The 114,517-nt window shown below is 38.8% G+C and overlaps 8 protein-coding genes across 14 annotated transcripts; 3 read left to right on the forward strand and 5 right to left on the reverse strand.

Moving 5' to 3' along the window:
- Nucleotides 1-1,746: 1,746 nt before the first annotated feature.
- Nucleotides 1,747-21,557, forward strand: LOC103712070 (squalene synthase 1-like). Of its 3 annotated transcripts, none has more exons than XM_008798456.6 (14): nt 1,747-2,296; nt 2,969-3,011; nt 5,272-5,361; nt 5,744-5,819; nt 10,216-10,285; nt 11,427-11,570; nt 11,675-11,779; nt 12,090-12,236; nt 15,303-15,378; nt 18,316-18,404; nt 20,839-20,930; nt 21,003-21,048; nt 21,136-21,211; nt 21,400-21,557. In XM_008798456.6, the coding sequence occupies exons 1-13, from the start codon at nt 2,102-2,104 to the stop codon at nt 21,190-21,192; spliced, it is 1,230 nt and encodes a 409-aa protein (XP_008796678.1). In that variant the 5' UTR covers nt 1,747-2,101; the 3' UTR covers nt 21,193-21,211; nt 21,400-21,557. The 3 variants fall into 3 exon arrangements, with proteins under 3 accessions (XP_008796678.1, XP_088559996.1, XP_008796679.1); XM_088703870.2 differs by having other exon boundaries at nt 1,894-2,296; nt 12,090-12,143; XM_008798457.6 differs by having other exon boundaries at nt 1,900-2,296; nt 21,370-21,557.
- Nucleotides 21,558-21,867: 310 nt separating this feature from the next.
- LOC103712071 (uncharacterized) lies at nt 21,868-32,636 on the reverse strand. The gene is made up of 4 exons (XM_008798461.5): nt 31,133-32,636; nt 28,411-28,524; nt 24,742-25,023; nt 21,868-22,347 (listed from the first exon to the last, which is right to left on the reverse strand). The coding sequence occupies exons 1-4, from the start codon at nt 31,580-31,582 to the stop codon at nt 22,090-22,092; spliced, it is 1,104 nt and encodes a 367-aa protein (XP_008796683.4). The 5' UTR covers nt 31,583-32,636; the 3' UTR covers nt 21,868-22,089.
- Nucleotides 32,637-35,357: 2,721 nt separating this feature from the next.
- LOC103712072 (DUF538 family protein, putative (Protein of unknown function, DUF538)) lies at nt 35,358-40,342 on the forward strand. Its single transcript, XM_008798462.6, has 2 exons — nt 35,358-35,864; nt 40,165-40,342. The coding sequence occupies exons 1-2, from the start codon at nt 35,385-35,387 to the stop codon at nt 40,198-40,200; spliced, it is 516 nt and encodes a 171-aa protein (XP_008796684.3). The 5' UTR covers nt 35,358-35,384; the 3' UTR covers nt 40,201-40,342.
- A 1,219-nt stretch (nt 40,343-41,561) lies between these two features.
- LOC103712073 (DEAD-box ATP-dependent RNA helicase 52B-like) lies at nt 41,562-55,348 on the reverse strand. Its single transcript, XM_017844036.5, has 7 exons — nt 55,064-55,348; nt 54,024-54,872; nt 53,820-53,903; nt 48,078-48,320; nt 45,980-46,147; nt 45,686-45,799; nt 41,562-42,695 (listed from the first exon to the last, which is right to left on the reverse strand). Exons 2-7 carry the CDS (start codon nt 54,780-54,782, stop codon nt 42,174-42,176), a joined length of 1,890 nt encoding a protein of 629 aa, XP_017699525.3. The 5' UTR covers nt 54,783-54,872; nt 55,064-55,348; the 3' UTR covers nt 41,562-42,173.
- A 3,449-nt stretch (nt 55,349-58,797) lies between these two features.
- Nucleotides 58,798-68,140, reverse strand: LOC103712074 (succinate--CoA ligase [ADP-forming] subunit alpha, mitochondrial-like). The gene is made up of 7 exons (XM_008798464.6): nt 67,771-68,140; nt 66,299-66,508; nt 64,784-64,954; nt 64,578-64,701; nt 63,806-63,867; nt 60,632-60,713; nt 58,798-59,088 (listed from the first exon to the last, which is right to left on the reverse strand). Exons 1-7 carry the CDS (start codon nt 68,002-68,004, stop codon nt 58,949-58,951), a joined length of 1,023 nt encoding a protein of 340 aa, XP_008796686.3. The 5' UTR covers nt 68,005-68,140; the 3' UTR covers nt 58,798-58,948.
- An 11,927-nt stretch (nt 68,141-80,067) lies between these two features.
- Nucleotides 80,068-90,212, forward strand: LOC103712075 (serine/threonine-protein phosphatase PP2A-2 catalytic subunit). 3 transcript variants are annotated; one of them, XM_008798467.6, is made up of 12 exons: nt 80,068-80,428; nt 84,249-84,305; nt 85,554-85,637; nt 85,820-85,891; nt 85,975-86,046; nt 86,223-86,263; nt 87,461-87,527; nt 88,598-88,789; nt 88,864-88,953; nt 89,152-89,259; nt 89,729-89,836; nt 89,914-90,212. In XM_008798467.6, exons 1-11 carry the CDS (start codon nt 80,336-80,338, stop codon nt 89,792-89,794), a joined length of 942 nt encoding a protein of 313 aa, XP_008796689.1. In that variant the 5' UTR covers nt 80,068-80,335; the 3' UTR covers nt 89,795-89,836; nt 89,914-90,212. The 3 variants fall into 3 exon arrangements, with proteins under 3 accessions (XP_008796689.1, XP_088559998.1, XP_008796691.1); XM_088703872.2 differs by having other exon boundaries at nt 80,075-80,587; XM_008798469.6 differs by having other exon boundaries at nt 80,106-80,587; nt 89,729-90,212.
- Nucleotides 90,213-92,251: 2,039 nt separating this feature from the next.
- On the reverse strand, nt 92,252-98,993 carry LOC120103724 (lipid phosphate phosphatase delta-like). Of its 3 annotated transcripts, none has more exons than XM_039117329.3 (8): nt 98,532-98,993; nt 98,324-98,419; nt 98,155-98,229; nt 97,894-98,024; nt 94,220-94,320; nt 93,877-94,005; nt 93,634-93,749; nt 92,252-92,811 (listed from the first exon to the last, which is right to left on the reverse strand). In XM_039117329.3, the coding sequence occupies exons 1-8, from the start codon at nt 98,697-98,699 to the stop codon at nt 92,401-92,403; spliced, it is 1,227 nt and encodes a 408-aa protein (XP_038973257.3). In that variant the 5' UTR covers nt 98,700-98,993; the 3' UTR covers nt 92,252-92,400. The 3 variants fall into 3 exon arrangements, with proteins under 3 accessions (XP_038973257.3, XP_038973259.3, XP_038973258.3); XM_039117331.3 differs by having other exon boundaries at nt 98,324-98,446; nt 98,532-98,991; XM_039117330.3 differs by lacking the exons at nt 98,155-98,229; nt 98,324-98,419 and having other exon boundaries at nt 98,532-98,847.
- Nucleotides 98,994-99,938: 945 nt separating this feature from the next.
- On the reverse strand, nt 99,939-113,299 carry LOC103712077 (phosphatidate cytidylyltransferase 1-like). Its single transcript, XM_039120315.3, has 13 exons — nt 113,133-113,299; nt 112,849-112,919; nt 111,166-111,262; nt 110,476-110,729; nt 110,181-110,332; nt 108,727-108,868; nt 107,597-107,753; nt 103,675-103,722; nt 103,505-103,591; nt 102,937-103,065; nt 102,798-102,854; nt 100,324-100,407; nt 99,939-100,249 (listed from the first exon to the last, which is right to left on the reverse strand). Exons 3-13 carry the CDS (start codon nt 111,241-111,243, stop codon nt 100,160-100,162), a joined length of 1,278 nt encoding a protein of 425 aa, XP_038976243.3. The 5' UTR covers nt 111,244-111,262; nt 112,849-112,919; nt 113,133-113,299; the 3' UTR covers nt 99,939-100,159.
- Between the last annotated feature and the right edge of the window lie 1,218 nt (nt 113,300-114,517).

Genomic DNA, 114,517 nt, shown 5'->3' on the forward strand with positions numbered 1-114,517 from the left:
TGATATCAGTCTGTCCCCGTGGTTTGTGATGGAGCGGGCTCGGGCGCAGGCAGCGGAGTTCCTCCATGTAGACTCAGACTTTGGACCTATGATAGCTCGGGACATCTGGGGCCCCCACTCTGCTTCGGCAGCTCCTCATGTGGTGTTTTTCACCTGGGAGCCCCCACCCCCGAGCTTCCTCAAGGTCAATTTTGATGCCTCAGTCCAGGATGGTGGCAGGAGGGGAGGTGCTGGGTTTGTCATCAGGAGCCCGGATTCCTGCTTGGTGGCAGCAGGAGGCTGTCAGATCTTCGACATCTCAGTTCCAGGGGCAGAGCTGCGGGCAGCTTGGATGGGGTTGCGATATGCGCGATCCGTTTTGCGGGCGAGCTCCATCATCCTGGAGGGAGACTCGGCCACTGTGATCAGTTGGGTCCGGAAGGGCCCGTATAGCGATAGGGCAGTTCACCCACTGCTCCGGGATATATGGTTGATGGTGGGGGAGGGGGTGCTCTTTCGAGCTGGGCATGTATATCGGGAGGCCAATGGTGCGGCAGACTGGGTGGCGGCGTTTGTTGCGTGCCACTCAGGCGGCTCACTATGGGTCGGTGAGGGTGATTTACCTGGTGCTATCCGGGAGATTTTGTATGCTGACTCTTCTAGGTGCATTCGTACCCGAATAGTATGAATCATCGGTTTTAGCAAAAAAAAAAAAAAAAAAGAAATCAGGAGTCAGATCGCGGAATAAAGCCCCTGCAATGTGGAATCAACCATTTCTCCCATCCCAAAAATAAGAGAAAAGAGATTAACAAAATTTTAATCCGCCTTGTTGGCCAGCTAAACACAGCCTTAGGATGTGCAATTCCCAAAGGTCATCACCCCTATGGACACGTATTGGTGAGGGAACTGTGTCCTTGAATTAGCCAAAAAATGGAAGAATCTCGAGCTAGAGAGGATCCAATGTCTTCAGGCCTACCATGAATGCGAGGGTTCCATCCAAAAGCGAGATGTATGTTAAAAAATATTTTTTCATCTTGCCTATGACTAAGGCTATGTTTGGTTCCTTGTACAAGCAATCATATGCAGGTAAATTTTTGCTGGAATTAACTTTCTAAAAAAAATTATTTGGATGGTGAAAAGTTAGGCATGGAAAATATAGAGTTACTGAGATAAGAAAAGTCCCCAACATTAGAAAATTAAAAAAGTTTCATTGGCTCTCTAGTCTCTCCTACTCTACATATGTGGACATTTAACCACCTCCCGCATGCCACGATGAAAGTATAATTTTTTTATTTGGAACTCCATTTTATCAGCCAAACGGACATTGAAAGCATAACTTTTTTCAAAGAAAGATGTAATAACGCTGCCGTCCTTTTTCCGCTCTCATGGACTCTTACGGCATCCCGCGTTCTACCTCCATCTCGGATGAGCTTTGGCTGGTGATTCCTCTTCGTTGACTGGTGTAAAATCTAGAAAGCCCTTTTGGCGGGCTTCCGTGCCGAGACAACCGCACCGCCTGCGAGCGGGGAAATCCTCGCCACGTGCTTGGTGGTCTCGCGCAAATTTAGGGACGAGACTGCACGAGTGCACATGCTTCCTCACGTGAAGGCTTCGATACACGACAGCCACGGTCGCAGCACCGGTGCCGCCGCTTAGGGGGCGCCCCGTTCCATCACAAGAACATCTCCTGTCACGTGTTTTGTGCATCTTGCTGGATTTGGTGCGCTACCAAATCAATTGGCCTGCAGAATTTTTTTCTTTCACGGGAACTTGACGGGCGCCCCAAAAACGTCTTCGCACGAGCAAGATAATCGTGTGAAATTTAAAATAGGAAGGAATCTATTCCGAATCGGGTGCCCGGGAGCTGGATTACTTATCCCAATCTCTACCCGGTCCAGCCAGGTTTAGAATTCTCAGACCCGGATCGGAGCCCCGCCGGGCGGTTTTAGGAGAGGGAATCGCCACGAAATTGGAGGGAACAAATATACACCAGGATAAAAACCTTGGCCGGGAATTAGTTTATTCCCGAAAGAAATAAAACCGGTGGCCGACGGAGAGGCGGCATTAAATAGAAGGAAAGCATTAGAGAGGGGGGGAGAGAGAGAGGGGAAGAGAGAGCGAGATGGGGTTGTTGGGGGCGATCGTGGAACACCCGGAGGATTTGTACGCGTTGGTGAAGCTGAAGATGGCGTCGGATCGGATCAAGAAACAGATCCCGGCGGAGCCGCACTGGGGCTTCTCCTACACCATGCTCCAGAAGGTCTCTCGGAGCTTCGCCCTCGTCATCCAGCAGCTCGGCCCCGAGCTCCGAAATGCGGTAACCTCTCTCTCTCTCTCTCTCCATCTCTTCTTTCTCCCCGCTAATTTCTTGGATTTCTTGTTGGTTTTCGTGTTTATGCTGGTTATAATGTTGGATTGGTATGCAATCTTGTTCCCTTATGTGATGTTGGCATCGGATGACGCCGTAACATTCAAAATATTCGATTTTCTTTATTTTGGTGATGATTTTTTTTGGGGGTTGTTCTTGGAATTAATTTGGTTTTTGGGAATGATTTTTGTGAGGTTTAATGTGGTAAGAAAGGTTAATTTATTATGATGATAATGTGATCTTCTTGTTTATTTTCTTATCTCTATTTTGGAAATATAAAAAGATCCATAGTGGGGTGGTGGTAAGACCCATAGTAGTGTTTATGCCAAAAAAAAACCCTTCCATTTTTTTTAAAAAAATCTCTACTCACTTCTTGTATAATTACTTTTCACTTATATGCAATTTTCTTGCTCTTCCATCAAACAGAAGGTGGGATTGCTAATACATCATTTTATAAATGACTTGATACGAAAACTAACTTTGGCATCTATAAAGTTGATGTTTCTTTTAAAGTGATGATATACATTCTTTTATTATGTTGCTTCAATATCTCTCATCATTTCCGATGAGTTAGCCATAGAAAGACTTGTAACCGTATTTTAGCTCTTTTTGTTTGTGCAGGTTTGCATTTTCTATCTGGTCCTCAGAGCCCTTGATACTGTTGGTCTGTTTCCATCATCTTGAATCTTACAGTTTTTTGGTTGAGTCTATTTTCTCAAATCAAGCATTAATCACAATTCATTTTTGGTCCTCGCATCTTTTAGATCATCGCAACAGGTTACTTATCTTGAAATGTTTCTTTGGGATATGTACCTGATGTAATAGATACTAATTTCTTCTCATAACATCACAAGATGAAGCACAAAACAAGCATGCCAGTGAAAAGCATGCATCTATATCTTTTGATGTCATTACTTGGTTATTAAGAATGTAATATAACATTTCAATTGATCATTCATTTGCCAGTTGATCCAATGAACTGAGCCTGTGCTTTCCAATTTTGCATTTAGATTGAGAACTTGAAGCCTTGCTTTGAAGGTAATATAATTTTTTGTTTAGATTAAGATAAAATTGATTAGGGGCTCAATTTTGTGGTTGATTTTGCAAATCCAGGCACTAGATCTTAGCTCCCACGTAGCTATTTGAAGAATATTGTTGATAATTATAGTGAAAAACTGGATTAGCAAATCAAGCAACCCCTGCTCGAATTTGATGAGTGTAAGAACTGAAGGCACATTAGGAGCACATAATTGGGCAATCCCCATAATGTAATGTTGTACAATTACATCAATACCTGCCGAGCACTTAATTGGGCAAACCTCATAACTAATTTTGTACAATTACATCAATACCTGCTTTGTTTCCAAGTGTTGTAGATTTGCCATTCAATTTTATGGAAGGATGACCTTAACATCACACAGATATCATTTTAGACTCAAAATTGAACACTTGTTTAAGATGAAATCAGAAGAAGCCTAACGACACTCAGATCTTAAAAAAACCAAGATATGCAGTTATGCAGGAAGCTGATGTAAACACAGACATACATGCAGTCAAAAATAAAGGGAGAAGCAAAGGAAATTTTTCAACCTGATAGTGTAGAAAGAAGAGAAAAACGAGAAGAACCAGAGAAAGAGAAAGAGAAGATAAACATGCCAAAGGACCATAATACCCCACATTTAGGAGCTAATCATTCCAAAATAATTAACAATCTCATAAACTAAAGGCTCAATAACACTTAAAATTCAGAAGGAAAGTCAACTTCTGTAAAAAAAAGTAGGATTTACAAGTCAAACGAAAGTTTGTTACTTGGCAAACATTGAAAAATTTCAGGAAATAAGCCATGAAAATATAGTAAACTGAGTGTGTAAAGGAAATGTAAATAATCAAGAAAAAAGGTTCATTGCAAGTTATTACCCTCCTTAGTTTCTCAAAAAAGGGGAAAAAATTCATAATTTGAAGACACAATAAAATCAAGGTTAATATTGTTGGCGGAGGCCGGTGTGGGCCAAGTCAGCAATGCTCGCCCACAGCGGAGGCCGGTGTGGGCCAAGTTAGCAATGCTCGCCCACAGCGGAGGCCGGTGTGGGCCAAGTCAGCAATGCTTGCCCGCAGCGGAGGCCAGGGGGGTGCTTGGGATGGTCAGTTTAAAGACCATATTAAGCCTTCACTATCACCTGTGGGTTTTAGTGAGATGGCAGCGCCTACGGTCCTAACAGTGGTATCAGAGCCAGCGGCACAGGTTTGATTCCCAGGATAAGCGATTAAAAAAAAAAAAAAAACTCTCTTGCTGGGGGTGGGGGATTGTTGGCGGAGGCCGGTATGGGCCAAGTCAGCAGGGCTCGCTTGCTGGGGGGGTTGTTGGCGGAGGCCGGTGTGGGCCAAGTCAGCAATGCTCGCTCACGGCGGAGGCTGGTGTGGGCCAAGTCGTAATCAAACGCCGGGGGGGCGCTTGGGATAGTCGGTTTAAAGACCATGGTTAAGCTTTCACTATCACCTGCGGGTTTTAGTGAGATGGCAACGCCTACGGTCCTAACAAATACATGGGCAAGAAGCATATCTGAGCACATAAAGTTGGTGATGCGTGCATATAAGAAAGCTGATATGCTGTGGATTTGAAGGCTGTCTATGGCAAGATACGAGCTTGAAAATGAGGGAATGATCAGAGCCATTATCAATGTTGGTCCATTGGTCGACAACATGTTTGGCTATGAATTTGCTTTCTTATGTGAAATGGAATATTTTTCCTTTGGCTCCAAATTGGTATCATAGTATTAATATAATTGGTTTTAAACCATGTTATTAAATCTGGTGTTTACAAAGCATCTCACGATCATTACATGTTTCAGCTTGCTATGTTTCCTGAAGAAATTTATGAAGAGTGAGCTTCTTATCTAATTCCACTATTCCTAACTTAATGGCAGAGGATGATACTAGCATACCTTCTGACATCAAAGTGCCAATTCTGGAGTCTTTCCATCATCACATATATGAACGCGACTGGCATTTCTCATGTAAGGGATGTAATCCTTTAAATGCAATTTTCTCCTTTTTCTCATGAATTTATTTGATATCTATTTTACCTTTTTTTAAGCACAGTATCTGTGATTTTCCTTGTATTAGAAACCATTTTATTTTTTTAGATCTCAGATTCAAGTGCCTAGACAATGAAGAACCTTCTTTTGATAAGATTTTAGTTTACTTTCTGGTTTTCTCCTTTTGTTCTTGAATGCTGGATCCTTGCTTAGATATAGTCATTTTCTGGTTTAAGGATTTGTGTCTATGATCATAAGTGATGATTGAAGTCTTCACTGTCTTAATTCTTAAATATATGGCATTGATGTCTCCAATGTATATCTTGAAAGTCTTGCTAATTGTAATTTTTTTTTTCCCTAGGTGGAGCAAAGGACTACAAAGTTCTGATGGATAAATTTCATTATGTTTCAACTGCTTTCTTAGAGCTTGGTGCAAGGTCTTTTCTTTTTCAGAGACTTGTTTTATGCAACTACTTTCCAAAAGCCGCAGACTGTCATTGATACTAGTCTGTTCCATTACATGGATATATTACTATTTTACTACCCTTTCAGTTTTGGAATTGAATTTGTTGGATGTAAGGTATAAACAACCAGAATTTGGTTCCTTCCACTGGTAGAGCAACAATACAAATACCTGCCTTTCATGATCACTTTTAAGAATGAAAACACACAATTGTTTAAGTACCGAAAGTACAGCTGTGCATCTTTTTTCTTTATTTTAATTAGTAATGTAAAGATGAAGTTATTAGGTCAAGGATAGAATGGAAAGTACATAATCTCCATGAGAGTGAAAGTAGGGGAATTCTCCTTATATAAAACAACTGTTTTCCCACCCAACCCCCACAAAATGACACATAGAGAGACTAACCAAAAAATAAGGAAACGAGTTGCGTATGTTTCTTATCCACTGCAATAAGTTTGCGCACAAGAGGGCAGTGCTATGTACAAGGAGTAGAGGCTAATGGTGTTGCATCTGTACCCATTTCTTGTATATACTGCATATTGAGTTTTGTTTTTCCTTGCAAATGCATTAATTTCTTCCAGCTAAACACCTCACCCAGTGGAATAGGAACTTATGCACACAAATATATACCATGCACTAGGGGCGGTGTACAGTTTTACTACTACTTTGGTAAAAAAGCACTAGCTATCCTGAAGAAATTAAGGGTTGACACTTGAAAGCAACATGAATCTGCAATGTTAGCTGTCCCTTCTTTCTTCTTAGAAAGGATGATGCTATTGAATATTGGAAGCCTAAAGCCCGTTATTTCCATGTCATCTGAAGCCCACCACAAAATCTTGCAATTATGGTGCAATAAAGATATTTCAATATTCTTGTGTGCAAGTAATGGTTTCTGTCATCTGCTTAAAGATATAAGAGAAGGATATCCAAGTACGAAGTTTCAACTGATTATTTCTCATTTTATCTTGAGGGGCAATGTGATTCCAATATAATCAGTAATGCCATGTCCCTAGATGCTTTCTTCCAAACAAAGATTTTAGTCCTGTCCCTAGTGCCCGTACTTGTCAGGCATCGGGTCAGTATGGTTTCAAAAATGCTTATGTTGAGACATGATATACTCTTTCGTCTCGGCAACATACCAGAGTTTTTTTTTCCATTTGCTGTTTTTTTTGTTTGTTTGATGCTTGTTAATGTTCTTGAGGTTGTTTTTAGTGCTTGGTTGGGACCACATGAAGCTTTTTGAGCCCATTATTAGGTTTATGGTACTGGTGTTGATTTTAGCACCCATTGGGAATTGTTCTCTTTTTTTTTAGCTTTTTTTTAATTTGGTGCTTTAGTTATAGCTAAGGTACTTTAGAAGGACATATTCATAAGTTTATTTTGGCATTCTCGGATCTTGACCATGTCCTGACTGGTCTCAGGGCAAATCAGCTGGTAATGGATCCATCCCAGCTGCTCCAATCCAGAATGCCCAGTATGGACCAGTATCAATTGGGGCCCAAATTCTTGCTTCCAAATGTTGCAATTAAGGCTATGGATCTGCATATATTGAATTTCTCGATCAACTAAAGAAGCACTTATGTACTTGTTGTCTATATGTAAATATGAGTTAATCATCAGCTTATGTATCTCCATATTAGTCTCCAATGCTCGTCACTGTTTTGTCAGGTTTTGGGATAGTGAATTGGGTCATATATAATCCCTTTTTTTTGTATATGTACCCCCCACTATTTGATCCTCTCCCTCTCTTTCTCCAAAGAGAGAAACAAGTAGGGGTTATGTCAACTAACAGGTGATGTATTTAACAAGTTACATAAATACAATGCAAATTGTATTATCAGTTAATAGGATCATGTCCTTCCATTAAATATTCTGCGGGTTAGGGCCATACATGCATTGCACATCTGACTTTAGCAACTGATGTATTTTCTTCTTGTCATTGTGTCCTCTGATGCAATGCATCACTCAATTATGCCAATGCAGTATGAAGTATTTTATGGCACTTCATGGGCAATATTACGGATTATCTCACAGGTTCTGCTAAATTACTTCAGAAGACTTTCAGGGTATTTAAACTTCTTTTCAACATCCAAAGATGTCAATGTATAATTAATAGAAGGTTGACTGTATCAGCAAAGGGAATGATGATCTTGGATTTTTGGAGTTTCTCACTCTCCACTGTGATCGATAACTCGGTTCAAAATCTCATGTTTCTGTTCTTACATTTACAGCATAAAGCAAATTCGGATGTCAAAAATTGATCATGCAAATAGTTGAATCTGCTTTATTTTTTTCAAAATCATTATGAATGTGCCCAATTAAGTCTATTTTACAGTTTCAAAATCATTAGAAATGTGCAATGTATTTTATCTTAATCATGAGTTTTACCTCACCATACCTTTGCTACTTCCAGAAAATTCTTGTCATGATTATTGTTACAATCTGCGGAATCATATGAAGTTTTTGATAGCATCATGAACGCCATATTTACCCTAAGAAGGCAAATAAAAACTCCATTGTTTTGTTTGCAAACCTGTGTAAATTTTTTCATAAATATATGTATTCATTTTTCTTAAAATGCCCTGGAATTTTCTATACATTGTATCCTTTGGCATGAAACACTTGAAAAAAATATATGTATATTTCTTTTGGTTGGTTTGATATGGAAGTAGTCTCACAGAAAACTAGGCTACCATGTTAAGTTGATCCTAGAAATTTGAATAGATCTAAATTTATTTCATAACTTTAATGTTTTAAAATAAATCAGCGGAGTTTAAATAGCTGTAGAGGTCAACGCAATGTTTATTATCATATTCTAATTATGCAATGCTTTCAAAATAAAATATGTTATCTTTTTTACCTGAGGCTTGTCAAATCTTTCTTTTGTTCTCTTAAAAAACTAATTGCCAATATGTGTTATATAAATTACAAATAATGTAATATTTACCTGGATATTGGCCATATTTGCTGTCTGAGTGTAGAAAATCCCAACTGGATGGACTCTTCGGTCAGGCATATGCCGACATGTTTGGATCCATTCCCAAATTTGTTGGGCTCATATGGTCTTTCTTCAGAATTGTGAAATTAAAACTATCACTAGATCAAGGGATTTCAGTAGAAAGAATAAATGGACTGTAAGGATAACGCTCCAGGTTGCAGCAATGGGGAGGTCCATCTGACATCATCATTAAAGATGTCCTATTAGGTTCTTGAAGAATGTTTTGCTTCAAAAAAAAATTGGCAGATTATGTGTTGTCTCCATGTTAGGAGCCTAACCTTGAAGCTTCAGATGGAAACCTCAATCAGATCTTCAACTAAAATCAATTTTTTGTGGGTCTTGTCCTCTTTCTATGCCAAACTCATTGATGAAAAATCAGGTAGTGTAGTGACATAGCATGCTTTAATGGAAGTTATACTCTCATGAAATGTTTGCATTAATTTGCATGTGAAAAGGTGTTCTTAAAATGCCATTGCTTGGGCACTAGTTTTTTCTTTCATAATCGTAGTGTCATGCAGTCTCTATCTCAAATCTGGAAAGTGACATGAATGCTTGGTTCGGTGCCTTCTTTTTTTCTTTCTTTTTGTATGCGGGAGTGCTGCTTGTATATCTTTTACACAATCCCATGATCTTATATTTATTGTTACATTTTCAGGTTTTGTTTCCTTTGTATGCTATGTTAATATTATCTCTAATTAATTTCTCATGTCATGCAATGAAAAAGGTATCGTTCAAAATCATCATGAGTGCCTTGGCAAATTTGTCAGTCAAAAAGCTGCATGTTTGAGTTAGTTTTAAGTTTACGATTAGAATGTGGGTTTTCAAGGCATCAAGGGGGTAGGAGTGCCAGTTATTATCAATCGATACCAGGCAAATTTCTACCATACAATGGGACTACTTCGTATGCCCCTCGGTGCTATATGTAGTTGGTCTCACTTTTGCTGTGCTGGTGCCAACTATCATATTATGTTTGTATGATACATTACTGACATTGTACCATACTACCAACCTGGTACGGGTACGGTTACTAGTACACTTCAACTCTTGCATGCCACAGTCCTCAATGGCTTCCTTGTTACAGATTAGGATTCCATTCAATCAATCCTAGATATTTCTTTGGTAAATGGACTTCGTTATCTGTATTCAATAGTCCTTTCACATAACAGCTGTCCTCATGATCTTCTCAGTACGTCCTTTAATATGCTTTTTGACAAAGAACTTTAAGCTTTAGTGTCTAATAAGAATTTCCCTCACCATGGATTATTTGGACAGTAAACCTTAGCATCCAATATTTCTTTCAACACCTGGTGCCTCCTTCAGTAGACTTTGTTTTGGACTAACTAAAATTAGTGTTGCTTCTGTGGCATTTCAGTTATCAGGAGGCAATTGAAGATATTACCAAGAGAATGGGTGCAGGAATGGCAAAGTTTATATGCAAGGAGGTCCGTAATTTCAATGCTACTTTATAGCCAAACATACATGAACTCACACAATATACAGAATTAAGGAGCACACCTGGATTGGTTTTATATTTGTATGTTCTTTAGAGACCATTTGGCCATGTAAGACTCATGATTGTTAGATAGTCCATGTAAGACTCATCATTGTTAGATAGTCCATGTAAGACTCATCATTGTTAGATAGTTTCTTGGATATTGCGCTGTCAAACAAAATGCAATCTCTAAGACAATGCATGCTTTTGAATGTGTTCTTGTTTTAGCCAATAGAACAAATATAAAATGTTTCTGTCATTAAGCTGGGTACAGTGCTGCCAAATGATAGATCCAAGGCTATATATGAAGGTGTGATATGTGAATCTTTGCTTGAACACCTATTTCCAATAAACTTTCTTGGGAATGTCATAATCTAGCAGCTAATTGTTACTGAAATAATAATAAAAAAAGAGTCTACGCTTTTGAACTCCCCTGTCATGCATCTTCAGTAAGCTTGTAATTCATTCTATAGTATGGCATTTTAGCTTAGAATTTATGGTCATTTATTTTGTATTTCTGTCCTTTTCATTGATAGGCCAGTGGCTTCTTAAAATGTTTGATTTACTCAGTGTATTAAATTGCATGGTTTTACTATAACTGAGTGATGGTTTACAAAAGTTGTTTCCTCATAAACATGGAGAACTCATGTTACTTTACTAATGCTAGCCTGCAAAAAGAAAAGAAATTGAAGTTACTGTTCTTTTCTAAACAGAAACAAAAGGCTGTGAGTTTACATTGGTCTCATTCCCATTGCATATAGAAACAGGATTAGCTATTTAATTCCTTCCTCAAGGTGTCAGTTCATATTTTCAATACCCACATTGTCCTTTAAAGGGAAAATTTTTGCAAATGATGTATAATCTACTTCATTTCTGGCCTGAGGACAATCTTTTACTTCATTTGTCGTGATGGTTATGTTGTGTGTATGGTTGATTGTTTCTTTTTAGATTAATAGGAATACCAAATAGTGAAAACTTATTCTTTACAAAACTTATGAGATATAAGAATATTTGTACTGAAACTTATTTCATACTATGCTATTATAGTATTACATTAAAGTTTAGACCAATTTTCTTTTCCTTGTATGCAGGTAGAAACAATCAACGATTATGATGAGTACTGTCATTATGTAGCAGGACTAGTTGGATTAGGACTGTCTAAGCTCTTTCATGCGTCTGGGTTGGAAGAACTAGCTCCAGATTCCCTTTCCAATTCAATGGGCTTATTTCTTCAGGTACTGTAAGTCAATTGGTAATGTTTTAATTGCTTCACGGTGCCATTTATCTACTGGCTGTTCACTAATTAATAACTCCATATTTTCCTTCTTTTGACAAGCAGAAAACAAATATAATCCGAGATTATTTGGAAGATATAAATGAGATACCAAAATCACGCATGTTCTGGCCTCGGGAAATTTGGAGTAAATATGCCAGTAAACTTGAGGTTTATGCATTGTACTTTTATAATTTCTTATTCATCATTTGACCTTTTCTTTTTGTTATATAGTTTAATTTCTAGAACCATTACTTTGATGGTTAACCAGTGTTTTATATTATATTCTTCCTTTTTCTACCTGCTTTATCTGAGCGTGCAAGCTTCTTTTCTTTTTCATTTGTGTCCCTCTGTCTTTATCATCAAGATCAAAAACAAGTACAGTGGGCTAACCTAATTTTTCTCTCACGAAATTCAGGTTTTTGTTGGTTTCATATTCCAGGGGCTAATTCCTTGTTTCCATTGACGTTATGCAATACAGGATTTGAAATATGAGGAGAATTCCACAAAAGCTGTGCAATGCTTAAATGACATGGTAACCAATGCTTTAATGCATGCTGAAGATTGCCTTCAGTACTTGTTTGCTTTGAAGGATCTTGCCATCTTTCAATTTTGTGCTATTCCACAGGTACATTGAAAAATGTTTGCTTTAACTGGAAGTAGAATAGTTGTCGGATATCATGGCTAAGAAGTAATGTTACTAGAGTTGCCCAAAAAATGATATTTTACGGTACATGTTCCCCTTTGGTATTTTTCTTATGTTATCTTTTCTTTAATGTTTGTGCTCTCTCTCTGTATCTCTATCTCTTTCTGTGTCTGTCTGTCTGAAGAGTAGGTGATTTGTGGCAATTCAGGTGATTTTCCATAGCCTGCAACTTCATTGCCTTCTCAATCCCGAGCATGAATTTCCCCCATCCCTTTCACCTTTTAGCAAACTCTAATGTTGACCATTTCACACCCTCTATTATTGCTTTGGAAAATGTCAGGCTTATTTGGTTTAAGAGTAACTAGAAGCATAGGGGAAACAATAACTCTCCACATACCCCATTTCCATTTCTCTCTTTCTCCTAATCAAATAATCCCTTGTCTGCAAGCTGCAGATGCTCATGTTAGACATGCAACATGATGCCACGAACTTTATGCATCATTCAGTTACTTCTAGCATAAACTATAATTGGCAGTACTAGCATGGCAACTTCATGTAGAATTGGAAATAGCAAGAAGATCACTGTTGGTAGAGAATAAAATCCTACAATATCAGTTGACTGCAAAAAAATGTTTCGCTGTTGTCCAAAATTGAATTATTTTTTAGGTTGTAGGAGGATGAGGGAATAGCCAAATTGTACTAACAAGATAGTTTGAAATGTTCCAGAATAGTTATGAAGTGGGCAATGCCCCAGTTGTAACCTCCTTTCCTTGTGTAGTTTACCACGGTGGTCCCTATTCCCTTTCTCTCGCTCTCTACCTCAAAAGAAAAAATGAAAGAAAAAGAAATGCTCCAGAATGGTTATAATTTATTTGCTTTTTTTTGGGAAAAATAGTTTCTTTCTCTTAATAAATCATTTACTATTCTTCTTCCCACCATATTTTCTAGTGAAGCAAAAAAAGACTAATCTTGATGTCTTTATAGTAACTCCTTACATTTAAGTGTAAATAGGTACGTTTGAACAAGAAAAGGAAAAATTATATAGAGAAACTCATGTGCTCAGCAAGAAAATAATTTTTAAAGCTCGTTGCCATAGCAAAGCTAAACCCTAGCCAGTTACAATTAATCAACATGAATTCTTTGTATCTCAGTTTAGTTCTTGACTTTTAGTGATGCATGTTAAAAAAATGTGTTACAAAACATGTTTCTCTTTCCTTTTCTTTTTCCTACAAGAAAATATTCAGGCTTGAAATTGTAGGATATTAATGACAATTGTTAACCTCTCAACACAGTGAATACATGATTGAAATTCTGAAATAACTGTCATTCACATCTCAAAATCCTAATTTTACTGTAGTTATAATAGCAAATGGGGTAAAACTACAAAAGAATTTAAAGTTTACTCAAAACTTGCAAACTGTCACTAGTGACTTAGCAAAGTCCTTGTTAAAAGGGACTCTCAACATTGTATAATCACAATTAAACAGTTAAATCCAAAGTAAAATGAAAAGTCCAAACTCCAGAATAACTTTCTGCCACTCTTTAGTGCATGCTTTTAGGGAAATTCTGCTAGACTTGAAGCATCTTGGATCTTGCAGCATGGCAAAGCATGTCATTAATTATTTTTTGGTAGAAGTGTGTCATTAGTTATATGATGACATAGTCATCATATCAAAACTCAATTCTAGTGTTATTGTCTTCAAACCATAGTTTACATTAGGGAGTCATCGTTCTATTTTTGTCAATTTCTTTGTTTTGGTGTTTCTCATACCTGTCCATGACCCATTCTATGTACGGCAAACACCACCTATAGTTAAAAATGCAGAGAGAAAAAATATGTACAATCTCTACCTAATATAAGCAAGCATTGATAGCTAATTGTTTGCTAAATATTACAATATCAAAATTAAAATGCTTGGCATCATGGCATATTCACATGTATGAATTTGTAACTTTTAATTATGAAATCTATAAAACCTTCATACCCACAGTGTATTAGCTTTTTGGTGTTTATACTAAAATTCTTATTAGATAAAACTTTTTTATTAAAATGTTTTGCTTTCTTTTTAAGCAAAATGTCAACAGGTCAGCTTTTATTGGCTTTAGATGGTTTAAAGATATAGTCATGAAACTGTCAAGTTCATATACCATATGCTGTACTAGGACATAAAACAAAAAAAAAGGTACCATCTACCATGGCGTGTGCATGTACCTGCATGTTGACATTTTTATTGGCTTGGATGGTTTGAAGATGCAGTTGCAAAACTCTCAAGTGCATATACCATATGCTGTACTAGGACATAAACAAAAAAAGTACCTTGTACCATTGCATGTGCATGTACCTGCATGTTGACATTTTTGTATCAGCATCATGGGGGCCTATACTTTTTGCATACATGGTCATTCAGTGTTGAGTAGTATGCATTTGAATATTGGATCGGCTTTGGTCATGCCATGACATATTTTTTATAAGTTAATAAAATAATCTTAGAAGAAAAGTCTATGCAAGGATGATGGTTATATGGTTATAAAAGTAACCTTCATCAAGTGCAAAAGAAAGTGGTGTGTTGGCTCTTATTAGGCTGTATTAAACAGTAGAAGCAATGTTGTCCCACTGGCCTGTATTACTTGGCACATGTGACAATGCATCTTATTTGACTGGAGTCTGATATGCCCTTATTGTTTTCTTCTGGCTTGATATCTAACACGTTTGCTGTTAAACTTTGATGTCAGCGGTTCATGGCAAGAAGTGCAAGCTCATCTTTTGTTATTTGCTAAGACAAGTGTTATAATAATCATTACTTAAAACTCAGCATATGTTATTTGTATCCTCACTGACTTTTTGCTAATGTTTTTCTGTCCTGTGAATGTAATAAATGAAATTTTGATGGAACTTTTATTGCCCTTCTCAATGTTCCATTTTTCCTTGCTACTTTTAGCTCTGCTTTTTATTTCTCATAGTTCCACTCTAGAAACTCTGTTGTCTAGTTTGAACATTTATATCTATTTCCAAAGTGCATGTTAGTTGACATTTGCGAGTTGCATCAGATCATGGCAATTGGAACCCTTGCTCTATGCTATAATAATGTGGAGGTTTTTAGAGGAGTTGTGAAGATGCGACGTGGTAAGAAAATTGTGGACCTTTTTTTTACTATTGATTTCTTCATGTTTATTTGTTTTGAGCTTGATGATATCATTTTCATTTTCATGTTGGTTTCTTGCTTTTTTTTTCTTTTTTGTTAATTGGTATTTCTCTAGTCATTTCAGTTTACCACCAGGAGTTCATTGTTTTCTTTCTATAATTTAGATTGTTCAAATAGAAGATACGAAATAATGGAAATTATCAATTGTAGGGATGATTTCTTGCCTCCATTCCCGCATGACTCCTTTGAATGGGATTTACCTTCCCGCTTCACCATGTATTCACATCAAGGTATGCCAGACCAGTGTTGTGGCTCGCATTGGCCAACGATCGGTTTAGTATAGTACGGGTCCGTATCGTATCGTGTCGAGGTGTGTATCGAAATAGGAAGAGGGAGAGGGAGGGAGGGAGAGAGAGAGGAGGGGCTTATCTTGCTGGTGGACGGGATGTCGTTGGATGCATCTGGATCAGAGGAATGGGCTTCTAGGGAAGGTCGGAGGAGAAAGGCCGGAGGAGGCTAGAGAAGGAGAGAGAGGGCTTCGAGCTTCAGATCCAGCCTTCGAACAAACCTTGAGAGAGAGAGGACTCACCTAGAGCGAGGAGTGTCCGGAGGAGGAGGCTTCAAACGCATCACCTAGAGTGAGGAGTGGTGAGGAGGCTTCAAACGCATCGGGAGGGGAGAGATGAGGGCATAGGGGCGGTAGGATTTATGTATTGAATCGGTGGGCTAAACCATGCTGGGAATTGACCGGTCTAGTTCAGTATGCTTTGAATCGGCCGGTTCAGCATGGTTTGCTAGACCTAATTCATATTACCTTGATGTTCTGAAATCTTTTTCATAAATTCAATGTTGTTGATAATATGAATCTTTTCCATCTCAAGTTTAATTAGCCAGAAGTATTTCTATGATAGATATGTGGCAAGTTTGATATTAATTAACATGATGTCATCATTGTAAGACTTCATTTTCTTCAAATTTTTTCTCTCCCAAGTTATCATATTATATAAATATTCAACCTTGAGTAATATCGAGGTTTAAATGAGCTAATTTTCTAATTTTTAGGCTGCAAACGACCATACTCTTCCTAAACAGCCTTGAGCTTGGCTCAATAAGTGGTTCAATTTGAGCTTGTACTTTCAGAAAACAATCCAATAGCAAGCTGTGTTGTAAGGATCAGATAATAATAAGTTGAGCACGGCCATTAATTTGCTTGCAATGAAAGTATAGTTTCAGGCTCAGTTTGAGAATTTATTCATGTGCTTGTCTTTAAGCTTAGCTTGAGCTCAACCTGAGCTTGAACACACCATTGATTTTATTACAAGCTCAAAGTTTCACTTGGCTTGGCACAGTTGTGCTCTACCACTTGTATGATCATACAAAATACCAGTACCTAGCACCAGTTCTCATAAAAATCCACATTATAGAGCACTCGGGTGAGATTAATATAAAGACATTTTATACAATGGGAAGCTCTTCTGTTGTATTCCTTCTATAGATAGATTTCTTCAACCAATGGGTCTTCCAGGTTTTAAAATAAGCCCTACATTATTTACCTGAACTGAAGAGCCAATTTGGTTACATGTATAGGGATGCTTGTCTCTAAAAAGAAAGAAAGAAAGAAAGAATATTGAAGTGCTTAACATGTAGGAGTTGGAATGAGTTTTTGGAAAAAATCTGAATTGAGTGCACGACCCTAGGTAGAAGTTTTTGGCCAAGATTTTAAAATCAATTTACCAAGGGCTAACATGGATTTAAGAAATTTAGTAAAAAGTTTCAGAGCTTGCTGAATCATATTTGATCCACGGCCTACCGGCCCTACCCCATACAAGTAAGCTAGTGTTACCAGTCGCTAGGGATGTTGACAGACTGACATGCAAAACTACCATTATATTGTTCGGGCTGGATTATTGGGCTGGGTCTATTCAAATTTTGAAATGCTCAAATCAGAGCTGGCCTATTGGCATCCCTAACAGTCGGCAGTTAAGCCTTCGTTGTTCAGGCCTAAACTTTATATGGTGTAGTTTACCATAGCATGCTGAGTTTTAGCATGCATTGGCACAAAAGGATATGAGACATTGCTTGCAAATAAGAAGAAACTATGCTTTATATATATATAGAGAGAGAGAGAGGAAGGTTTTTTAGTTTCTCCTTGAAACATCTTTAATTTCTTTAACTGGCAAATGAAACAGCTTGTGAATATTTATTAGACTAACCTGTTGACCTAATTGAGCAAGTTGTAGCTAGTTTACATAACTGGAATGGCTAAGATAAACAGTATTTAAATAATTCTTACCGACAACTCACCATCAAACAGGTATTGTTGTTTTTTGTTCTTTATTCGTTTTACAACAGTTAGATAATTGCTTCAAAATCTATGCTCTTTTGATGTAGATGTGGATTTTTGCACTATTAATCAGGTGCATCTTTGTCTTGTTAATGATTTTTTCCAAGATATTCTTTTCACCTTTGGAGGATGAACTTGGGAATAAAGTATGCTAAAAAATATAGTTAATAAAGTGTTGGGTGTGCTTGACTTGAAGCCCACCTTTGTATTATTGACTGATTGTTCTGAGAGTAGTTCAGGTTCATGAAAAACCCCAATATTTTGTGAAAAGAAATGGACGAGACATTAACATTTACCCACCTTGCTTTCCTACAGAACAAAGAACATTAATTGTTACATCCATTTTATATGGCAGGGGCACATTTACTATTATAATATCTAACGATTATTCATTGACACTATGATTTTGTTGATCGATTTATTTTTAGAATTCAAGGTTTATCATGGTCCATGGTGATTTGTGTATTTTTTATGGAACCCCAGATCAGTATCTTGAAGCATTTTATGTCATGAAAGTAAAATATATTTATGTACTATTTAGTGATGGATAGTACCTTTTGACTGTGCTTTCCAGGACTTACTGCTAGGGTTATTGACCAAACAAGATCAATGTCAGATGTCTATGGTGCTTTCTTTGAATTTTCATCTTTGCTCAAGTCCAAGGTACTGTTCTGTCTATTTAGATTTTCTTAATATACTGTTTGGAAAGGTTTAAGATATTTTTCATGATATTGTCTATCCACTCGATCACACATCTGTCTTTATGTAGCAGATACTTGTTGTTTTGTAGTTTTGTTATGAAATAGGACAATTATCTGTGCATCTTATCTCATGCAAATGCATAGTCAATTATCATCCCAGATGGTGAGCCAAAACCTCTTAACTCTTAAATCATGCTAGATATGTACTTGACCTAATATCACTCATCTACAAATACCCCTTAAGCAAAACCAAGTAGAAAAGCCGGCGGGGGGAAGTAGGGGAGGGAGGGGGTGGATTTTGGAGAGCAGGCTACCAAAGATAGAGAGTTGGCCTCTCCTGAGGGGCTAGCTCTCAAGGATTGAAGTATCACGTGTTGGTGGCGTGTCGCCATGTTGTGCCATGCCATGCTCATGCTTAAATGCTTGACATCCAATAACACAACTGACCATGTATTAGCAAAGGGTATTGTGCCAGCAAAGCAATGGCATGGGTATGTGTCATGTTGTATCTTGCCATGCTGATCAACAATTAAATGTGTGCTAGCCTTTAAATTACTCGCCCCATTGTGGCAAGGGCCTAGTGCTCTTGAGACTTAGTAAGGCCACACCAATGACCAATGTTCTATCACACTCCATAGGGGTAATATAGCGGTTCCAAGATTGTGTACAATCACGTATCCTGTCTAAGTGGATATGAACCTCCAACTTCCAAAATAAGCCGATCCAATTTATAAGCTCATGAGATCATGTGAGTTAAGATGGGATTCCAATTTATGCATTGTTGGATGCATGATTACTTAACAGTTAACACTTAATTAATCGCATGTCATGTAGATCCAAGCAAGGTCTGGTGTGCCTGAATCAGGGCCCGGACCGGTTGTCCGGTAGCATCAGTCGATACACCCCTGTACCGTTCTGTGCCAGCCCTGTACCGACACAGTAGAGGAGATGGGGGAGAGGGCGAACGGAAGAGAGGAAAAGAGAGAGAGAAGGGGGAGAGGGAGGGAGAGAGGAGGGTGGCGGAGACCAGCGAGCCGCGCGGAGAAGGGCTCCCCTGTTGGGTCGCCCTTCTCTCTTCCTTCCTCTCCCTCTTCCTCTCTCCCCCACTTGCTCTCTCTCTCTCTCTCTTTTCCTCTCTTTTCTTCTCTTTCTCCTTCGTCGATGGGTTTCATTTTCGTTGTTGGAATTGTCCCGATCTGCCGCCAGTATGGCTCGGTACGCCCCGAACCGCCCGGTTCAGGACAGTTCCACCGACTATGGATCCAAGTTTGTAAATAGCTCGTGGAAGTTATATTATGGTGAACTCCCTAGCAATTGGATTATCATGAGATAAATCCCTCATGACAATGCACCTATGTGCATTTAGGTCGCGCTGCTAAAATAAGGTATTATTGGTTTTTGAGATAAATATAATTTCACTATTTGACTGATCATGTATATTCACCATTGCATTATAGGATTTGCCTAAAACATTGGACAAACACTTTCTCTAAGAAAATATATTATAGAATATAAATGATTCACAATTTGCAACTGTTTATCCTAAATAGTCTTATCAGTCCGGCTACCCAAACTAGCTATTTCTCATGTGTCCTTGGCAACAATCATCTGTAATCATTAGATCTCTAAAGGTAAATCCTTGACTTGTTTTGATGGTTATCAATTGTAGGACACATGAATTCCTTAGGTAAGGTAAATGTAGAGATTACAGTAATAAATACGGTGCTTGTGGATGAGTACATGAAGATATTAACGAGTAATCAACGAGTAATAAATAATAATTTTAAAATCTTGAGAGTTTATGGGGAAAGATTCAGGTTTTCTAATTTCTTTCTTATTGGCCCTATCAATACAGTGCTTGTGGATGAGTACATGAAGATATTAGATTATTATGTGACCTGGAGGGAAAGAGGGAAAAAAAGTCTAAGAGCTGATTCAAATGTAACAAATCTCACTATATATGAATTGCTCCCATACACCATATTGGGCTTTTGCAAGAAGACTATTTGTTTTGGGTGTAAATGTGTTTCATCTATACCAAGTACATGCGGCATGCATCCAATATAACCAACGAGTAATAATGATGTTCTGTTGGCTTCCCGTCTGTAGTCACAAACTCTTGTCAGCAATCATTCCAAAAGTTTTAAGTAGAGTTCTTTGTTTTTGAATGCATTACCCCTCAGATTTTTTTTTTTAAAAAAAAAAAGATATATTGCATAAATTACCATTTATCTCCATGGTTCTCACTCTTGGTTATTTTTTGTTGGATTTGGCTTAATACATTTTTCTACTCCTGCCAAACAAGTTCCAACTGTAATGATTGTTGTCCTAAGGATTCTATATGAAGTAAATTGTATCGTCAAAATATTGATGAGGCATGTAAAATGCGCATGCAGATCGATGATAATGATCCAAATGCCAGTCTTACTCGTCATCGTGTGGAAGCAATACAGAAGGCTTGCATATCCTCAGGATTGCTAAATAAAAGGTTTGTCATTATTATTCCCTTTGGTGCTGTGTTTTGTTTGTTGCAATAACGATTGCATGTGGGCTTCTTCAGGGGATATCACATGTATGAGAGCAGGCTGCAGTACAATTCAGTGCTGGTAAGTTCTTGCACCAGACACTTGTCCGATGTGCTATTGCTTCAAGTGTAAGATTGCATCTAATTTTCGGTCACAATGCTGCTGCAGGTGATCATGGTCCTCCTCTTAGTATCTGTCTTATTTGCCATTCTATCCGCTAAATGATTAATTCTTCCAGATGTTGGTAAGGGTCTTCGTTGCGAATTACCTTTTCATGTTTCAACCGATTCATATTTTTGTTCTTCAGGTCGCATGCAAGGATATTTTCTACTCTATCTGAAAAAGTTGATCACTTCATGCCTTACTGGCCTTGCAACTAATATTATTCAAATATAACTGCAGCCATATGATTTTGCATGCTGATGCGTGCAGGGTTGGCGCTTGGGGGTTCTCACGTTAGTATAGGTTTCTACTGCCATCTGGTTTTCATGTATTTCAGGAGAAAACAAATGTATGAATATGGACTTTGAATATCAAAGTACATGATGACGAACATGATGAACATCCCAATCCAAGTTTCGGTTTTTACATTGTCTGATGTCGACGTCAACGGCCTTCAATGCTTCCATTTTAGTAACTGAATATATTGGTGGGCTCGGCTTTGAGAGCGAGTTTCCATCCATCCGAGCCTTTCCATAATACTTACAGTGCTTTGGCACGTACGTGGATGTTTATAATGGTTTGATGCAACCAAGGAGCAACTCTACGAAATTCAAAGCCTCTCCGTGCGTCGAAGACTATTTTGACCATACTGCAGGAGAAATAAATTATGTCCAAGAATCCCTACGCCATGATCAGAATAAATTATTTAATCTGCAGGCCAAGAGAATAGCATGATCATTAGAAAGGAAAACCCATTAGTGCTATTTTCATTTTCCTAATTTCATTCTAAATTCACAATACAAACTGAAGGATCTTAAATTCCTTGGGGTAGATGGGACTTGGAGCCTTTTCACAGGACAGCAGATGCAGTACCGACCACAAGAAAAGGGGAAAGACCTAACTAAAAGCAGGACCAGGCTTCACGATGGATGCCTGGAAACCATACATAATAAATTAGCGTCATATTGTTTCATGAGTGGGCATAAGGCGAGGATCCCTGAAGACTGAGGACGCAGCCCCGGATGCCGCAGGCGATGGTGAAGATGCCAGATAATTGGTGGCAGGTAATGAGACAGGTGGCATAGCCGCAGCAGCATGGCCCTGGTGGCCGGTAGGAAGAGCAAAGCGGGAAGGGCTAGTCATGGCAGTACCCATCAATGCATTGGATGTCGTTTGCCCGACTCCAGCAGCTGCCAAACTTGATCTAACGGTATGGACCTGCAGAATATATATATATATGTTCAGACAACAATGGGGGTGCATTATAGATCAGAATCACACTGCAAACAAATATAAACAGGCACCTTTGGTACATGTGCGAAAATATAGAATATTTTCATCTCTCAAGCCAATTATGCCACGGAGATCTTGAAGACATTTTCAATGGCAGATTGTCATCCCGTGGACATAGTGGCTGAATGTAGGACCATGCTACAGAGACTTGGCCAAGAAAAATATGCAGATCCTCTATATTGTAAAGACTTGGTTAGAAGTCCTAGATATATCACATGCACTCAATCCGGATATTGCTACATGGAATCACCAAGGATGTCTCATTTGAAGGCCGCAAAGAGAACTCTATGATGCATAAAAGGTAACTCTATGATATATGCTTATCGCTTATAGTGCTAGTGATTGGGTTGGTGATTTTGAGGGATTGCAAAGATACTTCTGGATTCACGTTCTACCATGGAGATGCGGCATTTAATTTGAGTTCAGAGAAATTGCCTATTGTCACCCTTTCAACTTGTGAAAATTGACATGTTGCAACTGCAACATGTGCATGCCATGAAATTTGGCCACAAAATTTGCTAATAGAGCTTCAAAAGCCTCAACATGCAGCAACAGAGAGATTGATTTCTGACAGATCAGCGATCCAATTGGCAAAGAACCCACTTCATCATCATTGAAGCAAGCATATACAAGGTATCACTTTATTAGAGACAAGAAAAAGAAGATACAGCTGGTTCATCATGATTAACTTGTTGATATCTTCACAAACCTCTTAAGAGCAATTTATTTCACAAGGGTTCTTCTTGGAGTTACATCTATTGAAGAGTCAAGTTCACATGGCAAGGTCAAGAGTCAATTGGTCAAGGCCCAAGGTTAACTGATCATGGTAGATGAAGACCCTCCTAGATATTTTCCTAGATACTTCTCTAGATATATATTTTTCTAGAAGATGTACAAACGAGAGTAATTGAAGGGTTGTAATTAATGAGAATTGTGTCGAAGCAAGTGCATAGAAAAATCTAATGTACCCTACAAATAGAGGTGTAAATGAGAATTTCTGTACAAGTCCAAATCAAGAAATACGATAAAATTGAGCCTTGGCCTTCCTTAATCCTCTTCCACTCTCTTCCTTTCTACACAGCCAATCTTATTTCCTTTATACCATATGGCTTTCAAAAGGTCATAAAAAAACTGCTGGTCAAAATAAGAATAAGACTAGAGGTGATATTTTAGCAGCGATTGGAGCCAACACTCACTTGGAAGTTTTCAAACCTTCCATCTTCTAAAACCCAACCTTGTGGTCAACCCTCTAATAGCTGCATAGGATAGCAAGCCACGTCATGAGGCTATTCTAACCTTGTTAAGAAGGTTATTGGCCTTGATAAGGTGCAATATGCCCATTGCAAGCTAAACCAACAAAGATCAAGTCGTCAACTGGTAATGTCTCTTCCAATTTATCCAGTTAGGAAGATGACATATCATGTATCAAATATAGTCTTCAGCACTTCTCAGGGTCACTGGGTTCCTTTCTCCTTTGGCAGACTCCTTCAAACCACCATTTTCTCTTCAGAACCCCCAATCCCATGGAATTCATATATTTATTTTTGATAACTTGGATAAACTCTTGAATGGAGGAGTTGCTACTAAGAGTCAGTATTTGCTAATGGTCAAGCATCATTTTCAGTTGCATGCAGGATCACTGAATCCTTTCGAGAAGCCGTTCATAGAATTCTAGACCTTATATTAAAGAAACCTAAATAAGAGCAGGAAAGCAGCTGAATTGTAGGAATTACTTTCCTTCCAATCTGAGATGCCAAAAAAAACTTAAAAAAGTTTTCATATGAGGATTTCTTATTTGGATGGTACACCCTCTATCTTCTTATCATAATCTACCAAATAAGTTCTACTGTCAGTTTTAATACAAGAAAAATCAGAATACTTCAAGTAACAAATAACTTCAGCGTGATCAGATAAATATTGTGGTTCAGCCTCATAATTCAATATAAATTTAAATGTTGTGGGACTGAAGCAAGATACTAATTAGAAAGAAGTGAGCAATAAAGCAGTCACAAGAAAGATCACTGTTGGCCAGACAATTGCTTACCTCATTATGCAGCATATAATAGAAACAACTTATAAATGAAAGTACCAAGCATGTCTGCAAGTATTTTATATAATTTTCTTGTGATGAAAATAGGACAGATGTTTCTACCATTTCTATCAGTCTGTAAGGGTAGAATTTAAAAACTAGAAGACGGCATTAAAGCGAAACAAAATAGTTTTAAAGCACATTTAGCATAGAAAGCCAAATTTGTTAATGCAAACAGTGTTGAATCAAAATTAAAAACTGTAACTCATTCTTCTCCTGCAAGCACTTACTGTGTTATGTTGTAGAGAGCCAAATGGAGTTCTGGAAAATGATGCTGCCGATGGAGATGTACTATGCAAGTGATGCAATTGACATGCATTAGTAATGTGATTACCCACAAGATCTGATTCCCCGCCTAAATCACAATTGAAATTTACATCTACACTAATCTTCGGAGCTTGTCTGGTAACAGAGCCCATGTCAACTGCAGTTTCTGCTTGCAGAGGAATAGAAGCATGCACAACAGATGGCGGCATGTTACGTCTTTTTGTTTCTTCTTCGGCGTTTAAAATCTGTTGGACAGTCCAATAGAATAGTTATTAAAAGGTGAGTGATATAAATTTACTGAACAATAAAAAATATGAAGAACAAAGCTTTCTTTCTAACTACTTCATAAAAGAAGAGGTTAAATTAGGAATTCCAAGTAACAATTTGACAGCACCAAAGCAATGAATTCATATGAATTCTCATCCAGCCAATGCTGTATATTTCTAACAGTGGACAGACAATCAAAAACGGTGATCACAGCAACAAAGGAGATGGGCAAAAAGCCATACTATCATATATTCAGGATAACACGAGCATATTTTATTTATCTTCTTTCAAATATTTTTGAAGACCATTTAGGGAGTTGTTTTGGGATCCAAATTTGGATTAATTCCCCATTTCTGGGTTTTTCAGATCCTTGTACAAGAGGAAAATATATTTTTGTGGGGAAAAAATCATACACATAGAGAGTCTGAGAACAAGAAACAAGTTTTGCTAATATACCAGCAACTCTCACTTTTCTTCTTTAGATGATAATTAACAGGATGTTACCAGAACTAACAATGGACAGAAATTGATATTCTATGAGAAGAAATACTCTATGCCTTCTACCCAAGAAAACATCCACAAAGACATTTAAGCATTAAATATGTACATCAAAGTTTCAAAAAAAAAAAAATGACCATAAAGAAGAAAATTCATTTTTTGGAACAGTATCACGTTATGCCCCTATTCTTAGGTGCAAAACTAAACCTTTTAAGAATAATCATGAAGCTTTTTCAAAAACAGCGGTGTTCTCAAATAATCGACCCCTTTCGAGACCATTCTCGAAAACAGCCTTTTTTTGCCTACTAAACCATTGACTGACAATGGATGTTATCACAACCGTTGTTAGCCACTATAATGAAAAATAACACAGAAGAATGGAAAAATTATCAAAGGTGCAATTTTACCAAAACATTTTAAAAATTTCAGTTTTAGGATGATATGGATATAAATTCAACAGTTTTATCCAGAACAAAAACAATTCAAAGAAGAGGAAAATCTTGGTGAAGGTAACGTGTACATAAATTCAACTGTTTTGTTTTTCAAATAAAAGCATTAATCAAATCAAAATAACATGAAAGGGAACTCCAAATTATGCAAGTTTCTGCATAAATCATAATCTGAAATGCAGCGCAATCTGGGTGCTACAAGAAGTTTTACTCTCAGGTGCTTTGAAGAAGATTTTTGCACACATTAATCTAGGCAAATTTTTGAAGGAATAAATGGATGAAAATGTACCTTATGTTTGTTATTCAGTAACACTCGTCCGTTCTCATGCATTTATTTTCTTAATGGAATATTTTTATCATTGCTGAATCTTTTCATTTATGTATCTTATTTTCAAATTAGTCTCATCTCCCATGCACGATTTATTCTAATCTTATTTAATGGTGATGCTATAATGCTAAATAATTACCCTAGAATCACTAAGCTTGAGAAAACTGGATGTTGACACATGCATCGGACATATTTTATCCAGGAATGGAAACCTAATCCAATCAGAAAGCTTATTTGACTAATATCTTGCTTCACACAGGAGAAAAATCATGATAGGTTTCTTTAAAAAGAATAAAGGAAAAAAAGGGAAAAAGGCTAAGAGTCCGAATGTGAGAGGTAATTGACAGGACTTTCCTTCTATTTCCTAAATGTTTTGTGAGACCAAAGTAGGAAACCAAACTTTTGTGTGTGTGTGTGTGTGAGAGAGAGAGAGAGGGAATGCAGAGGCTTCAGTCCGGCCACACATGGTTGGGCTCAAAACTATTTTGAATTATATAAAGACAAGATACACGCAAACACTTTACGGTTGAAACAAATTTAGGCCCTTTGAAACATATATGGGCTTTATAGGAATGATAATAACATATCATAACAAGTCTCAGCAACAGTATTTCTCGACGTAAATTTTTAAGTCAGCTTATTTGGTGCTTGACTGTTCATACCTTCCATACCATGACTGATTCTTACGATGATGCAAGCTGTTTTATGCCGCAATATAACATCTATTTGTCAAGAGAATTATCTAGCATTACTTCAACAGAAAAGAATCTTAGTCACATAATAAGCATTTTGTTGGCTACAAATCATTCATGATGTCAACATAAGCCAAGAGAAATTTTTTTACTTCATAGTGCACTAGGAGGCATCCTATCATATAAACCAATACCAAATTCTGACACCTTTCATTAGATAGGTCTAGGGGTGGCAAAATATGACCCGACCCGCCAACCCGACCCGTGTTCGACCCGCCATAAACAGGTTTGGGTTTAGCCTAAACAGATTCGGGTCGTAAACAGGTCGACCCGTTTAACCTGTTTATTAATTGGATCGGATACGGGTTTTAGATGTCTAACCCGTTTAAACCGTTTAACCCGTTTAACTGTTGGGCAGGTTAAACAGGTCTAAACAGGTTAAACGGGTTAAACGGGTTAAACAGGTTAAACAGGTTAAACGGGTCTAAACAGGTCGGGTTGGGCAGGTTAAACAGGTTGGGTTGGACAGATTAAACAGGTCTAAACAGGTCAGGTTGGGCAAACAGGTTAAACAGGTCGGGTCGGGTTGGGTAAACAGGTTACCTGTTTATTAAACAGGTTAAACGGGTCGGGTCGGGTTACCTGTTTAATAAACAGGTCAGGTTCAGGTTTGCAATTCCTGACCCGTTTAATAAATAGGTCGGGTTCAGATTTATAGTTTTCTGACCCGACCTGTATTTGACCCGACCTGTTTATGCCTGACCCGACCCGATTGCCACCCCTAGATAGGTCTGGGATCACTGAAATTTCATGAATTTTGAATAATGCTGACAGCAAATGGTTATAAGAACATATAAACAATTAAAATTTCAAACCTCATATAATAAACGCCGATGTTGCATTAGAAAATAATAAAATAGCCTTATCATTTATAAATTGTACATATTATGCAATCTACCCTAATATCTATTTTCAGAATCCAAACTAAGGTGCCTCTAGTCCTCTTCGTCAGAAATTCAAGCACGAATCATCATAAGTACACATTACAACGGATACTTATATAAAATAATCTTAAGCCAAAAATTTTCTTGCCTTGCATTGTGTTAAAAAAGGTGATTACAACTATAAATGACTTTTAAGAACTTAGAGGATGTTCAACAAGGCTGCTATAGATTTCCTTGATCATTTCTCACAGATCATTTCAATCAACCTGTCAGACCAAGAAATCATACTAGTAGCCCATGCTTGTATGTTAATAAAACACAAATCATTCAATACATATCATCTCTTTTACTAAAATCATGAAATATCCGAAATTTTTTTTAAAAAAAAAACAGCGCTTCTGTTTCTGAACTGATATCTACATGAATTGAGATAAAAATTGGAAAATGAAGTTACCTGCTTCAGCATTTGCACAAGATGGTGTTTCTTCTCATTCAAGACTTGCAACTTCTTCTCCAACTCTCTTTTTTTATCCCCTCTGTCACCAGCAGTGTTCAGTTTGTTGCTTACCTAGAAAATAGAAACAATCAAGATAGCCAAACTAATTTAGTAGGAGAGTAAAAACTAAAGGATTTGAAGCCTTATCAGAGATACATACTCTAAGACTGTCACAACAACACTCTACACAGACAGGTTGGCCATATAAACACATGGTATTTTTCAACAGTGTTGGCTATTATAAAATAGAATTATTAGATCCAAGTAACCTCAGGAAGATTAAACTTAGGAAGAAGAGAGCTTTGGCTTGGAACATGAAGTTAAATAAAGAAGTGGATAAGGTAGCTGCACATCTGTTAGCTTTCCCATTTACAAATTCACATAACTACACACTACAAGCTAAAAACTAAGTCTGAATAAGCAGCTTAAACAGTTCTTCCAACTACAAAAGCATCAAGATTAGAGAGCTGCATAGTTATAATATAAATTTATGCACATTTAGACAACAAAAAATAACCATTTGAAAAGGAAAAAAAAAAAACTGATTTATAATAAGGAATGACAGATAGAACTTCTAAGCTGTGTTTTTCAACAACCACCTCAAGGTTTATAGATCTAATTAAAGAAATTGACATGAATTAAGAATTCATCTAGGATGACTATTCTTTTCCATGAATTGTAATTCATATATCATTCCAATAGTAAATACAAGAATACCATATTTACACATGTATTTAAGTGGAATTAAATACCAGGCGGCATAAAGTTATGTACTATGCCAGTGCCTTAATAGAAAGTTGCAATAACACAAATAACAACTGCCTGCAGTGCTTGACATGCGGTTGCACAAAGTGTACTAAGCATCTTCATAACACACTACCTACCGTGCAAGTAGTGCAGCATCCAACTGGCACATGATATCCATAAGTCTATCTAGATTGTGTTTCAGAAATTTCAACATTTGATAGAGGCAAGTCAAATTTCACTTGAGATTTGAACAATAAATATCTCAAGAGTGTTACCATATCTATTCATGAATGCTAGATCTGGCATTCAAGATTCAAGAAGCAATTTCCTATGATTAAATTAATATTTTCTGGAATTTTCAGGAAAATAGTAAGCAATTGGAAGTTCACAAGATTTGAGCTCAGAATTGCAATATTTAATGTCAAACCATACAAATAGTTAGATGAGCTAAATCTAGTTGCAGTCCTGTTTTATGTGATACTAATCATCTTATAAGTTCAAATTCATACAGTTTTATGCTCTCTTTTTTATCCATAGATATTTACATAGCATTTCTTAGAACTTAGATTTCTGTGATGTTAACTGTCCACATAAATCATTTACATTTACCAGCCACTAGTGGGCATCTGTTGGAAATTGCAATTGCCCAAAATAAGTGAAGCTAAAACAGCAACAAAGTACTCTGAGTCATAACTTCAAGACTGAAATTTTTCCTTGGATATAATGACAAAAAATTCATTTCTTATATTACATTAAAGAAACAGTTTGCAAGGAAAATCAGAAGACATATAAGAATTCATCTTTGAAAGCGTTGAGGTAGCATAATAGCGAAGCACAAAAGCTATTCATGCTAAGGAAGACAGCCCATGCCATACTTATTAAAACATCGCGTTGGCTTATGGAAATGCACCATCATTCTATTATTATTGCCGACTCAGATCAGATCTCATTGACTCGATCTATATAAAAGTGACTAAAAAAATTCGAAGATGCTTGTGACCGAAAATGGAAGTCATCTAGCCATGCAAGCAAGTCCTCGAAATGGTAGAGTCTGGCAATGGAATCATCCAGCAACCATCAATTTCTCGTGGTTAACTTGAAAACCTCACAATAAATATACGGAAACAACCTAACAATTTGTCAATGAGTGCAGTGTATTTCCATCCTAGAATCCCATCTATGATTCCAGGCATGTATATTCCACCACTAATTTTAATCACCCTTTTTTTTGGGATTAAATTCAATTTCAAATTATTCTCTGGACTTTTTATCAATGTGAGGTGATTGTAACACTGTATATAAGACATGATATAGGCAATCCAATCTTCTGTGTGTAACACGTAAGCCTCCGAAAATGGTTTTTTTCAAAAAATGGGTTTTCAAAAGATCTCCGACCTATTCAACATAAAAATTACCTGCTTTCAATCAAAATCACACATGATGCCCTAATTAAAATATATTCTGCATGGGTCCCTCAACGTCAAACATGGTGACCTGAATAAATTTTGTTCTGCATGGATCCCTCAGCTAAGAATTTCGCATAGAGGATAAGTTAGTGCAGTCATTCTACCAAGACATGCGGCAACATAAACTAACAAAATAAAAACAAGTATCGTGGTTTCTTAGCATAAGATTGTTCCACTCATCTCTTTTTCGTGCTTATGGCATATAAACTTGCTCCGATTGGACCACCGTGAAGTATTAGGGAAAAGGGTGTGCCATTCTGGATCCTTACCTGCAACATTTGCCCTAATAAACTTGTCTATGATCTCTTTCCACCAAAACAGATATGTTATTTATATAAAAGAAAGGGATCGATAGCCAATCAATGCATAAGGAATTGATCAAGATCGTGAACCGACTGAAAAACTGGAACTAGAGAACAAAATTTTGACGAAAAATCAAAAAAGAACGAGCTCCCTAAGTTCCTCACCTCCAACTTCGCACCAGCAGTCCCCCCTCCACCGACCGACGAACCACGAACGTCCTCGGACGCGGCAGCGGTACCGACCGGAAGATTCGAGGCCGGAGCACTGGTCCCCTCGGATTCTTGCAGCGGCTTGCCCTCCGCCGTGTCTCCCCCCTTCTTTTGCCCAGAATCCGGCGCCTGGGAATTGAGATTGGAAGCAGTCTCAACCTTCAGGGAGTCGGGTTTGGCGCCTACATCGTCGCTCATGGGTTCTTGCTTTCCCTTCCCCTCCCCCTTCGCGTCTAGGGTTCCGGCCGGCGTCGTGGCGGCAGCGAGGCGAGAGAGTGCGAGTGATCGCTTGCGGATAAGGAGCCTGAAGTGGTGGAGAGAGATGGCCGGCGGCGGCATGGGCCATCGCCGGGGGACGTCGGGAACCCGGTGGAGGTTCCCGCGGTAGAGAGACAGCGCCCCCATAATTACGGCATCAATTCCTTTTCTTTTATTTATAACCACGGTTTCCGGTTTTATATCACGGGGTGGAGAGCAAGGAAAGCGGATATCTTATTCCGAACGCCGACTCGGCCCTTCTTTTAGGGATACCGTATATCGATTATTCGATCACGATATTCCAATATTTCAGGATAGCTCGATCAAGGAGACCTTTTTATGCGTTGGAATACGCTGAATTGACCACGCCGGTGATCTTCGCTTAGCTATCCTATCGGCTATCTCCTTTGCCTTAACGCTAACATTAAAATTGATACATGAAATGATGTTAATCAGATACATGAAATGATGTTAATCAGCTATCCTATCTTCGCTTAGCTATCCTATCTCCTTAGCCATCTCACGAACAGTTGTGTTCAGCTCATTGAAGCTTGATTCGAGTGTAAATGGGTCAAAGATGATCCTATGCTTTTAGATTCAAAAATTAATTTTAATACAAACATAAGTATAGCATTTACATGCTTTCATTATTGGGAAAATTTAAGATGGGTGTTAAATCAAGTTTTGCTGGTGTCGCTGGCACTTATCTTGGTAGAATGTTGCTATACATTTGCAATATAAACCATAAGTAAGTCTTGTCTTCATTTATTTCTAACTTGGGATGGGCTAGCTCATCATCAATAACCTTTGTAACTATGTTGAGCAACTTGAATCTTCTAGTTTATTTTTCTAACATTATTGTAATTATTTTTTCTTAAATTTATAGCTCGCCTTAATGTATGATATAGATATCATAAGATGTGTACCTGCAATATTACATGTCAATCAATAACTTAACAAACAGTTGTTGGTATATAACTACCTAACAAGCTTCTAATATAACTTGCTATACTTTGCATACTAACATATAAAATGTATATTTTTTAAAAAAAACTTCACAATTCAAAATATAAGTAATTTTTATTTAAAAATACTTATATTTGCCTAGGATATTAAAACCAAACAAAACTACGTGATTGAATAATCTCTTCTCATTGTCTGCCTTCTATGTACAGTATGTCCGTATATTTGCAGCATTATTTTTTACTGCATACACAAAAGAAAAAAATTGAACGAAAACAAAAAAAAGTGGGTCAAACCAAGTGGTATCATATTGGGGTGACAGAGGAAGGAGATTTCATGCACGCACCCAAGAAACTACGCCTCTGTGGTTGCTTTGTGTGCTTAGGGGGTTGGGCGAGAAGAGGAACGACAGCAGGAGTCTGGGCTCTTATGGTGTCAGGGTTGCCGGAGAACGATGGGCACCAAGGGACAACAGCAAGAGTCTGAGCAATCATATGAGTAAAAGACTCATTTGATCTTCTCGGTGTCTGCCTGTTAAACAGCTAATGTTTTTGTGGTGATACTCATGAAATAGATATATAGAGGTTTTAGTTCGAAAAAAACGAAATTTTTACGAATAGATATATGCTTTTATTTTTATTTATTTTTTTTTGCTAAAACGGATGATTTATACTGTCCTAGTACGGATATATTTAATAAAGTCAGAAAATAGCAGAGCACGGAGCACTTTAGGCAACTTTCTCTGCTCAATTCATAGGACACCTCAGAGTGATTAGCCACATATATCTTTTGAAATAATGCATCAAAAGCTGAACTGGACAAATAGCAATTATATATCCACTATAATGGCCAAAAATGATGGCCCTGTGGGACCATTATAATGGGATGGGGGTATGATTAAAACCTTCCATTCATTCTATCATACGTATCATTGCTGTCTGCATGTGTTTGGCATGCATGATTGCCATCATTGAGACTCGGTGGCCCTCACTCATATCTTCTTTGCACCCACTTTTACGTGGTTAGGTTTTAAGGCAGTAGTTCAACAACTTGGAGTGGACCAATTTGGACATCTATAGATTATTACTTAAAATTAACCAATAGTTCATGGGCTATTGTTAACGAACCAAATTACATATTTCATTATCCAACTCAAGCACAGAATTAATGATCCAACTACTTTGCCACCTTTCTCACATGCTCATGAATGATTTACTTGTGATATTGTTAAAAAAATTCCACTATATTATTATATTTTGAATTGAATATATCTGTCATGTATTTTGCATGTTTTTTGGATTTTTTTAGTTATTTTAGATTGCAACTTTTACCTACTCAAGATATCATTTTTCTTTTTGTTTCTCAAAGAAAAAGATATCAATTTTATTGGGATATATCAACATTAACTAATTGAAATAACTCAAATGAAAAAAAAATGAACCACTCAAGTTATAAATTGGCATTCTATATAGCAAAAATACTATTATTTCCATTAGCAGCCTTGTTCAAGTTTGAAGATATAGTACAGCATTAGAAATGTTGAGGTCAATTTAAACGTAGAATTGCCATCTATATTAGTTATGTAATAGAACAATGAAAAAATATAATTAATACTGGTTATTTTCACCATATAACCATCGTTAGAATAAAATAAAAACTGGATAATGGTTATTATTTAAATTCCTTTTGTATAACATAGTGAGAGGTAGCCCCTAATATGATGCATTATGATAATATTATAAGAATTGTTATTTTAAACTTGTTATCTATTTTGAAAATTTTGCAATGATATCTACAATAACTTTTTCTGCTAGCTATAACATTTTTTACGATGGTACCTATTTTAGTTTACAACTTTTTGTTTACCATATGTTTCTCACTTATTTTTTAAGAGCTTTTTGCTTTTTCTAATTTTTCTAAATACCCTTTCTATATTAATTGAATTAAGATAGATGATGAAAGAAGATTAGCTGGTTGCCAAAAAAAAAATGAAAAACAAATAAAACTATAGTTAGATTGTTGGGATCAACAATCTAATGATACCAGTAGAATTTGATTTATATCTTGCATGTGCAATGCATGTAGTACGAATGATTAGATGGTGGCCATAAAAATAGACCTAATGTTCATAATTCCTCCCTTATCTTAAACAGTAAAAAAAATAATTAAGATTTTTCATAGTTAAAAATAAAAAAGTAACCGAAATCGACCAATTTATAGTGCAAATATATCAATTCTAGATAAAATAGTATCAAATGGCCCCTTGACTGACTTCTTTTACTTCACTCGTACGCAAGAGACATTAGATCCCCGATACCATCCAAATTACAGGTAACGATCAGGATGTTATTTTTTTTTTTACTGTAGTTTCTTTTTTGGTAAAAAATAAAAAAGAGACGCATATTTTAATCCGTCGGTGGACACAGAACTTATTAATCAAACTCCAACACTAATCTCATAGCTCCAAATGCTGTCATCTAACGCCACCGCGGGACGGCGGACCGACCAATCTCGGAAGCGGAGTCCCCCGAGTCTACCGCCGTCCCTTTCCTCTCCTGTCCCCCGCTGATTTTATAAATTTTATTCATAAAATCCATATCTCGATGCATAATAAACGGTTGTGATTGGCTTCGTGTACGGCTAATTTCTCTCTTACGACCAACCCAACTGCGCAGCGGACTAATGACCGAATCACCTATCACATCCCTAACAGGAAACTCCATTTAACCACTCAGTGAGCCCTGAAAGCCGCGGTATCACATCCCTAACAGGAAACTCCATTTAACCACTCAGTGAGCCCTGAAAGCCGCGGACAACTATGCACGAGTCAAATTGTCATCCGCTTCATATAAAATATCCTGTCCGAAATCAAACAGCGGATCTCAGAGACACAATGCCACTGGGCCCCAGTCACCTGCTCTACTATCTCTATAAAATGACTCGTCCATCGCCTCATGCTCTTCGCACGGGAAGAAAAGAGAGAACAATGGCGACATCCCTCCGCCTCCTCCTCCTCCTCCTTCTCCTCTCCGCCGTCGCGGCCGCCCCCGGTGCGGTGGGCGGTGCGGTGCACGACATGCTCCCGGAGTACGGGCTCCCGCAGGGGCTCCTCCCGGACTCGGTGAAGAGCTACTCGCTCTCGCCGAGCGGGGAGTTCGAGGTGGAGCTCAAGGCGCCGTGCTACGTCCAGTTTTCCGACCTCGTGTACTACGAGAAAAATATCAAGGGGAAGCTCACCTACGGGAAGATATCCGACCTCTCCGGAATACAGGCCAAGAAGGTCTTCATCTGGGTCTCAGTCTCCGGCATCGAGGCCCACCCGGCCGCCGGCACCGTCGAGTTCAAGGTCGGGTTCCTCTCCGAGACGCTCCCGGTGAGCGAGTTCGAGCGCATCCCCGTCTGCAAGGCCAAGGCCTCCTGCCGCGGCGCCGCCGGATTGGTTGCCGAAGGGCTTCGCATCTCCGAGGTCGTACCCTCTATCCCTCTCTCTCTCAGCGAACCCTAGATTTTTGAGTCGATCGGTTGGGAGGGTGGGTCTCTTTATTGTGTTTTTCTACTTTGATCGATCCCATCGTCATGATCAAATGGTTTCTTTTGGTGGATTGCGAGCATGAATGACATGGGTGGTCTTGATCTGCTGGATCGGGCACTGAATTGTATCGGTAAAGATATTTCCTAGAGAAAGGTATCGCATTTTTTGGTCTCTCGGGGGCAAGAAAGTACGTTTTTTGAGTCATCTGATTGTAAAAAAGGCGATGCTTCAATTCCATCTAAGGATGTCTTTTAAGACGATCTATCTTTTGGACGGTTTGGATTCAGTGTGGAATACATCAAATGATTGGTGTTTTGATAGTCGTGCGGCACAACCACGGGGACGGTGGAGGTGGTTATCGTTGGTTATATGTGTTTGTCTGTGTTTTTTTTTGGGGGGGGAGTAATTACTAGATGCGGAGACCAGTTTGAAATATTAATATTTTGCTTGTGTGTTTGAGGAAATAGCTCTAGGACTGACTTGAGCTCACAGTTATCTAAAAATCAGTTTTTGACTGATGATTCATAACTTGATCTATGTTCGTAGATAGTATAAGCACAGATTGCGATCGCTTTATTTCAGTTAGATTGCATGTTTGCTTTTGATCATCATTATGTTACATCTTGTTCTGGAGGTGTCTTCATTTGGCCTATCTGTTAGCATGGATAGATATATTTTGCTTTGATCACCCATGACATCACCAAATATGAATTACAGCAGTTCATTGTGTACTACACTCGAGAATCCATTGTTAAGCTGAGAGAATGAGAAAAGATCTGAGTGTTTGGAATTTTTAAAGCTATTTACTTGTCTAATAAAGTTTGCGCATGATGATTAGATGTAAGGATTTTGTTTGTGTTCATCTCAGTGTACTTGTACCCTCCTTGGCTTCTGTTAGAAAGGTTGGAGGACTTAGCATATTTCTGTTCCTGTCGTATCATGTAGTTATGGGTCACCAGGAGAAGTGTGCTAAGAAATTAAATACATTAGTCATGACTTTATGTTTGAATAATCTCTCTTGTTATTGTTTGTTCTTTTTTCATTGAATTGCTACCGAACAATCTGGATTTAAGCACAATAAAGACGCTTAGAAATTTCAGAATATGATAAAAGCTTTACTTGGTTTTGGGCATGCTACAAATGTTGTCCATTTAGGATTGAATTAAATCTGCCAGGTGCAAGCTGTTGATTGGAGATCTGTTTAAAGTTAGAGCTCGTTGCATTGTGTTCTTTCTGAAATTTACTTGCTGTTGCCTCAATAATGATATTGGACCAACCCCTATTCAGAATGTATATGGGAAAAATAATAAAAAATAAAAATCTCATACATGGCAAAGGAAACAATATAAATATGACTGTCTTATTACTCTGTTCCCCTTTTAAGATTTATGCTTGTGCCTTTTGTAGTTATAGAATGTTTTTTGCTTATTCTCGCTAAAAAATTAGCAGGGAAGGTTATTGGCCTTTCTTAATTTTCTTAGAAGTAAGTTTAAGGTTACTTGACTCATTTAGGTATTTCTTAATGCCCTTTTGCCCTAAAATGGAATCCAGGGGTGTATTCAAGGTGTAATAACTAGGCATTGACTTATGACTGTATTTTTGTTCTCTTAGATGCATCACATTATAAACTCTTAGAGAAATTGTTTGCTCATATTTGGCCAAGACGATGTAAGCAAAAAAGGAGGTGAGCTTATTGTTTGGTTCTAGTACTGAAGAAAGAGAAAAGCATGCTACATGGATGATTGGGGGAAAAGAAAGTTTAGAACATCAAGTTATTGTATTGTCAATATAATGAAGAAAGAGGCAACAATTTCTTATATAGATGATCCAAGAAGAGTCAAGAACCTCCTACAACTGAGAAAAGCATGGATTTTCCAAATTCTAAATCTGTAACTCATAGCTAGCAAAGGATCTGATGTCCTAGGATGCAATGTGATGCGAGTTGAGAGATAGAAAGCTATCATCCTTTTTATTATTTTCCCACGTTTTTGTTTTTCTTTGTGGGTAATAGTAATATTTGACTTGGGCAATAACATGATGCTCTCACTCCCATTAACAACAGCCACCTGTGTGTGTTGGCTCTGACAGACAATACATTTTCATTATATTTTAAGAGAAGAAATAGTAGGTACTTGCCAACTTGCACTGGCACACTTGTCATGCATCTGAACTGTATCAAGTAAAAGTCAAGAAGTCTAATTAGAATAGCAGCACACAAACATAATGCTGTTATCACATTTGACCCAGTTTCTTCCGCTTTCTTGTAACTTTTCTTTTGGCTTTTGGGGTAAGACTAGCTAAATGATTCATCTTTATGCATGAGCCAACTTACTAAATCCCATTTTATAGTGGTCGTAAGGCTCTGGTTTTTTGATATCAAATTGTTAACAAACGGACTACACTTCAATAGAATATGATCTCTAGTTTAAAGTAAGCAAGTTTGTAAATACTATATTATCTTTAACCTGATGTGGAACTCTTCTGTGATGCCATATCATGTTATTGTAAGTGATTCATGTTTCGTATCATGTTATTGTAAGTGATTCATGTTTCGTGTGAGCAAACATGAATCACTTTGTTGGTAGATCTCATAGAACTTGTTTATTTGGTTGAAAATTGCAGTTTTTGGTAGATCCAAGTGAGCAATCCATCCCTTTATCGTAGTTTGAATAACATGGAAATTCTTCTTTGAAGTCCGAGGGAGTCATATTACACTTTTTCATATATAATAGCAAATATAAAAGTTAGGTTAAATAAAGTTTGACATTTATGGATAGTGCTTATTTTAGAAATAAATTTATCTTTTTGACTTGGAAATAATGTACTAATGATTTACTCACAAAATACAATGAGGAGAGTTTTGGCTATGAAAAAATGCTGTTTAACAAGTTGGCTCAATTATGGCATCAATAGTTGAATCAATCTTAGCTTAGATGATAATAAGGTTGCCAAATCAAAATGATGCAACATCAAAACGAACAGTATCTGACTTCCTATATTTAGTATTGCTTAGATGCATGATATGTGTCCTAGTGCAAGCTGGTAAGCATCTACTGTTTATTCATGTTGAAATGGAACGTACATGTATAAACTCTGATGTGGAGGATAAACTCTGCACTCTCAATTGTGGAGGATAACATAATGCTGCTATTTACTTCCCATCTTACATGTATGCAAAGAGAACATAAAATATGGGGGGGAAAGGATGATAGTTCTTTGTTGCTCAAGTCACCCGTGTGTTAAAGGTCATTTTCTCTGCATTATGCATCTTGAGATCGTTTTCATGGTTTGAGTTTTGACATATCTGTGACATTGAAGACAGCATTTTTATTTCATCCAAAAACAATCTGAAGTTTTGGTGTTCTGATTGATATCAACATCTGAGGTCATATTACATAAATGTATGGGTCATTCTCATCATCTCTTTATCCATTTGAATTTTTGAACCATTTATTTAAGGATAAGCATAGATTTTACCTGTTTTGAAAAATTAGATGCATTTGGGTATTTGGTCCCATGGAGTTGATTTATACTTAGCCTTATGAAGAATGACTTTACAAGTGGTTTCATCTCAAAGCTCCTTGAAATGACATCAAGTTCCGAATCTGATAAACATTAAAGATATAATTACATTCTTATCCCCCTTTTTCTTGGTAATCAATTCTTAATCCTTGAAGAATAATTTTAAAATTTGAGGCTGCCAACATCTTATTTCCTTGCATTTCATGGCATTTATGAATTAATATAGTTTAATGTTCATGGCCGTGTACCTGGAATATTTGCCACCGCGAGACAATTTATGCTGCACTATTATATGGAAGTTGCAAGTGTGACTTATATCGCTCAAGCAATCCATTGTTCGTTGTTTATCCAGAGAACGTGTCTGGGTTTTTTATGCATGGTTATCTGCTAACGTTGCTCTCCCATGCCTCCACCAAAAGTTGGGAAGGCACCTACAGTTTTGTTTGTGCAACTCATAATCGTTTGCAAAGAGTACTGGCTTGTTCTGTTCATGTTTTGTTTTGATGAACTAAAGGCCACCTGGCAAAGATATAGCGCTGCTTTCTTTAAATGTAATACTGGAACCTAAGCCCATTCAGCCAATGATAGCATAAACAGTATCAACTAAACTTAATTATTGATCCTATTTCTTGTTTGAAACGTTATCAATGAAACTGAATTGTTGAATCTATTTCTTGTTGGTAATGATGAATCGTTTATGCTTCCTTTTCAGGAGTTCCAGCAAGCTTCAGAAAATCCAGTCTTTTGAAGGATGTAATATCAATCTAAAACTTGTGTCCAGGGAATAAACAGGATTGCATTGCAGAAATTATACGGGTATGAACTTTTCATGGGTGTACATGTCGCTGTAAAACTATTATTGCATATGGAGATTTGAACCCTTTCCAGAACCCTGGTTCTTTGTTTTTGGATTGTGGATAATAATGTAGTTATTAATTGGTAAATAATAGAGGCGGAAGGTTTTTCCTCTGCTATTCAGTCACGCTAAAGTCGGTAGCATGCAGCAATGGGAATGCCATTGCAAATAATGGAAGATAAGAGAGCAAATATTATTGCTTTGCCTGACCAGTAATAGGAGTTTGATCACATGACAGCAGGAGCATCTGTTAATTTAAATGAGGGACTTGTAAGTAGTTTATTGTCCAATCAGGGGCCCAAAAATAATGTTCCTCAATGTACTCCCTTTTAGATGCGGTTGTTAACTAAGGAGCATGTAGGGGGCTTGTTCCTCGCCTATAAATAATTTATTAAACTATCCCACGAAAGGGGATTTTTAAGTAATTTGCCATCGAACCAGCACAAAATGATTCGTCACAGCTGTGCCTCAACGATCGGACCTAGGAAAACCATGTTGATGTTTGCTGGGCCAATATGATTCAATTTGATGGTGGTTAAAAAAATGACAATAATGCAACAATACCATTCAAGGAAAAAATTGCATGATGCGGTTCAATTGGGAATTAGATAAATCAACTAGAGTCACGACACACTTTCTAATCTATTAGAGAAAAAAATTCCATGCCGCAGAGTCCCTACTGATTAACTTCGGCCGACTCCAGCAGAAAAAAGCCCATGCGCATGCGCGTAATGAATCATTCTGCATGCGCGAAGACCTTGAAGCAAGCAACGACCAAACACCCAAAAACCAAAAAAATGAAAAGAAAGAAAAGCAACGCAATTAGCACTCAAATATGTATTGGGGCACTGCTCGCAAGAGTTGCTATCCAAAAGGATCTCCCGTTTCAAGAGAGGACTGCAATTTTTTCAACACCAGAAAAACCCATTCAAAATGACCAACGACCCTTTTGCAGCACCCGAGATATCAAAATATCCACACGACCTTGATAACTAGCAGCACAATCCTTCCATCAGCTTATGATGAATGAAGCAAAATTGGATGCAACCATAAGAGAGTGCATTCAGCAAGGTCTTTGGATTTGCATCCCATCCCAGCAGACTAGTAATTGATCCAGTAGTTGAACAACAAATATAATCATGTACTCCTCAGCCAAGCCACTTGGACAGCATATTCATTAATATATAAAGACACCTTTCTTCTAACAGATTCACCACTATTTTTTCTGCATGCGCACGTAAAGGAGAGAGCGATGGAAAACAAAATATATTTTAGTATCTGTTCCAAATAACAATATCACAGTACATAAAACACACTACTCTTTTTTCATTACAAATTGACATCCTATCCCCTTTTCTCCCTTCCAGTCATATTTATTTCAGTTAATCTCTCAAATTTACAACAAGAACTCGAAATGAAAATATAAAAAGCAAAAGCCTAGCTCTTGTCTACTCCCCCACCATTAATGCAGGTCGAAAAGAACATGCAATGAGATGAAACGAACAGGCCCCAAAAAAGCCCCTCCCACTCTCACCACATATTCTACAACCCTCCACCAAGCAAAACTACACCCAACCTAAAAAGAAAAGGATAAATAGGAAGAAAAGAAAATAAAACTAAACAGAGCCCACCCATGACCTGGAAGTCAGTCGCCACCATTAATTCACCATCACATTAACCATCCAGAATGCCAGACAACACCGTGGGGAACCAATAAGAAGAGAGACTACTGAATGAACAGAAAGAACAAAAAAGGGGCAATTACCCACTGTTTAACCCTGCAAGTATGCAACTCGATCAAAATTATATTCTAGAAAACAAGGGTGAATAGAACTTAAAAGTTGTTTAAGACAATGGGGATAATGTCAGTCCCAAGCACTAGTTACCCCCGGACCACCATAGCCACCCCCGTACCCTGAAGATGCACCCCCGTATCCCCCACCACCACCACCACCACCATATCCACCGCCCCCACCATAGTATTCACCACCTCCACCTCTGCTGTAGGAGGAATCCCTTCGAAAGTCCCGACCACCAAAGCGAGCACCACCACCAGATCGACGGTTCCTACCACCACCACCATAGGAAGAACGAGCAGCATAGCGGGAGAGCCATGCAGGCACCTCCTGGTTTGCTTCCTGCATAAGCTCAGCCAACGGTCTTGCCAGATTTAAGTTATTGTCATTGAAGAAGGCAGTGGCCAGACCAGTGTTTCCAGCTCTCCCTGTCCTTCCAATACGATGCACGTAGTCATCAATGTCATTTGGAAGGTCAAAATTGACAACATGTGCCACGTGAGGGATGTCAAGCCCACGTGCCGCCACATCTGTTGCCACTAAGATTGGAGTTGCACCACTCTTGAAGGATCTCAGTGCATATTCTCTTTCCTGTGAGACAGCATCAATGATGTGACAATAGAGCCCAGCAGCGACCCAATAATCAAGGTACAAATCAATTACTTTCAAATTAGCAGCAGAACTTTAAAATTATTTTTGAACAGAAGAGAGGGGAGATATAATTAGACATGCTCGGGGAATGAACAAATCCCATAAAATTCCTACTAACTCAGATAAGATAGCAACAATCATCTGGCTGGCGAATAGTGCAAGTTCATTGACAATCACTATGCAGCTAGCTGATGCTTCAAGGGAGTGTTGGTAGTCATTCAATGGCAAATTAAATATTGTATGAGAAAATAAACGAAGCAGACATTTTTTTTTTACTTCAAAACTTCCTCATAATAGATTACCAAAAAAACATGCAATTGAGACAGTATAGAGCTCATTATTTTGTAGTAGGTGCCTAAATCTGTCAATTGAAAATGGCACACCAAAAGCAACATTTTTTTAAGAACTCTTTATGAATAGGTAAGCTTCAGACTGGTAGAGGCTCGAATGAGCCTAAAGACTAGTTTAATCACAAAAGCAAACACAGAAAAACAAAGCAAACAATAAGGATTTCCTGGAGAAGAGCAAATAGCCAAAACTAAACCATAAAGAGCAAGACAAAACCCTTAATGCATTTCTTTACAAATGATAAATGATACAAGAATAAAAAAAATGGACACAACCATCATATATTAGAACAAAATGTAAAAAAAAAAAGATAAAAAAAAAAAAAGAATGGCTGAGGCATGTATCACTTGAAAAGAAGATATTCAATCAGGCTTATGCAGAAAAGCTGTTAGCCTATAGTTCAACAGCCTTCTTAGTTTTAATCCTCCAATGAAGAGTGTCTTCCACCATCAAACCTTTAAAGTATTGGCTGATCATGAAGATTACCATAAATTCCTTGATGATTCTAACATCATCGACAACTTATATACAATTTACCAAAGCCACTTGTCCAGTTTCAACTGCTAAGCAACGGTAACACAATCAATTTTAATAATATTTGGCCAAATGACAAGAAATAAATTTAATATGCAGCTAAAACCATCCACTCTGATTTGCAATTAATCCCTTGGCATAGCAGACCAATGAACACTTGTTCCAATGACTTGAGCTACAGTCTCGCAAAGGAGCCAGGTATCCTAACAGACTTCAGTTTGAAGCTCAGTTATAGATGCAACCAGCCATACACAAGAAGCAGACTGATATATATAAAGACATTAAATCTTTCTAGTCACTTGATTCGAAGTCCTCAAATTGGCTACTTCAATATGTCAGAAACCAGAAGGCACTCACCTCTAAAAAAGAAACCTAAAGGCACAAATCCAACCTTGTGAAGCAGACTGATATATATAAAGACATTAAATCTTTCTAGTCCCTTGATTCGAAGTCCTCAAATTGGCTACTTCAATATGTCAGAAACCAGAAGGCACTCACCTCTAAAAAAGAAACCAGAAGGCACAAATCCAACCTTGTTAGCAGACAGCTTGTAATAACAATTTCTTAACCCTGTCATATTTTATTCTTACAACATCTCTCATAAATGAGAAAATTAAGTCTGCATCTCTTCAGCCTAAAATAAGTTATATCTATCTATTAATAAACAAAATGCAGATTTACGGAAACCAAGAAATCCTGCGCGTTTTGTTGGCAGCTTCATGATAAGTGAAGTCCACAACCATTTTCAATGAATAGCATTACCAAGTTACTAGAGAAAAATGAATAGCAACACCTTCCTGCTTAGGAAGTTACTTCTTGCATATACAGGATCTTTAGGATAAAACATAAGTGAAAATAATAACTCCTTGCAATGACAAAGAATGAGAAACTCCAATGATATTCATTAAATTATTCCATATTATTTAATCCATAAAAAAGCCATATATTTTCCTCAGAAATATGTAATAATTCCTCGATGTTTTCATCTTCAATTTCAATTCCAAAGAAAATCACATCTCTTATACTGATTATTTCATAAAGACATACTGAGAAAGTCTCTTCTTTCCTATTGTATATGCCAAGCCATCTCATGAGGGCATTCTAGGAAATAAAGTAAGAGCTCTGTTATTTTTTGTTTAAAGGGTTTGCTCATGCAAGGGAATTTGATTTTTTTGATAGAAAGGTAATTTGATTTTGAAAGTTGGAAACAAAAAAATAAGGGGCAATACTGCAGACTCTTCCAGAGTCTTCGCAGCATTTTCCTCCTCGCTTTCTCTATAAATCTTCTTCCTCCTTTTCTTCTGTCTAGAAATCACCCTGTAGTGTTACTTGCTAAGACACATTTATGTTGATTTGCTATGTTTATTTCATAATGCTCATCCATTTCAGATTTATATTATCTCGTGCTGTCCAACGTCAGTTTACACCCTTACTGACCATGGTTTATTGATTTCTGCACAAAAATAATTGCTTCTTGTGCCCAGAAATTACTTGACAGCAACCCTAGCGTTTATTTAAACCCATACGCACCACAGAAAGCACTCAGAACCCTAGAACTACAGATTTTCATACTTAAAATTCGAAATGTCACTTGCAGACATCAGAACATCACTCAGATTTAGTACAAAATTTATTTGATCCTCTTCATGGAACTCCAGAACCCTCATTGAGCAGTCCTAACTCCAAACCCTAGGGCTACATCAGATTTGCAACCTCCAGAAAACAACAGACAAATGGCTTGTATAACAACAGTCAAACCCAGCGAGTCATCTAACAAACAGTTTCGTTGTAGTGGGTTTCTCATCTATTTAACAAAGATATTCATTAATTATGAAAATAAAAAGGAGAAAAGTAATGTTCTATGCGAAGTTGAACATAACATTTTATAAACCATCCAGAGTGAAAATAGAACAGGCATCATGAGCGCCAAAGACCACTTCCATAATGACAGATGTGGAACAAATAAGTTAGGTGGAAAAAAAAAATGAAAGTTGGACAATTTTCAAATATCATCAAAGATATACGTGATAAATTGCCCATTTGCCTACCTGCTGTGTTCTATCCCCATGAATGGTGGTTGCAGGAAATCCATTCATACACAACCAGTGTTCCAGTGAATCAGCTCCCTTCTTTGTCTCTACAAAGACCAAAGTCAAAGCTTGCTGCAGGGATCAAAGTAATGGTATCAGTAACCATGGTAATTACCTGATTAAAATGATATTACCATATAATTAAGCAAGCAAGAAAATGTTACAAAAATCCAGTAACTTAAAGTAAATGGAGCCACCCCTAGGGGTGAAGAAGAAAACCACTAGAAAGATGAGTTTTTAAGCGGGTATGACCTTTCCATGAGCACCATTAGCTCTTTGGGCATGAAGAAGGTCCATAAGGTGGCTTCTTTTGTCCGATTCAAGAACATATTCAACTCTCTGAACAATCAAATCAGTACTAGAACCAACCCTTCCAACAGCAAGAAAGATGTAGGTGGAAAGGAAATCAGAAGCCAATCTCTGCATACAAAAGTTATAAATTTGTTAGTGCCCATACATGTCAGAAAATTTCCCATTAAATACTTCGAACAACATGCAAAGAAAATGAGAAGACAGATTGCCAAGACAACATACGGTAACCAGATTACAGGTAACATAGAAAACCAAACACTCTAAAACATACAACATATAAAAAGCATATCTATTTGCCTAAATTTTTTTTTTCTCCAAACTTTAGAAACTGCACAACGAGCACCACAAGCTATCAGATAATGCAAGCTTCCCTACACCTGCTCTGGATTTTATCATCGCCTCTTCATTCCACCATTCCTCGTGTTGGCACAGGTTCAAAGTACAGGTGTTGGGTCTGCATCCTTGTTATCATCAAATCTTAGAATACAAGTACCAGCTAAGGCTCCAAAAAATCAGTGTAGGTGTGAAGAAATGCCGTACATGACCTAAGTCTGTCGGGCCTTGCATTATTTCATTCAACTTTTAATCATTATAGCCTATTTAATACACACTTGTGCCTTTTCTTATACACATTTATTCACACTCGCTTCTGTTTTTTGAACACACTTACGTCTTGTTTTTAACCCAAGCCATGAACCATATATTAAATGAACATCAAAACAAGCAACCTGGTTAAGTTACTTTTCTTGAAAAATAACAACCGTCCATCAAATAATTCTTGATAAAAGTACAAGTTAAGAACCAGAAGTCAGTTTGCTGATTGAAAAATCAAATAATGCTTGATGAGATCACAACCGTTCATCAATTCTCTTCCCCTGATAGACCATATGCATCGCACATGCCAACAGCCTAATCTGAACCCACCATAACCTCAATCCCATTCTCCTTATCTAATGTTGCACCTATTACGGCCTCCATCGCCTCCACCCTCCCCCAAGCATCCGTTGTCCACTCTTGGTGTCCTCCACCTGAGTCCATGAGACAGCCTCAACCCATGTAGGTGCCCCACACCCCACTTTCCTTCGGTACTCTTTATGTGACCCCCCCCCCCCCTCTCAGTGGATTGCACGGCACTTTCCATGGTTGGGATTCATCAAAGCCAAGTCCAATCATAATGCTTCTGCCAGACACAATCCCATACCCCAACCCATATCTTGTTGTGTCAACAACACAGTACATTGGGATAAGATGCACAGTTCAGGTATTTTGTCTATAGTCTATACCCTCTCATCCCTACTTTCCATCAAGCATCATAATATCATAAGGTCACCCCAATCATATTATATCATAAGCAGTTTTCTCATGTTAAACCAAATCTTAAATATTTCTGATAAAATGACCATCTGAAATATTAGCTTAAATAATTGTCAGTCAATATAATATCAACACTTTCCAGTTGTCATGTTTCTTATTCACCTTTTTGACATGTCCCTCCAACTTCTTGTTTAGATTTCTAGATTATTCTTGTCTCAAGAAAGACTGAATATATTACTCTACTACATACCAGTGATCATAAGGTGTTAGCAACAAAAAAAAATAATAGAAAACAAATAAAAAAAAGAGTGCATCAATCATTAGGATTGGATGGTGGCAATTTCTAATGCCCTTTCCAGATCAAGTATCTGCAGTGCCACAACCATAGAAAATTAGCAATCATGCATAAATTAACATATGTCACTTCCCATATAGTTCACAATAGGAAGCACAAGTTCATATGCACGAATAATAGATGCACAGCTCTGTTATAAAAGATTTATGATGACTCCAACAAAGATTTCTTAACTCTGTCATGCTTACCATCTGAAATTAAGAAAACACAATCAAGACAAATATATACCTAAGGCAATTTATGTTAAGTTATATCCAAAATAAAAATGGACCACCCAGCATAAAAACATTAACACCACAAATAGCAGACAACTGGCAGATTCCAAAACATACATAAAAATAAGAATGTTCCATACATGATGGAACCAACCTGTATCTCTTTAGGAAATGTGGCGCTGAACAGCATCGTCTGCCTTATGCCTCGTGGGGGCATGTCCATTTGTTCAACAATTCTTCGAATCTGTGGCTCAAAACCCATGTCAAGCATTCTATCGGCTTCATCTAAGGCCAAATATCTAATCATCTGTAATGAAACTCTAGCCCTCTCCAACAAATCTACCAAACGGCCAGGAGTTGCCACAAGAATGTCAACACCCCTCTCCAGATCCCGCAACTGCCAAGATACACGCACTGTAATCAGTAAGAAGGCATAATAGTATGCACACAAAAAACAGTACACTCACAACAATATATGAAGATTCCAAAGGACCAGTTTTCTTTATCTAGTCAGGCCTAATTGAATGTATCAATAAAGAAAAACCAATAGAGGATTGGCTATGCAAATTCTCAAGCAGAAAGGTTATTCATCTAATACCATCATAAACCCTTGACCAATGTTGGAGCAGACACCAAAGATAAGAGGAGTTAACACACTTCAAACAATAAACCAAGATTTCAACAGGCCTTTTTATCAAGCATGCTAGTTGATCAAATATATTAAAAAAAAAAAAGGAACAAGTATTGTAGATACAGGGTCTTATGAAATAAATATCATAATGCATCTAATAATATCATGAACATCATTAACCAGAACAAAAAGGGAATATAGAGATCTTTCACAAAGATTTTGTTAGCAATAAACTGCGTCAAAAGCCCAATAAGAAAAGCAAGCACAAGTGCAGAACTTGGTCTAGAAGATTAAATCAAATAAAAGTGAGAAAAGCTTGATGGAAGCCACCACATTTTTCAAGACATGCTTTTGCTTGTTCCAGTTACAAGACAAAAAGTTACTAAACGTTCAAATCCTACTTTAACTATTTTTAACAATTAACTGCTGCTTATTCACTAAACCGTTAATTTTAGTCTGTCCTCAGTAGGCGGCGCAAATGAGCCGAGCAGCTTGCAAGCTACTTGAGCCCAACTGGGGTCCAAGCTTGACTCAACCCGACTATTACCGAGCTCGAGAAGCTCAAACAATTTTTCGAGTGGAGCTTGAATAGCAAAATACTTGACTCAAAAGCTCACAAGCCTAGTTGAGCATATATATTTTTAATATTATTATATCTTATTTATAATATATTATTAATTTAATATTTAAAAATATAATATTTATATTCCTTTTAATCTGACCCAACTCTTGACTTTTAATTATATTTTTCATTATGAGGAAGGCTTGAACTCGAGCTCAAAAATGGCTCAATTGATTTTCGAGTCGAGTCGAGTCAACCTCGAGTATTGCTTTGTTTTGATTGAGTCAAGTTCGAGCTTCGATATTAGGGTTGATCAATCTCGAGTCAAGTTTCAAGCCCAAATATTATAAATCGAGTCAAGCTTGTGGCTCTAGCTACTCGACTCGGCTCAGCTCGATTGCACCCCTAGTCATCAGCATGGTAAATGTATGTGAAGAAATAATAAACTATAAAAGATAAGCAAGTTGGAACTACCTTCAGGCTTTTAGCACAAGCGACCTTAACCCATATGACATCTATACGCAATTCTACAAATCTCCTCTGCTTATCAGCAAACCTAATAGCTTCAACAGCAGCAAGTGATTACCACAACTCATATAACCATTTGTTTTAAAAATGTTATACTCATGTATTTTCCATGTGCACCTTGCTAGGATCATAAATTTATATTTCGATAAATTTATAACCATTTATTTTCCAAGATGGGATTTGCCCCTTCTAACCAGAGTCTAGCTTTCTGGAATATCTGCACCTCTTTCAAATGGAAGTCGTGCTCTCAAGTTCCAAGCCCCTACTAGTCCTCTAAAAATTCAGATTGCTGAAACTCTATAGATAATCTATCATATGTATGTTAGCCAAACAAGTTTGCAAGCCTTGGGTGGCTGTGTCTTTTTAAGGGCAAAGTTATAGGGGAAAGAAACATCCACATCTCCAAGACTCCCAACCTCCACTCAACATAGTCCAGCACAAAGACATGTCACCCACCTATTCCAACCTAAAGGTACCCCAGGCTTAGTATGGTATGATTAAAACTTAAAAATTTGCCCAAATTATATGCATCTCTTCAAAACTCACCCCATTTACCTTAAAAAAAAAAATCTTCATTCCAATGATGGGAAGGAGATAGAAAAGTAAGAGGAATAAAAGCAGAACAGCAAACTATTGATGTTCTTTTGCCCTCCTCTTTGAAGCCTTCAAAAAACTGCTGAACTACTAGCAGTTCCCTCCAAATACCAGCTCTATCAAAGTGTAACATGCATTCACATTCTTTGCAATCTTTAACCCATTTTACAACTAACACATATAACAAAAATAAAACATACAGCAAAAACGCTTGTTAAATGGTCATCATTTATAGAATACATGATTTGGCTCAAAATTGTCAAATTTTCATGGATCTGTTGCAACAACTAGATATGTCTCAACTGTCACTTGGAATATCATCAAAGGCAGATGTTTCATTAGTTATAATGTAATTATCTATATGCGACATCTCATGCACGTGACTAACTTCAAGAAAATAAGCATCCAATGGATGGTCGCTGATTTCATTAGTTGATGAAGTGTTTCAAATTAGGCTTTCACCATTGAACTTATATGGTTATGTGAACTGATAAATAGATTTTCATTTTCATAGAGTTAATTATCTTGTTTTTCTCGCTCTCTAACACAGATAAAGCCAAGGATAAATACGTATAATAATATGCATAAGATGGGACTATACTCATTGAAGCTGACCAGCAGCCATCTACTTTATAACATTCACATATATAATAAATATATTTGGCAAAATCAATTTGTATTCACTCCCAAATTGCTAACATAAAACTCAAACTCAAGATATGCACATAATTACTTATACCCAAAAGCATACTGGTGTGCAACCCAATCATCTGAGCTGGAAGAAATCAAAGCATACGAACAATACTTGAACCAACATCCAAGAGACTTAGTGTTTAAGGACCATGTAACAAAAGCATTAGCACTGAAGTCAGCCTCATAGTAATATATACAATACATCTAGTAGCGGTAAGGGTATAAAAATTATGACCATACTCATAAAAGTTATTTAAAAAAGAATGTGAAGCCAGCTCCACCGTGTCTTTCAGAACTCTAGCAATAACAAGAACTGCCTACATAAAAATGCAAACCTAAGGACCATCAATCCCTCCTACTCTCCATCAAATTAATTTGTTCTCCATATGTTACTTTAAGAAATAGGAATCTCAATCTACATCTCATGTGGCTGACATCAATTGGTACTCAATACTCGCATATAGTCCATCATTTATTGCAAATGTTGAATCCAAGCATCTCTCAACTACGCTTCATAGGGATTTAAAATGATCCCACTTCGAATCATTTGGGTCATGATCCGAATATTTAAATCATCTCGATATTCAACTTTCCTTGAATCTTTCACATCTCATCATTTGTCAACATCATGTCTACTATATATCTATGTCAACTGAAAACACCTCAGACTCCAGTGCAGTTCTCACCACAAAATTCTCACATCCTACAGATTGTTTGCCTCTTCAACTCTCTTTACACATATTTCTCCTTATAAATCTCTTTTATCACTCCTCTCTCTACAAAAAGCCCTGTCATATCTACGCGTTCTACAAAAAGGCCTGACATAAGATCTAGCCCATTTTTGCCATAGTACAAGATGCTAGCTGAGTGTTAGACTATCAACCACACTATGCACAAATATTTGTAGAACTTCTCATGCATGTAAGATGAAATGTAAAGGTAACTTCTACATTCATGCATGCATATTGCTGCCAAAAGTGACCATTTTGGCTATTTACTAGGGCAATTAAGCAAGGCTAACTACCTGAGTGGCGACTGCATGCATGTAAGGTGAAACATAAAAGTAACTTCTACATTCATGCATGCATGTTGTTGTCAAAAACGACCATTTAGGCTGCTTACTAGGGCATCTAAGACAACCACCTGGGCAATGACTGATGTGCTTTATGAAGGTGGAGCAACAACCTCAAATCTTTTAGAACCTAGCTAACACATGGTTGCATTAGTCACCAGTCTAAAGACCAGATGGCTGCTCATATCACTAAATGATATTGAGCTATACAAATAACAAGCATATGTTATACTAACCTACAATTTAAGATGCTTATTAGCTATTCACATTACTTGCACTAAGTATTGTGTGTCAATATATATAAACTAATTTAACAACAAATGCCAGCTATAACTTGTATATCAACCACTTGATGCACAACAATCACATTATACAATCACATGGACATGCCCTTGCTCACTAACTTGCCTAACAGAAGAGGGTAAACTGTCCCACCTATCACAGACCCTCGGAGGTCTATATTGGCCACCTATCTACAACAGCTAACCTTCTCCTTCTTCCTCCACTTTTTTCCTCTCTTCCACTCTCTCTTCTCTTCCCCCCTGCCCATTTCCTCCTATTTGTTTCTCGTGTCTTTTTCCTTTATCTTCTTCCTATTCTTCTTTCTCTTCCACTTTTTCCTTCAAATTTTACTAAGCAATTCTTTTCTTCCGCGGTTTATCATATTCTTTCTCCTCCCCTTATTTCTCTTCTTTCTGTTTTTCATAAGTAAATTCTTTATTCCAAATTTAATCAATTTCTATTTTATTCTCCCCTTCTTCGATCCCTTCAAGCATCTTTATCCTAACCAAGATATAATTATCTTTTCAAGTTTTGATGTATTAGCTTCTATCTTTCTTCCTTTTTGTTTCTCTTCACTTTGCATTTTCAATTTTTCATCGTCTCCTTTTCTTCGATCCTTTCTTCTCCTTCATCTTTTCTTCTCATTTTCTTGCCCGCTTTGCTCAAAAAGGAAAGCAAAGACCACCTAGGTTGCTGCGCAGTCCATTGTAGAAGCCTAGGAACCCACACTGGGTTCCATGGCCCTATTGACAATCTTCTGCATAGATTGAAGTATGCATGTTTATATATGATAAGAAATTCCATAAAGATGAGGGGCAAAAAGTAAAATCCACTTTCTCAGATTGACAATGTTTTATTGATTCTAACTACTAATAACTATGACATAGGAATGCAATGGTTCATATCAAAGTATGAACTTTGCAAATTTTAAGCCAAATACGGAAGCTGCCCCCCTAAGAAGCATAAATGAGACACCAATAATCATGATCCAGGTCATAATAACACAACTTCATAATATGTAGCAATTACATATTTCAATATCGTGGATAATCACGACATTAAGTGTCTAAGCAACCTAGGGAGTATATCCCTCCAAAGCAAAAGATAATAGTAAAGTAGAAGTTTAGTAGATCAGGAAGCCTTTTTGTTCCCATAACAGTTCAAGTTGAAACAAACACCCATTCATGAAGAGGAAAGAAAATCTTCAGTGCAACCGTGCAGGACACGGACGATACTTGAAGCTAAACAAGAAATCAAACTATGTCTATCACCATATATGCATATGCTGGTGTATGCATATATGCATGCATCCATTGACCACAGCCTGCTCAATGGTTACCCCATGGAGATGGATTTATTACAGTGCCAATAGGCAAGAAGCAGAACTCCTACTACCAACCATCTGACATCAGTCAAACTCCATATAGAACCAGCACAATGTCCGGACAATAAGCTGTAAATGAAATGTACTACAGGTTCACAACAAACAACAAAGTAAAAAAACTAAAATCAAACCAAATGTGAAAATAATAACCTGCTGATTGATTGGCGCTCCTCCATAAGCAACAACAACCCTAACTCCAGTCTGGTAGGCAAACTTTCTAGCCTCCTCATGTATCTAGAACACAAAGCACAAAATATAAACACCAAAACAAATGGAAAAAGGAAAATGAAATCATCAAGACCAGCAAATAGAACGGGTATTCCACGTTGGAACACCTAAAATACAAAAACATACTTGGACTGAAAGCTCCCTGGTGGGTGATAAAATCAGTGCGAGTGGGTAAACCGTCCTCATACCACGTGGCCTCTGAGCAGGTTGCCCCCTCATGATCCCACTAATTATGGGGAAACAGAAAGCTGCGGTCTTTCCTGACCCTGTCTGGGCACAGGCCATCAGGTCCCGGCCTGCAAGGGAGATCGGGATCGCATGGCGCTGGACTGGTGTCGGCTTCACATACTTGCACCTCCTTATGTTCTCATTCAGCTCTTGCCCTAAATCAATCTCAGCAAACGTGCCCACAGGTGGTGGTACATTGTCACCACTCGTTTCAACAGGGATGTCCTCGTATGCATCAAAATTGATGCCCGTATTCTCCGGGCCATCAAATGCATCCTCAGTTGTTTCCTCGTCATTTGCAAAAGGATTCACCTCACGCTCCCTTCGATCCCATCCGCCAACTCTGGAGTTCCAACCACCCCCTCCACGGCCTCCACCAATCCCAGGGCGGCCCGCGTCACGGACAGGACTTCCACCCCAGCGGCTCCCGCCAGAAGGACCACCATACCCGGACGGGCGCACGGCAGCCGCGGGGGCCTCGGCGGGAGCGGGGGCCGGGGGCTCAGAAGACGACGGGCGGTTGCGGAGATGAGGAGGGACGTAGGTACTGCGAGTGGAACGAGGAGCAGCAGCGGTGGCGTTGACAGCAGAAGAAGCACCAGTGGCGGCCGCCGAGCTCTCGGCTTCCGCGACCGAATCAGCCCATGAGGTTCGCATAATTCAGAAAATCAATCTAAACCCTAACGACAGCCTCAATCCAGCAGAATTACAGCAGATCTAAGAAATCCGAGCAACGGATCATCCACCCTAGACCAAACACAAAATAAAAAATAAACAATTTCCTCCGATGAGGGTTTCAAAATCCCAGAAAACACAAAAAAAAAACGCAACAAATCCACACAAGCCAAAGACGAAAAGCCTTGATCTAAACCAAAGCACGGTTTTAGAAAGAGAAAGAGACGAAAAAATAAAAAAGAAAACCAAGATTAGAGAAAGACCTGGAGAGGGGCAGGAGAAACCCTAGGATCGATTCCTTGGAAGGGAAGCGAGAGATTGGGAGCCACGGAAAGAAACCCCAGAAGCTTTTCAAAGAGAGAGGAGAGACCGAATCCGGCGAGGACAAGACTAGGGGAAAAATATCTCGTGCTGGACGTCGCCTTTTTCTACTCCAACGCTAATTCCTCTTTTGTTTTCCGCCTTTATTATTATCGGACCCTAATTATTGTAGAATAAGAGAGAGAGGGAGAGATGGGGGGGAGAAAAAGAGAAGGAAAGAGGGGAAATCGGAAGACCTGAGGCTGACGTCATCGACCAAACGAGCGGTCGGCCTGGACAGCGATCTGGCTACTACAGCCGTTGGATCTGGCCAGGTACATCTCGGCTGTCCGATCGGTGTTCCTTCAATTAAGCCGAGAAGAGCACGTGACACTATGAAACATCACGTGCCCCGCAATGAATTGTGCTTTTTGCGTACAGCTCCCTAGCAAAATTAGATATCCTGGTAAAGGCCTACCTTTGCATGATTTAAATTAAAGGCCGTTAAGATAAAATCGGAATAGGCGATGCTCGTCAAAAGAAGCAGCAGAATGGAAGGCTGCAATCATCCTATTTGAATACTTTTATTATACAACCATTTGAGGAAGGAAGGTCTAAGGTGATAACATCCCATAATATTTCTCTTAAAATTTTTGTTGTTTAAATGCACTCTGATCTTGAGAACAATACTTTTTTATTAAAAAAATTGACTAAAACTACTATTCTCATCAGACCACTCTTATATCTGCAAAAGTATCCTTATAGAAGTGGGATACTTGAGCATGGAGCTCTGCTTTGTAATGCAGCTAGCCATCATTCCATTGTAACGGCAATATAAATGAAAATCATTTTTTTGCCATACATGTTTCAGGTCATTGGATGCAAAAAAAATCTTCATGCAGATCCAAACCATATTTTTCTCATTAAAAATACAAGAGATATTCAAATTACTAGACTGCTTATTATTTCCATCATGATATTACAATAATGAAAGATGTAGCAATTATTTTTTAAAAGTTTCCAGAAAAAATCAATTGGAGGATTGATTAGATAAATAATAGATGCCTTTGGGATAATTAGCAGAGACGGGCATAATTAAAGCCATGGAACCAAACTTCTGGCTCCGAGCTTCTGATAATGGGGATATTCGAATTTTGAAAGGTGGGAGCCGTTGGAGAAGCAAAGTCAGAGACGCCTTAGAAATTTGGATGAGGCCTTCCAGGCGTGGGAGAAAAGTTCGGAATCAAGTACATGCGGACGCACTCTAGTTGGCCTTTGGGATTGCCGGGTTACCAAGTTATTCTTTATGGTTAAATAAACAATTGTTGGTAGGAAAAAAAAGACTCGTTTGGTTGGCTTTGGTTATGGACAGGAGCGAACAGCTCGAGGGGCATACAACTACTAAAAAGATGACAGCTTACAAGACTTTGCAAGTCAGTTTAAATGACTAAATCCGTATCTTATTGGTAAAATAGGGGCAAGCCTCAGTAGTCGAACGTAGTAGTCCACATGGTACATTGGAACAGTGATATTATCTGCTTAGCAACCAAAAATTTTAGATTCGAATCTTGGTCATGAACTTTATCGACTTGCCATTGGATAGATGATGATCATCAAACCACCATACCATCCTGTAACATGAAATATGTTGCAATTTAGGCACTAAAACACATGGTTTTAGCTATAGATGCAAGTTGGACTGAAGCTTAACGAGAATGAGTTTTAGCTATGTAGGTGCCCGTTATAAACCTAGATTTTAAGTCATGCCTAAAAACCGAGATAAGAGGTCGGGCCGAAACCATAATTTAGTAGTTTTAAGAATTGGATCATTTATCGAAGTAGAAAAAGAGACTAGGTCACATGTCGCCGGTTCAATCATCGAGTCAATCCGAGTTGAACCATAATATCATGATGATATAATAAAATATTAATTATTAATATTTATATAAAAATAGTTAATAATATATAGATAGAAACTATAATTATTAATTATTAAGTAAAGTAATTTTTGTACGAAACTAGGACAATTCAGTTGCTAGCGTGCTACTACTGTCTACCACCAAGCTTTGGTCAGCTCATTAGAAAGGCAGAGAGAGAAATGGAGAAGGGAAGAGAGGCCAAGAGCTTTTGCACCTTTAATTTTACTACCTCTCTATTAGATTCACTTACTACCAAGTTCTAATCTTCTACAAAAGGAGGGAAGGGGATGGGTTCTTATCGCCTCCCGTTGGTCATTCACTAAGTTTTGGGGACGAAGGGGACAATGAGAGAGAAAGAGAGAGAGAGAGGGGGAGAAGAAATGCTAAAAGAGATGATAAGAACAAAGAAAAGTCTTCAACATGGTGAGATCTATAATCATGTTGGTGCTGGAGATGCAAGAAAGAAGGTCAAGGATGAGAGAGAAGCAAGAGTGAAAAGGATGATCAAGTTGAAACAATCAAATCCCTAATAGGTTAATTCAATTATTTTTTTATTCCTCAAGAACTCTCAAATCTAGCTATAGCATATGGATTAGTTGCTGGACCAGTTGATGGTCTAATTGATTCAACGGACCGGTTCAGTTTGGTTTTAAAAGTATGGTAATTTGCAATCGTAATAGCGCTTGATGATGTTTTTTTTAGAAATAAAATAGTTGTAATATCGATCACTAGAACTATTATGGTAAGAAATTAAGATTAAAAATTATTAAATAGGCTGTGCTTGACATTGTTAAACAGAAATTCTATTTTTATATTTTTTTTCAGATTTCTAAAAGTAGAAAATATGGTTGATTCTTTTTCCTTTTCCTTTTTTTTTTTTAACAACAAGGGACGAGCCAAAAAATATGTTGTTGTCAAAAAGTATGATTTTTTTTTTCTTTCACGTTCACGCTGAATGAGATGTAAACCTTTGAATTGACATGCAATCCAATAGACGTTATTTTATTCGGATGGATGACAAAAATGTCAAATATTCGTCATGATACCTGCTGCATGACGGTGGTTATGACCATCATCTAAGTTTTCATTATGTCAGAATTGAAAGATAAACAGTTGCACAAAAATGCAGTGTCGTGCACTACGCAACACCTTGATGCCGGCAAAAGTGATGCTCTTTCGGCAAGATCGGTGACGGAGCAACCCTATGAGCACGCGATTTATTTATTTATTTATTTATTGCGGGAATAAGCACACAATTATAATCGTATTTTGTTAGAAAAGAAACTCGCACAAATTCGCGATGTTAAGGGTCATTCACAACGGCACCTACCTAACGTAGTTGACTCAGCATCAAAGTGGCTTCGGCCTTCAGGACTAAACAAATTGTGTACAGCGTTACAACTATTCTTCGATAAGAGCCTTTATTCTCTGGCGAACAGGACGATCAATATGTGCTTTTCAGCTTCTTCTGCAACTCCAATGCAGGGAATCTCTCCAGGAAGGCAAACTCTTGTACCTTTTCTTGTTGGATCGCGGAGAAACAATTTGATCTTATCCTAGAAATATGTATAAGCTGTGGATGGTAGATAGCATAGTTTATATAAATTGGAAGATCCTTAAGCGAATGGAGGTCCAATAGAACATTAGCTGATTGGATTGCAAATCAATAAGCATGTAAAGTATACACTGAAGAGGTTTCTGTTCAATTATTGGGAACTTGTCAAAAAAAGACTCTGCTTGGATGGAAAAGAGAACTAATTCCCGCAAACACAGGAAAATAAATCGAGAAGATGTAAATATGAGCTGCTAATGCGCACTCAAAGCAGCAGTAGTAAATTGAAGAGATCACTTCCTGACATTTCCAGGAGTACAATAATGGGAAAAAATCACTTCATGGCGTTTCCAGGAGAATTATAATGGTAGTGCCTCCTATTCTACAAGTCCACGTTGTTTGAAAACATCAAGCATGGCAGCACCAATCTTGGCCGGGGATTCGACCACTGTTACGTCTGCTTCTCTGAGGGTCTTGATTTTGTCCTGTGCAGTACCCTTTCCGCCTGACACAATTGCTGCAAGAAACCAAAATTACACATTCAGCTTATAAAGCCGATCAAAGCTACCATGAGTTGAGTATCCATTAGCGATCAAACCATACGATCCATGATCCAGATAGGACAATCCTTCTGGAGTAGAAATAGTAATGAGATTTGGTCCAATTATATCAAGCTTCAAGAGAGTTAAATTCAGGGATTCAAACAAGTAATGTTGCAAAACAGAATTATGCAGTAGATAGCTTGGATTAGAGCAGATAATAATGACATGAATGTCTTAGGTCACTGTGCCAAATTTTGTCGTTAATCATCTGAAAAGAGCAACAACGTCATCTGCCTGACGATAGATTATAATAACGAAGATCAATGATTGTTTCTCAGCTAAAGGGAGGTGTATAATAAGAAAAGAGTCCATGACCGGAGCCTGACTACAGAAAAGCAATTTCTGCTGAGCACTCAACCAGCTAAGGCATCCATTGGCACGGTGTTGCTGGATGATAAAAAAAAAAAAAGAGCATCTGCCTTCCCACCTGCCTACGGGGACACTTAAACCAACATGACTTACAATGCTTGAGCCATTCCTACAATCTATTAGCACCTCCAAGGGCAATTTTTTCATCTTTAAAGTGTAGTTTACAAAGAATTGTTTTTAAAGACTACATCCGACAACTCTAAAATTTCAACAGGCTAACCATACATCCACATATGCCTTCAGAAAATGTAATATCATATTCATCTAGGCGGTTGGCATGAAAATGTAAGAAGAGCAGGCTCTTCGCATGCTTAAGAGTTGCTCCTATCAGATGCATCTTTTACGTACAGAGGGCTCATATAAAAGTTTGTAGTAGATGGAACGAAAACTAGTTATATGGCAGAGTTAATAGCATTAATATATTTGAACTGCTTTTTTCCCTGACCAATGCTTTCCAATGGTAGCTTTTGCCCTTTGCTACCTTAAATCCTCAGCTTTGATGATGCTAAAACACAACCTTCAAAACCCAAGAAATCTTAAAAACTAGTGACATCGCTCTGAAAACCTTCCTGTTCAACCCCTCTAATCCATGTTTCCTATAAGTTCTTCATTTTTATTTTTCAGTATCTTTATAATTTCTAAAACTTAGCTGAACAAATTGCAGTTACACTAACAAAATTATTCCAAACCCGATCCCTCCTCTGCTCTGTATCCATGATTTGAGGACTCTGAACCTATAAGTTCTTCATTTTTATTTTTCAGTATCTTTATAAGTTCTAAAATTTAGCTGAACAAATTGCAGTTACACTAACAAAATTATTCCAAACCCGATCCCTCCTCTGCCCTGTATCCATGATTTGAGGACTCTGAACATATGTATCCCAACCAAGTTTTACTAGTGCCCCCCAACCCAGATAAAAAAAAGGGAGCTCCTCAAAAGGAAAAAAAATAATCTTTGCAGCCTGTTCAAAATGCACATGATAGTTTTTGGGTTTTCCTTTTTTTTTTGCAAGATAAGGCCCTCTCTATAACTTCAAATACGTACTGCAAAGGGGAGATGTGAAAAACTTTAGATGATATGGTACAGACCTCCAGCATGACCCATGCGACGACCTGGTGGTGCTGTAAGTCCAGCAATAAATGCAACAATAGGCTTCTCAGTTCCACTTTCCTGTTCAATTTAGAAAGAAATGAATGTGAAGCATGGAACATTCTGAAGCAGAGAAAATATGAAGCATTAGCAAAATAAACAAAGAAATAAGTTGAAATACGATAAACTTACTAATAATTTCTGGTGCAATTGTTACGTTCAGTTAAGTTAAACTATAGTAACAGCAAACCATAAATTCCATCTCCATAAAGAAAATAACCTATTGGCTAACACAGTTTGCCGATGTAATCTGCCCAATTTCTCAAATTTAAATCATTTATAAGCATTTTAAACAAGAATTCAGAGTCTCCATGGTTCAGAATGCTTAACAATCAGTAGATCACCTGTTGCTCTGATTCTTTTAATCTGGCGCATCCTGAATCTACTAATTTTTAAGAATATGGTGCTTGGTTTTATCAACATTTATCTATGACCAAATATCTAAAACTTTATAACCATATATGTTTAGATCACCTCATTTAACATATGAATCCCTGCAACATTAATGTAATTTTATGAATATAAAGCACTAAAAGCTGAAAGGACATCTTTCCTTCTACAACAATCTGATAGCTTTTCTCCCCTGATTCCCAAAATGTCAGTATGTGACCCCCAAGCCCACCCCACCCCTCCCCTGGCCTAACAAAAAAAAAAAGGAAAACAGATCCAGCTGTTCTTTCCATCTGTTTGTACAACAGATCCGAAATAAAACCTTAGGGCATCTTGGGTCATAGATACAGCAAGGATGTAGTTTGTTTGTCCTCCAATTATAACTGCATTTCAAATTCTCCAATCCAGCTCAAGTTGATTTTTATGCAATTGTGCAAAGCTTTTTCAGCAATTCCAATTATGCATTCACCTTATTCTCGTATCATCAAGTCCTCAACTAATGTACTATCATTAGCTTTCTGAATACAGTTAGTTAGACAAGCAGTTATAATTTCTAAAGAATAAAGGCTTAAGATGGTCGATCTTCATAGAGGCTTACTACAATTACAAAGAAATTCAATAGTAGTAGCCTCACAAATCTCCATTGATATGAGCATCCCCATTTTGTGCGGCTCTTCCTCCACATTATCCACAAAATTGCCCACATATTATAAGATGATATCTCCAGGTTGAGAAGACATAAAGGACAATCAGTTCTACACGCTTGTTCGCACTTTCTCTTAATAATACTTACCACCTTCTACCTGACTTCTGGAATAATTTATTAGCTCTAACATTGCTTTTTCACGCAATCTGTTATAATACTTTTATTCTTATGATCAAAACCAAATAAGTATTCAACATATTCGACAAAATCCAATTTGATACTCTACCGCCATAATTTTCAACAATGGCATGTGAATAAGTAATGCCTATCCAACTAGTCATTTCAAACCTTTCATTTCGTGACCAAAGAGAACTTTAGTCCCAAAACATTAAATGAGTAGGGATAATGTGCTGAAGATGGGGGATAAATAAATCTATGCAATATAGATATACTTGCAATCATAAGGTCTGGTTTAAGACTTGATTTCTACAAGAAAGAATTACAACAGAAAATGACAGCAAACAGAGTAATGTTTGTAGACATTTAATTCACTTCTAGAACTCCTGAGATCGATGAAAATACTTTTTATATTAAGCTGCTTGCAAAGCTTGATATTATGGTTATGGTTACAGTTACATGAAAAAGCACAAAAAATGTTCTCTTCCAAGGTATGCCAATTAGTAAAGAATAAAATCCGTTTATATCAAAGAAAAAACCATTTACATACCACCCATATAAGGCATCAAACTAGAGACCTCTCATGTGATTAACAGACACTTAACCGGCTAATAGCCACTTAGCCAACATGACAACATTTAATTTTGTTATATTATCATGGTTTATTATACTTATTTAAAACTTGTTCATGTTACAAAATATAGTCATTTGAAATTTGTTGTTATATTTCATAGTTGAATAATTAACTCTTTTCATAAAAAAAAATGATCCTTTTTTTCACTTGATATAAAATGAAAAATGAATAACTTCATTTTATTTCTTATGACATTTTCAAAACCTTTTATTTAAAATATTTAAAAGCAATAATAACTTCAACATATTCCTATTTTTGAATATATTTTTTCTTATGAGTTCTTTAAAATAGATAATTCATAATTCTTTTTAATTATGTTGCAATTAAACAGTAATGGTGGTATTTAATATATAAAATTTTCAATACTTTTTATATTACATATTTTATTTAAATAGTTTGTAATTTTTAGTATATTTTTAATATAAATCTGGTTAGATCAGTGTCCAAATCATAGGCCGAATCAATCTCTGTGTAGGTTCAATAACTAAGCCTTAAACCATTAACCGGTTATTGTGTATTGCAGCAATTTTAATCATGGATTTTGTTCCCATCCTTTATGATCATGTCATTTATGTTAGTTTTCATTATTGAATTCCACTCAAAGTCCAATTTATATTTGATCAGTATCTAACTCACATCTGTATTCAGATAAAAAAAATATGGATATAACTAATACTTGACTTGAATCCATATCATCTTCAAAAATATATGGATATGCTTGTCATCCAATTCGTATCAGTATTTATTTAGAACAAATATGGATACTAACTTTGGTATCTATTTAATATTTGTATCCGTATTGATATTCACTGAAAAAATATGGATATACCTATATCCGATGCATTTTCAGCCCTATATCCTTATACTTTAAATATGCTGCAAACAAACTAATTCTCAATGCTTATGAGACTGGACTAAGTAATAAAAAAAAAATCAATGTTAACCAAAAGGCAAATTTCCAACAATTAGTCATAACAAAAGAACGCAAATGCGAACACAAATGTGCAAAGTTGCAAATAAAGCAGCAACATAATTATCTTCTATCCCATGTTTTTAAACAAGGGAGAAAAATTTTCCAATGGCTGATAACTTCATCTACCTCTCTTTATTGATGACCTCTGGATATAATATAGTTGTGCAACATGAAATACTAAAAGATAACATAATATTGTTCAGGAACATAATGAACCGAAAAAACAATATGAATATCTCCATTCTACATTGTTCTTATAAAGTTTAATCTACAGCATTTCCAGCATTATATACCTGTATTAAAACTGCAGCATCCTCTTCTGCAGTTCCTCCAATCTCCCCTATAAGAACGATACCTGAAATACAAATGATGCAAGCAGCATCATAAAGCGGGATAAGCAGTCATATGTTAACATGGCAATTATTCAAATTTCATCCAGATGTTGGAAATACATAGTCAAAAACACGTTGTAAAAAAGGCTTAGCAAATACAGGAGAAAATTCATTGAGAATATAATGATATAACAATCTTTTAGAAAATAATGGCAGCACAACCATCAAGCAACGTTAAACCCACTAGAACACAAAGAAATGAAAATGAACATTTTCTTCTTTGTGTACATGTCCATAGTTAAGAACAAGGTCATTACAGGTGCAAGAACAAAGAAATCCATAGCATTAAATATCAATTATAGGTGGGCATTAAACATGTATGAAGAGAAGACAGTAACAATCATCCATTATCATTCTTTATGAGTTAGTATGTTCTCGTGGTTACAGCTTAATCAATCAAAGTAGCAGCAGCCTATGGTCACATTCGGGCTTCAAAACATCATGAAGTGAGAGGACCATAAAACTTTCATATCCACCTTCATATCACAAAAAGGGCGGCCCAGTGTGCAAGGTTCCCACTGGTGCAGGGTAAATATGATGGAATAGAATAGGAAGAAGTGTGAATATGATGGATATTGGATAGCATACTGAACAACAATCTGGTGCTCAGATGGTTTCAATAAAACTAGATAAATATATATGGGACATGACTTCAGACTTGTTAATAGCTTACCTTCAGTTTGAGGATCTTCAAGGAACCTGGTTACACAATCAACAAAATTTGTCCCATTGAACGGGTCACCCCCAATACCTACACAAGTTGACTGTCCTAGACCGACAGCAGTTGTCTGAAAAACCTGCCATTAAAACACAAAGAGTAATTCGCTCTTATATTTCTTTCCTAGATCTTTAACTTAATGAGATAAGTTAAGTTCATACTGCTTCATAGGTTAGGGTACCGGATCGAGATACAATCCCTATACGCCCTGGCTTGTGAATATATCCAGGCATTATTCCAATTTTACATTCTCCAGGCTTGATAATGCCAGGACAGTTTGGTCCAATAAGTCGAGTTTTTGATTGCTGGTTAAGAGCAGCCTTCACCCGAACCTGATATCCAAAAAAGTCAGTACAGAGGCTATTTATGAGAAACAGAAACTAACCATATAAAAGTTTCCCCCATCTTAAAGTGCAGAGACTGCCATGCTCACAATATTGAGTTTTGCATCCTGCTGCGATTATAATTGGATTCATTTAAGCAACTATTAAATGATTACGAGATCTGAATTGTCATCCATACCTTAAATCAGCTACAGATATAATATCGGAGATTGTAACTAAAAGAAAAGAAAAAATAGCAAAAGTTTTATAATTTTAATGATATCTATAAAATTCATGTGCAGAAGTGCACTAATAAAAAATATGTGCATATACTAATGAAGTAAAACTAAATCATCTGTAACATATGGTATATATTTTCATGCATTTGTATTAGACTAACACAATGAAGTGTTTATTTGTCAATAATATATTTCTGGACTGCATGGCTCAAGAAAAAATCAAAATAACTGTACACAAGACAATAATTGTTTCCACTCAAACTACAGCCATAGTTTGACAATATTGTCATCCAATCCCAATTATGGAGAGAAGTCAAAATGCTAAAACCATAACTGTTGGAGAAGACCATAAATAATTAGCAGAGGCATTATGAATTTTAAGTTTCAAAAAGAAGGCAACTAAAATATTTTAACACTGTTAATGATACTCATGAACTAAAGAATTGAATCAAAATCACAGAAGAAAAAGTGGCAAGCAGACAGTATAAAAAATCTAACAAACAATCAGAAAGATAAAATCTTCATCCAGAACATTCATACAGAATATTATGAGTTTATGACACAGATGATTTATGAAAATGCAATAGGAAATTATGCACTATGCCATTGAATGAGGATAAGATCTAGCTCAAAGCACCAAAGAACCACAAAATAAAGAACATGTTGTAATCAGCGCTGATTTTGGGGTGACGAATGAAGGGAAGAAAGAAAACAGAATTATTTATTCCGCATGAACCATTTCCAGTCCACTTAAAGGGATGCCATCAGGTGCTCATTTTATAACTCAAATGGGTTGCATCAAACAAATTTCATGATATTGCAAATTAATATCCCCATGTATACTCCACGTATATGCAGACCTCTTGTTAATTTATATACTTGATGCACCATGCCTGTTTTCACTTCTTCTCCCTTAAAGAAATATTTCTCATTGTCCTCTTTGGAGGAAACAAAAAGAGAAGAGGATGAACTATAGTAAATTACAAAAAGGAGCAAGACATTTCTTCTAATTCTTTTAGCAGAAAAAAAATCTAACAATAGAATCCATATAAATATAAAAATAATAAAAAATACAGCACATAGAATAAAAAAAGTGAGAAGAATGCTTCATTACCATGTCATGTTGTGGAATTCCTTCGGTAATGCACACAACAAGATCTAATTCAGCTTCAAGTGCCTCCAGTATTGCAGCAGCAGCAAAAGCAGGAGGAACATATATAACTGATGCATTAGCTTTTGTCTCGGCCTTTGCTTCTGCTACTGTGTTAAACACTGGAAGACCCAAGTGTTCAGTTCCACCTTTCTTAGGTGTCACTCCACCAACCTGTCATAAGAAGACAGAAAGATATCTTGAACTGAACTACACCACCATATCAAAAATCAAACAACAACTTGATAAACTATTTTCTAAAATGCAAATGTTTTGGAATTTCACAATAAATATGTGGAGCAAATCATTATCGGTATTTAGCTACTAGATCAGTGGTAAAAACGAAGAGCAAGGATATTAGGACGGAGTACACATAGATCAGATTCTGCAATCATCTTCAACTTCACCTCTTTTCAGCCATCAGTATCCTTTGGTAAGTGCGCACAGACTTAGCAATCATTGATAAGACGACTTGAAAATTTGTGCTACAGGTGCGAACTGGTAAAAGAAGTGGTGCAGTGACTGGATTTTTACTGAGGAATTCTTAAAGGAGGACTCCTTATCTCATGAGATTATAAGACAGGATCTTGGAATGGAAGACCTCAACCTCCAGCGAAATGTAAACATTTAAAGAGAATTCAATTCCCTGAGGGCAAATATGGCCAAGGATGGAGACTAGGACAATAGTAATAGACCTATCTCCTAATTCATATCACCTTTCTCCCTATAATTATCAATTTTTCTTTTCTTGATTATGATGTCTAAAGATAAACCATGAACAAGAACAGTTTGATTGAATTGGGAACTTCATCGCATGAAGAAAGAGGAACTGAAAAATATGATTGTGGGGAGGAAGATTGATGCTAAGCTGACTTATTTTATTGCAGCATGAAACCAGATCCAGTTGAATAGGACGGTGAAGGATTCATGGAGCCAACTCCGAACCATTGGGAGAGGGCTTGAGCGCTATGATAATGGTAACAATTCATTCCATCGGTGGCCAGCTCAAAAGATAAACTAGGCAATGAATTGCATAACAGTATATCCTTGCTTTCGCTGACAGCCTAAATTCCTATAAAGAAAACAGTAAAGGACTCTGCAGAACACATTTTATCCAACGCAAAATAAATCAATGAAAAGATTCAACCGCGAGCAGCTGCAGTGTTGGAACGATCCCTGCATTTATCTATAGCGAAGATTACCAAAATAATATGACATGCCACCTCCATGAATAAATCAAAACCAACCCATCTTGGAGATAAAATTGGATAATAAATCATAAGAAGCAAATCACTGGAAATTAGAAAATAACCCACGATCAGATCCATGAAAAGGCAAAACCCATACGAGAAAGCAGACTCGTAGACACAAATCGCCAGAACATATCAACGATCCACGAAATCGTCGAGGAAATAGAGGGAGGGGAAGGAACGAACCATCTTGGTGCCATACTCGATGGCTTGCTCGGTGTGGAAGGTGCCGTTCTTGCCTGTGATCCCCTGGCATATGACGCGGGTGTTCTTGTCCACGAAGACGGCGGGCGGCGGGGACGGCGCCGCCGCGAAGTGGCGGCGTAATTGGGAGGAGAGAGGAGAGGAGGCGGAAAACCTGGGCTGGGAAACGAGCTTGGAGGCGAGGGATCCGACCAGCTTCGAGGCCTGGCGAGACATGGCTGGGTTCTGTTTTGGCCCAAAAACGCCGCAAGCCGCCTCCTCCGGGGATTCTTTCCTCTCTTTCCTCTCTTCTCGAGTATTTATAGCACGAAGACTAGTCGCCAGGAACGAACGAACACAGCTGCCGACGTGTATACCAATATCAATATTGGATAGGGGGTTTATGTAAACTTGTAAGGTTCCATGCATGCTTTAAGAGTTTTATAAAAATACCCATCTGCAATTTTCATATTACAAAGAGACCGACACCGACGGCATGGGACGCTTGAATTGAGTTTTGGCCGGTGTCCGAAACGATTGCATGTTTATTTAACCAAAAGCCCCTGTAGTAATAAATATTAAATAAAAGGACAGCGAGTTGCAGCTCGCGCATGCAAACTTGAGAGTGCGACCAAAATAGTTAGCCTGCCAGTGCATATAAACATAACCATTTATTATGAATATTGTTAAAAATATTTTTTCTATTTTTCTGATAATTGATTCTGGTCAAACTGGCCATTTTGTAGAGCAAGGGATCTTTCTCGTGGTCGCAACTTATTGAATCAAAAATTGAGAAGAATCATAGAGATTTGCAATTTGGATCTTAAAAAACTCACATTACCAAGCGCCTACTTGATCATCACCAAAAAATATAAACAATAAAAAAATAAGTAAAATATATGTGAGCATGAGATATTGATTTATTGCACCTCAAAATACTTCCATCTCCTCCCCTTTCTAGGCCTTCCTCACCCTCTTCTCCAAACGATATTAGAGAAAGAGCGACAAAGTTCCAAATTCTTTATTATTGATCTTGATATTGGACTTTCTTATCCAAAATTCATCATATCTTACAAAAAGATTGATCGAAGCATACACTTGTACCTCGAGTATCAAGGAGTAGTCATTCTGGGGCTACAAGGGCATAATCCATGGTACTGCAGGATGAGGGAGATCGTGGTTATATCACTTCATGTAGGACCAATGTATATTGGAGTGTTGGAGGTCGAAAAGGCATAATTTGCAACCCTACCTTGTAGTGGTCATGCATTGTCCAAAAAATTTTATAGCTCCCGGAATTATGAACACCACATAAGAAAAGCAACATGAGAGGGATGGTTCCCATCTTGGTCTAAAACAACGTAAATGTTGGATATTTTTTAACCTTCTTTCTATATACTATAGTAGATAGAGAAAATCTAGTCTTATTTCATATTTCCATTGTTATTCTCTTTTAAAGAAATGTACCACGTGACATAAGAATGGTAGACAAATCAAAAGATTTATTAAACCATTCCTATCATATTGATGAAGGTGAAAGTTGGAGGGATGATTAAAATAGTGGCCACACTTATGCTTGTATGTACAAATTTTGTCTTTATAGCTAAGCATGAATTTATCGGAGAAAGTAGGTTGGGTTTTCTCCCAGAAAAGGGTCATAAAAGTTGTTCTTTCAAAATTTTTAAAAAATATACAGACTTTCCATGGAGGAAAATCTTGTTTGCAGAGAATCTATCAATTTGCATGCATTATTTTAATTAATCCAAATGATCATATCAGTGATTGGGTATTTCACAGCATTGGAAAAGGTCCATGTCCCTTGTGACAAATCCAATATATGATAATAAGAAGCTATAGGAATGGAGATTTATGAGAAAACAAAAGTGTCATGACTAGTATAATAACAATCAAATAAGAAACAAATTTGTTACTTGAAATTTACTTTAACTCAAATATTGTTCTTTTTTTTTTGCCCTATGTTTGTTGTATTTTATAAATAAAAAATTATCTTTGTTCCTAATATGGTGATTTTAAAATTAACTATTTTATTTTTTTGAATGAACACATTTTTTGGATTTTCTTTAAAGATCTTTGAGAAACACATTTCTTGATTTAGACTCAAAAGGCACATATTTTGAATTGGAAATTAAGTTCATTAGAGACAAAATTTTATTAAACATATACAATAAGTTAAAAGGATGCATCCATCGAGCGAAGGGCCAAATCCTAAAGTGAGAAAATAAAAATGGATTACCATATTTGCGAGATTTGAGAAGTGCGAGCGAATTAAGATTATATAGATTTTAGGCTTATCTTCCAATTTAACGTGCAAAGAGCGGCCTCACGCATTATTTTTCCTAAATTTATTTTGAAGTCTTTCGGCATTTTATTTTTAATCTGGGCTAGTGGTGCACAAATTGTGCTCTAATATGGGCTATAAACGTTCGATGCTAACGTATGTTTCCATACGCTTCGTGATTATAGGTCATAATCTTTAAAATCTTCCATAAATTTTATCGAAGATGCTCCCGAGAGCAAATAGGCATCAACACATGCCTAGTTCCAGCAGCTGCGCACAAAAAATAACATTGTAATTGTTGGGAAAAAAAACCCCAAGTCATACCGCCACGGAGGCGCTCGGCCAAAGAGCGCTGACCGGAAAGGCGCTCGGCCAAAGAGCGTCGACCAGAAAGATGTTCGGCCAAAGAGTGCCGACCGGAAAGGCGCTCGGCCAAAGGGTGCCGACCAGAGAGCACCAACCAGAGCGGTGCTCGGCTAAAAAGAGCCGACCAGAGGACGCCGACCAGAAAAGCGCTCGATTAGAGGGCGCTGACCAGAGAGGAAAGAGCGCGAAATAAAGGCGCTCGGCTAGAAGGCGCTCGACCAAAGGGCGCCGACCAGAAGCATTAGAAGCGACCCCGCCACAGGGCGCCCCATTGGGCGACCAGCTCGGCTCGGCACCCCTGCCGAGCCGATTGCCTTGACCAGATGTTCAACCCCTGCCTAACCCCCTGAGGGACTTGACAACTCCACTACAACCTGCCGCTATCTCCAAGACGTCAAGGCATAAGATCTCCGCAGGTATTTGGCACGACCTGCCATTAATGCATGAGACCCCCTCAAGTCTCCGATGCAGAGAGTCATTTAATGAACACGGCTCAAGACGATCTCCGGATCACTGAACCATCAAAGCGTATGGCTCTCCCTGACCGCCGGTTCACTCGGTAATAAATGCACTTACCATCCATGGACCCCGGGCCTACCACGGCCGGCGGTTCAACCACTCCAACAGGTCCGATCGACCGTGACAACTCCCTGGTTCCGATCTGATTCGGCCTCATATTCCACTACGCCATTAATGGGCCAAATCGTGCCCAATTATTACAAAAGAGGACAAACTCCCTGTCACCTCCCGGGCAACATAAAATCCCCCTATAAAAGGGAGCCTAGGAGGAAAGAAGGGGAGGACCGGAACACAAGAAAACAGCACAGACACAATTGAGCACAATATCCTCTTCATCTTCTTCACTCTCTGGCTTGCTCTCTCCACATATTTGCCCTCTCTGACTTAAGCATCGGAGGGCCGGCGCCGGGGAGCCCGGCCACCGGCTTTTTTGCAGGACGGGACAGGACAGGACGCACTCTCCTCTCCGCTCTCTCACACCCCTCAGGAGGGCACAGGAGGACACAGTCGGCTGGCGCACCGCCGTCCGCCCTCCCTGCGGCGGAGCTCCTCCTTCCCTGGCTTCGCGGCGGCCCCCGAGTCCAATTTCCAGCAACAGTTGGCGCTAGAGGAAGGGCCCGAGTTCGCTGCCATGAAGCTAAGAAGCAAAGGGGCTTCCAACGCCTCTCGACGTCCTCCACCCAACCCTGAGCATTCCGTCCGAAACTCACCACCTCCGGCTGAGTCAGTTCATCAAGTTCGGCCGGAGCAGTTTGATGCCCTGGTGCAACAGGTGCAGGCCCTGGCTACCGCTGTCCAAAGCCTGCAGCCCAGGGGCATCCCAACGGCACCGCCTCCCCCGGCTCCAGTTCAACCGGAGCCCCCTACAAGCGGATTTCCCCTTCGAGGTCAGGACTCCCAAGTCCGGGCCTCCCTCTGGAGAGAGCACCCAGCCAGGGGCCACGGAGGCTGGCCACAGCCTTCAGAAGCTGAGCCCCTCGCCCGGATCACCGAGCAGAAGATGCGGGATTTCGTCTGGAAGTCCATAATCTGCAGATTCGGGCTTCCCCGCATCCTCATCTCTAACAACGGTCGCCAGTTTGACAACATTCAGAGAATTCTGCTCCGAGCTTGGCATTGACCACCGCTTCACCTCGGTCGCGCACCCTCAGACGAACGGAGAAACCGAGGTAACAAACCGTACTATTTTGCAGGGTCTCAAAGCCAGGCTCGACAAATCCAAAGGACAATGGGTCGAAGACCTATACAATATCCTGTGGGCTTACCGGACCACGTTCCGCATCCCCACCGGCGAGACTCCCTTCAACCTGACATACGGGACGGAGGCTGTCATCCCACTGGAGATTGGGATTCCTTCTCCAAGAGTCGAGCATCACGACGCCAGCTCCAACTCTTTGCAGCTCAGAAGTAACCTTGACTTAGTCGAGGAAACAAGGGAGGCCGCCCGAGTTCGTATGGCGAGGTATCAGCAAAGGACAGCTCAGTACTACAACGCCAGGGTCAAAGTCAAATCTTTCAGACCAGGGGACCTTGTCCTCAGAAAAGCTGAAGCCTCCCGACCAACTGAGCAAGGGAAGCTGGCCCCGAACTGGGAAGGACCATACCGAGTCACGCGCATCCGCCGACCCGGAACTTATAAATGGGAGTCTCTAGATGGGACTCCCATTCCGCGGAGCTGGAGTTCTGAAAATCTCCGCGTGTACCATCAATAAAACCCCAAGGGGTCCCCCATTGTTCAACTATGAATTTCATTCTGTGAATTTTATTTTATGATGGTCTGCGTACTTATTTTGAGCTCACCAACACTCCTGATTATCTTATGGTGTCAGGTTTATTTCTCCTCCCCTGACCACGGTTGGGATGCCCCGATGCCTCGGGATGATGGAGTACCTGCGTGGGCTCCCTGAAGATGTTCGTGAGTTCGTGGTGCGTTCTCCATCGACCAACGAGCTCGGCTCGTTCTCCTACCCTGACCACGGTCAGGATGCCCTGCCACAATGGGATGCCCCGATCCGTCGGGATGGCCCGAGACGTCGGGGTGCGGTCTTAAGTGACCAGACGAGCTCGGCTCGTTCTCCATCGACTTCCACCGACGAGCTCGGCTCGTGCTCCATTGACTATGAGTTGCGGTCCTCTCTGACCAGACGAGCTCGGCTCGTTCTCCTACCCTGACCACGGTCAGGATGCCCCGAGACGTCGGGATGCCCCGAACTTCGGGATGCCCTGAGACGTCAGGATGCCCCAATATATTGGGATGCCCTGCCACAACGGGATGCCCCGATCCGTCGGGATGGCCCGAGACGTCGGGGTGCGGTCTTAAGTGACCAGACGAGCTCGGCTCGTTCTCCATCGACTTCCACCGACGAGCTCGGCTCGTTCTCCATCGACTTCCACCGACGAGCTCGGCTCGTGCTCCATCAGCCAACGAGCTCGGCTCGTTCTCCTACCCTGGCCACGGTCAGGATGCCCCGAGACGTCGGGATGCCCCGGCTATAGGGAAGCTCGAGACGTCGAGATATGAGTTGCGGTCCTCTCTGACCAGACGAGCTCGGCTCGTTCTCCATCAACTTCCACCGACGAGCTCGGCTCGTGCTCCATCAGCCAACGAGCTCGGCTCGTTCTCCTACCCTGGCCACGGTCAGGATGCCCCGAGACGTCGGGATGCCCCGGCTATAGGGAAGCTCGAGACGTCGAGATATGAGTTGCGGTCCTCTCTGACCAGACGAGCTCGGCTCGTTCTCCATCGACTTCCACCGACGAGCTCGGCTCGTGCTCCATCAGCCAACGAGCTTGGCTCGTTTTCCTACCCTGGCCACGGTCAGGATGCCCCGAGACGTCGGGATGCCCCGGCTATAGGGAAGCTCGAGACGTCGAGATATGAGTTGCGGTCCTCTCTGACCAGACGAGCTCGGCTCGTTCTCCATCGACTTCCACCGACGAGCTCGGCTCGTGCTCCATCAGCCAACGAGCTCGGCTCGTTCTCCTACCCTGGCCACGGTCAGGATGCCCCGAGACGTCGGGATGCCCCGGCTATAGGGAAGCTCGAGACGTCGAGATATGAGTTGCGGTCCTCTCTGACCAGACGAGCTCGGCTCGTTCTCCATCGACTTCCACCGACGAGCTCGGCTCGTGCTCCATCGGCCAACGAGCTCGGCTCGTTCTCCTATCCCGACCTCGGCCGGGATGCCTCGAGACGTCGAGATGCCCCGATGCGTTGGGATGCGGTCTTCACTGACCAAGACGAGCTCGGCTCGTTCTCCACCGGCTTCAACCAACGAGCTCAGCTCGTTCTCCATCACCGGATTTCTCTGCCGACGTCCTTAAAGAGCGGACCCCGAGCAGAGGAAGCGTCTTCAGTTGCCTCGACGCAAGGACGCACACGGTACAAGGTACCCATTTACTTAATGTTTCTACATTAATGTCTCTATATTGTCTATTCTATTCTTGGATTTCTCTGCCGACGTCCCCAAAAAACGGAGTCCGAGGAGAGAAGCGTCTTCAGTCGCCTCGGCGCCAGGACGCACACGGTACAAGGTACCCATTTACTTAATGTTTCTACATTAATGTCTCTATATTGTCTATTCTATTCTTGGATTTCTCTGCCGACGTCCCCAAAAAATGGAGTCCGAGCAGAGAAGCGTCTTCAGTCGCCTCGGCGCCAGGACGCACACGGTACAAGGTACCCATTTACTTAATGTTTCTACATTAATGTCTCTATATTGTCTATTCTATTCTTGGATTTCTCCGCCGACGTCCCCAAAGAACGGAGTCCGAGCGGAGAAGCGTCTTCAGTCGCCTCGGCGCAAGGACGCACACGGTACAAGGTACCCATTTATTTAATGTTTTTACATTATCTATCCCGCTTTTGGATTTCTCTCTGCCGACGTCCTCAAAGAACAGACACCGAGCAGAGGAGCATTTTCAATCGCCTCGGTGAAGGGATGCTCACGACACCAGCACAATCATACTAAGCCCGGTGAATCCCCGTCACGAGCTGACGAGTATTCAACCCATTCATTGGAAAAGAATCCGACCCGCCCCGGCAATGTGGGGCTCGGACCCAAAGTTTACTAACTTTGCTAAAAAGTTAAGTCCCAGTGACCGCTTTAGGGCTTGGTCGAAATCTGGGCTAGGCTCGGAAAGACTCTCCGAGCCCAAATCCCTTGAGCACAAGTGTCGCTATACCACTGGTCGAAGGACCGAGCAATGGAGCTCGGCTAACCAAACCTAAAACCAAACCCTGTGGCGGGTAAAGCTGAGGCCCTAGAGCCCATGTCCTCGGAACCTAAAATGGATCCGAGCAGAGAAACTTGGACTACAACAGACGAGTTTCCAAAAAAGTATATTCATTTCAAAAAGCCCATAGGCTGAGTACAAAAATTCGGGTTCGGCCCTTACAAGTATGGGGGGCCATCCCGACTTTACAAAATAACAAAAATTACATCAAGGCTCGAGTTCGACCACTTCGGCTTCGGCAGTATCGGGAGCGGTAGGCTCAGCAGTCGGGGCCTCAGTAGCCTCGGCAGCAATGGGAGTAGCCTCAGGGGCGGCTTCGGGGGCGGCTTCGGTCGCCTCGGCCGGGCCTCCCTGGTCGGCCCCCGGAGTTTCTGCCTCCGCCTCCGGCCTCTCGACCCCTGCTCCCGGTTGGAGCAGGTTTACATCGAAATCCGGGAGAAGCCGCCGCAGTTGGTTGCGGAAGTCCCGGAAGCCCTGAATTAGCCCGTTCACGCCCTCCTCTGCTAGGAGGTCGTGAAACTCCTCCGACTCGCGGAAGAGCCTCACCGCGTTCTGGGCTTGCTCCTGAGCCTCGAGCTCCCGAGCCTCGTGGTATGCGGCCTTCCGCTCGAGGGTTTTTATTTTCCGCTCGAGCTCTAAGTGTCGGAGGCGGGCGTTCCCCACCTCCTGCTCGCGGGAGGCCACCAGCTCGGCTGCAGCCAAACGAGCCTCGACGGCGCGCACTTCGGACCTTGTTAGTGTGTGTGCGCCCTTCTCTTCATCGAGCTCGGCGGTCAGAGCTCGAATTCCTTCCTCGGATGCTCTAATTCTCTCTTGGAGCACCTGACGTTCGGCCTCGGAGGCCTGGTACCTCGCCTCGGCGGCCAGGTACCTCGACTGGGCCTCCTCGTAACCGCGCTGGCACCTCCGGGCCCGCTCCCGGTAGTCTTGGACTATGTGCATCAGCATTTCCGTCTCGTGCAAGTGCTGTAAAAGAGACGAAAAGAAAAACATAAGGCGCTGCGAGTAAAAATTTTTTACAAATTACACAGATGAAAAATTCTACTTACCCGGACGGCGTTGCAGGGTGGCGTCCATGAAGGCATTGTAGCTCATGGACTGTATCGTGGCCCGGTCGGCCGGGAGCAGCGCGACCTGAAATACTTCGCGCGCCACTCGAGGGTTTTCGAGGGCTGAATCGCCCTCGAATACCGACCAGGTGAGCGCAAGAGGCACTCGCTCCCCCGAGCCTGATGGGCCCGGAAGGCCAGCATCGGCTGGCCTCGACGGAGCCGACCCCGAGGCTCCCTGACTGCTCCCCGGCTCGGAGCTAGGGGGCTGGGGTCGGACAAGCGGCCGATCTGACTGCCGCACGACTAAGGCGGGGCGCGCAAGCGCGGGACCCGCAGGACTCCTTCCCTGGTCGGCAACTGGAGCGTCCTGCCGACCAGGAACTTGTGCCAGGGGCACCGGGCATGGGAGCACTGCTGAAGCTCCCCGGGAGCCCGAGCCCCTGGAATCCGTGCCCTCCCTCTGACCAGCACCGGGGTGCGCGGGGCGAGAAGGCCCCGCCTCGGAGTGCGCAGGGCGAGAAGGACCCGCCTCGGCCACTGCTGATGCCGGGGTCGCTAAGGTCGCCGAGACCTTCTGCTTCTTCCTCGGCTCGGTGGGCTCGCCCGAGAGCTCGGCTGCCCTCTTCTGGAAACGGGCGTAGAGGACTTCGCTTTTAGTCACCATCTTTGCGATATCTGCAAAGGCGAACAGGATTAGAACATTAGAACAGTAAGAAAATAAATACACCTTGTAATTACTCTTACCGTGGGGACGCGCCAAGCTCAAGCCCACGTTCACCAAAGCGTCCTCACATATGAGGCCGTTCAGTAAGATGCCGTCCCCGAGGCTGCGGATGGCGTCGAGGATCCCCTGCTCACGTGGAGAAAGTCTGGGGGGTTTGTTGATGGACTTGAGCTGAGCCGGTCCCCACCTGGGGTCAAACCCCCAGGACTGTGCAGAACCAAGGAAGAATTTCTCCTTCCAGCCATGAATGGATGAGGGGGCACCATGAAAAAGTGGCCGACCCGCCCGAAGGGCGATATACAGCCACTCACCGTCTCCCGGATTCGACTTAAAAATAAAAAGCCGCCGGAAAACGTTGACAGAGGTCGGAATCCCGTGCAGTAAGCATAGTGACAGGAAACCGATCACTGTCCTCCAGGCATTCGGAGCGAGTTGCGCCGGGACCAGCCGGCATACCATCAGCAACTCATTCACGAAGCCGTGAAGAGAAAATCGGAGATCGGCCCAGAGTGACTCTAGGTACACTCCAATCCGGCCTACCGGAGGATCGGTTACCCGATCCCCACGCCTGGCGGGTTCCAAGCGGAACCCGTGAAGAGGGAAAAACCACTCTTCGGTCATTTCGACCTCCAGGACGCTCATGGTAGACTCGACCTCACTGGGGAGAGAACCCATTCTAAGGGAAGAAAGGGATTAAGAAAGAAAAAAGAACGACCTGGGGAAGACGCCGGAGAATAGAACTTCGGACCGTGAAAGGCTGAAGGAAGAAAAGCTGGAAGAAGGCGATAAGAATGGGACAGAAGGTCAGGGGAGAGTTTATATAAACCTCCCAACGGCCCTGATCGGCGAAAAGAAAAGCCGCATCCCGTTGAGATGACCACACGTGTCGGTCCAAAAGACAGAACGACGCATTTAATTAGGGCTAGCGCTTCGGACGCCGAAGCGCCCCATCGGATCGTGTGGCCCCATCATGAGCCCACGACGCGAGGACGCTTCGCAAAAAGTGTCCCAATAATGAGACTTTTCGGGAAGGGAGAGACGCCGCCTATTAAAGGCACCTCGAAGCGCTCGATAATTCAAAATGCGCAATAAATTAGGATTTTTGGAATCCGTAATGACCCAACTAAAGCTACTTCCCGCGCTCCAGCTGGTAGCCAACTGGAACTCGGAAGTCGGGGGGTAGTGTTGGGGGAAAAAACCCCAAGTCATACCGCCACAGAGGCGCTCGGCCAAAGAGCGCCGACCGGAAAGGCTCTCGGCCAAAGAGCGCCGACCAGGAAGATGCTCGGCCAAAGAGCGCCGACCAGGAAGATGCTCGGCCAAAGAGTGCCGACCGGAAAGGCGCTCGGCCAAAGGGTGCCGACCAGAGAGCACCAACCAGAGCGGTGCTCGGCTAGAAAGAGCCGACCAGAGGACGCCGACCAGAAAAGCGCTCGATTAGAGGGCGCTGACCAGAGAGGAAAGAGCGCGAAATAAAGGCGTTCGGCTAGAAGGCGCTCGACCAAAGGGCGCCGACCAGAAGCATTAGAAGCGACCCCGCCACAGGGCGCCCCATTGGGCGACCAGCTCGGCTCGGCACCCCTGCCGAGCCGATTGCCTTGACCAGATGTTCAACCCCTGCCTAACCCCCTGAGGGACTTGACAACTCCACTACAACCTGCCGCTATCTCCAAGACGTCAAGGCATAAGATCTCCGCAGGTATTTGGCACGACCTGCCATTAATGCATGAGACCCCCTCAAGTCTCCGATGCAGAGAGTCATTTAATGAACACGGCTCAAGACGATCTCCGGATCACTGAACCATCAAAGCGTATGGCTCTCCCTGACCGCCGGTTCACTCGGTAATAAATGCACTTACCATCCATGGACCCCGGGCCTACCACGGCCGGCGGTTCAACCACTCCAACAGGTCCGATCGACCGTGACAACTCCCTGGTTCCGGTCTGATTCGGCCTCATATTCCACCACGTCATTAATGGGCCAAATCGTGCCCAATTATTACAAAAGAGGACAAACTCCCTGTCACCTCCCGGGCAACATAAAATCCCCCTATAAAAGGGAGCCTGGGAGGAAAGAAGGGGAGGACCGGAACACAAGAAAACAGCACAGACACAATTGAGCACAATATCCTCTTCATCTTCTTCACTCTCTGGCTTGCTTTCTCCACATATTTGCCCCCTCTGACTTAAGCATCGGAGGGCCGGCGCCGGGGAGCCCGGCCACTGGCTTTTTTGCAGGACGGGACAGGACAGGACGCACTCTCCTCTCCGCTCTCTCACACCCCTCAGGAGGGCACAGGAGGACACAGCCGGCCGGCGCACCGCCGTCCGCCCTCCCTGCGGCGGAGCTCCTCCTTCCCTGGCTTCGCGGCGGCCCCCGAGTCCAATTTCCGGCAACAGTAATATATTTACTCAAGGTGCATGTGATATGTTCTTTAAAAAGATGCTCCTTGTTGTATAGCCCCAAATCTCCTAAAAATCAAACTTAAAAAGGAGGTTAACACGACCCCCGTCAGAAAATTATGAGCAATGGTGGTAATCCAAGCAAACCAAAGCTCTTCATTTGCCATGGAAAAGATTCACACTCGAGACCATGTTATCGCCGAGCTTATACATTCAACGAATGAACTGAAAAATAAAACAGAGTTCAACAGCAGTATTTGTAAAGATCAGAGGCTTTTGGTAATGCGGCCGACCAAAATGTGATGCTGCACATGCGTTTGTTGGTTGATACTTCACTGATCCGATCTAGCTTCATTCGACGTCCACTCCTTCCCCATGCCACATCCGCCCACTTTGTACCGGAAGCAACCCAAATGTCTAGAATCCAAGGGAATCCATACGCACTTTCCAACTTCCAAAAATCAACGTAGATATAAAAAAACACCGATGTACCAAATACGGACGTGTGTCGTTCCCTCTCAAACGGCTTTTTGCTAATGAGCGAGGCGGGTCCCAGTGTCCCCCAGAAATTTACCAGAGTCCTCCCAACTGACCAGTTGACACGTCATCTGGTACATGGTATATGCTGTTCGACAAGAGAGCCGATCCCGGGTCCGGCTTTCTAATTTTCTTTTTGATTAATATTTTCTGTTCTCGCGCACGAGTGACACAAATATAGTGGCCACGTTAAGGGGAGGTCGGGGGTTTCTTTTTTTTTTTTTTTTTTTAGTTCCTCTGTGGCTCCAGAACTGAGCGATCCTCTCCTCTTCTCTGCCTCGCTCCCCCCTTCGCCATTTCTCGCCTTCGAAGCCCACAGAGAGAGAGAGAGAGAGAGAGAGAAGGTGGGGGGGATTGAGATCTGGAGGCGGCGGAATCTAGGGTTAGGGTTTCGTTCTGGCGGCGTCGGCGTCGCGCGAGCTGGAGGCGAAGATGAGCGCGAATCCGGCAACGGCGAGCTCGCATGGCAACCTCGACGAGCAGATTGCGCAGCTCATGCAGTGCAAGCCCCTATCAGAACAAGAGGTTCTCCCTTTGTCCGTTTCTCCATTCCTAATCTCGAAAGGATTTCACTGAGGTGCTTGCTTTCCTTTTTGTCTCATTGATTCTTTTCGTTGGTGCTCGAATCGGGGCGGGGTTTCGACGGATCTGGGCTGGTGCGAGTGTTTTCCGGCTGAAAACGAGGTTTGTTTTGAGCGATCTGGGAACAGATCACGTTTCGAGTTTTTTTTTTTAATTTTTTTTAAAGGGAGACTGGACCTTCAGAGGAGATTGGGGCCTTTTTTGCTTGGAATTTATGGGTGGATGTGCTGGATCTGTTAAACCATTTTGCCTTTTATTGCAAGAGTTGGATGGTAGAGTGAGATTGGATCTGACGTGGAGGAAAAAAGTGTTTTCCACTCAGCGGGATCTTCTTTAGTCGGAGGATTTAAGATAAATCCGAGATTTTCTTGCCGTGAGGTGTTATCGTTTTTTGTTAGCATAAATGTTTCCCATCCTTTTGCATACTTTATGTTTGTATTAACATAAATGGCTCGCATCCTTTTTGATAGTTTATGAGGTTCTTGCGGCACATCTGGAGTTAAATCAGTGATCCTCAAAACGAAGGAGGATTCTTATGTTTTTAACCACTTACAGTAGTTCTTTGTTTGAAACTAATTATTGCTTAAAAAGTACATCGAGAGATGACAAACAGGCTCTTCTCTTGGTGAAGATAGAGTTTCTGCTCTATTTTGTTTAGTTTTATTTTTTTTTATTTTCTTGTTTTAATGCTCCTGGAAACAACATAAAGTTGAATATATATGTATGCATGAATGCATGTGGGCATGCTTGTACACGTGTGCTCATGCATATGTGTACAATTGCGACATGAGTCCGTTAGATTAACCTGGTTTTACAATTAGGTAGTGCACTAGCTTGAAAGATGCTTGGTGCAGTAGGATGAACCATATGCTATTTTTATGCTAAATTAGCACATAAGCATCATATGAATTTATATTTATTTGAAGCACATACTTGCTCCATTTTCTGTTTCATTATATTGATTGATGCCATTATCCATGTCTAGTCCAATGGTGTTTGTTGATAGTTTATCATAATAAACGCATTCTATTGTGCTCTAATGCATTAATTATAACTGCTTGGTGGTGAACTAAGTAATTTTGTTGAATACGTATAGGTGCTTTGTACTACCTACTTATCTGCATAAATAGAAGGTCGCTTCAAATATTTAAGTATTGCCTCTATAAGTAATACATATATTTGTTTTCCACAATTTACTGCCTGTTGCATAAAATATTAAAGAATATGGATTTATTTTAAAAAGATAGAACTGAAGATAATATGTGCCGTATTAGTGACAATGTGGTACATTGGTATTTCCATATTTAAAGAGTTGGCATATGTAGACTACACGTTTATAGTGGAAAACATGATTACCTACTAAGTAATTTTGTTGAATACGTATTGGTGCTTTGTACTACCTACTTATATGCATAAATAGAAGGTCGCTTCAAATATTTAATTTTTGCCTGTATAAGTAATACATATATTTGTTTTCCACAGTTTACTGCCTGTTGCATAAAATATTAAAGAATATGGATTTATTTTAAAAAGATAGAACTGAAGATAATATGTGCTGTATTAGTGACAATGTGGTACATTGGTATTTCCATATTTAAAGAGTTGACATATGTGGACTATACATTTATAGTGGAAAACATGATTAGCTCACCGCATTCTTTCCATCCCTTGATTCCATTTTAATTAAGTTGCAGATACAACAAAATAGCGCATTGTCCCATCTAAGGGGGCCTTATGTGGGCACTAAGTAGGCTGTGAAAATTAATATGAATACCTGATCTATTGCTTTTACCTTGTATAATCTTGAAACTCTCAAGCATCATGGTCCGAGAGGGTAAATGTAACGAGAAGTGGGGGAGTTTGTAAATGGCTGATGTTAAATTTCAATCAGCATTTTTTTTAGTACATTAAGTAATTTAGTTATGGACAATTTTAGGAGCTCTAGACCTCCCTCCAAATGCCAACAAGACCTTATGTTCAGCATTCATATGTTATATCTATCTGAAAGGGTCCCTGAATATATCAGATTACCTTAGATAGCTCCCATAGCCATTTTTTTTCACCTACATGATGGTCCTTCCTTACTTGGACTTGAGGATTTTGAGCTCCATAATCATATTTTGGTGAGTCTTAATGTTCAGGATGCTTAAAACTTACACCCATACAGGATCCCAGCCCTTAGTCAACTGACTTTATGCCACTTAATCAATAACCCCTCAACCTTCTCTATCCTCTTAAGGTCTACATTGTTATTACCATGGTTATTAACATCTGTAGGGCTTTAGAAACTTAGAAACCCTTTGAAACATGAAACCGAGTCCAACTTTTTGAGTACCTTTAATTAAGATCTTGACCAACACCCATTCACTCAAAAAATTTAAGCTCTAAAATTTGTCCTTCACACCAACACGCATTATACCACAAAAAGGTGGTCTCCATCTGGCTTTTTTAGTGGCCTAAATAACTACCTGAAGCAGAGACTGATTAGACTACCAACACCATTAAAACCCTCCCTGTATGACTTACCCATTCAAATCTTTTCTATGCAAGGGGCCACACTTTTCATGCAAGTCCACCATACCTTGTCAAATTTCAACACAAGCAAACCAGTTATTAGTTGGATAATTTTTCCTCCACTATAGCACAATTCTTAACAATCTATAACGAGCCATACGTGGGGGAATCCTTCTTGTTATTCTTTTCCTGTACATCCTTGTTCCTAAGCCCACTTGATTACCCTTTTGCCTTAAGCTCTGGGATGCATGTCCTGGTAGCCTTTGTTTCCACTCATTTACCAGTTATATGACATCTCACCACTGTGAACACAAAAGACCAAACCCTCTCCAAAATATATCTTATGTCGACAAATTTCACTTGTTATTATTCCTTGTGCCATTTTTTTTCATTCTATGGGTAACAAGTGCATAGTTATTTGCACTATGCAATCTATCCCAAGCCCCAAAACATGCTTTTTGGTGTATGATATTACTCTTACAACCCTCATAGCTGCACTTGTTGTTGTTACCTCATCATGAAATGATCTCTTGCTTTTTCATCACCACTCTTCATCACAATGACTCTAGAATTCTAATTTCATCTGTACACCTGTCCCAATGTATGACTATATCCTCCCTATCATTTTGTGTTTATTGACACCAACACTTGTTTGGATGCTTGACCATTGCGCTCATGTGATATCTGTGATACAGGTGGAATTGGCTTGGTGAAGATGGCAGAGGAAGAGAACCTAATTCCATCAATTCAGCAATCTTGTGATTTGTTGACATCTTATCACCTATCAAATAATGGTGATCTTGTAAGAAATAATGGGAGTTTAGAATCAATTAACTGCCTCCCTAAACTCTCTCTGATCAACTGCCTTCTTAATGCCTCCCTTTTCTTCCACTCAGGCCTTCTCACTTGTGTGGGAGATAGCCTCCAAAATAATGGGGGTGGGCAACTAAACGGAACCTGAAAGAATATGAAATACACCCTTTGGTTCTTCTATGTAGTAAGAAAGTCTGTTGTTTCTACTACATCTCTCTTTTTCAGATTCCCTCCCAAAATTTTAAGTATATGTGAATTAGTGAAAAAAATATCAGGTGACTTTTCATCATTGCTTTTTACTTAATTATGCATTATATATCTGCTATATACCCAATTCGTTAACAGCAGTTGCTATTTTTAAATCAGAAGTCAACTTTGTCACTTAAAATGTAGGCTTAGCTTAGCTTTCAAATTTTCTAAAATCTCTATCATGCAGGTTAGGGTGTTATGTGAGAAGGCAAAAGAAATTTTGATGGAAGAGAGCAATGTTCAGGTAAGGCCTACTTATTTTTTATTATTGTTTGATCAGTATCTTCTTTTGAGGCTTTCTTATTTGTTCATGTCTCAAAGCAAGGATCGAGGCCAGATGCACTTTTGTGTAGATCATGTTTACTGTCAATACTCTTCACCTTTTTAATTATTTTTTGCTTTTAATATAGGGTATATAAACTAGGTGAGACAGTATGGAAGAGAATCATATTGTTGGATTTGAAGAGGAAGTTTGGATAAGGTTGAAAATACAAAATTTCCCTTTCTATCCACTTGTTGCACTTTCATGATGGGGGCAAATGTTTTGTCAGCTTATACACTTAATTTGTGATGTAATATCTGATGAAAGTGATGGTTCAGAAAATTTCTGTTAAAAAGTTTATGTTGATCGACTAACTCTTAAATTTGTTTAGATTGATATGGCAACTTTGACTTTCTTGATCAATCTTCTTTAGATTAAGCTGTATTTTTGGCTACAACATGGTTTTTATGCAGATGTACCTTAGATTTTACACCATAATGTTCAGGCTTTTCTTGCCCATTCTGTTGTGAGCCCACTCTGTAAGTCATGTATGTCTGTTTTAATATTGAAACAGAGGAATAACATTACTCGCCTCTGTTTGTTGGGATGGAGTATGCTTCCATTGTTATGCAATCTCTTTGTTTTGTTTTTTTGCAATCTTTTGATTCAATCGCTTACCTCGAGTGCTATAAGCAAAAGCATCTGATTTGGTGTCAATGCATCCATGACGAGGCATTGCCATTGGAAGTTCTGGAAATGGCTGTTATATCTGCAATTATTGTGTATTTTTAAATGACGTTGAGACCTTGAATTGTACTAGACCTGTATTTCTTAAAGTCAATGAAATTAGAGGCTCATATTTGATGATTATGAGTTGATTATGATTGGGATGAGCTTTTGTGGAATGTTACTAGTCAAATAATAACCTTTTGAAAATATTTTGATCTTGTGTACCAAAAAAAAATATTTTGATCTTAATTATGATTCAATCTTCTGATTATATGCTGGAAGTGCCGTTTTTGTCTTTTCTTAATGTTTGTTGAATTTTTAAGGTAAACAGTGTTGTACGCATAGATTCTTGGACTTCGAATTCATATGATCAGTTTTTCTTCTTAAGTCGTACAGTTGTTGATTCACACTTAATTGTTGGAATTTCCAATCTCACTGCAAACGTAAAGAAAATTATTTCTGTTTTTTTGGAACTAAACTATCATACTTTGGGTATTGCAGCCTGTGAAAAGCCCTGTTACAATATGTGGTGACATTCATGGGCAATTTCATGATCTTGCAGAACTATTTCGAATTGGAGGGAAGGTAATCTCTCTCTCTCTCTCTCTCTCTACCATGTTTCAACTGCATTAACTTTAACCATTTTTTTCTTCTAAATTAAGCACTCTTTGACATGTTATAATTGCTTGAAAATCCAGAAGTCGAAATTCTCCTTATATTATCAATGTTGCTGACGATACCCCTTTTTTTTTTCCAATTACTTATAGTGTCCAGATACAAATTACTTATTTATGGGAGATTATGTAGACCGTGGGTACTATTCTGTTGAAACTGTTACGGTAAATTGCATGCCATTTTAGATTGTTATTTTGTTTTTTCACTTCATAGAATTTGGTAGACCACTGATTGTTTTGATTGACAGCTATTGGTGGCCCTGAAGGTGCGCTATCCGCAACGAATTACCATCCTTAGAGGAAACCATGAGAGTCGTCAGGTATGTAGTTTGAGTTTTTTTATTGATGTCACTTTAACCAAAACTGAATTAATGAGCTAAAATTTAAATGTAATTCATAGCTCTTCATTTAGGTGTTAAGTAATCTATAATGAATATTGCCTTTTGATTTTTAAATTTTGCAGAGTTTTGAACTGAAATAATTTTTTGAATTGCAGATTACTCAAGTTTATGGATTTTATGATGAATGCTTACGAAAGTGAGTTCCTTCTTTGCATTTTTTTTAATTTATTTTTCAGCTATCTGTCTAATACATCATCCATTGCTTGCTGGTCTTGAGATTGATAAAGAATATGTTCTTTAGCCATTTGCATTAACTCTTCCTTTTCTGATCCACTGCTTAAAGTATGTGCGTAAGAAAGGTGAACATGATATTGTTAAGATTCAGTGTGACACAAAACTGCAGCTTGCTTTCTATCGCAAGTATACCTATCTCAGACTTAAGGCTAAATTACATCAACTTGAAAAGTGATGTGTACCCAATCTAGATTTTTTTAAAAAAATTAATTTTAGAATTTATTTTGCAATATGCATGTATAGCGTGTGCACTTCTACTGTTTCTGTAGGTTGTTTATTTAAATATTTCTTACCTGTTAATGCCTGCTGCTTGAATGCAATTCTAGAGCACTCCTTATTTGACTGCATAGCCTATGCATAAAGGGTGCTCTATTTTATTTGTACACGATCACTTTTCCAGGCCCTATTCCAGATAATGTGCCTGCCCATAAAGTTTGACTTGAGTGGTTTTCTGTGGAATTGATTTGTATAAGTTGGTGTGAGTACCTCGTGACTCGTGTATGCAAATATGCACATATATTCTTCCCTATGATTTAAGTATCCTTTTCTATTAACCTTTTTTAAACCTTGACCAACTTTAATTGCTGTATGCTAGGACATTATTTAAACAAATAAGCATAGCTTGTAACAAATCTACATTATTCAGCAGGATGGCATGGTCTGTTTTTTTTTAACACAATAACAGCACATTTTAAGTGTTCTACATATATTGCCGGTATTACATGAAGATCATATGCTGGTAGCACTGCTTTAAGTTTACATAGATACCTCATTGTGTACCACAGGCAATATAACTGTTATATGCAATTAGTGTTCTAGAACACAATCGGTTGCCTGCATTTGGTATATAGATGGGCTTTGGGCTTAAATCCTACCTATATTCTCTCTCTCTTTCTCTCTCTCTTTCGCATGCACGTGGGTGAGTACATGTGCTCTTTAAAGCTTCTAAAGAGCATGCTTTGCATTTTTGCACTTTCTTTCAAAAATCTAAATTAAGCTTATATAAATTTTTTCTAATGAGAACATTCTTTGCAATCTAAACTTGCATTTCAGTAGTTCCAAGTCAAGTTTACTGATTTTTGTTTTCATTAACTGGCAGATATGGTAATGCAAATGTATGGAAGATCTTCACAGACCTTTTCGATTATTTCCCACTGACAGCATTGGTCCGTACTCAGCACTTCCTGAAATTTCTTTTGCATTATATGTATTTTTTCTTCCCTTTTCACTTTCTATTTCTTTCAGTTAGGCCCACTAATAGTTTTTTAATGCTGTTCTGGTATGGTTTGGACGATCCAATTTGCTTGTAGAATATATGTAATTTTACCCCTACCATTTGTATGGAATTTTATCAGCTGTTCTACATCAGTTGGGCCTAATGCTAATAGCAGGATATGCCCAAATTACATCTCATCTGCAATTTTAATAGGTGATTGGAACATTTTTCTCTTGCCATATGTCCACTTATGAGTTTTCTGATTGTATTGGGCTGTCCTAAGGAGATTCTGTCTACATTAATGGACAGCAACTCTTTTTATATCATATTTAATGTATTTCATATCACTGATGCCTAAATGTTATAATGGAAGACTTATTTCTAAAAGCTTTCCCGTTACTTCACTAAACTAAGATTATTATTATTTGCTTTTGGAAATGTTTTCAGAAAGTTGTCTTTTCTTGAAATTAGATCATCTCAACATATTGAACTATTCCAGAAAATTATATGAAGATGGTATTTGACTGTGCAAAATATGTCTGCTTGTTGAAATTAAACCAGATTTGGTGTAGTTGAAGGATGGTTGTATTGAAAGACCACGACGAGTTTTTTTTTAGAACATTCAAAGTTCTTTTTTTTTTTTTTTGTAAAAACTTCGGTAACATGCTGGTAGAAGATTCATTTATGCTTCATCTTTTATAGTTTCTAAAATATCCAATTATTGACAGATGGAGTTGTTTTCTATGATATTATACTAATCTCAAGCTGTCGCATAGTTCTGTTTTCCTGATGTAATGACTACTCTATGGGAGGTTCTATGCACTTTGCACTATAGATAATTATTTTATGTGCAATTTGATGTTATTCTATGAGTACTATGATATTTGACTTTTTTCAACTTGACTGGTGAGTGTTTGGTCCTTGTCATGCTTGTGATTTGGTTCCTTCTTGCTTCCAATGCATTAATAGTATATATAATTTGCACTATTCCAAACTTTTTGGCTGCTGTGCATTCTGCAGGTTGAATCAGAAATATTTTGCCTTCATGGTGGGTTATCTCCATCTATTGAGACCCTTGATAACATACGCAACTTCGACCGTGTTCAAGAAGTTCCTCATGAGGGAGCTATGTGTGATCTTCTATGGTCTGACCCGGACGATAGATGTGGGTGGGGTATTTCTCCCCGTGGTGCTGGATACACCTTTGGCCAAGTATGGTAACTGCTGCTTTTTTCTGTGTTCTTATTGTGGTCATTTTCTTTACCATGCCAATTTGGTAATTTCAGGATATATCTGAACAATTTAACCATACCAACAACCTCAAGCTGATAGCTAGAGCTCATCAATTGGTCATGGAGGGATATAACTGGGGACATGTAATTATCCACTCCTCATTATTTATATTTTTCTGCCTTCTGCATTTATCATTATTTATATTTTTTTTCTTCTGCGCTAGTGATTTAGAAGTTCATATTTTTCTATCTTCTGCACTAATCATTGTTCTTATTTTTGTTTCTTCTACACTAATGTTTTAGAAGTTCATCTTGTTTTGATTATTTTGGTTTAAAAAACAGGAACAAAAAGTGGTAACCATATTCAGTGCACCTAATTATTGCTACCGCTGTGGGAATATGGCTTCCATCTTGGAAGTTGATGACTGCAAGGGGCATACATTTATCCAGGTAGATCTCTCTCCCTCTCTCTGTCTCGTGCGCACATGCACCCTCTATCCATTCAGACTAATGGGTCTATGCTTAGCTTTCTGTGTCTCGTCTGCTCAGTCATATGCATCTAAATTCTGCCATCCTGAATTCTTCAATGATCTTGATATCTCGTTCTTGTTTTGCTTTCTGGTAACGACCAAAACTCATTGGATTTTCAGACATTTTCTGTTGTAGATGGTGAAAATGTTGATGAGAGTTCTTTGCTAAACATAATGAATGAAGTCTATGGATTGCCATTGTTTCTTATAAGAACTAGAAATATTATTGCTGTTTGTAGCCCAAGGCCAATGCTTTTTTTCAAGTTCCTGTTTGTGTTAGGGCTTGCACCAGGTGCCCTGTGGACTGGACTTGTGTTATGGGTCTATAGCTATTGCCTGCATTATTTGTGATGGAATTCTTGTTAATTTGGTTCGTCTCATGCTTGCAGTTTGAGCCAGCCCCCAGAAGAGGAGAACCCGATGTAACTCGTAGAACACCTGATTACTTCCTATGAAGCAATTATTGAAGGAGGCGATTTTCAGATTTCTGGAAACAGGTCTATGCTTGCTAAATGAGGTTGTGAAGCAGATATTTCCTTGAGATTCTATGATCAGATTGACATTTTTATTTCAGGCTGCTGTGCTTGGTGGTTTGTGGGGAAAAGGAATGCATAATTGGTGGGAGGGTTCTATTTGTTTCTTTAGTTACAGACCAGTAATTGGTTTCCATTGTGGTCAGAGGCAGCAGGGCTCATATTGCAGAGTCTGCAGCAGCATGTATCATTTTTAAGAGAACTACGCCCCCTTTTGTTGTGTGTGTTTTCTTTTTCTTTTTTCTTCTTTCATGTCCTTTTTTTGATCTTGTAGAGGGGAAGAATTTTGAATTTAGGGGGTGCCTTGCTCAAGTATTAGATTTAACTGCTTTATCTGCAATGATTCTCTTTTTCTGCTTGCATCCGGTCAGAGGCGAACATTCTACTTTCAAAAGGTATAAGAAATTTCTGTGAGCATGCCTTCCATGGTTTAATTCATATGGTTTGAGGGTTCATGTTGAGTATTGAATTGTCTTGCGCTTGGAATGTAGATGGTTGCATAGCCAGTGAGTTCTATTTAAAAATACTGCATCTGCATGGTTGAAAAGAACCGCCAGTCTCCAAGGTGTGGTTGGCATGTTTGGTTCTGAAAATTTGCCTTATTTTTTGTAGTGGCATTACTGTCAATATGATGATTAAAAAAAAATCAGATGTAATTTATAGGTCTTGCATTTCCCTCAAAAGTTGCACATCTTGCATGATACATCGTAATATTGCTCAAGATATGATGAAGCTATAAACTTCAAAACTACTTGAGGCTTTTGGTATGCTTGTAGAAATTTTGAGTCTCTAAATTTTCCGTTATCGTCTTTCTGCGTGATATTTTTTTCAATTAATTTTGTCGCAAGGGGATGGGGTTTGTATTTTCCGGTCTCCATTCAATTGAGTTTGGTGAAAAATTTAAAGCAGTTCAGAGTTTGTATTTCCTTTTTTGTTTTTTGAACTCTGCCAGTTGATCCAATTGTCGCCCAGGGCACAGACCAAGCTGTGTCATTACTTGTTTGTAGGCAAGAAAGTGAAGAGATTGCAATGAGACTTGAGGGATAGCGTGATTTTTTTTTGTTGCGACTTATTTGCGTATGGCATATCACTGAAAGAGGAAAGTTTAGAATTACGGTCGAAGATCAGGCTCATCATTTTCGGGTATTATATTATCATTTTATTTTTTAAACACTGCACATTAGTTTTCTTTTCTTTTTTCTTTTTTTTGGAGTTTGGAGGACAGATTCTTCTGGTGCTAACAGCCCTTCTGTGTTGAGGAACACTATTGCAATAGGAACCGCCCATTCTGGATGCAGGAAATATTTAGGATGGCATGTACCGAGGATGGTACAATGGAGTTTAAATGATATGTTGTCACGTCATCAATGATAAAAAATACGTGCGTTCAACGACGACTACTTCATGCGACAACCGGTAAGTTTGAGTTTTCAGTGAGCCCTTTGCTCGCTCTGTTCAACTTTGTCGACCTGAACTTTGCTCTTTATGACCTTATTAACAAGGTAATTTATGTGCCCGTTGTTCTCTTTCGTTTCTTTAAACATGCCGTTGTACTGAAGTGATAAAGCTAGCCAAGCTACGGGCTGGTTGCTAAGGAACATGATCAGCCCTCGGTTGCACTAAAGCAATAATAACCGGTTTGCATGGTCTTCCACTGGATGTTGCAGTTATCCAGCTATTCCCATAGAATTGTGGTGGTCCGTGAACGCCTGGTCGGGGTCTCCATGGCTTTGATGCATGAGATATCACCCGGGAAGGTAGAAATCGAGCAGCGACAGGTAAGATAATTAGGAAAAAGAATCTCCAGTAGGAACGAGGTTATACACTTCTATTTGGATGCTCTGAAGCAGTAGTTATCTTGGTGCAACGTCCAAATTACCATTCTAATTCCTATGCGCAACTCTTGTCTATATGCATGATATTCCATAGACAGCATACTTTTGGCATCCAAACACCCTGCTAAAGTATTAAACTATCCTGTATCTCAGTTAAATTTAGATATATTCTTTACATACCATACAGAAAATACAGAACTGATGAGTACCTTCTTCCACTCCCTTCCCATTTTGGCTTATTATATAGTAATCACACCAGAGTCCTGCGAAAAAATCATACTAATATCCCACTTACAGGCTGTATAAGGTGCACTGAAAAGGTACCCTCCCACCAACAATGGAACTCTCCTTGTTGCAGCAGGTTTGCCAGCCAGCCCATGGGACCTTTGTTTCTTTCAGAGATTATTTTTTCTACATTTCAGGAAAGCCTACGTGGCAGCTCGTTTCATTTCAGTAAAATGGTCACAAGAAAGAATGACAGTAAGGCTCGGCTGGTTGAAGCTAAAACCATTTTCCCATACAGGACATCAGAATGCATCTACAATTTTAAGGCATAGATAACTTGTATTTGAAAGACAATATTTTACAAAATCGATATCAACAAATGATTTTATCTCCAACCTCATAAGAGCGATGGGAGAAACTGTGAAACAAAACAGGCTACAACTCTCATTTGTAGAGTACGCATACCTGCTACAAATTTAGATGAGAGAAGAGTGATGGAGCCAAGTCAGTCACCGACCATCCAAGGCCAGCATACTGGAGAAACCTTATTCCAGTGTCGACATCATATGCCTTCCGAGGGAAGAAAGCAATAACTTTCTGAAGATAACCCAATTGCTTACCATCAGACTTGCTCTTACTGCTATCAGATCCCCTCAATGCTGGGACATAGCATGAGGACACTATCGGGATGCCCAAAGTGTTGCACATCACAGGGAGCAACCACTTGGCTATGGCCTTGCTGCAGAACTTCACCATGAGTATCGTAGATATGCCAACCAACATCCTTCCCAAGAAGACAAGAAGGGGTATCTGTGGGCTAAATATGCGTGGAACGCCCTCATGGTGAAAATGAAAGTAAGTTTGCCGGATTCCACTGACCTAAATGACAAAGGGGAAAAAATTAAAAAAAAAATAAGATCAAGCGTTCTCAATTTGATTAGTCAGCAAATAGCAGATAACGTCCTTGCTGCTAGAAGAGATAATGAAATTGTCACCTCTAGAATTAAAAATTCAATAGAGAAAATTAGTGCCAGAGCAAATAGAGGTGCTTTCAATCTTTTGTCTACATTTACTACCATTGTTTATGTCAGTCTGGGGTGATGCATATAAAATGGGACAAGTGCTGGCAGACTGGATGCCTGAAAGGATGTTGGCAGTCTACATATCATTGTTTATGTCAGTCTGGGTGACATGTATAAAATATGATAATTCTTGGCAGGCTGGAGGCTTGAAAGGGGATAGGCTTGAGTTAACATTTGCCCCAAGTATTTTGGTGGTTTCATATATAATATCATCTGCTTCCCAATATTTGTTTCAAACCCTGAAAAAAAGAACTAAGCAGAGGTTTCGTTATTATCAACTAATCTAGCTATACCCTAATATAATTGTGGAGACTTCAAAACTGCAAAAAGCTGCACTCAAGGAAATGTGAGGAGTAGATAGTGGTACCCATACTTTCATCAAACAGTAGTTGCTTCTTTTTCGCCAAAATAAGTGGTTCGCTAAAATGCTCAGCACAAGTAGCAGTGATCTGATGGTCCCAAATGGTTCACTTTGATTAATGAAAGCATAGTTCCCTCACATGAACTGGTTTGTACTTATTTTTACAGCTACTCGACATATGATGAAAAACATCCTACCATAGAAACCTAAGGGTTTACATAAAAAATAGATTTAAATGTAATCAAAATTGATGCTTACTATTCCGAAGGCAGCACCAACAAATGCTGTGTGGTATTCGAAGCTTGGAGTTGGGAATTCTGGAGTAGGATATGCAAAACACAGCAGTAAAGAAAGGCTAGCCAAGAAGGATGTAACTGCAAAATAAATCAGATTAAAAAGAAAAAAAGATCATCAACTGTGCACAGAACTGAAAGAAGATGTTCTTCTAATAACAAAAAAGGCATTTGATGACAAACAATACAAAACTTTTAGTTTGCATACCATTCTGCCCAGATATAATAAAATCATCAACATATTCATGGATTGTCAACCAAAAGGCAAGGATAACAAGCCCAAAGCTGATCCCAGAAACAACATCAATCAAGCTATGCATACCCAAATATATCCTCCCTACAAAAGAAGTGAAACCAAGTTTATACATCCAGAAGTAAAACCTAGAGAATGGAAACCACAAACATTAAAAGTATTTCCTCCTCCCTCCCCTTTATAAAAAAGAATTCTTTCTACATTTAAACCTGTCTCCTTAAATGTATCCTGTCATCAACATAAATATCAAACACTGAAAAGCATCTGCTAACAGATCTAAAAAGAGGTGGAAACTCACCTATGCCAATTATCATGACGAGTGTGAAAACTAGAGCAAACCCAACAGCAACTGTGACACCATTTTGAACACCATGGGTAAGAGCATAGTGCAGCAAATATCTGCTAGATCCATAAAACCAGGATAACAAATGTTAGACAAGTTGCTTTCCACCCTCAACTTATCCACCAGTGCATATATGTATATTATACTATTGCTTTAAAAGGCAAATGGTTAAACAAATCAGTAAGTAAAAGAAGAGAGAACTAACACGAGGGTATTAAAAATTGAATTACTAGCTCTTCATCAATTTATATTTTTTGTCAAGTGGTAATTGCTTTTTTTTTTTTGGGTTGGGGGGGGGGGGGGGGGGGGGGGTGAGGGACTGTCACTTTCAATTGTTTTTGATCAAGGTTTTAAATCCCATGGGATAGGGTTGTCCCGGTCTATCCACGGAATAGGATGCCCTGTTGTTCTGCCCCATCTTGGTCGAGCAACTCGGTAGGTACCCTCTGTCTCTTTGCCTTACTTCTTTCATTTCTTTCTTTCTTTGCCCTTTTTTTTCCTTCTTTCCCTTCTTCCTTCTTTCCTTCCTTTCTTTTTTTTCCTCCTTCCTTGCTTCCTGTCTTTCCTTTTTTCTTTTTCTTTCTTTCCTTCCTTTCCTTTTCTACTTCTTTCTGTCCCTTCTCCCTTCTTTTCTTCCTTTCTTTTTCTTGTCCTCTCCTTCCTTTCTTTCTTTCCTCTTCCTTCTTCTTTCTTTCCTTTCTTCCTTAGTTCCTTTATTTTCATTCTCCATTCTTTCCTTTCTTTTTTTCTCTTCTTTCCCTCTTTTCTTTTTTTCCTTTTCTTCTTTTTTCCTTCCTTTTCCTTACATGGATGGGTTTCAGAGTCTCACCCCTTCCCATTCCCATTTTCTCATAGGAATGGAACGGGATGGCTGGGACACTCCCTTGTCCTGTCGGAACTTAAAACCATGCTCTTGATTGCAAGAGCTATCATTATTTGGAAGGAAGCATTATAAATTTTGACTGTTTTGAGAAAGCATAAACAATTGTCAATGGTAACATGCAGGAGGTGGTTGCCATCAATTTGATAAAGAATGTTGGAGGGAGGATAGACAAGTAGCATTAGGCCAATGAAATGAGGGGGCACTCCACTTAGGCACCCCAGTCTACAGTCCCCTTAGAGTTACCCTTCTCTAAACTCTTCCATGGGGTCAAAGACAATGGGAGCATTTTCATTTTCGTCTGCATCCATTCAAGTTTTCATATGGTTTCTTTTATTTACGTAGTGCCATTGTCCTAGTTTTTCTATAGATCCTTTCATACCCTATAACCTTGTTGGAATGGCTTAACATGGCCTGTTTCGCTTGGCTAGCAGCCAAGCTAAGCTTGAGTCCAGATCTTGAGCTTGAAATCCAACTTGCTCATGTTCATCTCGATTAAGCTTAATATAAATGTATAAATATAAATAAAATATAAATTTAAATAAATATAAATTATATCTATATATTAATCTATCATTAACTTATTTAGTATATATTTAATATGTCTTTAGTTGTATTGCATGACAAGAAAATCTATGTATAATATTGTATATTCAAGTATAAGTGGTAAGTTAAATCTCAACTATCAAATAGAATCCAGTGGTTGAGTCATTATTTGGCCATCAGGAGAAAGATATGCATGTCATTGATCCTAAGCCCCTCTCACCACACTAGCCCTAACCCCTCTTCAACCCAATACTAAGAGTCCTCAACAAGCGGGGAGCTACGTTGAAGGCAAGGGGCATAGCCCTGCTTGAGTCTAGAAATTTCCCAGTATGCTCTTCTTTTCCTATTGCATAGACATCTCCATCCACTTGGCCTTGTCCCCACCATTTACCATTGACTTTAATTGCCCCTCCGTCCTCTCCATAACCTGATTTCCTTCCATCACCACCTACTCAAAATGTATCTATATCATCTATAAGACTTTTCTAAAACTTTTTCCTTTTTAAAATTTTTTCCTAATCTAATTCCCATAATTTAGAAGATAAAAACCACAGGATTGTTAATACTTGTCACGAACCAAGAGTAAATAATGATTATCTTTTATCAACAAAATACCAAAAATTTCTCCTATTCTCATGGACCCATACCCCCACTAACTCTCTTGGACCTAAAAGATGATCTCCTAATTATCATAAATATAAAATTTTCTCCTTGGTGGATGAATTGATGCATTACTTCCCCACTCTCTGTCTCTTACATTTTTACCCCATTACTCTCTTTTAAATTTCACAATTCATTGATAGCCTTTTCTTTTTTTGATATATCTATAGCCATTTTGCCTATTTAATATAAAGGATGAACAATGGGGTTTTTTTTTGCATCATTTTATCAATTTAACTAATTACCATTAACAATTAAAAAAATCATATACTTAATATATATTGATATGTTTTATTCGTTGAACTCTTAATACCTTTTCCCTGAAAAATAGTAATTTATTGGAACATGTAAGCAATTAATGTTAAGTTTTCTCCGGGTGAAAAAAACTGCATACTAAGGAAAAAAATAATTTGTTGATTTTCATGATTAACCTCATATATCAAATATGTTTAACATTGTATCGTTTGCTAAGTTTGTACCAAGAAATAAAATAAAATTTATTATATATTATTTAAAAATGAAATAACAATTAATATATTTATTCACCATTTTATACTTATTAAACATTTCTTGCTAATGTTTCCCCCATATAAAATCCTACCTCTCCCACTGCTCCTCAACATTCCTCCCCCTTCCCCACCTTCCAGTGGCCAATCTCAAATGTCTAAAAGGTTTGGCTTGCTCCAGCTCTTCCATCTTCTGCCTCTGACTTGATCTAACTCATTCCTTTGCTGCCTCTGCCAACTCAACCCTGAGTTATGTTTAGCAAAAAGGGAAACCTCAAGCCTAAATGATTTGAGCCTAGTGTAGCCAGCTAGTGATGAGACCGAGCTCTTAGACAAGGCACAATAATTGCAGACTGCATTAAAATGGCTCTTCACTTATAATACATTATAATGATGCCGATTAGGCATCTAGAAAAGGTCATTCTAAGTTGCACCGCTAGAAGGTAACTTAGTCATGTAAGTAAAAAAAAAAAATGCATTGCATTGTCATCAGTGGAATTGGTACATACTTCTATATTTTTAGCTGGCAAAGAAATTTCATTTAAGGAGATATTTTGGCTGAGTTTCTTGCTGATCATTCTTGTTGTATCCCATAGACCCCAAACAAAATTAATTGTTGATTCCAAATGATGCCTCTTGCTTCTAATTTCCGAGATTTTATATTTTGCGTTGGCTACGGCCAAAGCTTAAATGGTTCAATCTGCTCTAAGAGTGCAGAACTGGAGAGGATAGAAGAAGAGTTAGACATCATTCTCTGGGAACTGGACTTCTAGGTAGTCAATTGCACTTGGCCAAGGCCCACTTAGGGAGATTGATCTCTTGAAGGTAGCATCCTTGTGATGCACTATATTAGTTCGGTCCATCGATCAAAGTCTACAGCATCCCAAAAATAACATCTTTCAGCCTTGATGGAAAATATTTCAACGGCCTTAGGTCTTTGTCTTTGTTTATCAGATAAAATCTCTGCATCATAAGATGCAAAAGAAGGGAACAGCAAGCACCGACAGGTAAGATCACTAACAGAAGCAAAACGATACCCGGAGAGGCAAACAGTGTTGAGAGCATGCGAAGAAGGTAACCCATATTCCATGGCATTCTCCTTCTCATCCTTAGTAGCAGTCACTCTTCTCACAGGAGGACTGCTAGGTCTTGGAGCCGATACCACATCCTACATTCCGACAATCAAAAGATCAATAATTCAACAAAAAGAAGACAGTAGAGGCAAAAACACATACATTAAATTACTTTCCTTAGGATAGCAGATCGAGACCGATCTCAGATAGGCATCTCTAACCTACCTTTATAGAATTCCCAATGAAATCGCAGAAAGCCAACAAAAGGATCATCTGCCTGGCCAATTTGCTATGCCCACTCTACAAAATTGTCGAAAGCAAAGAAACCAATGAATCGTTTTTACCGAAAACAACCCAAACTAATGGAGAGAAAAATAGAGAATCCAGGACATACCCAAAAGAGAAGAGGAATAAATCCGGTGTAAAAGGGCACCGACACGACGCAGGACATCACCGAGAACATATTATCCAAGAAGCGATGCTGAATCCTCTGTTCCAGAATTCAACAAAAGAACCCCTAAAACACAATAAAAACCCCAACTCTCGCACGGAGACACGATCAAAATCGGCGAAAAAGGGGTCGATTGATTGCTGGAGCTCACCTGCAGCCGAAGGATCCAAGGGGTATCGACGATGACGCGGCGGGTGACCCAGGGCTGCATGAGGGCTCTCACCCTCCGCGTCAGATCGAACGCCGACGACGCCAGCACCCATCCCACGATCGAGGAGAGGGTCAGGGCTTGCCAGAACGGCATGCCCGCCGCTTCCATCTCTCTCTCTCTCTCTCTCTCTCTCTGTGTGTGTGTGTGTGTGTGTCTGAAAATGTAAGCTGTATCCCAATCTTTGGGGCTCCCCCGGGGCTTGGATGCCGCCCCCGCCTTGACTCTTCTCTAACAAGCTTTCCTGGAGCTGGTGGGATATAAGTGGCCGAGTTTACGCGTAGCTTCTACTTGAATTCGTATCTACTAGTCTACTACCGGACAAAAAGATCGAATAATAATACTCTAAGAATTTCTGGAAATCCGGAACCCAAAGACCAGTTCTTTTTCCTTGTTCTTCTCTGCATTTTTTTCAACCCCATGTTTCTAGTTTTTATTGCGTGATCGATGGGGACGTTATTGTTGGTCTCTTTCATGGCTCGGAATCCAACGGGAGCCCAACGTTTTCGAACGGCCGTGCGGAGTGGGGTGGTGGAAGGAGTCGCCGGGTCGAATGGGGAGTTTCGTCTCTTTGGCGTCCGCGGGCCTCCTTTTGGGACCGGGCACGAGACTGGAGCCATTAAAGTTGCTTTCAATCGTTTTCATGATTCATATTTTTTGGCTGGATATTTGTCAATGGACGCAAAAAAATATATGTATCGTAAGTCTTGCATCTGGAACCAGGAACCAGGGAATTTCTTGGTTAGTTTCTTTCCCATAATGGCCGGCTGAATCTTGTGGATGGTGGTCTGACTTGGCACCTAGTTTGAACGGACTTTGTCTCTGTTGTTTCAAAGTTTAAATCATTAGCACCTAACTTAGCTCACGGCTTAGCTCACACATTTACATGCCGATTTAGTTACTTGTCGTCCAATGTGCCTCTAGGTGCAAATTTTAATCTCAAATTTTGCAAGCGTGTAAACTTAGGGTGCACACTAGATACAAAAAGGACAGGACAGGCAGCGTGTGTGCCCACTGAGGTGGCGGATGGGCAGGCCCACACCTTGTCCTGCCTGTGGATCTTCCAGTCGCCTACTTTTTTTTTTCTTTTTTTTTATAGGTACGGTCGAAGGAACATAACGGACCTCGGCCACTCCGGCCGCCATCTATATGCGCCATTTGACAGCACTCCCAGGATCGAGTTTTCCCAGCCCAAGAGAAATTATAGCAGATGCAATCCGCCCGTTAAAAAAAGATACCAATTTGTCTGACCTCATGCTCTTTAATTACCTTTCCTCGTGAAGATGCAAGTTTGAACAGCCATCTATGATCTTGTCCTGATCATTCTCCACAGCACTAATATCTCATGCATGTTTCAAATGGAATGTTCGTTTTCTCTTGATAAGTAGCCACTGGATGTCTTACCAAATATAAGTCTCCAAAAGACTATACAAGGCTTCTACTAAAACTAGAGATTCATGTCGACATGATTTGAAGGGCTATACAAAGCATTTAAAACTATGTGATGGATAGAAAATTTGGAGCGCACAGTTTTGCAAGCACTGCAGCTAATGGAAGTGCATCAGATGGTTTTAGGCTAGCATCGCCTGCCTGTCTTGAAAGATCTTCCCAAGTTGCTCGTACAGAATTTGCTGCTCCTCAAAGGAAAGGTTCCTTAGTATCTGCATCACATCCCCAGTCAAGTCTCTGATTAACAGGAGCATAATATGAAAGACAATATTAGATGAAGATGTACCTGGTCCAGAATCATTTCAATAGAAAAGCTCTGAGGCATGACAAAAGATTGATGGTATATGTACGCAAAAACTGCCATAACCATCTACAACAAAATGCAAAAGCAGAAAATTGTTTACAAATAGGTATACATGGCATGCATGCATGCGTGCATTGAGGTTGTGTTTTGAGGCATAAATAATGGATGAAAGATAGACAAAAACACCATGCTATTCTTTCATTTCTTGGGAAGGAAACACACAACCAGAGAATTATCTGACAAAAAAGTATAAAAATTAATTAATTTCTTAGAATATATTTTTAATATACCATTTAACTATGTCCAAGATCAACAATAGTGGCCTTGTAAAAATACCTGTTTTCCAAAATATTTTGGAAATGTAAGTATTATGTAATCAATAAGGGGCATTGCTTGGTGCAATAATAAAAGGATTGGGGTGACAAGTGTAATGGCATGGGTTCAGATTTTGGAGCAGCCTCTTGGTGCAAAAAAATTATCAAAGGTTATGTCAATCCCCAGTCTGCCCACCAAGAAGCCTGAATTGCTGGGACGGTAACTAGGTAATGGCAAAAATCATAATGCTATTAGTGCATTTCTTTTTAAGTTTCTGGTGTGCAACCATCTAGATCAAAAGTAATAGGATGAATTAAAGCAAGAATATTGAGTATTGTTTTTCTATATTTCTATTACTTCGTTAATAATAGATTCATTTTGATCAAACTTGGTTCTTCGTGTACAATCTATTGTAGCAACCATCTAAACTTGACTCTAAGATTGCCGTATGATCTTAACGAGATCAAACATTTGCTAATATAATTTTGTAAAACACCATATTCTTTGCAAGATTGAAAAAAGGTAGATAGAGAAAGAGTCTTTACATGGCGACTCTTTTCCTTTCCAATTCCACATTTGTCATATGGCTCAAAGATTCGTCAACTCCCATGATTGGCAGCAAATGTTCATGGGTCAGAGTATAAAAGCTTTGTGGTGACTACTTGTATTGGCGGACAAGTATAATCAAATTTGTATACAAGGTGACATAAACTCCACTAGAGAACTAAGGAAAAGAAATAGCGTGTGTGCTACAATATGAAAACAGCTATTTTAAACATCAAATAGATGATGTAGGACAGTCTCTGAACGGGACCTATATTAGGGTTTAAGAAAAAAATTAACTAACAAATTTCTGAAAAATTAATTATGATCTAAATGTTAGTTAAAATTAAAGTATGAGGGTCGAAATTTCAATTCAAAATTGATAGTAGATGACAATGATGAATCTAAAAATATATGAATCTGATGATCAATTAGGAAATGGGAGGGTTTCAGAGTGCTTAGAAATACATTAAGTGCCTTATTGTCCATTCAGGTCCAGGTCTGGATTTTTTTGGTTACAGGTCCAAGTCTGGGTTTTATGTGGTGTGCGACTGCATAAGATTATACTCACAGGATATGAGCTGTAAGATTAAATCTTGCAGGAAAGCTGACTGCAAATAAATAGAACTAAGTTCAAGAATTGATGCGATGATGCTTGGAAGGAAAACAAGGGAAGAAGAACCAGATGTAGAGGAAAAAAAGGGAAATGGAAAGTTAACACAAGAATAAACGAAAGAGGAAAGATGCCACTGGACTCCTGAGATCTAGAATCACACCTAGGATTTGAAGGTCTCACATCTCCAATACACAGAATCCAAAAGCCCTATTTCTTACAAAAAGAAGCCCTTACAGTTTACTTAATTCCAAAATTAACCCTATGTGTGGTGCATGGTTACTGTAGAATGAATAGTACCATGACAAAAATTATGCCCATCAAGCTGTTAAATAAGGTCTGGGATTTTTGTTGATCTCCACCCTCAATTCAAATAACCGACTAGAAACTAAAAATAACTAGTTATGAAAGAACAAAATTACAGCAAGTGAACTAAGATTACATCTAAGAGAAATCCCTGCAGCCATTTGGTGCATCATGACAATGAACTCGCATGTCCATCGATGGACTTGCTGAATTTGGAAACATATATATGTAATTAGCAAAATGCAATGGAAGATTCACCCCGACCACACACATTGTACAGAAAGCATAAATAAAGATCATCACTGGATACCAAGGAAGAGTTGGATGAAGGTAAGAGGAATGATTTAAAGGGATTTACTTCTAAACACTTCAATAGCTATCAATCAAAAGGTAGAATCCCATTAGCTGACCAAAAAGAAGGGAATAGTGTTTGAATGAAATTGTTGGCGTACTTAGTCGCAAACTCGTGATACAGTTATAACGATAATACAAGAATCCAGTTCTTTGCTTTATCCAAAAGCTGTGAATAAGCTATACCACAACTGCCAAAATGGTTGATTAGAAGCAAGCATTAATATCAGATACTAAATATTTTTTCATTGTTATTCATACTTTCATGATCTAGAATATACTAGAACATTTAATACTTGAGTAATATCTCAAATTCCCATTAACTTACTTGGCAATCCATTCTATCAGTAATTCCACCATGTCCAGGGATGCTATCACCGAAATCCTAAAATTATTGAAAAGAAAAAAGATGTCATCATTTTTCCAATTCTCTAAAATATTCAGTCCTACAGTTAAAAAATGAGCACCTTAAATTTAAATGCCCTTTTGAAACCACTTGCAAAAAAACCTCCAAATGGTGCTATTATTGATGCAAATAGACCAAGAGCGAGAGCATGCCACTGCACAGGCAGAATTGGTACTTCTTTCCAGGGAAACTGCACGAAGAACAGGGGCATATTAGATATAAATTGAAAAGGAGAATCAAATTAACTAATACTATAAGAAAAAGAATCATCTATAAACTAAAGAGAGCAGATCAAATAGGTTTAAAGCATAAAAAACCGCTTACAAATATCATAATGACATGTCAACCAATGACATGGGACTTTTCTAGAATTTCTGAAATACACTCCATATTTAAGACCAAGAGGAGAAAAAGAACCATCCATTTAGCAAGAACAGAATGGACGCAGCACTAAAAATTAGTTCCATCATGACTTTCTTTTGCATTTAAAAAAAAGGTTAAGAATATTCATGACAAAAAAAGATGAGAAAATTGCCCTTTCATCAAACAAAAAAAAATCTATTTTAAGCAAATTTGAAATGAAGATAAATTTATACAATGAAATCAATTTTAAGTTTTAGAGTTCTCACCCATTCAGGCACCCATACCCGCAAAGGATAATATTCTGGTTTAAACATTGGCCCAGGATCACAGTGAAGCCATACCGTAGACAAGTCCTATAAGCATTCCAACTCTGAGATTCAGATAACCAACAACATCGGATACTGAAATCATTAATGATTACATAGGAAAAGGTTACCTTTCTTGGGCATGTTAGCCACCGGAAGCGACCCATTAGATTTGCTAGCTGCACAAAGCATATAGAACAGATTTGTGATTTAGAATATATCAGAGTACATAAAAATGGGGTGGTTTAGTATGGATGTATCTATATAAAGCTGATCTGTTCAAAAACATATCATAATAAGCGGAAAACACACACATAATAAGAAGAAAAACACACATAAGCTTAGAAAGGCATCATAAACTATTAACGTGCACCTACATGTTTACACATTTGCACCATTATTCAAGGAAAAAAAAAGCTAAACAAATGGCAAGAACTGCCCAAGTGCAGGACCCAGAAAAAAGGGAGAGGCTAAAATACCAATCAATGCGAAAACATATGCTACTGAAGGGCTGATACAAATTTATGCACCTTAATGTGGAGTTGTTGTTTATTGAGTTTCCTGGATTCACATTATACGGGGTTTATATTGAAATGCTGTAAAAGTTTTTTAAGCATTTTCTTAAGTTTTAGATTTTCTTTATTGAAAAAATTATTTTCCTTGCAGATTACCTTCAACTATTTATGACCATAATGACTGATTCCAGGTGCTAATTTGCTAAAATAATTTGTTTTTTTTCCTCAAAGAGGATGGTTTTGAATTTCAGCATTTGTCTATAATGTGTTATGAACAGACAAGGATATTTCATTCAGTTTGTATTTAGTTTTAGCAATATTTGAATGGTTATGGATAAATGATAAAAGAAGTTTGAACAGTTCAGGGTAGCATATTTTGAAGTTTGTATGATCATCATTAGGTCTAATGATAAAAGTATATAAGATGTCCAAGATATGCTGTATAGTGAACCAAGCTGCAGCGAGAGAATAGGGAAAGGAAATGTCCACTCTATTTGACAGATTAAATGCAAATCAAACCTAAGTTCAAGTACCAACTTGCAACTGCCGAAATTCTTTGTTTCTGCAACTGTTAATAAAACTGTCCAAGCATTTGCTCCAATAATAGGAAAAAGGAAAATGTACAGAAAATAAACAGTATAACAGAGGTTTGTACGTCAAGCACAAACATAAACATTAATGAATGAATTTTAGATAGTGATATTCATCAGCGCTAGTACCAGAACAGCCTGTCCGCACATAGCAAAGAGGCAATTGGACTTCTCACTTGGAGTGGAAGAACCAAATGACTAACGACATAATTAACAGACAAAGTTACAAACCTTTCTGCTGAGACGTATATCATAGAGCTCATACAGGTTTACTTTTTTCTCTTCATGCTTGTTTTTTATGTCAATCTTTATCACTTCCCCTTTATTTTTATTGATTAGAATGTTTCAGTAAGGCCATAACAAGCCAGCTCTATCTTCATATATAGTAATGGTTTCAACGAAAGGGCACAAGCCATACAATCATTGGGGACCTTACAATCCAGGGGGAGTAAGAGAGCCTCATGAAAAAAATGATCTGATCTTCCAATTTAGAGAAAGCTCCAGTGACACTTGTAAGAACCATTACCCTTTACTCAATCAGACACATCACATGGTTATCAGTTTTCTTTGTTTTTTTCCGTTTTTGGATTTAATCATGGACCAGGAAAGTTTGTAGAGCATGCAACAACCAGCATTAGATTATCAATGATGCATGCTATACCATGAAAGTAATAAAAGGATTGATTCATACTTCATGACTTTTCCCTGGGAGATGTTCTCTACAAGAGACAGTGCTCAGTAACACTTTGGACTTGTGTAAGAATGATAACATAGATGCATTGCTTAACTGGATAAATAGCTCCAGTGGATTCTGGACTTTGTCAAAATTGAAAGCACTCTTTCAAGCTTAATATAAATTAACGACTAAAATTACCAAAGAACTCTGTACGAATGACAATACAACCTTCATCAAATTCGGATACTTCTGGTCATTACTATAAGAATAGAAAAAAAGGAGTTTGACAAATTTGAAGGCGACTTCTTTCAAAATCAACATAAATTAATCAACAAAATTGCCAACTTCTCTATATGGATTGCAAGATATAACCTTTATTACATTGGGATGTTGCAGGACATTAGAATAAGAATACAGGGGGGGAAAAATCATACATTAGAGTGCAGGTTATTTACATAAAATAAAATCACAGGTCACAATTATCAATGAAAATCAAGTAAAGCATGCTTAAAGATCAAACATAAGGTCACACGTCTGCCTGGTGAAACTGTCTTTGCCGCAACATAAATGTACAGAAAAGAAGTCTGATAACTAAAAACATTCTAAAGACAATTACCATTTTGCTTCACAAGACAACAAAATCTTCTACAACATTCATGATCAGTAATTCGAAAGAGTTGTCGGCCGAAAAAAACAACAGTATCTATTTCCAAGAAAATCACAAGAAGCAATAATAGAACAGGAATAGAATCTGCTGACTTCATGTGTGCCTTGCACGTGCACATGTGTGTGTGCGTGAGAGAGAGAGAGAGAGAGAGAGAGAGAGAGAGATTCGATGTGCTTGGCTAGCTAATAAAATGTAAGCACAAACTTTTACTTTAACACGAAACAGTCCTTGGGCAAGAAAATACTGGCCTCTTCTACAGATGCAGGCACACATCACCAACTTGTGCAACAGAAATAACTTTCCATAACTTGTGGACAGCAGTAAGGCAAAGAGCAATTTTCTTGGGTCAAAAAATTCATAAAATGGAAACAAGAAAAGAAAGCCAAGAAGAGAGGGTGAGTAGTATGTCAGTCGTCTTCATCTTGCAAAGTTTCAAATGACAGATTCTATGGATATTTCAGTTTTAAATAAAATTATATCCATTATGCTTCACATGATTCTTGCAGAACAATGTTGATCATATAATTTTTATTGCAGGAAATCACATGCACCCAAACCACAGATGCATGTCTCTCAAAATCCTCTGCCCTTCCTGGTTCTTTTGACCATAGTTGAACCCAGAAAATGTGTCTACAAATCATACTTTATGTGCAATTAATGGGGATCACTCTCATCGATTCAAAACCCAAAGAATCAGAAGAAAAGGTGTACAGGAACAGTGCAGTATGTCAGCACAAGCGCACATTTGGAGTGGAGACGTGCATCATTATTGACTATTGAGTGGGCTGAAATTTAAAGAAAAAACAACATTAAAATTCATGTGGATATCTTTTAAGTAGTACCCAGCTCCCCACCCCAACCCCCCCAAAAAAGCATGCAGTTTTAACAAGGAGAAGAAAATGAAGGAGCAGCTCCCTTGAAACAGCAAGACATGAGAAATTCAAATTCAGTAGCAACAGCGCAAGTGTTCATACTTGAATGAAGAGAGTAGAGATAGGAAAAAATATTCTGGCATATATATCAAATGGAGGCAAAAATTCAAACCACCAATCTTGTAAAATTGATTAACATATATATAAGGGCATGCTGATGGTTATTCAGCTAATTCCAGCTTTTGCAAACAAGAGAACAATTAGATGACTATATGAACTTAGCTTACTGTACATCCAGCTCTCCTGTTTGCAGCACAGCTCAATAGCAGGCTGGTTTGGACTTTCAAATTTCAAGTAATTTCCAAGCCAAGGATCGCATGTGGTAGTAGTTGTGTCTTGGCATAATATTTTTTTATAAATTTTACAACAAATATTGAATAAGTTTATGGTCAGGTTTCGGAGGACTAGTGCTTGCTTTCTGATAGTTGGAGAGCTCTCCTTGTAACAACAATGAAAAGAAAGGAAAAAGGTACACACTATCGGGAAATGCTTAGTTGACACAAAAGGTAGAGAGTTATAATTCTCAACAACAGTGTACTAGCCAAAGCTGGCGTAGATGTACAAATAAAGAGATCATACCAGTGTGTGTGTGTGTGTCTATATATGAGTATAGATATAGTATTTAGGAGAACAGACATGATTTATAATTTAGGAAAAAGTTCAGGATGCTCACCACAAAAGCAGAGAACATAGTTGTGACTAATGCACCGATGAAACCCTCCCAAGTTTTCTTTGGAGAGAGTTTGATCAAAGGTGTTCTCCCAAAAAAGAATCCAAAGAAATATGCAGCAATATCATTGATAACGATAAGTGAAGCTGGTAAAAGAAACCTGCATATAAATCCATCCTTAATACAAGGTAGTATAATTTAACTGGATTAATATCAGAAAAATCAAAATAATAAAAAGCCTGCCATAGGACATAGCGTCTAAAAGGAAAATAAAAAGTAAACCATCCTCAAACAGACAAAATTTCACCTCGTGGTCTTTTTTCAGAGTAGCAACAAAAAAAAATATTATTCCAAATAAAAAGGAGAAAGCATTGCAAATATTTCTTCACAACCTTCTTTCAAAGCGGTATTGAGAATAAGGTCTGCAAAACTGGTACTGGGAACCGTACTAATATATTAACAGCCATATGATAAAATCGGCATGGTATGGTACGCATCCTATACCGAGACAGACTCTCAACACTTTTTTCGCTCCCAGCCATGGTATCACTCAAAACCGAGTGGTATGGGTCGGTATTGGGCGGTTCGGCCAAAATGAATCTTAGTAACTTACTGGTATCTTATTGGTTGTATGTTACGGTAGATATGACAGATGTTGATTAAGATGAAGAGTCAAAGGAGTTACCCAAAAGAAAAGAAAGAAAAAAGAGAAAAAAAACAACCAACGCTGGTGACATGCCTCCGGAGTCTCAAATTATTAAACGCCTTAACCTCAACATAATCTACCATGAGGACCCTTCCATAGAATATAATACTTTTCAAATATATACATATGCAAGTACATCAAATACCTTCTTGTTGGAAAACCTGTTATCATAGCACATAACATGAGGAGAAGAAAAAGTTATACACTTCATTGATGATCAAAAATATAAATATCTGGCATAATTAGGCTTGCTTTTGAACAATCAAATAATTCATAAAATTAGCACACTATTGTAGAAAGAAAAGAGTCAGGTCTTTCAAAAATAATTTGCACATTGACGAAGTACTACATATCTGAAACAAATGATGTTGACAATAATAAACTTCTAGCTCATTGACATCATAATAAGGGATAAATAACTATTTACCAGAATATTCCTTCAAAAATATTTGCGACAGTGAAGGAGGACTGTACAAAGACTATTAGAAGGATCATGTGAGTCCACGCATACTGGCTAAACTGATACTTGTACATCTTCTTCTTTAGTGTAAGAATAAACCAGACAAAACCTAAGCCACCAACAGACAAAGATTAATAACTACAGGAATGCATTAAAGTATGAATGTACATATAGGAAAATAAAATACAAAGAGGTATTAATCTTAGGGCAACATTTTGAATTCAGATAGGCCCTTCTAAATTTCGTTCAACAAGGTCTGGACACCAATAAGATATGGAATCAGTTTAAACAAACAAAAAAAAAAAGATGAACGAACCACGCTATTCTGTGCATAGTCTGAAACATCCACAATTACAATAGGAAGCTCTTCGAGAATGCTTGGTCCAAGAATACATGAAAACTATAATTACCACTTTGTACCATTAAAACTTAGGCAGGCTATTTGACCCCTCAACCCTTACTAGCAAGAATATTCTGTTTAGGGTGGTGCAACTGCTTTTGAATCTCCTCGGAAACCCACACATGCCACATAAGTGTTCTCTCATTAATTTTTTTTTCAGGAGACCTGCTTTCCCATACCGACACAGACCTGCTTCCAGTAACTAAGCCTCAACCACCCCGCTCCCCCCCCCCCCCCCCCCAACACACACACAAAAGAAAAGAAAAGAAAACCCAATCGCCAAGAAAAAAGGGGAAAAACAGAAAAAAGAATCTAAGTTAGTCCATTCCCTTTGTACATCACAAAAATGGATGAACTTTGCAACATTTGTCAACTATATCTTCATTATTTACACTTTTCAATAAAAATAAAAGATCTTTAGTGCTAGTGATTGATGCAATCAGAAAAGCAGGTGAGTAACTTTATCTTCTTTGTAACTTTGCATTTTATTTAAATCATAAAGAGTGGATTATTTTCACCAGATTGTTTTTATATAGCATTGACACTCTTAATTATTATGGCATTATGTCATGATATTTGCATGTTGACTTTGTCGTTGAAGTTTGCCTCTACAATCAGAAGTTGCTCTAGTTTGTAACTTCATTAGAATAAAGAATTTTTGTCACTTTCCAGAACTTGTTTTCCTTGTAAAGTTATTCTGTTATGATGTTAAATCATTTATATTTTATCACATATTGATCAGTTACATCATTTTGCAATATGTTCATTCATTCCCTTCCACATTGTTAATTAAAATGTGACATCATAACAGCATAATATTCTAAAGCAATTGAACTAGCCATGAGACAAGAAAAGGCTGAACCAGCAATGTTCTGGTATCATACAAAATGATGGGAGGGAAGAACAGAGAAATCTTTCAATATTACAAGGGGGCACAAACAAAGATCATGGTTACTAAATTTTTGAATGTGATCACAATATATGCTCATATATGATAAAAGAACATAACAAAAATGATAACCTGCAATATACAGGAAATAGCAGATAACCATCTGGTATTTGATAAGCCCGCTCACAAGCTGATATAGCAATTTATCTGAAGTTACAGTGTTGACAAGCTGTCTGCTGAGAAAGCGTCCATAAGTAAACAACATTGCGGTGAAGAAAAAATGCCTGCACTGTGGAGAATGGATAAATTAAATGAGACTTGATTCAAACCGTAAGCACTCATTCAATATTTTTCTTTTTTCTTTTTTTTTTGGGGGGGGGGGCTACTGAACATGCTGGAAATGTTATCAAATAGAACAAAAATATACCAATTTAAAAGCCTGAATCCTGGAAGCTGTCTGTCTTCATTAGCTTTCCTAAGTAGATTAAACAGCTCCCTTGCCATAAAGATTTGGATGACAACAATCATGGCCCAAATATATAGATGACCCATGTAGATTATAAATGCAAAACCCCCTATCATCCACAATGCTGAATGTGTACGAATAAGCATTGATTTGTATTTGTTGCGGTCATTGACAAGCAAATTTGCCCCATTTGCTTTATTTGCATCTTGAGAAACCTGGAACAACAGAACAATTTATTTTTATATATTCCATCAGGAACTGCAGCAGTCCAACAATCCACCTAGTTAACATAATCAATTTTACTACATTTGCCAATATAAATCATCAACCAATGCACCTAACAGCATATGAAGCTAAACTTATCATTCTAACAATGATTGACAACACAGATACCCGAAGTCTATATAGCAAGTAAATGGTAAAAAGACAATGGCCAATCATTCTAGGAAAGAGAAAATGATTTTTAATCTGTCAACAAGCTATTCGATGGTGTAAATAAACACACAGTTTTATAAATGAATCCTAAGCTGTAGCTGTTTTACTTCTGTCGAATCCTCAAAATACTCATTTATCAGAATCAAAAGAAAATCCAGGTTTCTAAACAAATGACGACAGAATAAGAAAAATAACCAAGAAAAGCCAGTAACTAACCTCAGCTGAGCGTTTCCGATGCCGAACCCGCCCCAGATGATTTGATGGAGTGTCACTGGAGAAGCTATCCTTTTGCATAGTTGTTTTATTTTGTTATCTAGCAAAATGACCAAGATTGACAGAACATTGTTCTTAATTAAACAAGTTAAAAACCATATCATCCACCTACAAAAGACTTTGAATAAATATACCTCTGATAGTCTGTCAAACATTAAAGTTCGCAATTTTTTAATTCAAAAGACCTAACAGCAACACAGCTAAAGAAACCAAGATTTATGAGCATCTACTAAATGCAATTTTTTCAATTTCGGTGATATATTTTGTTTAAAGCAGGAAGCATAGTTTGCCAGCAACTTTAATTAGTTAAAATTTAAATCAAATTTACATGCACATTTGTTCAATGAATTGTATGTCATGAAGTACGAATCCCTCACCATCTTAAAAAAAATAATTCTCGTCAATGCACATGATTTAAATGATACTCAGAACAACTGTACAGATATCCTAATTCCTTCTTTCTTTACCCTATTTTCATTAGCAGCTGCATTTATTAAGCATTTTCACAGGTTAAGCACGACATGAGTCAAGACAACGACATAGAAGGTCTGTTATCTCCAATCAAGGCAATCTCAACCCCTTCTACTTGCATGCTTCTAGCGCGTCACTGTTGACCTCAGAAAAACTACTGATAGCAATATCTTCAAAACCATTATAACATTTTAAAAACCAATCATAATTTTAAGCAAGCACCCAATGCATGGTGGACCAATACTAATTTTTGCCAATATTTGCACTTTCTCATGTTTTATCTTTCCTTTCCTTTTTCTTTGAGTCGAGTTTAGATACCTGTCATTGGTTTACAACCAAATTCCACGCTCTTGTGCAACAGACGGTTGAGTGTGCCTTTGTCCAGCACCTATCGGTATACAATCGACTCAGGATCGATTATAGAGACTATTCCATCCATGCTCGAAGTTCGCTCTCCATTTTACCACACATACACATATGCAACTATTCTAATAAACAACCCCATCCACCCAACAAATGCTGCCATTTTTTCAGGCGAAAAACCCATGCACAAAATATAGCAGTGTCTTAATGACTTTTGGGACATCGTTAAATTACCACAGTGCTTAACAGTACCCCAAATCAACTGCTACCCTTTTCAAGTTTTCACTTTCCAAGCTTTACTCCACACTAGGTCCACAATCTACACATCCACTTTGAACCCTTGATAGCTTCAATTTTTTACATTCTTTCATTGCATGAGCAATCCTTGGCTAGGTAAACTTTACAGCACTTTGCCCCCCCTCAAGCAGAATAGAAAAACTCGCTTACTGTAACACTTGCTGCTTTCAGACTTCAATTCCTCTGAAATTTATGGTTGCCCCTTCCATTTCAATTGTTCATCTACCACTCTCATTTACTATAACCTGACAGCATTTTTTTCTCAAAAAGATTTAAGCAATATAATTACAAATTAATCTAGCATTCTTTCCAGCCTCAAAACTTTGCATCTACCCGACCCGACCGTGTGCCGTTCCTCAAGAACGCACTACGGGCGTACATTAGAAATCAAGAATCTTGTCAAAAGACAGTCTTTCCAAACCCAACAAACATTCTAGGTTTCTTCCAATTAGATGCAACAATCGCAAGAAAAAGAGAAAAGAGCTCAAATTGTACCTCTTTTCCAACGGCTCACCGGATCAGAGAGATCTCTCTCGTTCCCCTCTCCTGGATCAACAAGAAGAACCCTACACAGATAACAAAGAGATTTCGTTACCATTCGAAGGAGGCGATCCCTTTCATTACATTTCGGAAGTCCAAGAAAAGCGAACGACAGTTCCGAAGTCCAAGAATTCTCTACGATCCCCAGGAAAAAAAGGATTCGCAAATAGGAAGATTCTCTATGATCGCCAAGAAAAAAGGATTCACAAACAGTAGATAGTGGCAATAATTCTTGCTACCTTTCGGCTTAGAAAGCTGGGAGAGAGGAGGGAGGAAAGCGCACGGCAAAGCTTAAAAGAGTCTCCGGTCCGAAGGTACGTCAAAGAAACGGCTTCCGAGGGAGGGGATTTTGGGTGGGGATTGGGAGTAGACATAAAGATGGGGAAGGGAGAACCGGACAAGCCCTTTCCTGGCGCTGCGAGAATAAGTACTTATTCCTCCTGGGTCCGGGTAGAGAGATCTTTCATCCATCTGCACCGATCTTAAAGCTACCATTGAGCAGTTCAACGGTGGACCCGCGAGAAAGATAGCATCCTTGTACTTTATTCTTTTCTTTTAGGAGTAATCTATTTACCCAATTAGTACCAATTTTATGCAGCTAGATTTGACTATAAGTAAATCTTCACTCCTATTTAGTAGATTTGGATGGGTGATGAAATTTCCTATCGGTAATTAGAGTGATTGGATATGATTTACTATCTCTAAATTATTTAAATATTAAAAATTATAAAATTTAAAGCCTCCTTACTTTTGCATCAAATAGTTGAAAACCTCTATCATAAAAATAATATATATTTTTTTGATCACTTGATGTATAAAATAAAAATTTTCAATTCTTATAATTTTTTAATGTGTAAGTAGTTTAGAGATAGTAGATCACGTCCAACAGCTCAGTTCATATAAGATCTCTATCATTCTATTTAAACTTGGCTAGATCTAAATGGAGGTCCACCTCAAATATATCCCTAGCCCGCTCATATATACACACACACACACATATTTTTTTTTTAAAAAAAAATATGCTCATTTCCCCCCTATGTCATAGATTAATACAGATTTGGCAGAAGTAAAACTTTGGATTCTCAAAATGCTTCTTTTTCTTATTTTTTTTTATGGGGACAAAGTTGAAGATATTTGCCTTAGTAAATATTCTTCCTGCTTCAGATATCTTCATCCCCAGTGGCAATTTCATCAGCTGCAAAGCTATCAATATTGATAGGACAACATATCCAGCAACGATGGTTGCCAAATATATGATGACAGCAGTGCATGTCATTGGCATAACTGCAGCAATTGCATCTCCCTCTGTAAGCATTGTAAAAGTGCATAAGCAAATATCCTGTGAAGCATGATCAAAGCTATCATTGTCATAGAAGGAAGATATCTATGATTAAGACAATAATTTTCACCATTTTTTAACAACTTAATATGACCAATGTTGTTGTTTCTAGTTGCTAGGATTAGATCTTAAGAAGAAAAGGAAATCAATGATGACAAATATACAAACATAATTTGATTGTGGAGCTCCTTCAGTTCCCCTGCACACAATAGCCATACTGTCATCTGTTTCCCTTGGAAAATGCATTGGTAACAGACAACATTCACCTAGATTTATGAAGGGAGA

This window comes from Phoenix dactylifera, chromosome 9, assembly GCF_051530095.1.
Source record: "Phoenix dactylifera cultivar Ajwa chromosome 9, Ajwa_hap1_PhDact_Kaust_v1.1, whole genome shotgun sequence".
Lineage (NCBI taxonomy): Eukaryota > Viridiplantae > Streptophyta > Magnoliopsida > Arecales > Arecaceae > Phoenix > Phoenix dactylifera.

Coding starts and splice junctions, on each gene's coding strand:
- LOC103712070 (XM_008798456.6), top strand. CDS start 2,102: ATGGGGTTGTTGGGGGCGATCGTGGAACACCCGGAGGATTTGTACGCG. Junction 5,820..10,215: donor TTCTTAGAGCTTGGTGCAAG/GTCTTTTCTTTT, acceptor GTGGCATTTCAG/TTATCAGGAGGCAATTGAAG. Junction 20,931..21,002: donor TCAGGATTGCTAAATAAAAG/GTTTGTCATTAT, acceptor GGGCTTCTTCAG/GGGATATCACATGTATGAGA.
- LOC103712074 (XM_008798464.6), bottom strand. CDS start 68,004: ATGTCTCGCCAGGCCTCGAAGCTGGTCGGATCCCTCGCCTCCAAGCTC. Junction 64,702..64,783: donor GTACCCTAACCTATGAAGCA/GTATGAACTTAA, acceptor TTTTAATGGCAG/GTTTTTCAGACAACTGCTGT. Junction 63,868..64,577: donor TGAAGATCCTCAAACTGAAG/GTAAGCTATTAA, acceptor TTTGTATTTCAG/GTATCGTTCTTATAGGGGAG.
- LOC120103724 (XM_039117329.3), bottom strand. CDS start 98,699: ATGGAAGCGGCGGGCATGCCGTTCTGGCAAGCCCTGACCCTCTCCTCG. Junction 98,420..98,531: donor CTTGGATCCTTCGGCTGCAG/GTGAGCTCCAGC, acceptor ATTCTGGAACAG/AGGATTCAGCATCGCTTCTT. Junction 94,006..94,219: donor CGTCATGATAATTGGCATAG/GTGAGTTTCCAC, acceptor CTTCTTTTGTAG/GGAGGATATATTTGGGTATG.
- LOC103712077 (XM_039120315.3), bottom strand. CDS start 111,243: ATGCAAAAGGATAGCTTCTCCAGTGACACTCCATCAAATCATCTGGGG. Junction 107,754..108,726: donor ATTTTTGAAGGAATATTCTG/GTAAATAGTTAT, acceptor ATTTATATGCAG/GTTTCTTTTACCAGCTTCAC. Junction 103,723..107,596: donor CTATGTTCTCTGCTTTTGTG/GTGAGCATCCTG, acceptor TGCTTTGTGCAG/CTAGCAAATCTAATGGGTCG.
- LOC103712072 (XM_008798462.6), top strand. CDS start 35,385: ATGGCGACATCCCTCCGCCTCCTCCTCCTCCTCCTTCTCCTCTCCGCC. Junction 35,865..40,164: donor AAGGGCTTCGCATCTCCGAG/GTCGTACCCTCT, acceptor CTTCCTTTTCAG/GAGTTCCAGCAAGCTTCAGA.
- LOC103712075 (XM_008798467.6), top strand. CDS start 80,336: ATGAGCGCGAATCCGGCAACGGCGAGCTCGCATGGCAACCTCGACGAG. Junction 85,892..85,974: donor ATTCTGTTGAAACTGTTACG/GTAAATTGCATG, acceptor TTTGATTGACAG/CTATTGGTGGCCCTGAAGGT. Junction 88,954..89,151: donor AGGGATATAACTGGGGACAT/GTAATTATCCAC, acceptor TTTAAAAAACAG/GAACAAAAAGTGGTAACCAT.
- LOC103712071 (XM_008798461.5), bottom strand. CDS start 31,582: ATGGGGGCGCTGTCTCTCTACCGCGGGAACCTCCACCGGGTTCCCGAC. Junction 25,024..28,410: donor TTGTGCAAATGCTGAAGCAG/GTAACTTCATTT, acceptor ACTGTCCAACAG/ATTTTAAACGCCGAAGAAGA. Junction 22,348..24,741: donor GCTCTCTACAACATAACACA/GTAAGTGCTTGC, acceptor TATATTCTGCAG/GTCCATACCGTTAGATCAAG.
- LOC103712073 (XM_017844036.5), bottom strand. CDS start 54,782: ATGCGAACCTCATGGGCTGATTCGGTCGCGGAAGCCGAGAGCTCGGCG. Junction 48,321..53,819: donor GAGCGCCAATCAATCAGCAG/GTTATTATTTTC, acceptor GTATCTTGGCAG/TTGCGGGATCTGGAGAGGGG. Junction 45,800..45,979: donor CTAATGGTGCTCATGGAAAG/GTCATACCCGCT, acceptor TGATCCCTGCAG/CAAGCTTTGACTTTGGTCTT.